Source organism: Silene latifolia, chromosome X, assembly GCF_048544455.1.
Source record: "Silene latifolia isolate original U9 population chromosome X, ASM4854445v1, whole genome shotgun sequence".
Taxonomy (NCBI): Eukaryota; Viridiplantae; Streptophyta; class Magnoliopsida; order Caryophyllales; family Caryophyllaceae; genus Silene; species Silene latifolia.
Window position 1 is genome coordinate 318,269,560 of NC_133537.1, and position 144,179 is coordinate 318,413,738.

The 144,179-nt window shown below is 37.6% G+C and overlaps 8 protein-coding genes and 2 long non-coding RNA genes across 12 annotated transcripts; 2 read left to right on the forward strand and 8 right to left on the reverse strand.

Annotated features, from left to right (window-relative positions):
- Positions 1-11,337: 11,337 nt before the first annotated feature.
- LOC141622003 (uncharacterized) lies at positions 11,338-13,230 on the reverse strand. Its single transcript, XR_012532820.1, has 3 exons — positions 13,029-13,230; positions 12,832-12,886; positions 11,338-12,757 (listed from the first exon to the last, which is right to left on the reverse strand). It is a non-coding gene; the product is annotated as an uncharacterized LOC141622003 (long non-coding RNA).
- Positions 13,231-18,444: 5,214 nt separating this feature from the next.
- LOC141617818 (autophagy-related protein 3) lies at positions 18,445-24,628 on the forward strand. The gene is made up of 10 exons (XM_074434957.1): positions 18,445-18,794; positions 19,722-19,792; positions 19,894-20,010; positions 20,091-20,257; positions 21,219-21,304; positions 22,073-22,124; positions 22,405-22,470; positions 23,206-23,333; positions 23,571-23,677; positions 24,256-24,628. Exons 1-9 carry the CDS (start codon positions 18,634-18,636, stop codon positions 23,662-23,664), a joined length of 942 nt encoding a protein of 313 aa, XP_074291058.1. The 5' UTR covers positions 18,445-18,633; the 3' UTR covers positions 23,665-23,677; positions 24,256-24,628.
- Positions 24,629-46,331: 21,703 nt separating this feature from the next.
- LOC141617817 (uncharacterized) lies at positions 46,332-49,453 on the reverse strand. The gene is made up of 2 exons (XR_012531217.1): positions 48,941-49,453; positions 46,332-46,881 (listed from the first exon to the last, which is right to left on the reverse strand). It is a non-coding gene; the product is annotated as an uncharacterized LOC141617817 (long non-coding RNA).
- A 1,245-nt stretch (positions 49,454-50,698) lies between these two features.
- On the forward strand, positions 50,699-62,143 carry LOC141617819 (polycomb group protein EMBRYONIC FLOWER 2). Of its 2 annotated transcripts, none has more exons than XM_074434958.1 (23): positions 50,699-50,923; positions 52,368-52,486; positions 53,102-53,249; positions 53,824-53,879; positions 54,214-54,328; positions 54,527-54,686; positions 54,796-54,861; positions 55,805-55,944; positions 56,172-56,234; positions 56,367-56,485; positions 57,008-57,072; positions 57,657-57,709; positions 57,794-57,847; positions 57,937-57,996; positions 58,556-58,602; positions 58,694-58,815; positions 59,045-59,104; positions 59,192-59,297; positions 59,660-59,708; positions 60,543-60,626; positions 60,717-60,796; positions 61,172-61,261; positions 61,836-62,143. In XM_074434958.1, the coding sequence occupies exons 2-23, from the start codon at positions 52,446-52,448 to the stop codon at positions 61,948-61,950; spliced, it is 1,893 nt and encodes a 630-aa protein (XP_074291059.1). In that variant the 5' UTR covers positions 50,699-50,923; positions 52,368-52,445; the 3' UTR covers positions 61,951-62,143. The 2 variants fall into 2 exon arrangements, with proteins under 2 accessions (XP_074291059.1, XP_074291060.1); XM_074434959.1 differs by having other exon boundaries at positions 52,368-52,480.
- A 749-nt stretch (positions 62,144-62,892) lies between these two features.
- Positions 62,893-73,015, reverse strand: LOC141620625 (uncharacterized). Its single transcript, XM_074437447.1, has 5 exons — positions 72,914-73,015; positions 71,376-72,736; positions 69,935-70,004; positions 64,475-64,979; positions 62,893-64,355 (listed from the first exon to the last, which is right to left on the reverse strand). The coding sequence occupies exons 1-5, from the start codon at positions 73,013-73,015 to the stop codon at positions 63,496-63,498; spliced, it is 2,898 nt and encodes a 965-aa protein (XP_074293548.1). The 3' UTR covers positions 62,893-63,495.
- LOC141617820 (putative disease resistance protein RGA1) lies at positions 67,854-70,333 on the reverse strand. Of its 2 annotated transcripts, none has more exons than XM_074434961.1 (2): positions 69,935-70,333; positions 67,854-69,318 (listed from the first exon to the last, which is right to left on the reverse strand). In XM_074434961.1, exon 2 carries the CDS (start codon positions 69,089-69,091, stop codon positions 68,447-68,449), a length of 645 nt encoding a protein of 214 aa, XP_074291062.1. In that variant the 5' UTR covers positions 69,092-69,318; positions 69,935-70,333; the 3' UTR covers positions 67,854-68,446. The 2 variants fall into 2 exon arrangements, with proteins under 2 accessions (XP_074291062.1, XP_074291061.1); XM_074434960.1 differs by having other exon boundaries at positions 67,854-69,694.
- Positions 73,016-100,657: 27,642 nt separating the features above from the next.
- LOC141620626 (uncharacterized) lies at positions 100,658-101,674 on the reverse strand. Its single transcript, XM_074437448.1, has 3 exons — positions 101,300-101,674; positions 100,925-101,200; positions 100,658-100,846 (listed from the first exon to the last, which is right to left on the reverse strand). Exons 1-3 carry the CDS (start codon positions 101,672-101,674, stop codon positions 100,658-100,660), a joined length of 840 nt encoding a protein of 279 aa, XP_074293549.1.
- An 869-nt stretch (positions 101,675-102,543) lies between these two features.
- Positions 102,544-103,956, reverse strand: LOC141620627 (disease resistance protein RGA2-like). Its single transcript, XM_074437449.1, has one exon. The coding sequence runs from the start codon at positions 103,954-103,956 to the stop codon at positions 102,544-102,546; it is 1,413 nt and encodes a 470-aa protein (XP_074293550.1).
- Positions 103,957-110,074: 6,118 nt separating this feature from the next.
- On the reverse strand, positions 110,075-110,851 carry LOC141620629 (putative disease resistance protein RGA4). The gene has a single exon (XM_074437450.1). It carries the CDS (start codon positions 110,849-110,851, stop codon positions 110,075-110,077), a length of 777 nt encoding a protein of 258 aa, XP_074293551.1.
- A 25,970-nt stretch (positions 110,852-136,821) lies between these two features.
- LOC141620630 (putative disease resistance protein RGA1) lies at positions 136,822-139,827 on the reverse strand. The gene has a single exon (XM_074437451.1). The coding sequence runs from the start codon at positions 139,825-139,827 to the stop codon at positions 136,822-136,824; it is 3,006 nt and encodes a 1,001-aa protein (XP_074293552.1).
- Positions 139,828-144,179: the final 4,352 nt, after the last annotated feature.

The following is a 144,179-nucleotide window of genomic DNA, read 5'->3' on the forward strand; positions in this document are numbered from 1 at the left end:
GACATTAATGTATGTCTCGGGCCGGGGGGAAGCGCATAAGCTCGTCTCGAAGAAAGAGGAGGATCCCGGCGTATGGGAGGTTTACACTAACAGCCCTTCCACGACGAATAGCTCGAAGGCCGGCATCGTTATTATCAGCCCAAACGGAGACGTGTTTGAGCACGCCTTGAAGCTTACCTCATCGGCCCCAAACAATGGATCCAAGTACGAGGCGGTGATAACCGGAGTTGAGCTAGCTAAAGCCGCCGGGGCGGAGCATGTCATGGTGAAAACAGATTCGCTCTTAGTGACCAACCAGATCAGAGGAGAGTACGAGGCTCGGGACTACGGGACGATAAAGTATCTAGAGAGGGTGAGAGCTGGCGCTTCAAAATTAAAATCCTTCCAGATACAGTACACCCCCAGACCCGGAAACGACCGGACCATCGGCATGGTCGAAGGAGCAGAGACCGAGGAGGTAGAGATTGATCCGGGCCGCACCGTAACTGTCGGTGTCAACCTGGAACCAAAATTCAGAGCCGACCTCCTGGACCTGCTGAGGAAGAATAAAGATATTTTCGCCTACTCAGCGGCCGAGATGCCAGGCGTGAGCCGGGAGGTGATTGTTCACAAGCTGAATGTACTCTCCACCGCTCGCCCAGTCAAGCAGAGAATGAGGAACTCCTCGGCCGAGAAGGATGAGGCCATCAAAGCCGAAGTAGATAAATTACTAGCGGCGGGCTTCATCATGCCTTGTACTTATCCTGAGTGGTTAGCCAATGTTGTAATGGTGAAGAAGTCATCGGGGGCATGGAGAATGTGTGTAAACTTTACCAACCTTAATAAAGCATGCCCCAAAGATTGTTATCCCTTGCCTCGAATAGATAGTTTAATTGACGCCACGGCAGGCTACACCATGCTAAGCCTGCTGGACGCCTTCTCGGGGTATCACCAGGTATTCATGGCCGAGGAAGACATGCCTAAATGCGCATTTATCACTGCTAACGGCACATACATGTACAAAATGATGCTGTTTGGTTTGAAGAACGCCGGAGCAACGTACACAAGGCTGGTGGACAAAGTGTTCCAAAATCAAAAAGGACGAAACATTGAGGCTTACGTCGACGATGCTATTGTAAAAAGCAAGTCTGACAGCGAGCACTTGGCCGATTTACACGAGACATTTTGTTCACTAAGGAAATACAAGATGATCTCCTCCCTAAAATGTAACTTCGGTGTCCGGGAAGGTAAATTCCTAGGTGTACTTGTCAGTGCCAGAGGCATAGATGCCAATCCAGACAAAGTCCGAGCAATCCTAGACCTGCCGGAACCAAGGAATCGAAAAGAGGTTATGATGCTGACCGGGAGAATGGCGGCTCTCGCCCGTTTCATCTCTCGGTCAGCCGACAAAAGCACCCCATTCTTCAAAGTGTTGAAGGGGAATAAAGACTTCAGCTGGGGGGAGGAACAGAGCACAGCTTTCAAGCAACTGAAAGCTCATCTTCAGACTCTCCCAACTCTGTCCGGGCAGTCTTTGGGGGAGACGCTATACCTATATATAGCGAGTTACCTCGGCCACGGTCGGTCTTTGTGATCATCGGGAAGAGGACAAACAAAGCAACACCCAATCTACTTTGTCGACCATACGCTGTTGCCCGCCGAGAGAAATTACCCACTAATTGAAAAAGCGGCTTTCGCCGTCGTCGTTGCCGCAAGGAAGTTAAAACCCTACTTCGACGCACACCCCGTGACGGTCCTAACCGATCAGCCATTGGAGAAAGCTTTGGAAAAATTCGAACAATCCGGTAGGCTCATCAAATGGGCAGTGGAACTCTCTGGCTTCGGCATTCAGTACAAACCAAGGCCTTCGATAAAGGGGCAAGCACTTGCAGATTTTTTGGCCGAATGCACATATCAAGAAGAGCCAAACCCAGGTGTATGGGAGGTTTACACTGACGGCTCCTCCACGACGAACAGCTCAGGAGCCGGCATCCTTATCATCAGCCCAAACGGGGACGAGTTTGAGTACGCTTTGAAATTCACCTTCTCGGCCTCGAACAACGAATCCGAATACGAGGCGGTGATAACCGGAGTCGAGCTAGCTAGGGCTGCGGGAGCAGAACACATTGTGTTGAAGACAGACTCACTGTTGGTTACTAACCAAGTCAGAGGGGAGTTTGAGGCTCGGGACGACGGAATGGTAAGGTACCTAGAAAGGGTAAAAGCCGACATAGCAAAATTGAAATCTTTCCAAATCCAATGCGTCCCCAGATCTGAGAACAACCGGGCCGACGCTCTCTCGAAACTTGCCAGCTCAACCATCAAAAATGTCAGCCGAACCGTGCTGGTAGACATCAGGAATGCAAAGAGCATCACTGAGACCGTCGGCATGGTGGGCAACATAGAGACCGAGACAACGTGGATGACTCCGATAATGAAATACAAACTTACAAATGAGTTGCCGGAGGACCGCAATCTCTCGGCCAAGATAAAAAGGATCGCCGCCAGGTACTTGGTGTTCGAAGGGGAACTGTACAGAAGGTCCGTAATAAGACCACTCTTGAAGTGTGTCGGTCCACCGACGCAGAGGCGAGCATCGACAGAGATTCACGAAGGCATCTGTGGACACCACATGGGGGCAAGAACACTAGCCCACAAAGCTCTCCGAGCCGGCTACTTCTGGCCCACCATGCTTCAAGATTCCAGAACAAAGACCAAGAAATGCACGAACTGTCAGATGCATTCCCCGGTGATACACGCTCCCTCCCGGGACCTACAACCGGTGCTTAGTCCCCTTCCTTTCGCGCAGTGGGGGATGGACATGCTAGGGCCGTTCCCAACGGCCTCCGGAGGAAGGAAGTTCTTGATCGTCGCCGTTGATTACTTCACCAAATGGGTTGAAGCTGTAGCAGTACCGGCGAAGACCACAGCGGCCGTCAGAAAGGTAATCTGGGAAAATGTTGTAACTCGTTTCGGATTACCCCAAGTTATGGTATTTGACCACGGCCGAGAGTTTTGGAGCGACCTGATAATGAACTGGTTAGAAGAACTTGGCATCAAGTTCGCATACTCCTCCGTCTGCCACCCACAGAGCAACGGGCAGGCGGAGGCAGCCAACAAAACAATCCTCAACGGTTTGAAGAAGACAGTTGAAGACCTTAAGGGAAGGTGGGCCGATGAACTACCGGTGTCTGTGGTCCCTTCGGACCACGGAGAAAGAAGCAACGGGGTACACCCCTTTCCACTTAGTCTACGGTTAAAAGCGATCCTACCAATTGAAGCGACGGTGCCAACATTCGTAACGGCTACCTTTAACCCGATTGAAAACGAGGAAGGCCCGAGAGCTTCCCTAGACTGGTCGAAGAAAGCCGAGATACAAAGACGCCTCAACTTGGCAAAAGTATATCAAAACCAGGATGAAAAGAGCCTACAACCGAAGAGTCCACAAGAGGGACTTAAAAGTAGGAGACCTAGTCCTAAGGAAGTCTACCGCCACCAACAAAGGAAATATTCATGGTAAACTGCGACGGCCAACCGGGAGGGTCCCTACAAAGTGGTTGAAGAGATGAGGCGGGCACATACCGGCGACGGACATGGGGGCGTGCCCTTGATGAGCCACGGAACACCGACAACCTAAGAAAGTACTTTGTGTAAGCGGCGGAGGTGTCCAAAACCAATGTCGGCACCCCGTCGCGCGTTTATATCTAATGAAGAAACATCCAAGTTCTCTGTTAGTGTTTATCCCCTCCGTCGGTCGATACGCTAGAAGAAACGTATACTCAGTGCAATTGAGACGCAAATCTAGCGATCAATATGCCACGATTTAACATTTGTCGAGCCGCAACCCCGATTACCTCGGCCAAAGCCGAGAGCGACGGGAATACGTCGGTCGATACGCTAGAAGAAACGTATACTCGGTGCAATTGAGACGCAAATCTAGCGATCAATATGCCTACACACGATTCTGCGTTGTCGAGCCGCAACCCGATTACCTCGGCCAAAGCCGAGAGCGACGGGATACGTCGGTCGATACGCTAGAAGAAACGTATACTCGGTGCAATTGAGACGCAAATCTAGCGATCAATATGCCTACACGATTTACGAATCTTTGTCGAGCCGCAACCCGATTACCTCGGCCAAAGCCGAGAGCGACGGGGATACGTCGGTCGATACGCTAGAAGAAACGTATACTCGGTGCAATTGAGACGCAAATCTAGCGATCAATATGCCTACACGATTCTACTTAACGCCGTCGAGCCGCAACCTCGATTACCTCGGCCAAAGCCGAGAGCGACGGGATACGCGGTCGATACGCTAGAAGAAACGTATACTCGGTGCAATTGAGACGCAAATCTAGCGATCAATATGCCTACACGATTTAACGCCGTCGAGCCGCAACCCGATTACCTCGGCCAAAGCCGAGAGCGACGGGGATACGTCGGTCGATACGCTAGAAGAAACGTATACTCGGTGCAATTGAGACGCAAATCTAGCGATCAATATGCCACACGATTATGAACATTTTGTCGAGCCGCAACCCCGATTACCTCGGCCAAAGCCGAGAGCGACGGGAATACGTCGGTCGATACGCTAGAAGAAACGTATACTCGGTGCAATTGAGACGCAAATCTAGCGATCAATATGCCTACACGATTCTATTTAACGCTATCGAGCCGCAACCCCGATTACCTCGGCCAAAGCCGAGAGCGACGGGGATACGTCGGTCGATACGCTAGAAGAAACGTATACTCAGTGCAATTGAGACGCAAATCTAGCGATCAATATGCCTACACGATATTTAACATTTGCCGAGCCGCAACCCCGATTACCTCGGCCAAAGCCGAGAGCGACGGGGATACGTCGGTCGATACGCTAGAAGAAACGTACACTCAGTGCAATTGAGACGCAAATCTAGCAATCAATACAACCCCGATTACCTCGGCCAAAGCCGAGAGCGACGGGGATACGTCGGTCGACACGCTAAAGACGTTAAACACAATTGGGATATGCATTCAAACTGCCTCGGTCATACCGACGGTAAAAACGAAGGCACTCAATTAATAACGCAAGAAGACAGGTGAAGGATTGTGATCAAAGCCCCGGCCAAGCCAAAGGCCAATAAGACGAACTTTATTGAAAACAACTACAAGGAGAGTACAGACGACGGCCGTCCCCATAGGGATAAGCCTAAACACAACCTACCAAAAGTTTTATAACAAAACAAGGAAAGAAAAGCAAAAGATTACAAACATATCATTTGAAGCGCCAAAAAATGGCAGGGAGGAAAGGCTCAATAGTTGGCCCCCGAACAGCTGAAGCTATCCGAGATGCCGGGTGAGTCTGGTGACGACCGCCCGTCTCCCTATGCCTGTTGCTGCCCTCCATCAGTGGCAGCAGCATCTTCGGTGGCCGGCTCAGAAGAGGGCTCGACGTTTTCAAGTGCCTTTAGCCTCTCAGCCTCCTTCACCTTTGCATCATAGGCCGCCTTGGCCTCAGCTATCCGAGCCGCCTTCGCCGCCTCCGCCGCCTCCGCAGCCGCTGCTTCCGCAGCATCAGCCATCTCATCCAGAAGCTGGTCAAATTTATCCCACGGGAAGGAGCCGTCGGGGATGAGCTTTTTGATTGCCTCCCTGGTCGCCTCCTCGGCCTGGTCCCGGAATTGGGCGCACATTTTAGGGAGGAGATCATCTTGAAGCATTTCAATATCCTTCTCCTTTTGAGCAAGGGAGGCCCGCGTGTCCCTGAGCGCCTCCGCCTGGTTATAGAACAGATCCTTCCACTCTTCCCTCTTGGCAACCACGGCGTCATAAGTGCCCTTATACCTGTCCCGCTCCTTCATCATCTTGGCAGTGGCGGCATCAGCATCCTCAACTTTGGCCCTCTCGGCCCCTAGCAGCTTCTCAGCTTCCTCCACACGCTTCTTGGCAGCAAGGAGATCCAGCTTAGCCTTCCCGGCTTCCCCCCTTGCAGCAGAGAGATCAAGCTTGAGCTTTGCGATCAGTGGCCCAGCTTGGGCCATGGCCTTCTCCTGCTCCATGATGTGGGAGCCGGCTAGTTGGGTCCACTTCGCCAGCCTCTTATATATTTTCACACCCTCTGCCACAAGCTCGGTGGGAGGAATCTTCTGAGCTGAGGAGTCAACGGTGACATTTCTATCACCCGCCTTCTCAATAGCCTTCTCAGGCTGCTTCCCTAACTGTCGTTCAGTGAGAACGGCGACTGCCGAAGGTGGATCTACAAAAATTTACACAGAGCATCCACGTCAACATGCATCCACACATCAGAGAGTCGGTCATCGGGAATGTCCAACGAACCAGCTAAGTCTGAACCGCAAGTTAGATCCGTACCAGTCTGGACCCTCTTAAGCGGAGGGCCGGTTGGGGCAGTCTTCTCCCCGGCAACGGTGGAAGCAGACGGTGGCACTTTTCTCTTCTTCGGAGGAGAAGGGTCCTTAGCAACGGTCACCCCCCTCTCAGTGATATCGATGACCTCCAAATGATCCTTCTGGACCACTGGAGTCGAAGAAGGGGTTGGCACTGACGCCGCCGCCAATTTGGACGCTGCCTTCTTTGTTCTCTTCGGCACGCCTCCGAGAACCCGTGCCTGGGCCGCCTCCGAATCCAATGCCTTGTTTGTCCTGTCCATCAGTTCGTTGGGAGCCAGTCTGCGGTCACGCGCGTCAGCCGTAGGATGCCGTTGAACAACCTTCCCGTCCTTATCAAGCCCTAACCTCTCTAAGGTCCTCTCAGACAGATCCTGGCCAAACCGGTCTGCAAGAAATCAAACAAGAGTTACATAAAGGAAGTAAAACAAAGCTCTAAAACAGGAATGCAACAGGCAAAGATGGGCCTCACACCGACCCCACTCACCCCGATTGAGGGCCGGTATGAGGCCAACATGGCAAAGCAGCTCATCCTGAAGGATAATCTGAGTCGGGGGCAGCCATCCCTTCTCAGCATCAAACAGCTGCGCCGCCCGTTTCTCCTCCGCAGTAAGAGGAACCATCGAAGCGTCCATCTTAACCTTACCCCGGGAAATACATTTCTCATATTCTTTCCGGCTCTCACACCGCAAGTAAACGGGGCTCGGAAGGACCGAGGCAATGGGTAGTCCTCCCAAGCACTTGGACGTACACCCATCGCCGTTGCCGGTCCTTACAAGAAGTAAGCTTGGACACGGAGACGAAGCACGGCTCCGTCGCGCACGCTGTACCACCCCACTTTACCGGGATTGACGGCCGTAGATGATGAAGGCGGCGGAATAAGTTAGCGTCGGGACCTCCCCCTAAAGAGACGAGCCACACAAAGCCGACTATCGTCCTCGGCGCCAACGGATGCGGTTGGGCCCAACGACGTTCATAGCTTTGATGATAGCCATGACGTATTCATTCAAAGGAAACCGGAGCCCATACTCCGGTGCACGATATACACGCCGATGTGACCGGGGAGGGCAACGGACCGCGACCCTCCTCGGGGATAACGATCTTGTACCCCTCACCGAAGAAGAAATGGCCTCCGAAAAGAGTCCCACCGGAACAGCTGGCGAATTTATTAGTCCAGACACGGTCAAGACCGGTCGTGCAGGCCTCGCCATGATCCGGGATAGACGGCCTCTCACCACCAGAAGGAGTCCTCTCACCACCAGAAGGAGTCCTCTCATCATCATCAACATCATCATCCTCATCCTCCCATTCCTCCAAAGTTTGAGGATCAACCGGGGAGAAGGGGACCTAGGACCCCAAACCTTATCGGGATGGCATCTAGTATCCCCTCCCCATCAAGACGCGACGGGGAACCCCCCGGCGCAGAAGTGCTAGTCCCAGCGTCAGCAGAAGACATGATAGCAATGATTATTTAACAAAATAAGAAGTGAGGAAATGTGTGTTTACCTTGAAGAAAAACACTCGCCGGAGTAACAACTCTGAAAATTAGAAGACAAAGAAGCCCTTGAAAGTTTAGAGAGAAGAAAATTTTGGAGAGAATGAAATTGGTGGCCAATTTCACGGAATAACTGCCCTATTTATAGGGAAAAGCCCATAAAGAAGAACCAATCGAGAGAATGACCCATGAGCGCCGCCCAATCAAAGAACAGCACGTGTCAGACATGCAACCATGGAATGTCAATCGTTGCAACAGTTGAACGTCAATCAATGCAACAGTGACCAAGCGTCTTCAACACGCCCATTCACATCTCTTCGCCTATTCATCTTCCTCAACAAATTCCTAGGTATCTGCTCTCCGCCGGCCACATGATCAACCAAGCTACATAGCACCGGCCGGGGGCAATCAAAAACAACCGGCACTCTCAACCCTGGTCTCGGCCAGCGTCACTCTCTCTTCCACATCGGATGTCCTTTACACATCCATGCGGAGGGGGGATATATATGGTACGGCCTAAAAAGAACCAGGTCGAGGTAGAAGAAGCCGATGCGGATCATTTTTCACAAATTACTTGCGCAGAATATACGCTCAACATACATCGAAGCCCATACCACGGCATAGACTACGCTGGGGGCAAATTGATGGGGCATATTCTGCACCGCTGACCAAGTCAACACATTGAGCAAGGTCAAGGGTATCCACAGCAAAGTCAACGACTTAGACAGCCTAGCCGATGAAGCCAATCGGCCTGTCACCTCGGTCTCGGCGTGGCAACCAGCCAGCCGGGACACATATCCGCGTACTCATATCCAAGACCCTCGGCCGGCCTGCCATGGGTCCAGCGGCCGAGGGTAGAACGGTCTTTCCACCTGCTAGCCACTTGGCCACTTGGCCACTACGTGACAAAAGGTGAAAGTCTATAAATACTCCTCAACCTTCATTGAGGAAAGGATCCATAAATTAACCTAAGAATCACTATTCATCTGGTAATATCTTCCTTATCTCTCTACAATACATCCTTACCCAAGTAACAACAACTTACCTCTCTAAGTTTACTGACTTGAGCGTCGGAGTGAGTACGCTTGGCACAAAGCCAAGCCCTCAGTTCGTTCATTGTTGCAGGAGAGGCCGAGAGGAACGATAGAGACGAAGGATCCAACTCAAGACATCATTCTACAAGCCACGGGTGGTAACAATACTTGCTCTGGAATTACACCCGGAACAGTAACAATGATAAATATATTAAAAACATCCGCAAAACAATTTATCACTATTGAAAAGAGATTAAAAAAACTAAAATTACAATTTAGTCAAATTATATTACTACGAAAATGCGGGTTACTGACGGGGAAAATCCATCAGTAACAGCCTTTTTCCGTCAGTAATTCGTTGATGATTTTCTTCAGCAAAGTTTGACCACCATTCGTTAATGATTATATTCAATCGTCGACGATCTAAAGTGTCTTTATATACATTCGACAATGCCTAAAACAAACTATATAATATAAATGCTTGTCGAATTCTCCACTTTTCTTATACTTCTCTCTTATCTCTTCATCTCTTGTCCGTTTGATTTCTACACAACACAAAGTAAATATATTAGAATTGTTGAAAAATAAATCAAATAAAATAATCAGGTGAAGATAAACAAACTTTTTCATTAATTTTTTTGCTAGGAATGTGCTAGAATTTTTATCAATTTATTTTCTTTTATAGGTGAAATGTTTTCATAACAATAGAATTTAAAAAGATTAGCACTAAATTATGATTATTAAGTGGAATAATGCATGATAAATAAAAGTGTTTAAATAAGATGAGTAATTAGTCTATTGACTACTACTTTACCTTTTCATTTTCTATTTTTATTTTTTTTAAATAAAAAATAACTACTCAATCTAGGCTTTTTATGTTACTTTTCATTAATTTTTCATTAATTTTTTTTTTTGCTAGGAATATGCTAGAATATTTATCAATATATATTTTTTGTAGGTGATTTTTTCATAACGGTTGAATATAAAAAGATTAGCACTAAATTATGATTATTAAGTGGAATAATGCATGGTAAATGAAAGTATTTAAATAAGATGAATAATTAGTCTATTGATTACTACTTTGCTTTTTTATTTTCTATTTTTTTTTTTAAATAAAAAATAAAAAATTGATCTAATATGTAAATGTTGTGTGCCATGTGTCATTGTACTATCTACTCAATCTAGGTTTTTTATGCGATTTTATTGATAGATTATATAGATTACCACCTAAACAATCTGATTTTCTTAAGATGTCAAGTATATTTCAAAGTCCTTTTTTTTTACTATATCTATCTATATTATTAAAGGAAGCTTTTTTCGAGCGATTACAGAGACTCCAAGGTTTACAAACTACTTTCGAGTTATTATAAAATAAAATAAATAAAAATATAAAAATAATTATGAGATCTTCATCACAATAACAATCAGATAAGAAATAGAGTTCAATTACACTTGAAATAATTGTGTAGTATAAATACTAGTCCCTCCATATATAGACTTCATAAACAAAGAAATTTTTCTGATCCAGTTTATTTTTAATTATTGCAAGCTTACATAATTTGTTTGTTTTCGTATTATTGTAGTAAGTTGCATAACAGTCATGCTAGAAACCCATGCTGCTTTAATTAATATTTATTTAGCTAATAGTCATGCAACATGTATTCCCTTCATATGCAAATGATAGTTGACGCTAGATTATAACAAATTGTCAACTTTCTTTTGCAGGTTTCAGTAGCTCTCTTGATACAAGATTAAAAGGTAAAGAAACCGGACTAGATGGAGACAGAGCATATTTCGTATGATTTACATGTGTTTTGTTATAAGCAGGTAACTCTTAAGTTTCTATGATCGTTTATTTCACATACATTACGATTCAAAATTTACCCTTCTACTGCCCTAATACTCCGTATTAATTTTCATGAATATGCATGTAAATCTGTCGTTGTGCTACAGTATTAACTACTATGCAGATGGACGCATGCCTATCATGAGAATTATAAGCTCGACACCTAGAGTAGTGCTAAACAATGATTTGGGTCAGTCTAAATTTTAAGGTATGAACAATATAAATGTTTTATGTTTAAATTGTTCTCATGATTTTTTTTTGGGCGCTAAAGCTGTTAAGAAGTTCAGCCTATATTCATTGTCGATAGACATAATGTATCTTTGATTTCCAATACCATCTTTTTCTTTACGACTAATTTGATATTCGTTGCAGTGCCCGTAGAGTACTAATAAAGTGAACAGGAGTACGAAACGTATATTAAGAGCATGATTATTCAACAACAATTATGTGTGTTGTTATGTGTGTTGATATGTGTGTTGATATGTGTTTGTGCAATAAAAAGTCGGTTTATGATTAACAACTAGTTTTGTGACCCGTGAAATTCACGGGTTTCTAAAAGAATTGTCTAATCTTTTTCATTTGTTGCAATGCTGAAATACTATGATGTTGTCTTTTTCTATTGCGTATAGTCAATTCGCAGTGGCAGAGAGAGTATACGCTACTCCCTCTTCAAATCCAAAAATTTAAGAAACAAATAAAGAAGGAAAACATTATACGTTTAATGCTCTATAAAGGCTAAATTATCTACTATGTCTAGAGCCCAATGACATCGTGTTGTTAAAAAGTCTCACGACACAACTATGCCAAAATAGTTGGAAGCGGAAAAGAGGCCTATTATTTCGAAACATTAGACCAAAACACAACCTGATACAAAAATGTCAATATTCACCTGACACAAAAATGTTAATATTTACCCCCGAGTCAATAGATTTTTTTCGTTTTCTTTTCTCCGATTGTTGCAACTTATTCTTTACATTTATCTTTTCAAACAACTTTTTTTGTTGAAATTAGTCAATTACTACTCTACCCTATTTTAGTGCTTTATAAATATAAGAACACCTACCTCACATAAGACCATGCTACGACTCTATTTTATGTGCTTTTCTTAAGAAACGCACAAAAAATAAATTTAAAAAATATGTTAAAATGGAGGGAGTATTACTTAAATTTTCCGTCTCCAAACCGCCTCATGTCATCTCCACAACATGACTTCGCACAAAAGGTGGGTAAGTCGTTAACAAACAAAAGAGGAAGAAAGAAACGAAATGAGCGATAAGTAGTTGGAGGGAGATTTTTGCTCCCTCCAACTCCCTTTCACTCTATTTATTAAACAAAGAATTTTCTGCCTTTCTTTGAAGGAAAAAAACAAATTTGGATTGATGTGTCATAATCCAATTATAGGTTCACAAATTTTCATTTAAGATATAGATTAGTTTTGAATTGTTAATGTATTGTTCAATTGTTTACAAATTAACAAAATAATCAAAAAATGAACTCTACTACTTTAACAAAGATAAATGGGAAAAATGATTAATTAACTATATGTGCTTCTAATTGAGTAACAATGAGCCTGATTTCCTACTTGTAATTTCTTCTACTGAGGCTAACATTTTGATCAGTATAGACATAAAACTTAGGCGCTTCTAGTAGATAGAAAATTATTGGTTTCAATTTGTAATGGAAGAGAAGTTTGCAGATATAGCTGGTAACAAAAATTAATAACAGAACATCTCCTTGTTTTGAAGGACAACTCAATCCGAAAATGTGTAACGATTTAATAGGAGCATAAAGTAAGGAAGCAAAGACGATTTAATAGGAGCATAAAGTTTAATGATTTAATAGGAGCATAAAATTTACGACGATTAAGTATGGATCTTAAGGAGAGTTTGTGTTGGATGTCTAAACGCACCTTAATCAGAATCCCTGATCTCTTAGTTATCCTCTTGTTGGGTTATCTTTATTTTCCTGCTTTTGTAAGACTCGTCTCATTTTGCTTTCCTTCTGGATGAATAAAATGAGAACTTTTCTTGAAAAAAAAAACTATCACGTATATACCATGAGGACATGGGTTAGATCGTTAGATGAAATGATGAACCTGAGTCAAAGGACCGTTTGTTCAGACACTGCTCTCTTTACCATGTCTCTTGCAGCTGAATCGATCAAATTTCAAAACCCGCATATAAAGTTGGGATTAATGTGTGGTAAAAAAAATTATAAAAGTTGTAAAATTGAGGAAATTTAAAACCAAACCAGTTCATGAACCAATGAAATCATGAGGTCGTGAACTCATACATGGCAGTGGATATAAACGGAGCATATCGCTAGCGCATTTCCATCGTCGAAGAATATAACTGATTATTCTTTTCTTGTTCTTCTTACTTTGTAGTAATTCCACATAACTCAACCTCAGATTTACACCTTTTCGGGAAAATAAAAAAAAATTAGTAAAAACATTAGTCCACTTGAATAATTAATTAATTCCTCTTATATCACCAGTAATAAACAAATTTTGGGAGGGTAGAAAATTAACCTGCTTATGAACAAAGGAGGGAAAATGATTTCTTCGAGACAATTAAAGATGATCCCATGACCATATCAACCTGTAAATCATCCTACTGACAACAACCTTATAATAAAAGATAACAATTGGAATCTATATTTAAAAGATACAGTACAAAACAAAAAATATACCATAAACATTCAAATCAGTTTTGGAAATTGCAACCATCATCGTAGAAGTGTCAACAAATGAAAAAGTTAAGAAGTCCCTCATGCTCGTTTGGTGTTTAAGATTGATTTGGATGACTTTAAACAATCACACATCTTTCATTTCTCTTAATGTGTCGCTTGCTGGCACTCTATGCATTACATTTGTTATCAAGATTGTTAGTTTAAATTATACTGATGTTAAAAACCATGGGAAGCGATCAATTGATATTTCCACAGCCGTTATATGAAGAGGACATTAAATTTTACGGAGGAAAATGAAAAGTTTAAGAGGGAGCCAAAGACCCAGTCATTTAGCAAGGAGACGAAAAGCCGTACAGAGATTTGGGACATAAATGTAGTAATGCATCAGCTTCTTAATGGTACGAAGTATTAAACAATACAAATTTAGTTGACGCGTACAACACGTGGGGCAATCAAAATCCAGGTGGCTTTTTTCAGTCCTACGTGGATTTTCCGCGTGGCGTTTATTAACCATTTTAGGGGAGGCTTTTAATTATATTTATAGATATCTTTGCCTATTATGGGAGTTTTATGACTCCTACACTTCCTTTTATTTTGGGAAACCATAAACTAAAGATTATAAATAGGCATCTTATATACAATGGTTTTTTTTGTACCAAAAAAATAAATTTGCAAGCCAATGACGACGGAGATCAGAGGAGCATTCGTTGACTATTTGGGAGTTATCATCATTCATCAGTGATAAGAATTGCTTTTTTACTTTAAATAACTACGGAATATATAATATTTGTTTCTTACAAAATCTATTTTTATTTTTCAGGAACTAAGTAAGGATTCATAGGATTGTCATATTGAGTTTATACAGCAACTTATATACATTTATCAAGTAAATATAAATGACGACAAATAACCTTCGTTCGGGGGGTTCGACACGCACTACCCTAATTTGATTGCTCGCTTCTCCTAAAACCTGTTAGTACCCAATGTCCCATAGGCCACAACTATTCATATTATAATGACGTAATGACATTAAATTGTTCAAGCACAAGAATGCTCCATCTGAGATATGATTGATACTAATCTGTATAGAGGCACACAATTTGGTCTAATAATAAGTTATAAACTGCTTAGGGTTTTCTTAAGGGGCTTAAGTAAAATCGTTGAACCATTAAACGAAAATGTAAACTAATAAGAAAATTCCAAAGAGAGAAGATTTGTTTTTTTATTTTTCTCAAATTTACCGAGGAACTCACCATTAGAAATTATTGGATGAATAAAGATCGCTTGCCGTCAAGCACTTGTTCGCCTAACTCAAGCAACAAAGGCAAAAGATCCACAAGGTCATTCAAAGAATACGCTTAGACCTTAGGATCTATACTTGCTCAAAAGAAGAAACATTCAAATTTCAATCGACACTTTTTTTTTGACAAAAGTTAATTTAAGTTTTGATCGAAAATCCCACCGGTGGGCGTCATATATTTACGCCCACCGGTAAGAAAGCGGAAGCGTTTTTCTAGAGTCCTCAAGAACGAGGCTCTGATACCATGTTAAGATTGTAAGGGGAGAGATTGCATAAGAGAGAATTGTATTATTGTGTCGATCTCATGAGAATACATGACGATATATATAATAGACGTCGATACTCTAAACCCTAGACGGTAGCCGTCATAACCTAACCCTAATGATAGTCGACCGTAATGGGCCTAATATCCTAATATGATTTTAGATTTTGTTTCGAAACGATCTATCAGTCAAGTGTTTTGATGAGCCGAAGAGAGGATAATGATTTTATATTGGTGTATTAGAGAAAATAGAAGGTAATTGAGAGAAAAAGTAGTGGAGAGGATCCATCCCGTTAAATACCATTGTTAGCCATTATATATTTTATGACATCAAGAAGAAAGATAATGTATTTTCAAATATGCCAACCTAGACTGTTATGATGATTATGCTCAATTAATTGTACAAAACCCCTCAAATTTGAGGAGTTCCATGGAGAAAAGGAAAACAATTTATAATCATCTAGACATTTAACTAAATTATAGACAAATAAACTATTTGTTCAGTAATGATAAAAGTATTATGTTAGTAGTGATTTACGTACACATTGTTCGCAACCTCAAATAAAGATCGAGATAACATTTGATCTTATATTTATTTAGCGATAATATACGTTGGCTTGGGTCGGATATACATGGACTTTTTTTTCCAAATAAGCAGCTAAAGGGTTTGGGGCAATATAGTGGATCAAGCTTTTGTATTTTTTAAAAAACTGCGTTATTTATAAAATTCTTTATTTTATTTTAGCAAGTTAAACGGGTTTATTTCCATGGACAGGTGAGCCCTCAAATAAATAAACGGAGTAAAGCATTGTTGATTGTCAGGAAAAATCGATTTGGACATGTTTCAAATAAAAAGTTTATGTACTCTTTGCCATAATAACATTTTTTTATAAGTGCGACAACTTAAAAGTTGAAAACACTCGAAAACGATACACGAGTTCATCTGATATAATTGTAAATTCTTATTATACCTCTGGACGTATAATCATTTTTGTCATATATCCAGGGATTAATTCTATACAAGCACATCATATATAGAATTATATAAATAGGCCAGTGCATTATTCAAACATTATTACTATCCTATCATGTGTAGAACACCACACCTACAAAGTAGCACACAGTTTCGATCATACAAACATTTTCAATTACTGCATTATTCACGATAGAACTTACAAATAGGCACGTGCATCGCACGGGCATTAAATCTAGTTTATTTATTATAATTCAAAGACTAAATATATAAATTAGTTGTAAAAATGACATATGGAATAAAATTTGATGCTTTAGTAGGTAGCCTTTTAATTATATTGTATAGATATATATAATAAAATTTGATGCTTTAAGTAGCTTTTTAACTATATTATATAGATTTATATACTCACTCCGTCTCACTCCGTCCCAATTATTTTTTTACATCAATTTAAATACTCCACAAAGAATATAAATGAAAAACAAAATCTCTACAATAACCAAATAACCAATCACAAATATGTGTAGGAGATGATGTGGACATTATGAAAAAGTTAAGTGGCATTTATCGGTGTATACGTGGCATTGTCTATGTGGCATTAAAATTAATGTTCAAGTAGCCTTTTAATAATATTGTATAGATATATTCTACAGTGTACCCCTGAGTTTTTCGATTTTCTATATTGTACCCTTTTTTTTAATTCTACATTGTACCCCTAAACTTCTTACTTATTTCTCCATCATAGCATGCATCGTCTCTCTCCATTAACTTTATCACTATCAAACGACCGTACTTTGACCTTTATTCTGACTTATTAATTGTATATCACCATTCTATATGAGAAACATCACAAATCACTTTTAATAAGCACCAACTACTATTAAAAACATCTATTATGATTCATGACACGATAATGGAGATTTTTTGAACTTTTAGTTAGTTCGTATACTATTTCTTGGGATAATGAATAATTCGGCGAACTAATAAGTAAATAAGTAAGTTATCAAGATGATAAATAGACAATTTAACAGGTCATTTAAAAAACTAAGTTAGCAAAGACAATAAATAAGGTCATGGTATTATAAACTACTGTATCACAAAATCTCATTGAAGACGACGATATTCGTCACAAGCTTGTGACGGATACCATTTCTTCTCACAAAATACCCATGAGAGGAGAGTGAGGGAGCACATGGGGGGTGCCCCACCTTGTCCTCTCTCCCTTTTTTGTGAGAGGTCTTCAGCTTGTGACGGGATTAGCCCGTCATAAGCAAGTATAGAGTTTAGGGATACATCATAGAATATAAAAGGGGGCTGATTTTCATCGTCGACGTTTAGTAACTATCGTCGATATTTTCATACCAAAAGCCCTTTGCAGATTTACACTAATTTCTCTCTATAAACAATTTTCTCTCAAATTCCACCAAAAATCAACTAAATTAAAAAAAAAAACCAACAATAATTATTAACATTAATTAGCATGATGGAAACCGAATCATTGGTACGCAAACAACTTAATCGCTTCATTATTTTTGTTAATTTCATTTATTTGCGTATCGTTAAATCTATTTGTTAGTTGATTTATGTCACTTACTTAATTGTAGTAAACATTGCGGTTTTTTTGCGTAAATATGAAATTGTACATTCCATGGACCAACCCCTGAAAGTCGGTGTTAGACCATTGACCAAACCGTATGACCCAACCGCTAACCATGGCTACACGATGAACTTCAACGTTATGAACCATGAAAACACGATGAATCTCAACTTTTGTCCATAGCAGCATGTTGAGATCCAACGTGATACCATGGCCACACATAGAGATCCCTTGTGTGACCATGGCTACACGTAGATTCTAGTCGCCTTGGCCATGGTCGGGCTTTGAGAAACATGGTTCGGCCATGGTTGAACGTTGAGTCTCAAGAATTGGCCATGGATTGGTTGTTCAGTCTGAAATTTCAATCATTGGTCGGACAATAAACTCGTTTTATGTTGTTTTGCTTCCGTTTAACGTAATTGATTTAGGTTATGTATCATCTTTATTGTCTAATTATTGTCCAAATTGCATGAAACATGATTTGTCTTTATTGTCTAATTATCGTCTTCTTGCTAATGGACGATGGTTGGTGGCAGTAGTGGTGGCGTGGTGTAGGCGACATGGCAGTGGTGGAGGCGGCGACGTGGCAGTGGCAGGCGGGTAGAGGATGGTAGTGGTGGAAGGTGGTTAATTGTTTGAGTGTGTAGTGTTTTTTTTTTTTTTTTGGTTTTTTCAATTAGATAGAAAACTGAAGTGAGTGAGAGAGTAAGGGCGTTGCCGTCTTCTTTCTAAAAACGTTGACGATAATTACGATGTTTACAAACCGGGGTAAAAAAAGAAGGTACAACGTAAAAAAAAAAAAAACCGAAAATCACGGGATATATCATAGAATATCCCTTTAAATTTTAAAATTATACATGGCCTAATTGAGTATTTGTTTGTTTTGATCAATCCATTCATGATGTGGTAAAAATTCCGAAGTACACTCCGTAACTGAGTTGAAAAAAGAGAGGTTGCTTGTGAAGATTGGCACACGCACGACTCATCATCATTAAAAACCCCCAAATTGACATCTCCCTTGCAAAATCAATCCCCACAATCAAACCCTAATTTGATCAATTCATCTCTGAAAAGATGGTGTTATCACAGAGGATTCACGAAACATTCAAGGGAGCAGTAGAGAGAATAACTGGGCCCCGCACTGTCTCTGCTTTCAAAGAAAAAGGTGTCCTTAGTGTCTCCGAATTCATCCTCGCCGGCGACAACCTCGTCTCTAAGTGCCCTACTTGGTCTTGGTATTACTGATTGATTCCATCTTTTTGTTTTGGTTTGTCTGATTGTTGCCACTTTTGATCATTGTTTGAATTATGACGCGTAATCAGGATTTGAAGTTACGAGAGGCGGGGAATTTTTTGGGTGGGGGGAATTACTTGTGCAATAGAGGAAACTGGAAAAAAAACCCGAAAATTAATTGAAGTTTGAACCTTTTTGTTATCTTTCGTCTGATTGTTGCTACTTTTGATGATTATTTGGATTGGGATGTACTAGAGCCTTTATGTTGCTAACAATGGGGTAAGACTGCGTACTTCCGATTCCCTCACCCTCACCCTCACCTTGCAATTTGCAGGAGTCATTGTTGTATAGTGTTTATAATGTATTCTATGTATTGATGATTAAACTAGAGGTTGAAAAAGTGACTATTGCTGTGAGATGGAGGGAAATTTTAACCTGTATAATTCAAATTTGATGAATATACGGAGTATTGATCAAAATTTTCAACTTTCGTCTAAGAGTTGTTTTGGTTTTTCAATCAGGCGTTTAGGAGCATACATAGTTTTAGTTGGGGTTGATTAATGTCTTTGAATCTGATCACGACATACTGACCATATTGATAATTAAAAAAGAGGCACTATTACTGTGAGATGGAGGGAATTTTTATCTTATGTAATCGAAATTTCATGAATATACGGAGTATTAATCAAAGTTTTCAGATTTTCATTATAGTATGTCTGGTTGTTGGTGCGTTTGATGATTAGTCAATTTGGATTTGTATAATTGAGTAGATATTCCATAGTGTAATGTTATTAGGAGGCTTTTCGCATGTTCAGTCTGGTGTTTAACAAAGTAATGGAAGGTGATCAGATTATTTTTGCTTAGGGTTGATTTATGCCTCGGGATAATAAGGTGACGTAGTGGATTTATTGTAAATTCTTGGCTTTCAGGGAATCTGGTGAGCCTAGCAAGCGGAAGTCTTATTTGCCGACTGAAAAGCAGTTCCTAATTACTAGAAACGGTAATCATTATTTGTAATTATTATGATGATTTATACCAACTCCTTTTTTGTTTACTCTCAGCTGGTTAGCTGGTTGACATGCTGTTATTTTTCTTCCTCAGTTCCTTGTTTCAAGAGAGCTGCATCCCTTGAGCAAGAATGTGAAGATGCTGGTGGTGAAGTTCTGCTTGAAAATGATGATGATGATGGTTGGTTAGCCACTCATGGAAAACCAAAAGGTTTGTTCTAATTTGCTACTGACAATGCTCCATATGTACGTGAAACAGCCAATTCAGCTTGGTGTATGTGAGTTTTTCAGAGACAAAAATCGGCGAGGAGGAAGATTTACCTTCAATGGATTCATTGCAAATTACAGAAAGTAGACCAATGCCGTCAATTTCGTCATATTTCGGAGGTGACGATGATGGTGATATCCCAGACCTTGCTGACTACGAAGGAGAGGACAATCTTGTTGAAACGGGCTCTGTAAGTTCTTTATTTCAATTGCCTCGTGTTTGCTGTTTTAGATTGCTTTAGAAGTCTACGTGCTTGACTCCCTGAGGTTAAATGTGCGTCTGGTTTGGCTGGTCAATAGGGACAGAATTTAGTGTGTGAACGAAGAGTACTATCATATTGTGTCTTGAGGCAAACACTCCAGGGTGTACTGTTTCCCGGTGTCTGTGATGCTCGGACTTGGATACGAGGATCTGACACAGGTACGGATCCGAGTGTCGGATCCTTGAAATCTCAAAAACAAGGACACGGATACGAGGATCCAAATTTAAATTTGGACTCGGCTATTTTTTATTTTTTATTTTTTCTGAAAAAATTGATTATTAGTTAAAAACAATCAAAGAAAAGAAAGGAAAAATAGTTTTTCATGTTTAACATAATGAAGACTTTATTACAGCACTAAATTCATACCAAGGTCACTCCTGATACACGGCTGTTGTACAAAACAAAGGGTAAAAATAAAACACTCTCACACCGAAGGATCCGATTTCTCATAGAAGGATCCGTCAAAGGATCCGTGTCCGGATCCCTGTCCGAGTCGTGTCCACCGGATCCACGGGGTCAGGTGAAGAGTCCGAGCATCACAGCCCGGTGTTTATCTTTCGTGCCTATCTCCATTCTTTAAGAACTCCTCCCTCCCTCGAACAACTCCTTTCCTTTTCCTTATTTGGTAGAAGTCTTTTTTCCCCTCATGATCTAATATTTCCATCTGGAGATTTTTTTTTTTCTATGACTAGAGACTGAATAAATATATTCAGTGGTATTGGTGAAGCTCACTAGCAATGCTACACTATATTTTCTGATACTTTGCCTACCACCACCACCCCTCCCTCTTGTGTGGCCCTGTCCCATTAAGGTCTGGCTTTGCTTATTGCCATTAACAGGCCGATGAAATTTCATAATTCTGAATATCTAGTATGTTCTGTTAATACAGGCAACTCTTCAGTCAACATATTTAGTTGCTCATGAACCAGATGAAGAAAACATACTACGAACCCGCACATATGATGTCAGCATCACGTAAGTCACAATTCTTATTTGGTGTTTTATGATGAATTCAATTGTCTTTTGCGTTTTTACAATGCCGTTAAGGTTATTTTTTGGAATCCAATTTTGTTGAAGTAATGACGACTGGGTCAGTGTTCATGGGAAGTAATTTTGCTGCAACTAGCCTGTGTATTGTTACATGAGGGAGAAACCAAACCGTAGTACGCTTATTTTAGGAAATGATATTATTCAAGATGTTGTGCATTCTATGAGTCTAAGTTGTAGCGCACAAATATGTTAAATTCAGGCCTTTACTTTGAAGCCAAAGGCGTATCTCCATTCTTCAGTGTCGAACCTCATTAAATAGTTTTCTGTATAAGTGGATGATAGTTTTCTGTATAAGTGGATGTGATTATTGAAGAACTTTAAATACCTTTGGCAGAAAGATTCAACTTCGTGTCGTTTTAGAACCCATAATTTAAAAAGATCGGGCTTGCTAACCCTAAGCATGAGGTGTGGTTATACTCATCTAATGCTCCATTTGTTGGAAGCTTGTATTTAAATTGAGCTTGATAGTGGATCCCAAAGCTTAAAGGACGAGCAACCTTATTGTTGAGAATTTCCATTTTGTGACTTGAGTGCAAATGAGATTGGTTTTCTAGTCAACTATTCATTTGTTCACAAACTTATTATTTTCGTTAGGTCACATGAAACTTATTGGTCTAGTAATACTCAAATCCATGATTATGTTCCCGTTCTTATAACCCTTTTGAAAATGCTCATGTTTTATTTCGTCTTCAGGTATGACAAATATTATCAAACTCCTCGTGTATGGCTTACTGGATATGATGAGGTCAGTGAATATTCTTGTTCTTATGTTTCTCAAGCTTGTCATTTCTATTTCCATGGTCAAAGTAAGTAGTAAATAAATCATCATTATTCAATATATTGCTTAACTGCTTGAGGCATTCGCTCAATCGCTGTAATCTGGTTCTGAACATAATTTTGGTTTGAATGATGTATCTGTCCAAGTGTCCAGTTCCTCTGGACATATCTTCTCTATTGTGGTAATGTTTGTACATCAATCTCTAGCTGTACTGTCTTCTTTGTTTAATGAGGGCTTCCTGATGCAGTCAAGGATGCTATTGCAACCAGAACTTGTGCTCGAAGATGTTAGTCAAGACCATGCTCACAAAACGGTGAGCCACTATGTACTTGATTTTTTTTCTTTTACAATGCGACGCTAGCTCTTGTAGGCTTGTAGCGTCCTTTAGTTGGTACTCGAGATTCAACAATCTTCTGTAAACCTGTGATTTCTATTAATTGGAAACTCTGAGCTCCTAAACATGTGATAGCATCTGCATATTGTGCACGTCTCTTGTCGTTTTGTAGTGTCTTTTGTGAAAGAAGGGGTAATTTTGAGGGCCTAGTCAGGTAGTCTGAACTTATCTTCATTGTACCTTAATTTGATAATTCAATTATTCCAGAGCTTAGTCGAAGTGCTGTGTTACTATATGCACTATAACAGTCCTAAGTGTTGTTAGGCTAAATGGATGAAAGATGTAAGGCAGTATCAAGTAACAGATAACGAGTACTTCTGAAATTTAAGAAAGTGTTTTTCAATCGATAGAGATGGTGGGAATATAAATTTTTCATGGCTTCTAATACGAAGTCAAGGAGACATTGGAGTTCATAGGAAGTTAGTAGCCTACTTCTGGCTTCTAATACGAAGTCAAGGAGAAATTGGAGTTACATAGGAAGTTAGTAGCCTCCTTCGATTGATGTTAGTATTCTCGTGCTTGTTTCATATATTATTGTATATAAAATGTACTCAAAATGAACAGACTTTGCCAACCGTCATCTTAGCCTTAGAGTCCTCTCTCTTAATGATAACTTTGCTTTACCCCTAATCTTTTAGATTTTTTCCTATGCAGGTAACTATAGAAGACCATCCACATTTACCTGGGAAGCATGCTTCTGTACATCCATGCAAACATGGCGCAGTGATGAAAAAAATCATTGATGTTTTGATGTCACGCGGGGTTGAACCAGAAGTTGACAAGTAATTATCTTTTTTTGGCATTGATACTTGAAAGCTTATTTAAATGTGTCTTCTACGTACTACTTGTAATTTCTTCTCTAGGAAACAGTGCACTAAGCCAATCCTTTCTTTCTACATAACCCATTGATTATTTATTAATCTGCAACTTCTTCTCTAGGAAACAGTGCACTAAGCCAATCCTTTCTTTCTACATAACCCATTGATTATTTATTAATCTGCCTTTTTTTCTCTGTGTAGGTACCTCTTCATATTCTTGAAATTTATAGCTTCAGTAATTCCGACTATTGAGTATGATTACACTATGGATTTCGATTTGGGAAGCAGTTCTTGATGACTCGTAACTGGTAAGTATACAACCCATGATTATGGATTCTTGTAAATAATGGCAAATCCATCATCAAATAAAAATATAAGCTCCCATTGCTATTTACTCCATAATCCATTTATCATGCGAATAGGAAAAGCAATCTTCATATATTATTAAAAACGAGTCTTGTAATGCCTCACTGTTTTGCTTTATACCTAGAAGTTTTCTGCAAGGACGAATAAGTTTTCTCCTGGCTGTTTCATCACCAGTCCCAATTAAAATCCTTTATGCAATAAAATTAAGAGTTCAAGACCCGACCCGTCTATTTAGATGGTGCTAATGTTGGGGTTATGGCAATAGCTTTTCTGGACCAGTGAGTTTTGTATAGATTGTCACCCGTGAGAGCAATCTAAATATGTGTGTTGTGTGTTTCTTATTTATAATTATACGGAATATGATTGGTGAATTAGTCTCACAGCTAAGTCTCATATGAGTGTGCTGTAATTCCTGTAAATGATACCCTTTTCAGTTAATGTTCTAAATGGTAAACCGTACATTGTTAAATAAGAGTCAACTTCCCATGCAAGATCTAAACACTTCTGTTTCCTTTTCTAGATGAGCTGAAGCAATGATAACTCGACATCCACTCTTATTTCGCGACTGTCCAAGTTCAGTGGTTTCAAAAGTGTGTCCAGTAAAGTGTTTTGGTTTCATTCTATATGGCCATGGAACCGAGAAAGGAGATACGCGGGAGAAGCTTGTACATAGAACTGTGTCAATGTTAATTATCTTGTGGGTTTCTATTGTTTGTTGCTCTTGAAGTACACATATTCGTTTACCTTGACAGACTATACAGTAATGGTTGAAGGTTCCATGCTATTTATTCTTGCTGAACTTCAATGATACGTGGAATTTCATAATCTAAAGTACTCTGTATATGTATTCTTGCCTTTTCTCTAAGCTTATATGATGGTACAGTGACAACAAATCCCACCAAGAATAGTGGCGTGAACCGGGTGGTTGGGTCTAGTTCATGTTGTGGCGCATAACATTTTGTTGTGGTTGGATCAGGATGATTAATATTGTGACAATCAAGTTATCTCACTATAGAGATGTCATTGATGTGGATGGGTACAGTGTTGGTTTTCTCGTATTCTTACTTGATCTACTCGCCATACAAAATCCTACTTATATCCTTCATATTATTCACAATGAACAAAGGTTTTCAATACGATATTGATCGGACTTGGTGACAATCTAAAATCATATTCATCTGATATAAGCTTTTCATTTAGGCCATACTAGATTTTGTGCCCGTACATTGTACGGGTTTTAATATTGATTCGTCTCTAATTGTATCTTCGCAATTGAGAAGTTATGTTTACTTTCTTAACATTAGTTTTCTCGTGAGAATGTGAGTATAGACAACTACATTGAAATATTTTTTTTAGAATATGAGTATATACAAAAAAATTAACATTTTTTTTTATGATTTGTGTATATAAAAGTTATAATCGCCATGCACGAGTATAAATAGTGTTCTGTTTGTAAATGAGCTTGTACAAATGTAGTTTTTTTGCATCTGGAAAATGTAAGTTTTTCTTCATAGAATAAATAATTAATGAGTTAAATAAAGGTCTTGACTAATTCAATATTAATACTTATATATTATACGGAGTATGTTATATGTTATATTTGAAGAATAATTAGAAATTATTATTATTTTAAATATTTTAAATTACAAAAATAATTGAAAAATCAAATTTATATATTTTATTAAATTAATATAATTTTTATAACATGTATTATGATTCTACCTCGACCCGTGACCCGTATAAGCCCACCTATATTTAGTCTGATCCCGTATTCGAGCTTAATATGTATGAACCGCCTCACCAGCCGACCCATCCAACTCGTTTGAGTGGTCTACAATTGTTTTAAAAATTCTTATCATTTTAGGTTTTTACTTTTAAAGTTTACATATATATATATATATTAATATATATATATATATATATATATATAATATATTTTATTAGGTAGTTAAAAAAGTAAAGTAAGGCAATTTACAAAGTATTAATTTCTGGTGCTCTATTAGAGTCTTTGAGGTGTATAATGTGGTCTCACAATAAATATGAGGTGTTTAATTTGGAAGGAAGCAATGAGTTCGTAATTAATTTATTTAAAATTTATTATTGAAAAACATTAGTAATTTTGAGATGTATCCAATAATAATAGTAATAATAAGGGGAGGGGGATTTATATCTCAAAAAAGAAGAGTAACGCTTAGGTACGGATTATTTCTTACTTTACCAGCCTAATAGATCGAATGCTTATGGTCCCTCCCATCCTACTGGAAACGAAGTCGCCTTTAATTAGCTTAGCATTGGCATTTGTTTCTTCGACTGAACCAAGATGTTTACTTGGCTACCTACGGATACGGAGGGGGGTGAAATTGCTGCTTTGACCTAAAAGAAGGGAGGGAAAATCCAATTCAAAGAAAGGAGATTGGTTCGTATGATATGAAATGGAAGTCTGTGGGCGAAATCCTTCTCTGTTAATAGAAAAGAAAAAAAAACTAAACCTACAATTAACAACTGATTCTCCGCCTTAATTCTCTATGTTTCCCAATACGTCGTTTAGATTTCCACAACCAAATTCTCAAATAATCATAATCATTATTCTAATTTCGATTATATATCTTTGAATCTTCACACAAGTTTACAATCGTTTCTAATCTCTCAATTTTCCGTCAATTAAATTACCCACCTAATAAAAATCTAGCTAAATCAAGGAGAATAATATGAAGATAAGGTATGAATTCCTCTCTAACTTCATGAGTTTTAATTTTAATTCGTTTGTAAGTCATGATTATTTTGGTTAATTCATCATAATTTTGGATCGGATTCATAACGTGACGGTTCCAACCAAAATTTAGTTGTAATAATGATTGTTTTAATTTGTAATTAATGATTGTTTGGTTAATTCTATATGGGTTTAAAAAAATTTGTTAGTCTGATGATTTTGACTAAAATCTGCCAATTGTTAGTTGTTAATCATGTCGAGTGGTTGAATGTTGTTTCACTGATATTCTAATCTTCTATTTTCATTAGTTTGTAGAATAATCATGACTAATTATATTTAGTTAAGCATTCTCGTAAGTTCTAGTTGCTAATATGTTTATGTTTATAAAGTTTCGAGTGTAATTTTTAGGGCCTCATTTTTTGTTTTAGCACCGGGCCTCCGATTGTTTTAAGACACCCCTGCCTGCTCATTTTTACGACGAAAGCAAAGATTCTGCTACTTCAGTACGAAAATTAATTGTCAAGTCCTTCAACGCATTCTTAAAAGAAGTCTTTCACTTAGTTAAATAAGAAGAACCAAAAGTAAAATATTTACGCTTGCTTCATATTTTCTTCGGTTATATGCATATAGTAGTAGTAGTAGTAGTATTTAGTCGTACAATCTAAGGGATTTGATTATTCAAGTAGACATGACATACACATGAAATTAGCAATATTAGATCATAGAAGTAAACAACTCCAAAAATCAATACATTAAATTAACATTTGCAAAGATCAGAAAAAGATAACAATAAACAAAATTGGTATCGGAAACAAACTAAAGCACATCACCTTGTCAACAATACTCCTTAAGAAGTTGTGATTCATGTATACTTCTATACAATTAAAAATTGCTCGAATATACAACAAACACTACTACAGATACAGGCTATAACAACGGGTAAAAACCGTTGTAAACACAAAAAGCGGACGTTGTTAAAGCGGCCGTTGTAGAAGGTATTTACAACGGTTTGGTTATTTAATGAAACCGTTGTCTAAAGTATTAACCACGGTTAAAAGCCGTTGTTGTTGGGTGTTCTCCGTTGTGGAAAGTGTTTCAAAAATTTGGAGGGAATAATATAACAACGGTTGTCATATGTATAACCGTTGTTGTAACTTTCCCTCCAAAATTGTGAAATCTTTTGACAACGGGTTTATGCTACATACCCGTTGTTGAAATTTTTAGTAACAACGGTTCTTAGTTTAATACCCGTTATTGTAATTTTACCTCCAAAATTGTGAAGACTTTTAACAACGGTTCTTCGTTTAAAACCTGTTGTTGAATATTATGCGCGGGTATTTGTGAAAGTCATTCACAACGGTGTTATTTTTATTAACCGTTGTGAAAGATATTCACAACGGTTTTTTTTAGTAACCGTTTTTATTACGAACTCCTAATGTTTTGAAAAATTAAATTTGTTTCATGCCATTAAAAAACCTGCATATATCAAGACACCAAAGATAAATCACAATTTGGGTTCATCGAACTCAATAGATTCAATTCAACCACAACAATCATCATCATCATCATCATCATATATATATATATATATATATATATATATATATATATATATATATATATATATATATATATATATACATACTTACAAGGAGTTGAATTTACATATGAACTAATCATTCCCTAACTTTAACAAAAAATTTACTAATAAGCTGATCTAAGCTCTGAGTATCATGCATTTTCTAAGACGTAGTTGCCCAACATGTCCCTTACCTCGTCTATATCTATACTTGAGTACTCCTCAATCTGTTGTGACGGGTTGATTACATACTGCGGAAAAAACAAAGAGAAGACATTATTGTAACAACATCAATTACTGCATAGCAACATCATGGTATATATAGCAGCAAGCAAGACAACATTAGCTCTAATTTAAAAAAAGTAATAAACACATTATTAAATTACTAACATTTTCCGGAATAATGATATATCTTCGCCGAATAATCTCCAACATGAACCGACAAGCGTAGTATCCACATTGTATGCTATCCTATTTGGCGAGGGACCTATTATTACCTAAAAAAAACAGACGAGAGAAGGCACACATCAGAATCTTGAACTTTAGGTATTGTATTAGTATTAAACACAGATTTTTGCACTTAATGTTATTGTATTTGAGCACGTATCCCTGTTATCGTAATAAAATCAGGGCCAACATCAGAATCTTTCGTGGGTTGATCCTGCTTGTTTGCTCTTCTCTTCTCAAAGGCCCTTTTTTTTAAAAATAAAAAAGGAGGCGTAAACTCATTTTTTTAGGGGCAAAAATGAGCTTTTTCTATAAATAAAAATTGAAACTTAATGTTATTATAAATAAATCAGTATTATAAACTTACTTATTAATCAAGCGCTTAAAAGTCTCGCTTGGTTCATGATGTAAAGAGTCAAACCAGAAAACTTTATTCCTTGTCGGCATGATGGCTGCTAGCACCCAATGAGTCCTACATCAAGAGACATCATCATTATTAACAAGTACATATATTAGTTATGAAAATGCAATTGTAGGGGGAAACGTAATATTAATTTGTTTATTACCCTTTTTCATTATAAGCGCCAAAAATCAGCTTCTTGGTTGTCGCCAATTCTTTGAGCAATATAATCTACCCGTTCTTGAACGAGAAATCCATAATAAATAAAGATAAAACATAGGGGCACAGGAATCCGTAGTGATCAGATGGAATATTCTTCTCGGGGATCACTCTCAATTTCAATATCCTACATTATTACGGTATTAATTCCAGTATTTAAAACACTATCTAGTAGTCAGAATATTAGAATATGAAATTATTTATTAAGAAACTTACTTCATCCAAAGAAATACGTGTTGGATATCAATCTGGTCTAGGTCAGCCCAAATGGCTAGCATATCCCATGATAGATGTGCTTGGCGCTCAACCCCTAGAATATCCTCCTCGAGCGGAATAACTATCAATTGCTCGGTGGCTATGCGATGGCCAGCCTCCTCATGCAGTTTCCTCATCGTCCCCGTTCTTACTTTTTGCATGTAATCCTTCTCTTTATATTGTGTGGAGTTTAAACTCCTAACTTCTTTCAGGTCCGGGAAAGAATGAGTCTTTGATTTTGTGCTACTACCACCAGCCTACACATGTAGTAGATAATTAAAATAATAAAAAATCCAAAGGTAATTAACATATCCTAGTTGGAGTAATAAAAATAAAAGCGTATTTAATTAAATACCTCGTCAACCTGCTCTTTCAATGATGAGGTAGTAGTAGCAGGTAAGACTGGGGACTTAGGCTTATCAGTCTTTTTTGTCCCCTACACAAAATTACTATGTTTTTTATAAATACAGACAAAATATAAATAAAGGGAGCGAAGTTTTTAAAAAAATGGAGAAGATAATTAAATACCTCATCAAGTTGTTGTCTCGACGAGGTCATTGGCATGTCTGTGGACTTAGGCTTATCCGCCAAAGCCGGCTTTTTTGTTCCCTACAAAAAAAAAATAACATATAAATTTAACATATAAAAACATTCAACAATTAAAAATTAACCCATATATAAAGGTATTTCTTCTAACCCCAACTGCTTTCCGCTGAGGCGGAGACGGCTGAGCCAAGTAGATGTGAGTTTCAGGCCATTGGATGAAACTTCCAAGCGCATCTCCCAGAATGGTAATGTCGTCACGAATCGGGGAAAGCGTTGCAAGTTTTCATGGCCTGGAAAGACCTGTAGTTATCTCTACTTTGGTATGATTCGGCAAAAGTTTTTCGCCATGAACTACGTTTCATTTCGGCTGCTGCAGATTTGGTGTGCATTTCTACGAGACCCCGGCCAACACGCACATGTGGCTTTTCGTTCTATTAGGGTCAGCAAGAATAACTGGCCTCTTGTTTACGGCCTGAAGAATATACACATACATTATTATATATCCCAAAATTTAATATAATTCATATAAATTTAACTAATTAAACACTTCATGCATACCTTATCGAAAACAGTGGAACCGACTTGAAGGGGATGTATCTTGTTTTCCATCACCGTCTTCTCAAGTTGCATCTCCTTTTCAGACCCATTATTTACCTAATAAAATTAACCAATGGCACCATTTCAGAAGTTATAGCATTAGAGCTGGCAGGGAACACACCCCCTGATCTTACCCAAAAAAAAAGAAAAGAAAAATAAGGAAGTATTAGCTACTAGCTAGGTACCTGATTGGCTTTAGTTGTTAAAACTTCAGAAGCATTATTAGGTACCTGATCTTTCTGAATCTCGTTGGCCAATACTTCCTTCTCATGTATTGCCAAGGTAGTAGCGGCCTCTTGACCAATCTGTTGTACCTTATTATTACCCCATTTAGAAATGACATCCTCCATCATCTTCACTTCTTCTTCGGAAAGCTTACCTCCAGCATTCAGCTTTAGTAGTACGGATGCCATTAATCAAGTCGCTTGCCAAGAATGTAATGTGTCAGCAATTTTTATCCCAACAATAACATGTGAATTGAACTTAAATGAAAATAATAGAATAAATGTTACCATGTCAGCCTTCTCAGACTTAGTCTTCCTTTTCTTCTTTATCGGGGCAGTTTTCCCATAATATTTCGTTACTCCAACCTGTAACGGGACGTCCCTCAAACGACCTGGATGTTCGGGTCGGCCGATCGCTCTAGCAAGAACGTCATTACGACCACTGGGAGTGAATTTCCCTTCTTCTACCTCTTTCAATACGTTGTCCTATAATATATTAAATAAACTTCAAATTATATTTGTGACTAAAATAATAAAGTTAGTAATGAACTCGTCTTAATAAAATAATGCTTACTATGTTGGCCAACACTTCCTCATCATATTTGTCACGCGACCGGGATCCTTTAGGCGTGTGCCCTTCTTTATAAGTTACATGCCGATCCACCTCTTTCACTCCCTTTGCCACCTATACATTAACATGGTAACATTTATACACGTAAATGTGTATCAATGCAAGTCCAAGTGTGATTAAAAAAATAAAGTCTCACAGGGGAATAATGCATGCTACTTACGAGGTTCTCTTCTATCTTTTCAGAACCGCCTCGAGAACCATACCATTTCCCCTTCTTGCATGAAATGTTAGCACGATTTCTTCTGCTAATGGCCTTCAAATAATTATATAAAAGCGCAAGTAGATGAGATAATAAAAAGATTATATAAAGGACTCATTAATTAAAAAAATGATAGGTAAATCGTTAAAAGGCGGGGATATTTAACCTGAAACTTCTCAGTAGTTCTCATCTTTTTGAAAACATCCCATTGTTCCTGCTTGATGGTGGGACACTTGTTTTCCGATGGGCTCTTACGCATCTCCCCCGTTGCCTTGTCCACATACAACCAATCCCTAGCAACGTCACACCTCCACTGCCCGTGGACATCCGCTGCCTTATGCATTAAATACTCATCATGGCTTTCATCGGGTATAATAAAGCCTTCCTTTACACGAGCCAAGTATAACTCCGCCAATTTTGGATTCAAATTTCTAAAATCATCTAAATGGATAGGCACAAACTGTCTTATGCAAGTACCAATCCAACTGGAGAAAAGACCCGCATTTGGACCAGTAGGGAAACCCATCTCACTCCATGTTATTTCGAACGTTTGTTTAGCGGCTATAGTCGCAAGGACTTTTCGGCACTTCGTAGCACCCTCTCACCAGGCTTATTATCCTGAGGTTTATTATTCTTTTGACTTCTTTTAAGTTTTTCACCCATGATAATCCTAAAACCCAAATATGAATGATATAGGAAATGAACAACTTAACAACGTACATGCAGAGTATTATCTAAAACCCTAAACCCTAATAGGAATGAAAATTTAAAACAACAGATTGAGCTTCTAAAATCCTAAACCCTAATAAGAGGAGTGAAGTAGATGATGCGGGATGATAAAGATAACAAAGAAGACGAAAAACAAACAGATGCATGAAAAAGAAACAAGATGATCGTCTTAAAACCCTAATGACGAAACACAAAATTAAAGTGAACATACCTGATGATGATGATGATGATGATAAAGAGAACGAGCAGGATGATAAGGGAAGGCAACGGAATCTGGGCGTCGGAAATTGAGCGACGGCCGGCAACGAGAATGTAGAAAGCGAGGAAGAGAGAAGAATTAACTCAGCATACCAACGGTTGAACTAATGTTGTATGTGTTTGTGTATGGCATGCTGTATGGGTTTCTAAATTAGTTTTTTATTAAGACAAACTATTGACAACGGGTGTTCAAAGAAGAACCGTTGTTATATGTTAATAACAACGGATCAATAAAAGTCAACCGTTGTCAAAAGTTTATTACAACGGTTAAAATATACCCGTTGTAATATATTTTCACCAAATTTGCGCCAAATGAAATATGTCAAAAAAATCATTGACAACGGGTAGAGGTACTACACCCGTTGTTGAAAGTATTAACAACGGGTAATTTAAATATAACCGTTGTTATTGTTGAACTTCTTTTTTTTTTTAAAATTATCAGTAATTCCATTACGGTCCAAACTCAGAATAATACATCTTTGTAACAATGAAGCACCATATCTTTGTAACATTATTCAGCAATTTTAACACCAGCATCCACATCTAATAATAAGATCAAGAAAATAAGACAACACTAGCATGCATGCATACTGCATATCTAAGCTACAAGATTTACCATGCCATATACTGCAACATTATTCAGCAATGACCATTATTGATTTACCAATAAATTAAACCATCAAATTATTGGTCTGAAAATGACTCAAAATGTTGGTCGTCTATATCACTGTGTCCTGATGAACTATCTCAGGATCGGGGACGTTTCTTGGATGTCATAGTTTCTTCGTTAACCCAAATACCTTCACCATGGTCATCACGCATATAGATGCTTTCAGTGTCCTCATTATCAGTGTCATCATCGTCGAAATAAGATACAGTGGTAGACTGATCCATTCCCTCAAAAACGACATCCTGATCATCATCACCATTATCGGATGGACTACTCCTTCTACTCCTTATAGACAGTACAACAGACCACTTTTTATCCATAGGATCGATGACATAGAACACTTGTTTAGCTTGGGATGCCATTATGAAAGGATCATCCTTATTATTGCCAACCTTACCCAGATTGACCAACGTAAATCCCATCTTATCCTTTCGGACACAATGGATGTTGTTATCAACCCAGTTACATCGAAACAAAGGCATTGTGAAATCAATGTAATCTAGTACCAATATTTCTTGAATAACACCATAATAAAGGCATTTTTCCCAAATAAGCTTTTTATCTTTTGAAGTAGCAAAGTGCATTGCCTCAAATTCAGAACTCACACCACTATTTTGCATTGTGCTCAACTCATCTTGCTCGCGGGTGTAAAAAGTATATCCATTAATGGCAAAACTGTTGTAAAAGGTGACCCTAGCATTTGGACCTAAACCAAGACTTAGTAACCTAGGAGAGATGTCATCACCAGTTTGATCAGTACACTCTAAGACAATATTCCTAAACCACTCTGCAAACGTCTTCGTATGCTCGTTCGCAATCCACTTCTCGGTCTTATTTTGGTGATCGTATTTGAGCTCATCTTTGTGTTGTTGAATATAAGGTTGCACCTCATCTTCGTTGTTTAGCACATACATGTGTGCTAAATGCAACATTTCACGTGTCACAATTTTTTCAACCCGGCCTCTAATACCTTTTCCGGTCATCCAGTCACTATGACGATTCTTAGGAACGCCAATCAACTCCTCAGGGGAGAGATGAGCGTAACAATATGAAAGAGCTTCGTCTAAAATAGCGCGTTCAGCAATACAACCTTCCGGACGATACCGATTAGATGTATAGTTCTTGTAGACTTTCATCAATCTTTCGAAATGATACTGGTATCTCAAGTACACGGGCCCAAGTTACAAAATCTCCCTAACCAAGTGAATGGTCAGATGAATCATGATAGTGAAGAAAGAGGGTGAAAAATACATTTCCAACTGACAAAGAGAGGTTACAACGAGGTCCTGCAATGAATTCGCGTCATCGGGATCGATGAATTTCTCGCATATGGACTGAAAGAAGAGACAGAATCTAGTTATAGCATATCTTACCTTTTCAGGTAAAATGGAACGAATAGCCACAGGTAGTAATTGTTGCATCAAAGTGTGACAATCATGTGATTTTAACCCGGTGAGTTTTAGGTCTTGCATCGACACTAGGCTTTTGATGTTCGACGAATAACCATGTGGCACTTTAATTCCATTCAAGCATGCACATAACTCTTTTTTCTCATTCCGTGAAAGGGTATAAGCTGCTGGCGGTAAAAATGTACGATTACCTCTCTTCTGTGGTGCCAACTCTAGCCTAATACCCATCATTTTCATATCTTCCCTAGCTGCGGCGTTATCCTTTGTTTTACCAGGAACATTCAGAAGGGTATTGATAATATTATCACAGACATTTTTCTCAATGTGCATGAAATCGAGGCAATGCCTGACCTCCAGGTCAGGCCAATATGGAAGTTTATCAAAAAATATGGATCTTTTCTTATACCCACGGGTAGACAATTTAGAGCCGCTCTTCTTCCCATAATCTATCTCAATATGCTTTACTTTCTGATAAACTTCATGCCCACTCAAAATTCTAGGAGGTTGACGAAGTTCTTGTCTTCCATTGAATGTTTTCTGCATCTTGTGATAACAATGGTCATGATACAAGAACCTCCTATTTCCCATATACACATACTTACGAGAAGACTTCAAGTATTCAGACTCGATCTCCTCCCCACACAATGGACAAGCCTCTTTCCCATGAACTGTGTGCCCAGAAAGGTCGCCATAAGCTGGATAGTCAGTTATTGTACACAATAACATCGCTCTCAAATTGAAAGTTTCGTTCTTATATGCATCAAATACTTCTATCCCACTATCGTAAAACAATCGCAAATCATCTAGAAGAGGTTCCAAATATACATCTATATCATTTCCAGGTTGTTTAGGGCCGGAAATTAACAACGACAACATCAAATACTTTCTTTTCATGCACACATATGGAGGTAAGTTATAAATAGCCAACACTACTGGCCAAGTACTATGTTGGCTACTCATGTTTCCGTGTGGGTTCATTCCATCAGTGGACAGCGCTAGACGTAAGTTTCTAGGTTCATTGTCGAACTCGGGATACTTAGCGTCGAACGATTTCCATTGCTTACCATCTGCCGAGTGTCTTAGCTTTCCGTCATTTATTCTTCCTGTTTCATGCCAAGTTAATATTTTTGCATCATCGGGATTCGCATAAATCCTTATGACTCTTGGTATCAATGGAAAATACCACAACACCTTAGTCGGGATCCCTTTCTTATCCTTATAACGCCACTCCAAACATTTAGGGCAATTGGTTAAGTTTTGATATAATTTCCGATACAATATGCAATCATTTGGACATGCATGTATTTTCTCATATTTCATACCCACTCCTCTTATTATTTTTTTCGCCTCATATGTCTTAACAGGTAGAACATTACCATCAGGAAGCAACTCCTTTATCAAGGCTAAAAAACTAGTGAAACATGTGTCACTCACCCCATTTGCCCCCTTGATATTATACAACTTCACCACAGCCGACATTTTTGTGAACTTACAACCAGGATACAGAGGTGCTTCAGACTCATACAACTTCTCATACATGTTGTTAAGGTCATCTCAATTACTAGTGTCATCACCTACATCTTCAAAAGCAATGGACTCATCATCATTCTCTTCATTATCTATAGACCCAACATTCAACTTCTCTACTTCCAACTCTTCCAACTCAAAAAACTCGGCAAACTCAGGATCATCAGTTAGCCTTTCGTGTACCTCAACATCATCTTCTTCAGAGTTATTCTCTTCCTCTAATGATTCCCCATGAAAAATCCAACGTGTATAGGATCGACTAAATCTCCACTTTTCTAGGTGTATTTTAACGTCCGGAAAAGCCATATAGCTAATATTACCACATCTTTCACAAGGACATGCAATACTAGAAGAACCTTTCAAATTGTTCGAAACGATTTCATAAAATTCAGCTAAACCATCCTTGTAGGTGCGGTCACTCATATTTGCATCAATCATCCAAGTTCGAGTCATTATTCTACATTCGTAATAATAGGCAACTAATTCAGAAAATACAATAATAGGCAAATAAATAAACGAAATTCAGGAAAGCAATTAAGCTAAATTATCAACAAATTAGATAATAACCCAAAAAATCCTATATCTATAAGCGTTGCTAAGAAACATATATATACCTGATTGATAAACACGATGAGGGAGAGAAGACGGTGACAACAGTGACGGAGATGAAGACAGAGAGACGATCGGGGAGGAATGGAGGATGATATAGTAGAGATTAGCTTGTGTTTGTGTTTTCTAGCGTATAGCAGAATAAAGCAATCTGTTGTTCTTAAGATTTTCATAACATTAATAACAACGGTTATTGAGTCTGAAACCGTTGTGATTACTTTTCATAATTTTGCGCCAAATTATTAACAACGGTTAAAATGTATTACAGACTCAACCGTTCTTATTAGTTTTCATATTAACAACGGTTTTTCAAGTATGACCCATTGTTAAAAAGTATTAACAACGGGTTCTAATATAACCGTTGTGATTACTTTTCATAATTTTGCGCCAAATTATTAACAACGGTTAAAATTTATTACAGATTCAACCGTTGTTATTAATTTTTATATTAACAACGGTTTTTCAAGTAGGACCCGTTGTTAAAACAAATAACAACGGTTAACAACACAGAACCGTTGTAATTAAGTTTGGTAAAATTCGCGGAATCAATTCTACAACGTGTTTTGATGATTTTCGTGAATAAGCGTTGTTAAAGGGCCGTTGTGGTTGCCTTATTTGTAGTAGTGAAAGAACAAAAACAATATCTCATATGGTGCAAATTGCTGACTGCTGAGTCCAAAACTATTCCCTATGTAAAAATATTTCGGCCAAATTCACCATGGAAATTTTTTGTCAATGATAGATGTCTATTTATAGTGTAACATAACAACATAGATAGTATATCCTTTGAATTAAATAAGCTTATCGGTGATTTACCTTAGGTAGGATTCTAAATACATTATTTTAGTGGGATTCAAAAATAAAACTCAATCTTTTTTGTAATTTACTATATCTCTTATTTTCTTAGCTCAAAATAATTATCTTCAGCTGAGTTTATTATTAAAAATAAAAATCGTGTTTTTAAAAAGTTGGAGTCTCTAGAATTGCCTGAAAAAAGCCTCTTTTATATATATACTAGATTTAATGCCCGTGCGATGCACGGGCCTATTTGTAAAATTCTATCTTTTATAATGTACAAATACAAAAAGTACTGCTTTTTAACCTTTTCATGCATGTTCGATGCAAAGAATCGCTGTTCACAAAAGAGAAGTAGATAAACATCCTCTTTCGATAAAATACAATAACTACTTGTCTCTTTGTACTTGTTCTGTAAATCTATGTCGTAAGGCAGGAATCCTTATTAAATAGTACTCACTCCATTTATCCTTTAATGTAATGGTGAGTATTTAGACAATCGTATTTTTTCTGGTGCGACCTACTCTTTGGTGATATAAAATACAATCACCTTGTATATATACTTCCTTGCCTCTGAGATTTGGTACATGTATGTCGAGACTTTTGATTCTCACATATAGCCATTTACTAACACAGTATGAATGACATATCTTTCATTTAAGTTAAAATTTGTATCCACGTGATTTGTGAAACCCGGAGCTCAAGAGGGCTATGTCCTGGCCAATAATTCTGAATTCTTTTGTAATCTTGTTTGTATAACGTCAATAATTCTAACACGTCCTTCATTAACTGAGTTCGTGTAGCTTGAATAGAAGATTTCTAACTCGTGATTTACAATTTAAAACATACAAAGTTGTAAATTACGATAATATTTTTGTTAATTGAATTCATTGTACATAAAAAAAAAAAAAAAAAAAAGAGACTATCTCGTGATATATTAAAACCGAATCATTTACGTACCATCTCAGAAAATAAGAAGTCATACTCATTATTAATCTATGAATATATTAATATTAACAAAAAGTTAATTCTCTCTGTTCTTTATTTTGCTTGCCAACAAAGTAATCCTCTATTCTTGTTATATTTTGTTTTAAGTATGGAGTTAGAACTCATGGATGTTTAATGTTTTTTAGTTCAATTCAGGAATGAGAAATAATCTTACTTGAATTTACAGGCGAATAAAAACGTTAAAATTCCAAAGATATAGCTCTCCTACAGTCTCACACTCTTACTCATGGAGTCATAGTGCAACTCGACTCAAATAAATATTTATGGCCAATCCGTAACTTATAAGCTTACGATTCGATTCTTCTAAAACATTAAACGATGCTAATAATATGAATCACCATATTATTAACTACTTAATTTATCATAAAAATCACTTAACTCATACGTAAAACTCGAATTAGTTTTTTTGTTAGAGAGACATTTGGTAGAGAAGTGGTGATTTAACTTAAAAAGCAATATTGTACAAATAGAGACCAAAAGTAATGTGCTACCCATTGTATTACGTATAGCAAATAACAATCGAGTTCTCATCATATTCGAAGTGTAATATCTTTATGCTAGATTTTTTAGGGTTTTGATTGTTTTTACCGCTAACACTCGTACCATAGGGGCGAATTTGGCCGGTCGCTAAATTACCTGGTTCTTGTATGGTCTATTTTGAGACTATTTCATAATAGTGGCACTATATTTGTAGGATCAATGAAAAAAGACGTATTCCTTAACACTATATTTATGATACAAATTAAACTCTTAAAAGACATATATACTCGAGTATTATTATGTGAGCTTCTGTCCATATCATGGTTTATATATACTCCCATAAAAAGTCCTAACTAAAATCATATACGGAGTACTCTAGTTCATGGCACGCAGAGTATGTATGCACCTAGGAAATCAAAACTGAAATTGGACATTTATTATTAGTAATTAAAAATTATTAGTAATTAAAAATTGGACAGTTTTAATCGCTCGAAAAAACAATCATCTTACTTTGTAATTGTCGACTACAAACGACGACACCCAGGAAAGATAACCTCTTAGGACGATTCTTATATTTCGGCAACGTAATTACTGTGTTTGCTCATTCTGCTCTGATCACCACCTTTTATCAAAGAAAACTAATAATACCATTTACTATTCAAACCATCAAAATAATTACCTTTTTTAGCATTTTTTAGTAGATCCTCCATAATCATAACTGCGAAAAAAAAGAAGAAGCAAACATTAGTATATTGACTAAAGCTAATAATATTGTGCAATTAAACGTAAGATGCCAAAAAACAAATTTCTACTTCATATTATGAAGTCTTATAATAAATTTATCATATACGGAGTATAAGCCATCATAAATTATGGTAAGAAATAATGCTAAAAACTTAGGATTTGACGAAAGCCTTTCAAGCTTTTTATAGTTTTATGGGCGCTTGTATTGTAGAAGTCCTTGTTCTAATCAAACGCAGAATTAGACAATTGTAATTGCATTACAATAGTAAACACGACTCAAAATATTATCTCCAAGAATTTTTATCTTTTGACATTATGCTCTATTTTTTAATCTTAATAATATATTTAAATAAGTGAAGTAGTCCGTAAAAGTTGGACTCTCTATAATCGCTCGAAAAAAGCTTCATTTATTAATATAGATAGATATATACTAGGTTTAATGCCCGTACGATGCACGTGCCTATTTGTAATGCTCTAGCATGTATAATGTAGTGACTGGAAAATGTTTGTATGATCGAAACTATGTGATATTATAAGCAGAACATTAATTCGTTCATGTCTTATGGATAGCTATTTTTGGTATTCCATTTTATCATTTTACGTTTCCAGTGACCTTTTGACTACGAAGTCAACATTAGTGCAAATAAATTCAAGTCATATCTTCTTTATTATCCTGCACTAAGCATTATGTTTTTTTACAAAAAAAACGTTAAGAGTCTATAATATTGTTCGAACATTATTTTATAAAAAGTTGAAATCTTTTTAGTCGTTCAAAAACAGTAATCTTATTAGCTCTTAAAGCTTCCTTTTAATGAGTCTGAATATATATAGTACATGGAAAGTCTTTGTTCCTTTATAAGACATTACTACTAAGGTCCGTATGACTATATGGTTAAATCCTTCAAACATTAATTTTATGCTACTTTCTTAGAAGTCCTCTTATGTTTTCTAAGTAGCTACATGTGTGATGTGTGATGTGTGACATTGAAGTGAAAGCGAACAATCAAATTGGGCTCCTGATGTGCATTGCTCTTGATCAAATTGGTTACGATCAGTTAATATTTGCTAAACAAAACTCTAATATACCACGTAGAAACACACAGACATATTCGCTAACAATTAGTAACCTACTATGAGTTAAAGCTACGTAGAATCCATATTCATGTTTGAATATGAATAATATCGAAAATTTTTAAAGTTAACTTAACTCAAAGTCTTTTAATTTTATCTAATAGTGGTAACTTTGTTATAAATACTCCCTCCTATCCACTCTTTTCTTCCCCTTTGAAGTGTGCACGGAGATTAAGGGTGGTGAGTATAATATTGATAAAGATATGAGTGGGGTTTGGTAATTGGAGAGAGTTATGAATAATTATGATTAAATATTAATAAAGGAGATGGGTGAGGCTTGGTTATTGGAGAGAGGTAAGAATAATTAGAATTAAATATTAATAAAAGATATGGTGAAGTTTGATGAGTGGAGAGAGAGGTATGAGTATAATATTAATAAAAACTTTCCTAAATAGGAAAGGGGAAGAAACCGGAATAATCCATTTTAGGAAATAGGGAAGAAAAGAGTGGATGAGATGGAGTATTTTATATGCAGTTTTCTACTTGGACGGATTGAATGGTTCTCATGAAGTTTCTTATTTGAACAGATTTGAATGCTTCCTGCAAAATGGATACTAAAGCGATCAATTTAACATACTTGTACGTAACCTCAAAAAACAATGTGATTCTCGTCATGTATACAACGAATAAAATATTGAGTAGAGCAAATCAATCATCAAAGCCCCGTTCAATATTATTGAGTGATCACGCCTTCATAAGCTAATAATACCTATCTTTTAATCATGTAATATAACTCGATATCTTAGATAATCTTAACTCTTTCTCATTTGTACATTAAAAGATTTAAAACTAACCTTTAAATTTGATCTTTGCCTTGCCACAAACTTATGTGTATTTATAAATGTACTCATATTATTATTGTACTCTTTATTCATACTTTCATGCCCTCATTACCATTTTTTTTTGGTATATTCGTAATTATTAGTTGGCCGACCCCAAATTATTTTGGGATTAACGCTCTGATGTTGTTGTTGTATTCGTAATTATTAGCTTATTTTACGTTAAAAAATTAACAATTTTAGGCACAGTGAGGCTTTAGTTCCTTTCTTTTTCTACCATTAGCTTACCTATCTTGCTCTTTTCTTTCATGGTACTGGTGTAAAATTTACTCCTATTTTACTGCGGCTTTTTTTATATCCTAATTAAACTCTTTCATCTTGGTATTATGACTTTTATCTTATTTAATTATTTAAAATCTCATTTATATTTCCTATGTATAGATTATCAAGTGTTTGCTTTTTAAACAAAAGAGAAGTACTTTGTACTCCATAACTTAACGAAATGTCGTCCTGAAGGCTTGAACTATACAATAATGTGATGTTGATACGAAATTACAATTATGAAAGAGATGCGAAAGTTATGTAAAACTAAACAAATAACATGTATGCATGTTGCATAAACACATGAACGGATTTAAAAAAAAAAAAAAAAACAAATACTTCTGGCTTGAGCGGGAAGCTCTTTTTGCATCACGAGTCATTAGCCTAATCTATGTTTCTATACTCCCTTTATCTCGTATGGTGTAGCTTGTTAATATATCGTACTTTTAACTTAATTTTTTTGTAAAATTACAAAAAAAAAATGTCCCATTCTGAGATATAAAACTGAAATTTCATACTCCAATATATCATAATCAGTCATACGAAAGAAGCCAAAATTAACTTCCACAAGTAATAAGCATCTTCAACTCCCAAGGTATAATTCCCAATATTACAACCTAAAAAACAAAATGAAGAATGTCCGTATTCATACACATTATATATATTTAATTTAACCATAACTATGGATCAGAATTATCATTGGAAGCTGGATTAGTTCTTTCCTTAACAAAATTTCTAACAGTAAATAGAATAAATCAAACAAACCTATAAAGTTAGTTTGATGCGTGTTTATTTGCCTCTATTACACATCGATCGCATTCCATCAAGCAGCGCGATTTCTGAGGGATACGTGGTTGTCGCTAGCTATAGGGTTCCTGTGAAATAAAGCAAATAGGATCAGCAAAGTTCATGAATAAATCATGATGATAAATAAAACAATCAATGTAAACTATAATAATGACAATATAAAAAGTTTTTTTTATAGAATTCCAATTATTCTAGGTTTGTTTCCTATTTATACTATCAGTCGAATACTCGTGGCGAAAGATATATCTTTATCTAAATTGATGAATGCTAACTACGTTATTACTCGGTGGGGAGTACAATATTTACCGGAGTAGTATTCTATTTGTTCATAGACTTTATCTTATTGTTTTATTTGAGTTTTTTTTTTGTTCGAGGTAGTTCGGAAAAGCTGGAGACTCTAATATCACTCGAAAAAAGCTTTCTTTATTAATATAGATAAATATTGATTCTCTTGAAATGAACTAGTGTAGATCCCACGTGTGGTTTTTTAAATCGATTTTTATAGAGTTTAACAATTAAATTGACTATAAAAAAAATTTTTAATAATGTGTAGTAATAAGAGGTAACAAAGATCAAATTAGAAAAATAACAAAAAAAGTCAATCATTTTTTTTTTCATCATTAATTTTTTTAATAATGTGTAGTAATAATCGAAGCCGTAACGTTTTATCATAAAAAGTCAATCATTTTTTAACAAATATTTACTAATAACATATTTTTAAGTAGCAACTTTTTATCATAAAAAGTCCATGAATTTTTATCACAAAGTTCTTTACAAAAACGGAATTTTTTTTATCATAAAAAAATGGGAGATAAATTTGTGCATAATGTGAAATATTGAATGTTATAAATATTTAAATATAAAAGATTATGTTCATTTATAACCTAGTATGTCCATACCTATAGACTATAGTATAAGCTAAAATTACCAATCATTATTTTAGGAAATATGTTTTAGGTGGAAAAAGTTGGAGTTTCGCCTATTCATTTAGTAAATAGGGGATTTGAAGGGAAAATTTTTGGATAGACTTATTCTTTTAGTATAAGGGGACGATCGATGTCGTAACCAATCAACTAAATTTTCCAGCTTTACATGTTTATTATTCAAGTTAATTTTTGCAATAATTGAGGAAATCATTGTTAATGTATTACTAGTATAAATCATTGTTAATGTTAATTTTTGCAATAATTGCGGTTTTGTAGATAGGTACATTAGAGAATTTAACAATTATCTAATTATATTTAACTTATTTTAACTCCATTTGAAATTTTAGTATAGAATAAAACTTAATGTTAGTAATGATTTATATTATTAGATAGAAAAAAGAAGGTTCAACACTGTTACCGTATATACAATTGCTGATACTATTTTGTGTGAATTTGTGTTGTAATAAATATACTTATGTATATATTAAATCGAAAAAATTAAAAAAATAACCAAAATTTAAATGTTCACGTTGTATACAGTAAAAATAGATGGTATTAAATTAAAGTGTAAAAAAAAAAAATTATTCGCAATTTTTTCGTTTTAGAAGTAAAAACAATATATGAATGCTTTTATCTTGTAGTATGTTAGTTATTGTATGTAATTAATCAGTATTGGCCTAGTTGTAGACATATAAATGTATAAATGAAATAGAATTATATAGAACTAGTATTGGTGCCCGGCTTCGCCCGGGCTACCTCTACTTACCATTAATTTTTTTTTTCATTAAATAAAATTACTTAAAGTTGCATAACTCATAAATTTATCACAATATATTTTTCTATGACATATCCTAAAATTACGATGAAATAAATTTTGAGACAAATTTACTACTCCCGCTATTAATATTTTACTCTTATTAATGAAACAATAGTAATAACATTTCACTACTTGTCCGTAATCATTGTTACTTTCACTACCCCGCCGTAATTATTGTTACTATCACTATTGCCGCATTAATATTGATAATTTCACAACTCCCGCCGTAATTATTGTTACTTTCACCATTTCTGCATTAATATTGATTATTTCACTACTCCTGTTATTCTTTCTACCACTTTCACTGATCTCGCTAATAATATTGTTACTTTTACAATTCAAATGAGTGATTACTATCATATAACTATATCCAATATTAGTACAATTTTTTTCTTAACTGACGAAATTACTTTTACTACTTAGGCATGCAATTTTAAGAGGATTATATATTTATATAAATATATTACATATATGCATTAAATCAAATCGAAAGAATTATGCAATATTATATATTATGGAATCTAACTTGAATTATTTATAATCTACTTATATTATATATTATATATTTGTATGTTAAATAAAAAAAGTTTAATAAAATTGCATAGATTTTAAATTTAATATGTAATTTCATGATGATAATAATTAATACCATAAGTGTGCATGTTTATACTAATTAATTATTTTATTTTAAGAAAATTGACCATCTTCTAGTCTTCTATAAATATTTAGAAAAATTAGAAAGCATCTTCTTTCTTTACTCTCCTTGAAATTGACCATCTTAGTTAATTATTTTATTTTAAGGAAATTGACCATGTTTTAGTCTCTTACAAATGTTTAGGAAAATTACCAAGCTTCTATATAATTTAATTTTAACCCAAACTATATAATATTTGCATTGAGATCCCTTAATCGGGTCCATCACACGGTGCTAGTGATTTAAAACTATATAGTATAATTAATTTGTATTACTTTCTTTAATTACATTGAAGTCCCTTGGTTTCTGGAATTAATATATAGTATTGATTAAGCAGTTTGGCCCAATTGTAGATAAGATATAATGAAGCCCAAATATAGAATATTTATTTAGGCGGGAAAATATTAGAGCTTTCTTATTCTTTTAGTTTAGTGGGGATGAATTAATGAGATAATTTAATTATAGCAATGATTGAGGAAATCCTTGTTAATATATTACGTTATATTTTTTACGTTATATTTGTGAGCTTGCAGAATTGGCCCAAATGTGTTTAGTAGAATGTAAACTTAAAGGCCCAATTAGAAGTTAATATAGTTAGGTGGGAAAAAAAAACGTAGAATCGCCTATTCATTTAGTAAATAGGGGATTGAAGTGAAGAACATAACTGAAATGAAAATAGAATGAATCGGAATAAATTGACTTTTGAATTTGGATATACAAAAAATTTTCAACGTGTTTTGACTTTTGGCATCATGATTTAAGATTTTAAATTTTTTGGAAAAAAATTAAACAAATTTATAGAATAAGTATAACTACCGCGTAGTTGTGTACAAATAAATATAAAATCCGCTTCAATTCCATCATCTCTAGCATTAACCATTAGAGCAGGCACAAGCTGATCGGACCTAACTTGCCCGAAACCCGACCTAATACAACCCGAAAATTGGGTGATCCGAAACCGAACCGATTCGATAAACGATAACATCCTTATTTTTTCCAACCCGAACCGACGTGAACCGACCGACCCGACCCATGACCCGATATTGACTCAACCCGATAGATGACCCGATAATGAATTAGCTTAATAATGGTGTAAATAAGACCAAATTGACATTAATCTTAATTATTCACTTAAAATTACAATTATATACACATACACGTTGTTTAAACATAAAATTACCCATCTAAAACTAAATACATAAGAGAAAATCAATATATATACTTAAAAGAGGAACTTTTGAAGCGATATCATTGGCTATTGTTTTGATGCGATTTCATTGGCTATTGTTTTGGTTTAATCAATAAATAAAAAAATATTTAAAAAACAATTTTAATTTATGTATAAAAAAAATACATTAAATAATGTAGAAGTCTCCTAATGCATAATGGTACGACAACTACCGAACAACAACAAATCAAAAGATCATAATTAATGTATTAAGAAAATCAATACATTAAAAAAATGTTTGAGACTCCTATTGCTGCTAAAAGGCTACGACAGGTTCAATCTATGTAATCACAATGCTCCAATAGTAGACTTCGACACTTCTTCAAATTTTTATCAAACTGCAATTTCACACCTTCTCTATATCTGAATGTTTGTGCAATTCAACTTCTATTACGCTTCTCTCAAGCCTGCAACCACAACGGTGTATAAATACACATCAATTATCCATCTTATTATTCACATTCACATTCACATTCACATTCACATTCACATAGAATCGAGATAATAACTGCACAAATATTTCTCTGTCTTCGTCTTTTTCTTTACAATAGCACCAAGGTATGGTATATGAGAAAGTCATTGAAGCAGTGCACACTAGGTCTGGCGAAGTAATGTTTTTATATGGAGACGGAGGAACCGAGAAGACCTTCTCAACGTAGGATCATCAGGTAATATAAGAACTTTTGCTATTGTTCTCAACGTAGCATCATCAGGTAATATAAGAACTTTCGCTTAATACCACCATCTTGAAATTTTAATTTCCTGTCAGGGATCGCGGCATTATTACTCCCAGAAGGACGTACAGCTCAGAGCATGTTTGAGATACCAATATAGTTATCAGAGAACTCTACGTGCAACCTTTCACAAAAGAGCCAATTAGCGGAACTGTTTCCCAAATTATAAGTGACGAAGCACCAATGGACCACAGGTTCGCATTTGAAGCACTTGACCGAACAATGAGAGATGTGCTCGCGTTAGAAGATCCAGAAGCCAGAACAAAATTGTTCGGTGGTAAGGTCGTCCTACTTGGGGGAGACTTCAGACAAGTGCTGCCTATAATTACTAAGGGTAGGAGTTAAGATATTGTTCAAGCATCGAATAACAGGTCACATATATGGAATGAGTGTCAAGTCTTCACACTATTAAAAAGTATGAGGGTATCAGAAACGGACAACAATCCGCGGAAGCAGGAAAGAAACATGGCTCTCAATAACTGGTTGTTAGCTATGGGAGACAAACGAATAGAGACTAAAGCAGTAGAGAACGAAACAAAACAGAGCCTACATGGATTGAGATACCAATAGAGTATATCGGAAGCAACGGACCGTTAAATATTGAAACAGTTGTTGGAAGAATTTACCCAGATTTTCAACAAGAGCGTTTCAACGAAACGTATCTAAAGGAAAGAGCAATACTCACCCCTCTAAACGACTTGGCTGACAAGATAAACACGTATATGGCCAGCCTTATACAAAGTGAGGAGAAATGTTACAGAAGTTTTGACGAAGTGTGCACATCATCAACTGAAAGCACAGAACAATATACGGAGTACCCTACCAAGTATTTAAATAGCCTAAACTTGCAGGGCCTACCTCCCCATGAGTTGAAATTAAAGAAAGGATTGCCCGTGATGTTACTCAGAAACATAAACCCGTCCAAGGGATTGTGTAATTAACGGCACACGGCTAATTATTACTCACTTAGGCAACTTTATAGTTGAAGCAAAGATAATAACAGGGTCACGGGCAGGTGACAAGGTGCTTATTCCAAGAATTTTGATGAATTTTGATGACGACAACAGACACAAAAATACCATTCGTGCTAAAAAGACGCCAATATCCACTACGGCAATGTTATGCAATGACAATAAACAAGAGCCAAGGTCAGTCATTGACATATGTAGGGGTATACTTGCCAAGCCCCGTGTTTAGCCATGGACGGTTATATGTAGCTGCATGAAGGACAACATCCCCCCGAAGGACTAAAGTTTTTCATAGATGATTCAAAACAGCAATACAAGGGACACACAAAGAATATTGTTTTCAATGAAGTTTTTTCAAATCTACCTGTCATACAACCCGATTAGGAAACTCAACGGTTGGTGAATGGTGAGTACAGAAGGTATTTTTAATTTTTTACTATATAACCAAACAAGGTTAGAATAAAGTCAGTGTGAATTTTCGCAGTTCACACTTCTAATCATATCGTACATGTATACAGTCTAAATTATGTTGTTTCTGCTAAATGAACTACTGAGCTAATATGGACTGTAATAAATATAACAGCAACAGTACTTGGTTGATCGGTAACGACATGCAAATTAGTTCTTTCACAATACCAATTTTGCGATATGCGACCAGAACTATAGCTCGCAATTGGATTTGAACAATGTGATGCTAACATGTATAAACAACAGCAACATTTTCTACATGTAAACTACATAAACAACAACAATGAAAGACAAACCTTGAAAAAACAAAGGCCCCGACTTTCGTGATGATTAGTCTGCGAATCATGACTAAAGTCACACAAAACGAAGTTGCTTCTTTAATATTAAGAACAAATTATTGGTTGCTCATATAAAGCTACTAATAAAGTCGGCAATTTGTTTAGAATTTCGACTATACCCGGCAAACGGTCACTCAGCTCAGATTCAGCACAAATAACTTAAGATCTGATTGATCTCGACTCTCGAGTACAGGTAAAATGGGTTCCTTTGGCTGCTGCCTTGTGGTGGTGTGCCAAAAGTCGACGGATAAGATTAGGGTGGCAGATTTGTTGGTTGTCAGGAAGGATAAGGATCTAGAGGATGGGAATGAGAAATTCGGAGATCCATTCATCTGGAATTGAAAAAATTGAAACGGAAAATTTGGGGATAACTAAATGAATTACTCCGTAGAACAAAAGTTAATAGGAAAAGCTAAAGTGACCCGTGCCTTTGGACTCATACAAACAAACTCCTTTGTGATTGAAGTACAATGGTTGAATAGGTTTCGTCTTATTTAAGTTTGATATGTACGTATTACATTTATATGAGACAAATATTTTACTTTTTGATTGTTTATAAGATATTATTTGTCTTAATTTAAAATGAATACACCCGCCTTTAATGAGACAATGTGTTTAAATGAATATACTAAATTAACTCTTCTATTGTTAAGAAGGATTATTATTAGATTGAAAAGTTGTTTACAAAAAATTTGGGCTGATTATGTGATCTACCTCTATTATTTTAGTTTCACCCTCATTTAGTGTTCAGAAGAATCATTTGATTGTAAAGTAGAATTCTTTTTAAAATTACGGGTGTTCCAACTTCGAATTTGTATCGAATGTCACAAAAATGCGATTAAGGGTACTGCGTAATTAACATGTTATTATTTACCAACAATAGGAACTGAAAAGCCTATGTAGTGAAACGACCCGGCCAACGGCCGGGCTTGAAAACTAGTATATGCTTATAATCTGACCCGATACTGACCCGACCGGACTTGCCACCCGCTGATGACCTGAAAATGACCCGACATGAACCGTAACCGACTTGACCCATACAACCCGAATCCGATATGACCTGACCCGCTTCGACCCGACCCATAACCAAGCCGTGTGACCCAATTGCCACCTCTATCTAGCATGTCACTGATTATTTCCCTTGCTCACCCCTCATCCTTATAATTCCACACCTAGAAAAATGTCCCATAACCGAAAATGACAGAATTTGAAGTGATCCAATCTTGACATAAGAAATTGCCCTAGACCCAAAATGGTCCACCCCGACCAAATGAAATAGGTGGTAGACCTAAAATGACCTGCCGATTGACCTATTTGAGTATTTGATACCTCTATCCACACCTACCGTACTGTCCCGAGTAGGGTTACCTAATTTGTAATACGACCAATTCGAGTTCGTAATACCAATACGCAATTCGCTTAAAATTGAGCCTAATTCGATAAAATTATAACCAAAGACCATAATTTGATGTAATTTGAATTCGTAATTATTCATAGCTTGGTTGAGCGAATTAGATAACCCTGGTTCCGAGTATAACGAACACGGTACTCATCCTCGCTTTTACCCGTCCTACTGGCATCCCAAACGCGAGCACAATTTGTGATATGGGTTATCGGGTCAATCTCACCTCACCCTGCTTTGGCGTAGGATGGTCTCACAAAGTCACAGGAGACAGGAAAACGTAATTAAGGAGTTGCTGTCGAATGATGCTTTTTACTGTCACTTGTAATTTGCAACCTCTCTCTCTCTTTTTAACTCCAGTCTTGACTCTCTTCTTCCCTCTTTCTCAAACTACCAGTTTCTCTGATACTATTCATATTCTAGCTGTTTTTTTAACTTCATCCTTACACCGGGTCCAATTAATTAGCTTTTATTCATCGATTATATTAATTTCCGATCACAATCCAGCTCCAATTTCAGCTCTTTAATCCAAACCCCAGGTAAATTTACACCCCTTCTCATATTTTTTAATTTGATTTCGTATAATTTCATAGAGATTGAGTAGAAAGATTGTTTCTTTTTTGTTGTGACAATTAATTGAGTTGTTTGTGCTTTCTGGGCGTTGCTATTTTTATCACTATCTGCACTGTATTGCAATTTTTAGACCTTAAATGTTGTGATTGAGCTTCTGGGTATTGTTTATATACCTTTTATTTGATAAATTTGGTGACAATTTGTGAAATTTGGGAAACCCGTTGATTAAATTTTCTATTTGAATCGAATATTAGCAAATTGAAGTATAATGTTGCCTATTACATGGCAAAGTTCAAGTCTTTACTGTATATGTTGCTGATTATGTAGCTTGTTGTATGAATTCCTTTTATGGATATCTGCTTCTGCTGTAATTGGTGACCTTTCGTAAGCGGTCCTTAATTTTGCGATTTCCATGGCTATTTAGGTTATTTCTATTTTCATCTATTGTGACTTTTGTTGGATAGTATTGTATCTTGTATGTATTTGAATGCATTTTGCCTACTGCAATTGTAATTGTAATAGTTGCGTAAACAAAAGCCACATCTCCGTGTCTAATGTTACCTGTTACATACTTACATGACAAAGTTCCAACTCTTTTTTTTTTCCTGGTTATTTAGCTTGTGTTATGATTTCTTTTTATAGATAAAGCAGTACTAAACATTCCGTTCATATTAAACTATCTGCTGCATTTTACCATAGAAAATACAAAGCAACTATAGCTGTAATTGGTGACTTTTCGTAAGCTGTCCTTGAATTTGCGTTTTGTCCGCTTTTCATAGCTTTGTAGGTTAGTTATTTTCAGCTATTGTGGTTAATGTTGGTTACAATTGTACCTTGTATGTAAAGTGAATGCATTTTGCCTATTGTAAGTGTGATTGTAATAGTTGCGTAAACAAAAGCTAAAGCTTGAGGTTCTAAACTGACTGAATTTGAGACTGAGTATAGCTTTGTTGATATACGCCAGTTTTAAGAGTTTTGCGTTGTGCTAGTATTGTAGTTTCATCTTGGTTTTACCTTATAGGGCTTGCTTGGAATGGGAGTAATTATTAAGGGAGTAATAAAGCTAAAATAAACTAAAAATTGGAGGGAAGGAATTGGGGTTGGAGATAGAAATGGATAGAAATGGGGAAATATAGTGAAATAGTCTCTCCATTAAGGGAGTAATTGTTCCCTACCTCTCCCTCCAAGTAATAATTACCTCCATATAGAGGTAATAATTCCTTCCTCACCTCCTCTTTCCACCCTCCACAACCAACACAAACCACCAATCTCCTATTATTTCTTCTTATTTTAGCTCTCATTACTCTCTTAATAATTACTCTCATTCCAAGCAAACCCATAGGAGTAATTCCCTAGCCAACATGAACATGGATGGTGCATATGTTCTAATTACTTGAATAACTTTTACAGGAGTTTCATCCATCAATGCATTGCATTGATAATATTCGAAGGGCTATGAAATACTAGATATCTTGTTAGAAGTGAAGAATGCCTGGCATACCTCTTGTGGCTCGAGAAACTATGTATGGGTATAGCACCTTATTGTGTATTCTCTCTTGGTGTTTGCATACTACAATCAGTGGTTGGTTACTTCTGCACGTATGCAATCTATGCATTTTCATATTTCATTTCATAGATCATTCATTTAATACACATGTTAGGTTGTATAGATCACCCTCCCTCCTTTCTCAACCATTGGCTCTGTGAGATTGTTATTTCAGGGATTTTGTATTGAATTCGTCGTAGTTCTGAGTTCTCTTTTTTTCCCCCTCTAAATATTAAGGAATGTAGTAGATGGTTATTCTGGTGTGAGTTGGGACCTGTTTTATCTTGGTTCTTCATATTACCCCGCTTACCCATTTTGACTCTCGCACTGGCACATGGATGTGACACTTGACTGCTCATTCTAAGCCAAAACATGCATTTTTTTCCCGATCAAGTAGCCAAGTAGATACTTGGCACAACAGACACCCATGTCAGATGATTGTAAGTATGTCTAGGTATCATACGTGGGTACGATGAAGTGGGAGACTGGTTGGATATCTCCCTGTCACTCAGCTGTTCCCCCTCAGAAGTACTAAACTTTCTGTAGGGATGCTAAGGGCACAAAAATACATTACTATTTTACCCCGTTTAAATTGCAGCCAATCTAGAAGTGGAGATCAGTCATGCCGTCAAGATTCTCGAGTTCACATGTCTGCTGAAGAGGAAGTTGCCGCTGAGCAGAGCCTTTCAGTATACTGTAAACCTGTAGAGCTTTACAACATTCTTCAGCGTCGCTCTGTAAGAAATGTAAGATTGGTTTTAAATTATTTATTTGTTGATGGGCTATTACACCTGCTTTGTCAAGGATTTAGTTTATGGGTAGGGTAAACTTTTGGGTCTTATCAATATTCAGCTTTAGAGATGTGATAAAAGCAATAAATGTTTGCTTAGTCTCCATGGACTGTGTCTACCCAGTCATGACATTTATATAGAACAAAACGCGAAATCTGATTCAATTGAAATATTAATGGAAAGCTATAGCGACAACAATGTTTTGGTGTTGAATTATGAGGTAAAATATTGGTCCATGTTATTACTTAAATGCGCTCAGCAAGTATAGTAGCAGAACTTTTTACAGAATTACTGGCAGTGTGATTACTCTTCTGGAGAATACAATCCCTAGGTCCACCACCATTGACAGATGTACACCATTATCTAGCATGGAACGTGGCAAAGGCAATCTATGTGGCGGTGGGAAGTAATAATTGTCAGTAAGCAAGATATACTTGATGTGCCCCACCGCCCCCTCCCTTTCTGATCGTATTGATGATATGGTCTTACTGAATGGATCATTCTTTGACTGAATATGTTTGTCTTGTAGCCATTATTTTTACAGCGATGCTTACACTACAAAGTACGGGCAAGGTGTCACAAAAGGTACTTCACAGTTTGCATTGTTATTATTGTACCAAATAATCTTTATTTTCTTCATTGCTTGATTTTTGATCTTGTAAAAAGAAAAAAAAAACTCTGCTTTATTGTTATTTTGATTCATTCTTGAATTACAAGTGCACTTCTGCTAGAATACTGGTAAGTAATGCATTGCCATCAAGATTTGTGTATTAAATTTATTCCCCTTGTCTCTCTTTCCGGCATATAATTCCTATGATAAGCATTTTGTACTCATGGGGGATTGACTATTTTTAATTTCTAATAGTGATGGCTTGCTCACATACATTCAATATAATGTGGCATCTATGTTGATTTGTAGGATACGGATGTCAGTATCTTTGTCTGAGACATTGGATGATGGTTTACAAGTGTCAAGATTGTTTCCTGTGCATATCATCTTGGCTAGGCTCCTGTCTGATGTTCCCAGCTCAGAGGTACTGTCTAGGACAATCTTTGTTTTTGGTACTTCCAGTTATAGTTATTTCGTTTACGACAATAGCAATCTATATTTGTTTTGAGTAACTCACTCTAATCTTTGGAACTAGCTCTTTGGTTAAATTAGCATTTAGCACCTTATCAACTTTTAACTTTTAACATTTTAGCCATTTTTTTTGTAATGCTGTTGCCAATAGCGCACTGCAGTTTATCGCTACACTAGTGTTCGAACGCTTACAAATTCGAGCAGAGAAGAAGGCGGAAATGGCGCAAAAGCAAACTTTATTTTACCAGAAATGAATAAGCTACTGCGAGAAGCTAACCCTGGATCACTTTTCATCTTGTTCATTAGTTATGGTATACCTTATGGCATATTTTTTGACTGATTCAAATACTTTCACTATTCTTGATTTGGTCATATTCCATTTTGTCTCTTTAACTTCCACTTCTCTCTTCTTTGGTGCAGCTAGGCCATATGCTTCAAATGGTTTTGATCCATCTAGAGAACATCCAAATATCTTATCCTTTCCATGTAAGATATTTTTACTTGAAAGATCTCAATTGAGGTTGTAAATGTTGCACGTTTGTAGCTAATGACCCAAGAAATTGTAGGAAGAAATAAACAAGCAAACAACAACAAAACACAACATTACCCTAGTGTGTCAAGGGCTCCCGCAAATTGTGGGGTAGGGGTGGATGTATGCAGCCTTAATCTCATGTAGGAACCTTAACTGAGGCTGTAAAGATTGCACTTTTGTAGCTAACGACCTAAGAAGTTGTAGGAAGAAATAGACAAGCAAACAACAGCATTACCCTAGTGTGTCAATGGCCCTCGCAAGGGTAGGGGTGGATGGGTGCAACCTTAATCTCATGTTAGCAATATGGAGAGACTATTTCTAGATGACCCAATATGAAAATTGTATGCAATCTTCGTAAATAAGCAACACAACTTATTTAGTTAGTCATTTTGCTTTATTCCATCATAATCCAAAACCAAAGAATAATGAGTATTTGTCTCCATCGGAAATGGAAATAGATGATAAAATATATTAGTTGGCTTAAAAAATTTGCTAGGGAAAGTTTAAATAAATTCTTCTTTCAATGTAAGACCTATTAAATGTAGCATCTTCAGCTTGACTTTCTTAACAAGCCTAGGAGCCTTATAAAGTGCTAAAGGAAAAGCAGAGGAATCACATTGTTCAGGGCTACTACTATGTCGAGTGATTTTATTGGTGCGTTTCTGTACTCCATATTGTCCATATTAAAAACTTGGACTGGTGAGATGAGAAGTAGCTGCATATCCTCTCTTACTAAAAATATGGAGCATCCTGGGATGATTGTTTCTAAGTATTTTTGCACCGCATCCTCAGATCTTTTTTCAACTCTTATTGTGCTTTTGCACATTGTTCTTTGCTGTTTATGTTTCAGAGTGGTAGTGAAAGTTGGAAGTGAATTAACTTTATATTTTATTGCAGCAACCGCTGAAAAACCCTGCTTATGGGGTAAAATATCAATGAAATCACTCTTTTTATCGTGGGAAAAAGTTCCAAACTTGAACAGAGGTGACAGAGCCGAAATGCTGTCAACTGTTGACTTGCATCCTTGTGTTTTAAAGGTAATAATTTTTTTGAATTGGTATTAATTGCATGTTTAGTTGTGCTTGTTTTGTAAGCAGCCAAAATGGACTATCTGCCTATCCATGATTGGCTCCCTATTTTTCAGTATTGATATTAGTTCCTTGTCAACCAGCAGCAGGTTTGTCACTGAAAGGAACTACGTTTCAAGTTGCTCTATTTTCTATTCTTGTTCTTCTAAATTCCTTCTCTGATGTTTTTTTTGCAGTGTGGCTTTGCGGGGGAATTAAGCTGTATATCATTCCATGTACCTGAAAATTCCAGTGACATGGTTTGTTGACCCACTTCTATTATCTTCAAGTTTTGTCTTAAAATAGGCCACTTGTGCTAGAAGGTTCAACTTACGTACAAAGAAAAAATTTCTTTATCCTCATTTTTTTTTCCAAAATTTGTTTTCTGATAGAACACACTGTCGCAAGTTCAAGTGACGATTTCTGCAGAAGAGCGAGGAGCCAAAGAAAAATCACCCTACAGTCCCTGCACATACAACAACGTTCGGGCATCACCATCTCATGTTTTGGGGTAATTCCGTTCCTCTCTTTAATCTACTGGTCAATGTATAAATCACTTAATTTTACTGTTTCGTTGCTACTTTTTTTCCCCCTAAAATATTTACCTTCCCAGTAGTTATAACTAGACGTGTTATATAGTTCTGAGTATAAAATAAGGGATTTCGTGTACTTAAGCTAGGTTTTTCAGGGTTGAGTAGATAAATGTCTAGAATGACCTCTTTGTTGTTTTCCCCTTTTGGCTTCTTTTATTTTTGAATACTACTATTATTATGATCTTCTATCTAGCAACCGCCTAGTTTCGCTGTGAATGCTCTCCTCTTTCTTCACACCGGTAATTTACCATGTAAATTAATGGTTTATTAATGTACTTGTAGTGTTTTTGTCATAGGAAATTTCTTTGCTCGACCTTTTTGTCTTTATGCCTGGAGCTTATAGAGAATTACATTCCTTTTATTATATGGAGAATTTCAGCAAACATGAGTGCTTCCTTGATATGCGCTCAAATTTTGAGTTTTGTTTTTTCTATGTTAAGGTTGAGGACTGGCAACGTAATTTTCAACTACAGGTACTACAACAATAAGTTGCAGAGGACTGAAGGTAACCTATCGTGCTCTGTGTGATAATCTTACCACTAAAGTTTAATTGGATTATTCCTAGCTTCTTTTTTATTCTTTTCTCCAGCTTTTGTGTTGTATGTTATTCGTAGCATGAATCTGCGGTAACAGTTCTTCACAAGTATAAAAGTTATTGATTGTTCCCTTTTGAGCTACATGTTAATGTATTTTCCAGTCATTCTACTTGAAACATCTCCCCCCTACAAGAAGAAAGGGGGACAACTTTTTAGTGTTCATTTTACTTGACACCCTCTACCCCCTCAATTTCTCTTTTTCAAGTGTATGGGGCACCAAGATATGTGCATAAGAAAATTACTTAGCCGTAGTGCTTCGTACTCTAAATCGTTTCCCTCTGCATACTTCGCCATCTCCTATCTCTCCCTCCCCCTTTTTGTGGTTTACGTGGGCTGCTATGCTGTAAGATGACTTTTTTCTTTTAAATGGATGGAATGATGTTGCTATGCTATTGAACACTCTTCTGTTTTTATATTTTGTCTTCTTTTGTGTTTGCTCCCATTATTTAACATATCATTCTTTTTGCTGGATTGATTTTGGATGCCTTTGCAGTGACTGAGGATTTCTCGTGTCCTTTCTGCTTGGTTAAATGTGCAAGTTTTGAGGTTGTTAGTCTCTTTTTTAGTTTTGTATTTATATTGTGCGTGCTAATTGAAGCAAGGCTAATGTCTACTGCGATGAATTTGCAGGGGCTGAAACTTCACTTACCCTCATTCCATGATCTCTTCATCTTTGAGTTCTGGGTATGTACATTTTAGTAATCTACAGTGTCACTTTTTGTAAATTTTTTTTTGCTATATTTTAATTAAGTTTTCCACTTTGTACTTTGTAGGTGACAGAAGAGCTTCAAGCTGTGAATGTGTCGGTCAAAACTGACATATGTAGATCTGAGGTAAACTCCAGAAGGATTATCCAGTTAGGGTCCACAAATCTATTTTGATGCTCGTTTGGACATATTATTGTGTGCGTAGATTTAGTCAAATTAAACTTTCATTGAGCTGTATCCATACTTTAGTACTCTGGTATATGATACCTATTTCAACGTGTTCGTCACACCCTGCCTTTGTTGCTCTCCTGCTTCTAGAACCTATTTCAACGTGTTCGTCACACCCTGCCTTTGTTGCTCTCCTGCTTCTAGTGCATCGTTAGGAACTATTATGCTATGTTTTAGCAATACAATTTAGAGTTGCTTTTTCAAGCTCTACTTCTTGTGGTCTTACTTCAACATGTCACATTACTACTACTAATTTTGTGTGGACTGGTAAAGGAGCAGTAATCTGCTTGTTGAATTTTGTTGTTGTTTTATACAGCTTCTGATTTTGCTTGCACTGCTGATTTTGAGATATAGATGAAAAATATAATAAAAGAGAAGGGATTTCTGTGTTGCCTACGTTTGGTGGATTCTTCGTTCTATATTTGTATCCTAAATTATTGCTTTCATTCTTTTCCAGCTTTTTGGCAGTGGAATTGATCAAAAGCAGCTTATTTTCTTTTTCTGGTAAGCACTAGTCATCTGGTTTGTCGCTTGAAAGACAAATCACCAACATATTCTAATGATTAAGCTTTGTTGTTTATTTTTTGTTGTACAGTCATAAACCACTTAAGAGAAGAAAATCTAAAGGATTACTCGACAAGGCAAAGCATGTTCAACCGCTTACCTTAACATCAGATATTGCAGCTGCTGCAAGTGATCTGCTGAACAGAGCAGATGGTATGCTCTTTAACCTTTCAGTTTAATTTTTAGTTCTTAGCAGAATGTGAGACTTCTATGTTTAGCGCTTCCTTTTATCGTTGTAAGAATTATCTTTCACTAACCAAGTTTTAGTCTAGAAGGTCCCTCGGATATTGTCAGTTTATCTGTGAATATTTTTCTGGTGTTATTCCACACAATGGCCATGTTCATTATATTCTAATGTGTACTGATGGAATGCTTCTTTCAGATGCGTATTCAAGTAGAATTGAACGGGCTCGGAGTTCTAGTGTCAATGACTCTCTGAATGGTATACTAAGCTGTACACTGTTGTTAACCATTAGAACATTGATTATAATATTATCACTGACTACTGTGTGCGACTCGCATTTTGCAGATCCTGATTGCATTCAATCTAACGTACCAGGAAGTACTCTTGCTCCTCCTGCAATGCTTCAGTTTGCAAAGACGAGGAAGTTGTCTGAAAGATCCGACAATAGAAGGTCTGTCAGCGGCTCGCCGCTATTTTATTTATAGTTTTTTCACTTTGTTGTTCATCATCAACCAATGTTGATGTGTTTGGGCGTTGAGTGATGATTTTCTTGGTTAAACATCTCAATGAGTTCCCAACGCATTACAACCTTTTTTGTTTTTATTATTTGTTGATAAAAAAGTTGAAATTCAAATTTTCAACATGCGCTGAAAATATAACTCATAATCACGATAGTACTTGCTGAGCACAGCACACTCAGGACTTCTTATGAATGAGAGGGATATTCTCCCTCTTGTGCTGTTCATCATTGAATCTGTTTCTAATAATTGATCATTTGTTTCCTTCACTTACCCCCTTTTCTTTTGTTTTCAGTCGTGCTTTATTGGAGAAAAGACAATTTTTTCACTCTCACAGAGCACAAGTATGGTGATCTTAATCTTTTTTGACTGCTATTTGTTTGGACTAGTTCTTAGTTTGCCTATTGGCTTTAAGTTGATCTCATTATCTACCTAGTGCATATGAAAGTGCTCCGTTTGAAATTGAGGGAGGGCGAATACTCAGATACACGCAACTATCCTCCAAAAAATCAGAGATGATTTCCATGTGACTATAATAATATTATTCTCTCTTAAATCATCCTCACTTTGTCCCGGTCATTTGTTTACCTATTTCATTTTCAGGTGTCTCATTCATTTGTTTACCTTTCTATATTAGAAAGGTTTTATTTATTGTAATTTGATCACACATCCATTATGGTCCACTCGTCATCCACTAAAAAACCACCACAAATGGTCCCCTCCCCTTTGGTTTTTGTGCCAGAACCAAAGGCAAACGAATGACCGGGACGGAGGGAGTACTAATAACAGAAATTTAGTTTGAGATATGCGTTCGACCACATATGACAGCCACCTTTATCATTGGTTTAGTTTATTGATTAGGGGAAAAGGCATGATATAGTGTACAAAGTATAGACACGGAATAGCTTAAGAACAAGATGACATCTGAGGGGTCTTGTTCTACTGGTTTTGTACACGACAAATCGAATGTTGGAGGAAGCCTCACAAGTTGTTAATGCTGGATGGATAATACTTCTCATATGATACTTATCAAACAAAAGACGGTTCATTTGACTCTTCAGATGTGCTTTCCATCTTATGATACATGCACTTTGTAGTTTCAAGCATAACTGGAATATATAACATTGATTTTGATAAAGTTGTCCTTGTATGTAAATGTTTTTGTTTGGCGTTTGTAGCCAATGGCTTTGGAGCAGGTTCTGTCAGACCATGATAGTGAAGATGAAGTTGATGACGATGTTGCAGATTTAGAAGATAGAAGGGTTTGCTACTTTTAAACCTGATTTTTGTAATTATATTTATTCGTAGTGTTTTTATTAAATGTGCTGAATTCGGTATACTGTGCGTTGCAGTTGCTGGACGACTTTGTGGATGTTTCTAAGGAAGAGAAACAAATGATGCATCTCTGGAACTCCTTTGTCCGAAAGCAGCAGTATGTGTCATCAACCTTGCTTTTTTATTCAGTCAGTTTGAATCTGGTACTGAAGTAAGAGTTGTTCTTTGGAGGGACAACCTACTGAACCTGGCTAACAGATGAAGCTAGTGTAGACTAGCATTTTTATTTTGAAATTTACGCAGAGCTGACTCTAATCAGCTTTTCTGGCATCTAAAAATCCATGTTGGGCCTAATCCAAGCCCGCATTCGATCACCTTTGACTGAGATATGTTGCTTATGTTTGACCTATCTAAGGCCACCATCCCGAAGAAACTTTATGCCTTCTTTTCCTATTCTTTGTTCTACAAAATGTCTCTGTGAGCAATCTTGTCTAATTGTTTGTTTTCACTATTTTATTAAATTTGGTTGCAGTGTGATAGCTGACGGCCACATCCCCTGGGCTTGCGAAGCTTTTTCACGGTTGCACGGGCCTGATCTTGTCCAAGTTCCTGCTCTGATTTGGTAAGTTGATGGTATCATTTCGAAAACTCGATCTCAATTAGGGAAGATACCATTTGCTTCCAATCCTTCTCACCTTTTCCTAGTTTGGTGTTTATTCGAGTTATACTTATCAATCTGCTTGCAAGCTTTCTTCTGTAACTTCATAATTCATTCTGTTACCACATTTTCCACTTTCCGTGTTCATATGCTGGCTAAAAAATGTTGATGATGAACAGATTTCCTTGATTTATGCGACTATCTTGAAAGCATCTAGCTAGAAGTATTATTTTTTATTTTGTTTAGTGGTATGTAGTTGTTGATGTTTGAAAAGGATGAATTTTGTCCAACACTGTTACTTCACAATTTGTAGACGAATTTATAGCATCAATCACAATGCCTTTTTTTTTTTTTTTTTTTTTTTTTTTGGTACGATCACAATGCCACATGTCAGGTCTTGCGAATGTTGATCTTCCGCAAATTCTTCTATGGAGAGATGAAACCCACCAAAACATAGGAAGAAAATCCCATAAAAAAGTGTGTAATTATTGTTGTCAACATTTTTGCTGTAATGAATCGTGTTGGGTGTGACTGACAGGTGCTGGAGATTGTTTATGATCAAACTGTGGAATCAAGGTCTGTTGGACGCGCGCTCCATGAACAACTGTAACCAGATCCTTGACGAAAGCCATAAACAGGAGACCGACATATAATTCCTCATTACAATATACAAAGCGGCTCTCATAGACTCCAAACTGATGATTTTGTTCCCTGGTAACACTGAAATGTGCAGAGACATCTTTGATCAAGTCTAATTAAGTTTGGTGCTTGATAATAATCATGTCAGCCAAGACCGCAATATAAAACCAAAAAGATCATTTTCCTCGTTTATTTATTTGTTAAATTATACGCAGTACATGCCTAATTGCTTTCGATAATATCATGAAGAGTTAACATGATGGTTCGTCAGACTATCAGAGAGTAGATGTACTATACATTGCAGGTTCACAAGGGAAAACGAAACAGAAAATTCACTTGCATAAATACGAAACAAAAAAATATTCACTTATATGATGTACGAGTAGTTCTTAAGCCATTTGCCATATTATATTATTACTGAGGTTTTGATGGATTGTTTACTCCAAATACGAGAGGTGGTTAGCTATTCAAATTGATTTGTGATCAGAACTTTCTTAGAAATTGCTCCTTATCACACGGTCTTTAAGATACAAGTCAACCATAAATGGCGTATGAGAGCACATCTGTTGTCAGATGCTATCGATAAACAGTTAACACAGTATTTGTGTCAATTATTTGGTCCATAAAAATTTAACTATACCCTAAACATTTTTAATAAAAAGGTAAATTAACAATGGAAACGCTTCGAATAACGCGAAAATAAGTAATTTAGTCCCCTTTTAACTTTGTCTAATCATCTGGGCTCCAATCAATACAATCTAAGCTTTAAAAGATTTAATCTCATGATTAGACAAAGTAAGGGGAGCTTGATTAACAAATATACGTACAAAATTGACTAGGATGGAAACTAGAAAGCATCGTATCCTTTGTTTTTTCCAATCCTGTGTACCATCCTAATACCATTCCTAAATCCCAATCCTCTTCAAAAACCACTTTAACTTTATTCTCAAAATATGTTTTTTTTTATCTACTCCATGTTTAATTATGTAATTTAAAAAAGTTGGGACTCTCTAATATCAACTGGAAATCTGTTGAAAATGTTAGGGACATTTTATAACCACTCGAAAAAGGACGCTGTAGTTGGCATGGTATTCTGGACTGGATGCAAATTGGTTGCACTCCCATTACAAATGACAACTCTTTAAAAGAAAACAATTACTGTACAGATTAACAGTATTAATATACAAAAACTGAGGTCAAACATTAACACAAACCCATTTCACTTACTCAGATAGATTGAATCCCTCCCATAGTCCCATATCACCTGACACCATAAGTGTCAATCGTCACAGCGGACAGTACACCCATGGAATTATAGCCATGTCTAGACATCCAGTGGTGCAAGGCAGTCGTCAAATTTGGATCAATATCATTGTTCTCTATGTCGGATTCAAAGTCCCCAATACTCATAATCCTCGATTTTGAATCTGACGGTATGAAATTCTGTAAAAAATCCTGGAACTCCTCTTTATCATGCCATACCCTATCTTGAGAAGAATCTTCTATTGATACATTTTTCCAGACTTGAACACACTGGATAAGATTCCAACATCGGGCAATCACTTATGTAGAGACGCTTTAGTTGAGCAAAACAGAGGACTGGTACCGATATTACTAGATGCTTCTTCTGCAGGCCTGACCCCAATCTTGGCCACCACCCTTTCAATTTGGGCAAATCTACAATTCTTAGTTCCTTGAGGCCCTTTGAGATTACTCATGAGTCGTAGGCCTTCCAACGCATCAAAATACTGCTTGTCTTCTAAACTTTTCTGCCCCACCACAAACAAACACAGGGTATGCAGATGGGTAAACAGACCCATGCCTGAAGGCATATGTCTCAGCATTTTGCAACATGTTAGGTTCAAAGTGCTTAGGTCAAGTAGCATGCTCAATTTTTTTGGCAATTCTTCTAAACTCATGCAGTAGGATAAATCCAAAGTCTGCAAATTAACTAGCTTTGTGATTGAATCAGGAAGCACACTCAAGCTATAACATAGCGAAAGATTTAAGCACCTCAAGTGGGACAGTTCACCGATTGATGCCGGTAAACTTTTAGCAGACAATTTTCTTAAATCTAAGGACCTCAACCATGCCCATTTCGATAGTGAACTACTTAGAATGTAGCCAACATCTAATGAAGGGAAGTATATTAATGACTTATAAGTTTTTAGGTAAGTACGAATGTGAGTCTTATTGAAGGTCTCTGGTAAACTAAAGTCAGGTGAAAGAAAGATGTGGCGAACTTTGTTTCCCACATTTAAAGCATTAGACCTTACCCTATAAATATCCTTGCCTGCTACTTGTTCAGCAATATCATGTAAAAGATCATGTATCTTAAATCGTTTAATCTCACCCCATTCATCCACCTCTAAATCTTGGAAAAAACACCTTTGTAACAAAATAAGACAATCAACATTTCCTTATCAATTACAAAATCCTTGGGAAAGATAGCACAATAAGCAAGACAACTCTTCAAGGAGAAGTCAAGCTGATGGTAACTTAGCCTTAGTATATTGTTCATGGTGTCATCTTTTGCACTGATATTAGCTAACTCAGCATCGCAAAATGATAGCCACTTAAGCTTAGTTTCACCACGCAGTAGACTCGCTACTACTCTAATAGCAAGTGGAACATTTGCACACATTCCCACAATCTTTTTACCAATTTCAATCAATTCATCATCAGGATTTTCTAGTTGCTTTGGTAGAAAAGCCATTCTTTCAAACAAACGCCATGACTCGTCTTCCCGTAAGCCTTGCAACTCATGCACTCGAACATCTGCTACGATTTGAGCTGTTTTTTTCGAACGTGTGGTTACCACTATACGACTTCCACTTGCCCCTGCCTCCAATAAATTTTCCAGGTCCTGCCATCTATGGTAACTTTCGGTCCACACATCATCTAACACAAGTAAATATTTTTTCCCACCGAGTTGCTTCCTAATTTTAAGATGCATCTGCTCTAAAGAGGTTATATTGTGTGTATTACTACTAGGTAGTTCTTTCACAATCTTAGCTAAAATATCGGTCAAGTTCCATTGATCCTGATAAGCAATGTGTGACGATCCGCACACTTGAACCCTTAGATTTATTTATGCTTATGTAATTTCATTTCCCTTGTACATTTGTAGTAAGTATTTTCTTAGTAGTTTTAGAATAGGTTTCCATAAATAGGTATATCGCTATTCTGAACTAAACTTGTAAAATCAATGTTTCCTGCTACCAGGATGTAACTATCATATTTCCCTCTTTAGGGAGTACCAATGAATGAAAATCTACTTCCTACCTTGTGCCTTCGTATTGCTTGTTGTTGCTTTGTTGTGAACGACTCTTAGCCTTCACTTTTCTAACAAGCCGTGTTTGTGGGATCGACACTAGGATCCCAACTCACACCCCGAGACCCGAGTATCGTGCTAGTGGGCGATCCCTCACTAGTACGAAGATCCTTGTCGCTTGCATCTTGCCTTGAGACGGGCAAAGGTGCGCGCCACGGTCCGGCAAAAGTAGCGGACCGTGACATTTGGTATCAGAGCCCGGTCTTCGGACGGGCATCTGCAAGCCGCATTTTTTTATCGAGATCGAGAAAATGGGCGAAACAATCGAGGACCGAGTGGATGCCTTAGAGGACGCAATCGAAGTCAAGCTTCCCAAACTCGAGGACATCGTTATGCGGATGGCTGCGAGCCTCGAGGAGTTGCAAAAGACGGTTTGTGACCTTGAGACGAAGGTGGACGGGATGGACACCCGCATCCAAGCGATCAGTGGTGCGATCCCCGACGATCGGGAGGAAGAGATCAATCATCTGCATCGAAAGGTCGAGATGTTAGAGAACACTTGCGCCACGCTCGTGAAAGCGGTGGCCAATGACGGGAAATCTGTGGGGAGCCATAAGGTGAAGGCACCTCCACCTCGTGCCTACGATGGGGCGAGGGATTCGAAAGCGGTCGATAACTTTATCTTCGATATGGAGCAATACTTCCGAGTAAGTGGGCTCGACGAAGACGCGGAAGTTGTCACGGTAAGCATGTATCTAGTCGACGATGCCAAGATGTGGTGGAGGGCTAGGTACAAGGAAATCGATGCGGGCACGATTACGATGACATCGTGGGCCGACTTCAAGAGGATCTTAAAGGATCACTTCTACCCCGAGAACACGGAGTTTGTTGCTTGGAAGAAGTTGAAGGAAATCAAGCACACCAAATCAATCCGGGAATATTTGAGGGAATTCTCAGCGTGCATGCTCGAGATTACCGAAATGTCCGAGACGGACATGACATTCGAATTCATTGATGGGTTGAAGAGGTGGGCACAACAGGAGGTCATGAGGCAGAATCCCAAAACTCTGTCTTCGGCCATATCGGCTGCGGAGCGCCTGCTCGACTTTCACGGGGAGCGAGAGGCACCAAGAGTGGTGGCACCAACGGGGAATATGCGGTGCGTCACAGAGTGGGTACAATGGACAAAGGCCACAAAACAGCGCCATTTCAGTTGGGAACAGTCGGTTCCGCTCGCAAGGAAGTCAAGCCCAATCGGCGAGCACTACAAACTCGCCCTCAAGCTCGTCTTCGAAGGCGGGAAACTCTACTGCTTCCACAACGAAGAGACCGTTCGCGTGTTTTGTGTGCAAGGGTCCTCACAAAATGGCCGATTGTCCGAACAAAGTGGAGTTCAATGCCATGTTCAAGAAGATGCCGAAAGGGGCTCAAGAACATCTTGATGGGGCGTTGACCAACTATCACCAAGAGTGTAACGAAGACTCGAGTGATGGTGAAGACCAACCACGGATGGGCTCACTTCAACGGATCAGCGCGATGGGGAAATACGAAGATTCCTCCGCCAAGAAATCCAACGAGCTCATGTACGTGGACTTGATGGTGAATGGGAAGCAAGCACGAGCCTTGATCGACTCAGGCGCCTCCCATAACTTTGTTACGAAAGAGGAAGCGGATCGGTTGAGGCTAGTTCTGCGGGATGCTAACAGCTGCCTAAAGCCGGTCAATGGAAAAGTGAGACGCGTCCAAGGAGTGGCTAAGAAGGTCGCGGTCCAAGTGGGTGAGTGGGCAGGGGAGCTCGACTTCACCACCGTTCCGCTGGATGACTTCAAGTTAGTACTCGGGATGCAGTTCTTTCAGAAAGCATTGGTAGTATTGAAACCGAGTGACGGATCGATGCTACTAATGGGGTCTATTGTAGTGAAGACGGTAGACAACGACGAAGACAAGGGGCAGCATCGAATTTCGGCTATGAGGGTGATACCGACGCCGAAACAAGGGATGCGACCTTGGAGAATGCCTAAAGGTTCAGTGGAGCCGAGGGCGAACAAGACCCATGCTAACTACAATGCTAAGTGGCCTGGGGGACGAAAGAAGAGTCTACCCCCTCACCGAGGAGTAGACAATGAGGGCCGAGATGCCCAAAGAAGTAGGCCTCGTACCATCAGGGGGCCGCGTCGATGTCTTTGAATCGACGTCCTGGTTTGCGGGTCGGTCGACCCAGGAGATAAGGCCTCGTACCATCGGGGGCCGCGTCGATGTCTTGAATCGACGTTCGGTTTCGGGTCGATCGACCCAAGAGAGAAGGCCTTGTACCATCGGGGGCCGCGCCGAAATGCGATTCGGCGTCGGAGATCTCACATTCCCTTGAATGCAGTCTTTGAAGTGACGAGAGACAAGATGAAGGTCTGTTGGGGCCAGTACTTGAAGGAATCCCGAGAGAGGACTTTTCAAGCAGCTGCAAAGTGGACGTTCCCAAGAGACAAGGAGCACGTGGTGAACTTGGAGAACATGATGTTCGACAGCTTCTATGTCAAGGAACTCCAGCCTATCCTTGAGGGGACGAAGAGGCCAGTCATTGTTTGGGACGAAGCGCACATTCAAGCCGAGTTGTACAAGCCAATCCCCACTGCATGGACAGTCAGAGCTCACCGAGGATGTCTCACTGAAGCACCATTCAAGATTTTTTGTGTTGCCGAGGGCGGCAACAGATTAGGTGGGGGAGAGTGTGACGATCCGCACACTTGAACCCTTAGATTTATTTATACTTATGTAATTTCATTTCCCTTGTACATTTGTAGTAAGTATTTTCTTAGTAGTTTTAGAATAGGTTTCCATAAATAGGTATATCGCTATTCTGAACTAAACTTGTAAAATCAATGTTTCCTGCTACCAGGATGTAACTATCATATTTCTCTCTTTAGGGAGTACCAGTGAATGAAAATCTACTTCCTACCTTGTGCCTTCGTATTGCTTGTTGTTGCTTTGTTGTGAACGACTCTTAGCCTTCACTTTTCTAACAAGCCGTGTTTGTGGGATCGACACTAGGATCCCGACTCACACCCCGAGACCCGAGTATCGTGCTAGTGGGCGATCCCTCACTAGTACGAAGATCCTTGTCGCTTGCATCTTGCCTTGAGACGGGCAAAGGTGCGCGCCACGGTCCGGCAAAAGTAGCGGACCGTGACACAATGCAAGTCCAATATTTCAATTCGAATGCACTCGTGACCCTAGGATCATTATAAACAAGTTGAGCAAATACGGTTTTTCCTAACCCTCCCCATCCCCACAATGGCCAGGCAGGAAATATTGCTTGGTTGCTCAACATCATCAGTGCTGAGTAGCACCCGCACAAATTTCTCCAATTCCGCACCTCTCCCTATTATTGTATCATTTTGAGACACCAAAGAAGATGATTCTGGCTTTATAAACCTCTTTGGCTCATTGCCAACTTTAAACAAAAACTTATCACTGTTTGATGCAATGCCATCCAATTTCTTATTTACTTTCATAACTTTGCGAGACAGATTGTGAAAACGAAGACTAAAACGAGAAAGGAATGATCGCACCTTGTTAGACAGTTTATGATTCGTCTCGACGACAGCTTTCCTCTGCTTGACTAGAGTGACAAACTCATCAAGCACGTCATTAGCGTCGTAAATGGCATCTTTGAGCTCTTCAATGTAAATTGTTTGTTGCTGACTGAGCGCACCTTGGTAGGCATCAGCATCCACTAGAACAGATTGGACGATGCTGACTGTTTTTTCGAGGCGTTCAAACTCTTCCTTATATTGATACAAGGAGAACGTGGCCTTGAGCTGATCCAAAGTTTGGATTGCAGAAATGATGGTTTGAACAACAGACAATACTGTTGCCAAGTCCATCTTTTGGGTAGTTTATGAAACAGAAACGGAAAAAGGAATACAAAGGAAGGAGCTTAATGGTATACAAAGAAGGGAGCTTGATTATTGTAGGTGTGTTGAATTTTTGTTGTCTTTGGGGCCAATTATATAGCACTTCCTATACAACTTGTATATATTTAACAAAGTGATAAAACAATGGAAGTCAATTATCTCGATTCACCATTTACAAGCATTTATTTGCTATCATCCTGGCAAATAAAACAAAAGAACTGATGTCTTGAGCAACAAAAAGACGAGATTTTCGAAAGAGAAAATATACACACATATACTGAATGATAGGATTTTTTTTTTTAAAGAGGATCGAATTGGCATTTTCCTTATTATATGCTTCCTTTCTCTCAATCATCTGTCTTTCTTTTTTATTCACTGAGTGGTATTTTTATAAAGATACACAAACAACCGGAACGTTGTTGGGAGAAGACCGTCTCAACAAGAAGTAATAAACTCTTATCAAATTTATCATCCTTATACACTCCCCTAGCACGAAATCCCTTCGGGATTGCAGAGTAGTTGATGCACAAGCCTATCTATACCAGTGGAAAACATGAATTGAGGAGAGGGGCACTGTAAGGGAAAAAGATCACAGACTATAAACAAACTGAATAGCTTAACTAGTAAGCGATGAAAGTGTACACTACAGCCACGCTGTAAATTTCACAGAGGCAGGAAGACTACTACAGGAAAAGGGATATGACTTTTAATGACAAAACACAGCATGAATGAAATTTACACAGTTCCATGTGTAAAACAGAAACATTGTCATTGAAGATCATCAGAACGAAAGAGAAAGAGTCAAAGAGTTACCTCAATCTGCATCTTAGGAAGGGTTTTCGCAATATATATCTTAGTGTTTTCGGCAGCAATCAGTAGTCCTCTGCGAAAATGTGTCAAAATCCTCTTAGCAAATCATACACTTATCTTTTCATTGCCATCTGAAAATCATCACCATTTTTGGTAGCATCAGAATGGTTCAAGCATTCAGTCCTTTTAGCATATTTTACTATCACTGTTGCAAAATCAATTCACAAGTCCCCATCATTAGACTCATCACTGTTGCAAGTAAGCATACAAAACTAATCTTTATCAATTCGTCAAACTGGTAAAGAAACAACTTAAACAAACATATTTTACTATCACTGTTGTATTCCATTCATTTCACTTTGTTTTTTCCATTTACAAATGACACAACTTTTAAAAAAAAATGAAAAAGTATTTCGCATTTATATAAAAAAAACTGAGGTCAAACATTAACACAAACTGAGGTCAAACATTAACACCTGCCGCCATAAGTTCTCGAAAATCAATCGTCGCAGCGGACTCCCATGGAATTGTAGCCATGTCTTGACATCCAGCGGTGCAGGGCAGTCATCAATTTTGTATCAATATCAATGTTCTCTATGTCGGATTCGAAGTCGCCAATTACTCATAATACTCGATTTCGAATCTGACGGTAAAAAGTTCTGTAAAAAATCCTGGAACTCGCCTATATCATCCCATACCATAGCTTGATGAGAATTGTCAATCGATACATATTCCAGACTCGAACACACTGGAAAAGATTCCAACAACGGGCAATAACTTATGTTCAGCTTCTTTAGTTGAGCAAAACAGGGGACTGGTACCGATACTACTGAAGCTTTTCTTAAAATGGGGCTGAAAATCAAACAAATCAACAAAATGGGTTTACTTTCAAACTTATTACCCAAAATGGGTCCACGTCATCACCGAAGCTAGGTTCGGATTCAAATCGCTACCATTTTTGGTAGCATCGAACACAGGACTTCTTGCCAATATGAATTAATACATTAACCACCGGCCCAAACAAGTTTCTATGCTTAAGATTAGCGCTTTATTAAATGTATCCACATTAATTGTTCAATTTAAAAGCATTTAATACCCGCTGTAGCTTGTATGGCTTATTATTAAAATATAACTGCATGTATAAATTACCAAGTATAAACTTGGCTTGGTGGTTAATTGTTGGTCAGCAGGGATATCATTGATCGCGGGTTCTATTCCCCTCCCTGTCCACTTTATTAATTTTTTTTAGCAAAACTGTTGTAGTCGCTCACCCCTGGAGCGTTTTTGTCCAAAAATACATTTCTCCGTCGCTAAGCGACTTATTCCGTGGCACAACTTCGTGCATTCCTATCCTACATGGACCCATTTTGGGTAAATTGTTTCAAATGTACCCTATTTCGTGAATTACTTTGTATTTGAAGCCTATTTTGGAAAAAAATTCGACACTACTAGATGCTTCTTCTGCAGGCCTGACACCAATCTTGGCCACCACCCTTTCCAATTGGGCAAGTCTCTAATAAAGAGTCTTTGGAGGCTTGGTAATAATGACAATCTTTCGCCCAAATAAGACGCTTCTGGCTTAGCCTTCACCAAGTACTCCACTTTCGGCAAATTCACAAGCGTGAGATCTTTTAGGAATGGCAAATCTTCCAGTGAAGGCAAGCATTGCAACCATAAACAATAGGAAATATTCAAAGTGACAAGATTAGGGAGATGAAATAATGTCAAGTTATCTTCCCTCCTCGGCCATCTCGGCATTATCTCCCCAATATACCCTTCCAACTTCAAGTCCTTGAGATCGTGGTGTGGTTGCATCTCTTCCAGCAACACTCGCGCGCACTCTCTGTCTTTGAATGATATATCTCCCATATAGTCACTGGTAAAATTGGTACATGTAAATTTAATATAAATCTTCTTTAGGCGTTCCTTATTGCTTAGATAAGCTCCCTCGTCATGGTCTTCCCTAACATAGTTTGCAATATTATTGACAGAAACTCGGACTTCAAGAAACCCTTTGAGATTACTCATGGATCGTAGGCCTTCCAATCCATCAGAACACTGCTTGCCTTCTAAACTTTCCAGCCCCACAGCGAATAAACCCAGAGTGTGCAGACGGGTCAACGAACCCAGGCCAGAAGGCATACGTATCAGCCTTTCACAATTTGTTAGGTTTAATGTGCTTAGGTCAAGTAGTTTCCTCATATTTTTTGGCAATTCTTGTAAATAAAAGCAGTCAGATAAATCTAATGTCAGCAAATTAACTAACTTTGTGATTGAATCAGGAAGCACACTCAACATGTCACACCCCGAGAGATTTAAACACCTTAAAAGAAACAACTCACCGATTGACTCCGGTAAACTTGTAGCATATAAATAACTTAAATCTAATGACCTCAAGCATGTCCAATTTGATATTGAACTACCCCTTAGTATGTAGCCAACTTCCTTCACAGACCTTAGCGCATTTTCCTTACCATTTCTCATGTAAGTGCGGATGAGAGTCACATCGAAGGTCTCCTGTGGAGAAAATTCAAATAAAAGAGAGAGATGACGAACTGTCTTACCCACATTGAGACCATTAGAGCTTAATCTACAGATATCCTTTCCAGCTAATTGTTCAGCAATATCATGCAAGAGATCATGTATCTTAGCCCGTCTTATCTCACCCAATTCGTCAACTTCTAAATCTTGAAAAAGACACCTTTGTAACAGAATAAGAAAATACTCTTCGCCCACATCTTCGGCTCTGATGTAGCCTTGAGCCATCCAAAGGCTAATCAACAGTTGCTTATCAATGACAAAATCCTTGGGAAAGATAGCACAGTAAGAGAAACAACTCTTCAAGCAAAAGTCCAGCTGATTTTAACTTAGCCGTAGTATATTATTCATGGTATCGTCTCTTTTACTAATATTAGATAGTTCTTTATCTCGAAACGATATCCACTTGGGCTTAGGTTCACCACGCAAAAGACTCGCTACTACTCTAATAGCAAGCGGGACATTCGCAAACTTTTTCACAATCTCTTTACCAATTTTTACTAATTCATCATCAACATTTTCTTGTTGCTTTGGTAGAAAAGCCATTCTTTCAAACAAACACCATGACTCCTCTTCCCGTAAACCTTGTAACTCATGCACTCGAACATCTCCTACGATTTGAGCTGTTTTTTTCGAACGTGTGGTTACTAGTATACGACTCCCACTTGCCCCTACCTCCAAAAAATTTCTGAGGTCCTGCCATCTATGGTAACTTTCAGTCCACACATCATCTAACACAAGTAAATATTTTTTTCCATCCGAGTTGTTTCCTGATTTCAATATGTATTTGTTCTAAAGTAGTGGTTTCACGCGTACTACTTATAGGTAGTTCTTTCACAATCTTGGCTAAAAGATCGGTCAAGTTCCACTGATCCTGATCGGCAATGCAAGTCCAACTCTTTAGTTCGAATGCACTCGACACCCTAGGATCATTATAGATAAGTTGGGCAAATGCGGTTTTCCCTAACCCTCCCATCCCCACAATGGCAAGGGAGGTCAAATTATTTGGTTGATCAACATCATCAGAGCTTAGTAGCATCCATACAACCTTCTCCAATTCCTCACCCCTCCCAATTATTACTGTTATACGGAAGTGCAGTAACAATGAAAAGGATTAGAAATACCGAACGAGAGGAGTAGTGACGTGGAAGAGAACTGTGGACATGGGCCCACCTGCGTATGCCCAGCCGATCTGTGGACAACGGCAGCGGTCTTTTTTGAAAGCCACGCTCGGCGGCGTAAAGGTGCTTTCGACCGGATCGTTTTAGATCGGTCGATTTCGTCTCGGTAAGGGTCTCGAAACGATTAGAGATGTTCGGAGTCGCCACCAAGCATTTGTGGGATGCCTGAAACCCGTTCGAATTCCACTTTATACCTCGGTCAAATCGAAGCACAAAGCAGCGTTTGACATAGGTACTAAAGATAAGAAAATCGTCCCTCTTTAGCATCCTATCTCTAGAATGACTCTCGTACGCCCTGGATAAGGTCGTTCACTATCCAAAGTTTCTGAGTAAGAGGTGAAGGTACGTATTGGGAAGCCCTTTAATCAGACACCCAATCTCGCCCGCGTTTAGCGGCCTATACTGATCGATCTTGGTTGGTTGAATGCAAAGTTGATAAAACGGTTTAAATGCATGAATGCGCATCCAATGATTTAAACCTAACATGTGAGAGCTTTCTAAGTCGGTTGATTTAATCCAAGTATCAAGTATAAGATGTCGAGTTGGATTAATGGTTGATTTGCATGCAAGACGGAAATTATACATCCATTTACCGTATTAGGTTTAGGGTGCATAACATGATCCATTTGTCTTAGTAAGGCATTTTGCAAATATGGTTTTGGATAATCAAATAGTCATCTGATCCGTCCTATATCCGGGTTAACCGGAGTCGGGATAAATCCTAGACTAATCTTTGGAAGGAACAGGCCTGTATACCTGGGCGGCTATAAGAGGCGCGAGCCAGCCGGCGGTGTAAGGGGCCTCCCTCTGGTTTTGAAAATGAGAAATGGGGAGCCTGTTTAGGCGCGGGTTAGCCCACGGTTTATGTGCCGCGTTCTGACCTTTTAGAAAACGTTATAGAACGTATTGAAAATGGGTATTTGAACCCGGTTTGATTTGAAGGGGTCGTTTAGACCGCATTTGTTGATTTGAAGAACTAGACTAAAATAATCATCATTATTTGATAATATTCGGTGTCGGGTTCGATTTGACAAACTTGGCATGAATAGTTTTGAAAAAAGATTATGGACTAATTGTTTTAAATCCATTTGAATGTAATTAGTCGATACTCATCGTCGTACCCGGGTTAAAATCCGGCATGGTATGTAGAACCAAGGACGATTTTGTGTTGGGGACTAATATGCTTATTTGAAAATGTAAAGAAATGAAATAAAAGGCTTTAAAATACCTTTTAAATGTCATTAGCCAAATATTATCACCGAAACACGGATTTAACCGTCATGGTATGAAGGACCAAGGGTGAAAAATGCTTTATGGTTAAAACATGTGAAATGAAATAAAAATGGTTCGAAAATACTTGAAATGGTGAAAACCGATTACAAATATGAAAAATGGATCAAGGGAAATGACGAGAACAAACACGGTTGATCTTTGGTCTGAGTACCCCATTTAGGCGCGAGCCAGTTGGCGACCTAAGGGGCTTCTGCCTCAGATCAAAAATCAGTTTTGGCTCGTTTATTCCATGTTTTGGTTCATGTTATGCATGTTTTAGCATGTTAGAGTCATGAAACAAATGAAAACACAATAAAAGAGGATTTTTACACCCTCATACTTACATGTTTGGTTATGGCGAGTGACCGACGTAAGTGTAACAACTCGTTTGATCGGAAGAAACTCGGTTTAAAACCGTCTTGGTAAGTAAAAGAGTGTTTTAAGAGTTTAGTGATGGTGTAGTGGTCGAAGTGGTCGGTCAAGTGATTTAATGCACGATGACGGTACCAAACAATGTGTAAGGCTCGTGTTTACGATCGGTAGGTCGTAAACACGCGTCGGATTGTGACTTTAGAAGTCGAGTCGAGAATTTTAAGGGAGAAAAGAGGGGGCGGACACTCGCGTAAATCTCAAATGGGTGACATTTGAGGGGTATTTATACGAGAATGAGTGGTTGTGTGAGTTTTGAGCGACGTGGCCACTTGGGCTGCTCAAAGAGGCGCGAGCCACGTCGCGGGTCTTCGAGCTGTGTTTTCGCTTTCACAACAAACGCAATCATGATTTGTTCTATCCTAGGTTTTGTAGTCACATGTTTGGTACTTGACCAACATGAATCCGGGAAAACTTAAGGTAGAAGGTTTGAAATGTTTTGGTTTTTGTGTTTGACTCGGTTTGACTCGTTGTTGGAGTCGGGATTTGAATTTTCGAGTCGGTTTTTGGTCCGGTGTCGGTTTTGACTCTAGTTAGTGTCATTGTGACCCCGTCGCCGTGCATTAAACACTCCAGGTATTTTTGAAATGTTTTGAAGTGTTTTGTTTTCGAAATCGTTTTAAGTTTTCCGACGTAAAGTTGTACACGAACTGTCGATCAAACGCTGCGATCCCAAAACATGTTGTAGTCCGATAATCATCGGGTGTTTGTCGGAGTCTCAGCAGATACTGGGTATCTACAAGAACCACTGCCTTGAAAACTATTTCCGGTACGACCGTGGTGGCGATCAACAAATGACCGGTAGTTCCCCAAGGATTACACTACTGTCGCCTTTCAGACTTGCCCAATCAAGACTGATAGGCCTGGAACGACCTCAATCTTTACCCAGAAACGATGTTTAGAAACAGGAAGGAAAAGAAGAGAGGAGAGAAGAGTGTGTATGATTGTGTGTTTTATGTGCTGAGGAGGCCAGAAGCCAAAACCGTCCCCTAAAGGCCAGCAGTCAAGGCTGGAAGTGGGGAGTAAAAATCTCACCCACTAACAGTCAGTTTGACTGACTTAATCAGCACATGGTAAATGAGCTTGGACAGTTTAGTTACCACACAGCCCAAAACATATAAACCCGGTCCAAAAAGATAGGCACAGCCCGCCGCAGGCGATTGCCAAATCCCAAATCCCGAATCCCGAATCCCAAATTCGGATCCGGGCCGGGCACACGCGCGCGCGCACGTGTGCGAGCTGAATTAATCACCTCGCAAAGCTTCCACAAAAGCCTCCCATGACCCACTAGTGATATGGTAAGGAGTGTGGACATATATAAACACATCAAACACTCTTTTCCTCACCAATGTGGGACAATTGGAACATTATACTTGGCATAAAAAGCCCCTATTTCCAACAATCCCCCACTAGGGATGCCAGAGACAAAGAAACAGAATTCCTGGGTAAAGGAAGGATTGGATACTTAGGTATCAATATCTTTCGATTTGAATTGACACTTTCGTGAAGTGAGGAAACAACTTACTTATAGCGATAGAATATCTTGCGATTTGAATTCCTAGCCGAGCTTCGGTCGATACCCCCCCACAACACATATCATACCTTCAAAATTAAGATCGTCCCGCGATATCAAAGTGCAACGAGCTCCTTTTAGAGCTATGTGTTTACCTTGGTACTAATAGATGTGTTCACAAGACTTCTCATAGTCTTAGGATCATCACACCTATATAGGTGGCTCAAGTGCTTCTCAATAGCACTTCTAGCATGAGCCATTAAGGACATATGTCCAACCTTGTGTCTGATTCATCAAGTGCGTCTCAAAAGCACCACCATTTAAGGCTATGAATCAAATAACGCCATAGGAATAGAAACTTTAGGCCTAGTCACTCTTGACTTAAGGACTTAAGCCTCATTCCCTTCGACGTTTCAACGACTAGTCTCCTAGTCAATCCCTTAGTAAAGGAATCAGCCAGATTGCTTTCGGACTTCACATAGTCCAAAGTGATCACTCTATTATCTAGGACTTGTCTAACTGCAGCGTGCCTGATTCGAATGTGCCATTTCTTCGCATTATAGACACTATTCTTAGCAGCACCAATAGCTGCTTGTGAATCACAATGTAAGGAGATCGGTGTTTGCCGACCTCCCCACACTGGTACATCTGCCAATAGGTTTTTCAACCAATCAGCCTCTTGTCCTGCCAACTCAAGAGCTATGAACTCTGACTCCATGGTAGAGCGTGCAATACAAGTCTGTTTGGTAGACTTCCACGATATAGCACCTCCACCCATGGTGAAGACATAACCACTAGTAGAACAGATCTCATCGTTACCTGAAACCCAATTTGCATCACAATATCCTTCTAACACAGCAGGAAATTTACTATAATGCAAGCAAAGGTCAACTGTTCCTTTTAAGTATTTTAGTAAATGACGAAGAGCATTCCAATGTTCACTACTAGGGTTATGTGTATAACGACTCAGTCTACTAACTGCATATGCAATATCTGGTCGGGTACAGTTCATAAGAAACATCACACTACCTAGGATTTTAGCACACTCTTCTTGGGATACACTCTTACCCAAGTTTTTACATAAATGTATACTAGCATCGTAGGGTGTCCTAGCAGGCATATCATCAAAGCAGTTAAACTTTTTCAACACTTTTTCCACATAGTGAGATTGACTTAAAGAAATTCCATTAGAGTTTCGAATAACCTTAACTCCTAGGATTACATCAGCTTCTCCTAAGTCCTTCATCTCAAATTGCGATGACAAAAATTCTTTGGTTTTAATTATTACCTCCAAATTATTACCAAGTATTAACATGTCATCAACATAAAGGCATATAAGCACACAATCAGATTCTATTACTTTTGAATAAACACATGAATCAGAATTGTTAACCATATAGCCATTACTTACCAAAGTATTGTTAAATTTCTCATACCACTGTTTAGGTGCTTGTTTCAGACCATATAGTGATTTGTTCAGTTTACACACCTTATTCTCTTGACCCTTTACCACAAACCCTTCAGGTTGCGACATATAAATCTCTTCCCTTAGCTCACCATTCAAGAAGGTAGTTTTGACATCCATCTGATTTATAAAAAGGTTATGAATAGTAGCTAAGGCGACAAGAGTTCTAATAGTCGAAATTTTGTTCACAGGTGAATAAGTATCAAAATAATCAATATCTTTCTTTTCTGTAAACCCTCTAACCACAAGTCCAGCTTTGAACCTTTATATTGTACCGTCAGGTCTCAGTTTCTTTTTAAAGATCCATTTACTCGTAATGGGTTTACTACCTTTAGGTAAATCAGTCAATTCCCAAGTCTGATTAGACACAATAGAATCAAGTTCACTTTTAATAGGATCTTTCCAAAAGTTATCATCAATGGATTTCATTGCCTCACTATACGTTTTTGGTCATCTTCTATTAAAAAAGCTGAAACAAATTCATCACTAGCACAAACAGTGTATCCATGTTCAGATAGCAAAGTTGAAATAAAATCAGCTCCAAAGTTCTTTGGACATCTAGGTCTCTTAGTCCTTCTAGGTTCAACAACATGATCAATAGAAGTGCTACTACTAGCATGTGAAGAGAAATCAATAGATGTAACAGGTAAACTAGGAGGTGAATCAACATTCTTTTGTAATGGAAAAACATGCTCAAAAAACACAGCATCCCTAGCCTCAGATATAGAACGACCACTTAAAGACATGAACCTATAAGCAGAGCTATTTTGAGCATAACCTATAAAAATACAATCATAGGTCTTTGGTCCAACGGTAGGTCTCCTAAAGTCAGGTAAACCCACTTTAGCCAAACACCCCCATACTCTAAGGTAACTCAGGTTAGGAGGATAGCCCTTCCAAATCTCGTAGGGTGTCTTGTCAATTTTCTTATGAGGTACACGATTAAGAACGTGACAAGCAGAAAGTATTGCTTCCCCCCATATATCGTCAGACAGGCCAGAACTTAAAAGCATAGCATTCATCATCTCTTTTAAGGTTCTATTTTTTCGTTCAACTACACCGGTAGACTGAGGTAAGTAAGGTGGACTAGTCTCATGTATTAAACCGTTAGCAGCATAAAAGTCAGCTAGATAACTAGATTTATACTCACCACATCTATCGGACCTTACCCTTTTAATTTTTCTGTCGAGTTGATTTTCGACTTCATTTTTAAAGTTTATAAACGATTGTTCTGCTTCATCTTTAGTCTTAAGCAAATATACTCGAGTGTACCTTGAACAGTCGTCTATAAATGTGACATAATAATTCTTTCCACCTCTACTTGCAACATTTTTGAAGTCAGCTAGGTCGGTGTGAATTAACTCAAGAAGACTCGTATTCCTAGTTGTAACAGGTTTACTAGGTTTCTTTGTGAATTTAGCTTCTACACAGCTAGCACATTTAGAGAATTCTTGACTCGTCAAACTTGGAATTAAACTCATAGTTCTAAGTTTTTTAATATAGTCAACATTCACATGACCTAATCTACCATGCCAAACATCAATAGACTCAGCAATATAAGCAGAAGTAGATGCAATATTATTAGAAACTGAATCAGTGTTCAATACAAAAAGACCCCCAGAAAGATAACCCTTGCCCACAAATTCCCCATTACGCGACATTACAACCTTGTCAGCCTCAAAAACAAGTTTCAAACCAGCTTTGTTCAATAAGGCACCAGACACGAGGTTTCGACGCAATGAGGGTACAAATAAAACATTGGTGAGAGCAAGTGTTTTCCCCGAGGTGAGTTTGAGAAAGATCTTGCCTTTGCCTGTGATCATTGCAGATGAAGAATTACCCATGTAGACGCATTCCCCATCAGCTACCTCCTCGAACTCAGCAAATAGTCCCTTATCAGCACAGAGATGTCTGGAAGCGCCAGTATCTAAGACCCATTCAGCAACATTACCCACCAGATTAGCTTCCACAACCACAGCAGCAATGACGTCATCAGTCACAGCAACATTGGCTTCAGCAGTTTTCTTTTCAGTGCACTGGTAGGCTTTGTGACCATTTTTCCCACAAACATAGCAGACAATAGGACCCTTAGCAGCTTTGTGAATCTTAGGAACCAGTTTGGTATGTTTCCATGGACCATTCTTCTTAGCAGGACCCTGGTTCTTACCCTGACCAACCTTGGCCTTACCCTTACCCTTGAACTTCTCAGCATTAGATGGACCACCAGACTCAACCAGATTAACTTTAACAGCAGCAACTGAAGCATTCACAGAAAGACTAACATGTTGATCTTTAAGGCGATTTGCCTCTTCGGTCCTCATGTGTCCTACTAGTTCTTGGAGAGACAGATCCTTTTTCTTATGCTTAAGGTGGTTCTCATAGTCAGACCAGGAGGGAGGAAATTTCTCTAGCAGTACATTAGTCATGAAAATGTCATCTAATTTCATACCCTCATTAACGACATCAACACATAAATTCTCATAGACATGCACTTGTTCCATAATAGGTTTTCCGCCAGCCATCTGAAATTCCAGCCACTTACCCACAACATATTTCTTTTTCCCCGCATCATCAGCCCCATACTTAGCCTTTAAGGATTCCTATATCAGTTTGGAAGACTTATGGACCATAAACAGGTCAAACAGGGTGTCAGTCATGTTGTTTAGAAGCTGGCATCTAACAGTCTTATTGTCCTTATCAAATTTTTTAATATCCTCTTCGTTTGACTTAACAACTGACTTAGCAGGGGGGGTGTTTTCTACAGTCTCAGTAGCAGTAGCCTCTTTAACAGGAGCACGCGGTTCACTAAACAACACATAATCAATTTCTAGTTGTTCGAAAAACATCAGCAGTTTCTGTGACCAACGCTTATAGTTATGACCGTCTAGTTTTTCCAGTTTAGTCAAATCAGGAAGAGTTTTGGACATAACAGACGACATTGTTACAACAACAAAATAGTTTTCAAATTGTTATACGGAAGTGCAGTAACAATGAAAAGGATTAGAAATACCGAACGAGAGGAGTAGTGACGTGGAAGAGAACCATTGCCTTGAAAACTATTTCTGGTACGACCGTGGTGGCGATCAGCAAATGACCGGTAGTTCCCCAAGGATTACACTACTGTCGCCTTTCAGACTTGCCCACTCAAGACTGATAGGCCTGGAACGACCTCAATCTTTACCCAAAAACGATGTTTAGAAACAGGAAGGAAAAGAATAGAGGAGAGAAGAGTGTGTATGATTGTGTGTTTTATGTGTAGGGCCGGGCCGGGCTCGGGCTCGGGCACTAGTGATATGGTAAGGAGTGTGGACATATATAAACACATCAAACACTCTTTTCCTCACCAATGTGGGATAATTGGAACATTATACTTGGCATAAAAAGCTCCTATTTCCAACAATTACATCATTTTCAGACACAAAAGATGATGACTCTGGTTTTATGAACCTTTTTGGCTGATTGTCAACTTTAAACAAACACTTATCACTATTTGATGCGATGTCATCCAATTTCTTATTAACTTTCATAACTCTGCGAGACAGATTGTGAATACGAAGACTAAAACGAGAAAGGAATGATCTGACCTTTTCAGAGAGATTATTATGAGTTTCAGTGACAGCTTCAGCTCTCCTCTACTTGACTAGAGTGATAAACTCATCAAGGACGTCATCAGCGTCGTAAATGGCATCTGTAAGCTCTTGAATGTAAATCGTTTGTTGACGACTGAGTGCACCTTGCTTGGCATCAGCATCCTCCAGAACAGATTGGATGATGCTGACTGTTTTTGCGAGGCGTTCAAACTCGTCCTTAGAATTGGAGAAGGAGAAGCTCGTTTTGAGCCGATCCAAAGTTTGGATTGCAGAAAGGATAGTTTGTATTAACAACAATAATATTAGCAATAATATTACAGCAAAGCAATCCCCTAAAATCAAGGATAATTGATTACATACATATTGTAAATATACAAAAGATCAATTTGTAATTATTTAGTATAGACTCCTATCCATAATTAACCCATGTATACTCCTATATATACTGTACACCTTCATAGCTATTGAATCATCAAAACATTCAGAAATCACCTTTTATATGGGATCCACTCCCAATCACCTTCGACCACGCTCCGCTGCCTTTAAACGCCATTCTTCCTTACATCACCGAAACACCATCACCATGACCAACCCTAACAAAGACACCCTAATCCCTAACCCACACGAGGCTGCCAAACCCCTGTCCACACCTAATCTCAACCATGTCGTCAAATTAACCTCCCTTAATTACACCACATGGCACTTTCAATTGACCAATATCTTTTTTGGTCTCAGTTTACTCGGTTTCCTCGATGGAAACGAGTCACCACCACCTGCCACAACCCTTGATAGTGACAAACAAGAGAAACCAAACCCAGCTTACCTAACTTGGTTAAAACAGGATGGGTTAATCTTAGGTGCCCTCATGGGTACGATTTCTTCCGTGCTCCAATCACTAATAGTGCGCGCTAAAACCGCTGAGGAGGCATGGGAAATTCTTGCCCATACCTAAGCCAACCCATCCCGCGCCCATATTCTCCAACTAAAAGAGAAACTTGACTCCATCGTAAAAACGACGGATCAAACCATCACCGAGTATATGAATCAAATCAAAGCCTGCGTTGATCAATTGGCTCTTATGGGCAAAACCCTTGATCCAGAGGATGTCATTGCTAAAGTCCTTAAAGGCTTAGATTATGACACCTACAAACCTGTCATTGACACCGTGCGCGCCCGCGACACACCCATCGCGTTTGAGGCGCTACACGAAAAATTGCTCAACCATGACCTCACTGTTAAACATCACTACAAACAACTTTGCACCTTCTACAAACTCGGCTTTTCGGTCAAATAACAACCACCGTGGCTATACCCGACACACCAACAACAATAATAATTATAGCAATAACTACAACACAAACTATCAGCAACCTACTCAACCAAACTCAAACCCAAATCCCAGACCATTCAAAGGTCGATGCCAATGGTGTCGACAAACTGGTCATGTAATTGCCAACTGCCCTCTCTTTCGTCCGCTTTTTCCCAATATTGCCTTCCCGGAACCACCAACCAATCGTCAGCAGCGGACTCAACCTCAAGCTCACGCAGCCACTCAAGGACCACCAAACCCGAATCCAGCATACCTCCTTGATAGCGGGGCATCACACCACATAACCCATGACTTGGACACTCTTGCATTCCACTCTCCATATACCGGCCTGGATGACCTTCTCATTGGAGACGGGTCTGCTCTCCCCATTGCAAATATCGGTAAATTTACTATCCAATCGCTTTAATTTAATAACGTATTACATGTTCCTAATATCTCACGAAATATACTCTCTATATCTCAATTATGCAAAGACAACCAAGCTTATGTAATTTTCTCACATAATTCGTTTTGTGTAAAGGCAATATCGACGGGGAAAACCCTCCTCCAGGGCCGCGCTAACCACGGAGTGTATGAGTGGTGTCCAATGAAATCAATCGTCTGTGCCACTGTGAAAAACACCGCTCCAATCTCTTGGCATCATAGGCTAGGGCATCCCAGTTATGATGTAATCAAGATGATTAATAAATATTTAGATTCTGTTATTTTGGATTTTTACCATTGTCAAGCGTGCAATCTGTCAAAAAGCAAAAAACTTCCCTTCTCTATTTCTTCATTCAAATCCAACGGACCACTTGACCTTATTTTTTCTGATTTATGGATTAGCCTAGTCCTTTCCCGAGACCACTATAAATATTACATTATATTCGTTGACCACTTTAGTAAATATGTTTGGTTATACCCCCTAAAACGTAAATCTGACACCACTCAAATATTTAATCAATTTAAAGCGTTAGTTGAAAAATACTTTCAAAAACCAATCCGACGTTTCTTCTCTGATAACGGAGGTGAATACATTAAATTAAATCACGACCTCCTTAATCATGGAATTTCCCACCTTACATCTCCACCTCATACACCGGAACATAACGGTTATGCAGAACGACGTCACCGTCACATTGTAGAAACCGGCCTCGCTTTACTAAACCATGCTGGCCTCCCGACCACATATTGGCCATTTGCATTTAGCACCGCGACATATTTAATAAATCGCCTACCTACACAAACATTGCACGGGGACTCCCCTTATTCAATAATTCATAAAACTCCACCCGACTACACCAAACTTCACAATTTTGGATATCTTTGCTACCCCTGGCTAAGGCCATATACAAAGCACAAACTAGAAAACCGCTCTATTCCGTGTATATTGTCGGTTACTCAACCACCCAAAGTGCATATCACTGTCTTGATCCAAAAACAACCCGCATTTACATATCCCGACACGTTAAATTCTTTAATGATGAATTTCCCTTTGCCAAAACAACCATCTCACCTATCTCCTCATCGGCTCACAACAATCCCGAAGATTGGTGTGACCTTTCTATTCCCATCCTCCCTTCCATCTCATATTCTCAACCGCCAGCCACCACTGACACCACCACCAACATTCCTAGCCGTGACAGACCACCTATTACTATTGTCTACTCACGCCGACCCAAGCAGCCACACACCACACCCTCGTCTTCGCCCTCCTCATCGCCCCCCAATGCGTCTTCATCCACTCCCGACCCTGTCACCACGCAACCCCCACCTGTCATCCACCGACCCGCGAAAACTATCAGAACTCGAATCGATAACAATATTCGAAAACCAAACCCGAAATACTCGAAAACTCTCAGTCTCGCTCACACATCTCTAACTCCTGACAACCTTCCAAACACCGTTAAACAAGCACTCATTCTACCTCACTGGCGAAATGCAATGCAAGATGAATATAATGCGTTAGATAGGAACAAAACCTGGTCACTAGTACCTCGCTCTTCCGCTTAAAATATAATTGGATGCAAATGGGTATTTCGTAACAAATATAACCCCAACGGAACCCTCAAGCAACACAAAGCTCGCCTTGTTGCCAAAGGCTTCCATCAACGACCGTGTATAGACTATACGAAAACGTTTAGTCCGGTTATTAAACCAACCACTGTTCGTCTTATTCTATCTTTAGCTGTCACCAAATCATGGCCACTACGACAATTAAATATAAATAATGCCTTTCTTCAAGGGCGCTTAACTGACAATGTCTTTATGGCTCAACCACTTGGATTTGTCGATCAATCCAAACCCGACTATGTATGTAAATTAAATAAAGCTATCTACGGTTTAAAGCAAGCTCCTCGAGCTTGGTACACCGAATTAAAACAATATCTTACAACTCTTGGTTTCAAACAGTCTATTTCCGACTCATCCTTATTCATCCTACAAACGAAATCAACAAGTATTTACATGTTAATTTACGTCGATGATATAATTATCACCGGACCACACCCTATACAATTACAAACATTTATAACAACCCTATCTAACCGTTTCTCGCTGAAAGACCTTGGACCACTCTCGTATTTCCTTGGAATCGAGGTTACACCCAATGCCCTTGGTATCCATTTAAACCAGTCTAAATACATTCATGACCTTCTGACCAAATACAAGATGGCCGAAGCCAAACCAAACACCACCCCGGTGGCCACCTCTCCTCCCCTCCTTCGTGAAGACAACAACCCAGTTCATGACCAATCAACTTATCGTGCCATAGTGGGAAGTCTTCAATACCTCTCTCTCACTAGACCTGACATAGCCTTCGCGGTCAATCGTCTTGCTCAATTTCTTCACCACCCAACGATTACACATTCGACAGCCTTGAAACGTCTCCTCATATATCTACAAGGTACAGCCAACTATGGCATCCAACTATACCGTGCTACTCCTGTATGTCTCCATGCCTTTTGTGATGCCGACCATGCAGGCGACAAAAATAACTACTTATCCACCACTGGCTACATCATCTACCTTGGCCGTAACCCCATTTCTTGGTCATCAAAAAAGCAACGCGGCTTAGCCTTGTCCACCACTAAAGCTGAATTTAGGGCAGTTGCCTCTGTTACAACTGAGCTCATTTGGCTTCAGAACCTCCCTGTCTGAACTCCACATCCTTGCTACCAAACCACCGACCATCTACTGTGACAATATCTCCGCCACTCTCTATGCAAAAAATCCCGTCTTTCACTCAAGAATGAAGCACATGGCCCTCTCCTTCCACTTCGTCAAAGAACGACTTCAACTTGGTCAGATCCGCTTCCAACATGTCGCAAGCAAGGACCAACTAGCAGACATCCTCACTAAGCCGCTACACAAAAGTCCTTATCATGAGTTACAAAACAAGCTTGGACTTACCCCTCAGACGTCCATCTTGTGGGGGCGTATTAACATTTAACAGCAATAATATTACAGCAAAACAATCCCCTCAAATCAAGGATAATTGATTACATACATATTGTAAATATAGAAAAGATCAATTTATAATTATTTAGTATAGGCTCCTATCCATAATTTTTTTTTTTTTGGGCAGTTGTAAAGATAGAGTGTTTACATATTAGTAGCACACCTCTCAGAGGTGTACATACATATTACACCATTATGAAAATTACAAATTCTTATTGATAACCTACTGACGATGAGATGTCGGGTAACCACATCATGTTGGTGGGGAACGGTAGCTTGGGCTCCTATCCATAATTAACCCATGTATACTCCTATATATACTGTACACCTTCATAGCTATTGAATCATCAAAACATTGAGAAATCACCTTTTATAGTTTGAACAACAGACATTACTGTTGCCAAGTCCATTTTTTCTTTTGTGAAGTTTATGAAACAGGAAGGGAAAAGGGAGTACAAAAGGACGGAGCTTGGTGATAAGGTTGAGTATTGCGTTAAATTTTGTTGTTTGATGGGGCATTTATCGGACAATAATTGAGCACCACTTCTGTTTGATGGGGTCATTTATCTACTCCGTATGACTATATCTATGCGCTCATAACTCCTAAAGTGGGGAGCGATTTTAACTTAGAGATCAAAATTTTAATGGGAGGAACTAGTAATAGTAGACCTGTCAAATTCTGATCAAACCCTATTCGATCCGTTTTTCAGGGTCAAGATTCGAAAATTTTGACCCGACGACCAGTTTGACCCCAACACGAAATGACCCATTATTTTAGGGTCACGACCCGAACGGGTCGACCCATTGAGTCAAAGGTAAATCAAGAATTTTATTAAAATAATAATATTTTTATATTATATTTGAAAAAATAGTTAATTTTTTTTTTTAAAATAAAAAATAAAAATACAATTAAAAAGCCAATTTTATATAACTTTTTTTTTACTCCTTTAATACTAAAATAATTATTAAAAAAAACTTTATTCTAATAATTATGTCAATGACTCAATATAATTAATGTAAACATTGAATATGATTAAATATTGATTTTAAATATGTTTTATATTTTTAAAAAAATATATTTTTTTATCAAAAATTTGTTAGAAATTATTTCTTTACCCGTATTCTGACCATAACCCGATCTGTGACCCGTATGACCCGACCGACCCGTATTCGACCCGACACGGGACCCGATCCGCCCTACCCGTTTGACAGGTCTAAGTAATAGTATAAGGAAAACTCTGCAATAACTTGAAAATTAAAATAAAAAACATTAAATCACATTTTTCGATAGACGAGCGCTGCTGCTAAGCTAGCATGGTAGCCCTCTAGTTCAACCTAGAGCGGGTAAGTCTTAGCCGACTCAAACCCGAGTATTTTATAAAATGAAACCAACCCGACCCGACGACGATTCGTAGCCTGACACGATCCGACGATCAATGACCCAGACCCGAATACGGTCCGACCCGATACTGACCCGACCCGATTAAATTGATAACCAGACAATTATTAAACTTAATATTGATCAAAATGAAAGTGATTGAGTATTTAGATTGATATGTTTGACCTAATATTGAAGTAATAAAACCAAATAATAGTTAAAAATCTAAAATTGTTGGTGTTATAAGTTGAATTTATGCGATAAAGTAACCGGATCTGACAATAACCCGACCCGATCCGATATGTCATATAACCCGAAAAGACCCGACCCGATAATGACCCGATCCAACCCCGACTTGACCCGAAATAGTAGGCTGACCCGTTGTGACCCACCCGACTGACCCGATTGCCACCTCTACTTCCTTTCACCACTCCTAACTGTCCTGTAAATCTTAGATTCCTACAACAATTTTAGAATATACACCTTATTTAACAACCCAAATTCTTAAGAGGGACGATCTCTTCTTAATGTTAGTGAGAGACCTCTCTCATATAATAGGTAGTTACCATTATTTATTTATTTTTTTCTTTATCTTTAACTAGTTTTAGTCCCGTGCAAAAAATGCACGGGCAACTTTTAAAAAATACAAACAAAATAAAAAGTTGTGCTATATATAAGTAGATAAGTATGGACAAAGGTATATTATTCATTTTATGAAAAAAAATCAAATTATATAAATTAAACTTCAAAATATATAAATTTTATATTTTAATTGTGAATTTTAAAGTAATGCATAATCAGAATTTATAAGGTGAACATTAGTATAATTATAAATGAAATTGGTTAAATCAAACTATTAAATAAAGTGTGTTTAGGTAAATGGGTAGAATTTTAAGTGGTGGGGTCATGGGTTTCTTTTAACCCTCAAATCAAGCAACCAATCACATTCCTCTAAAAAAACTCATCTTTTATATATAGAAGATTAGTTCTTAGTTATTTATTGGTTGTCTCTCGTTAATGTAGTGAGAGACGAGGTCTCAGAAGATCTACAAAACAACTTTTATTTTACGATTTTCCTAATTAAGCTTAGAAAAGTACTACTCCCTCAGTTTTTTTATATATGTTATTCTCATTTTTTGAGACACTCACTTCTCTTTTTAATACTCCTTCCCATCCACACAAATGGTAACACATGCTTTTTGGCACTATTCATGGTCGTATAGAATCTTTGATATTATTCTTAATCTATAAGACAAAATATAGTCATATGAGATCTTGTTTGATTTATCGTTATGAATGCTATAAGAATATCAAATTTTATAATTTTAAATAATGTGTAACTATAGATATTCACGTTGCAAACCGTGCCTCGCCAAGTGTGATAAACCAAGTGTTACCTTTGGTGTGTATAAGAGGAGTATCTCTTAAAATTTAACAAAAAATATCATGAAATGTATATTCATATTAATTTTTTTTTTCATAACGAATTTAAGGGTATAATTTTTAGAATTTTTGGACTACTAAATTAGGGTCATATCGGAGAACAAAAACGTCCATATATATATATACAAAAACGGAGGGAGTCCTCTAGAAATAGGAACACACATCGGATGTACTACCTCAGACCTCATTAGTTTTTGAGCTTATGTGTATTTTTTCCGAGTCTTTTAAAGTTTATAAGTTAAATTTTAATTTTTTGTCGTCAAAACTCAAATATAACTGAGCTTATGTGTAATGTTTTTGAGTTATATTGTAATTTTTTGAGATTAATGTCTAATTGAATGAACACAGAAACTTTATAGTAAACTCAGAAACTTTAAAATAAAACTCGAAAATTTTATTGTAATTCTAAAAAACTAAGCAATTGGTGGTAATTCATAAGATGTATAATCCACTTACTCGGAATCCTCTATCCAAAACAATTTTCTTACTTTTTTTTTTCTCAATACTAAAAACTATTGGTTTTTATGCAAACTTTTAGCCCATTTCTCTTTACATTTTATTATTCAATAATATAAATTGTTTTGCGTACATTTTATAAACAAGAAGATAATTTTGGGATGGAGAAGTACTTCGTCGAATTTCCTATTATTTTTCCTCTTTTCTTTTTTCACACTAGTTAGATTATCTTCTCTCTTCTAGGTTTTGGTAAGTTTTATTAATTCTTTATTATTTCATCTCCTAAAAAATCAACAATTTTCACTACTTTATTCATTATTCATTCTTTATTGTTTTTTTTATTACTCCCTCCTATTCTCTAACATCTTCCACATTTCCTAAAACGGCAAATTCATTAAGATCTTCCACTTTCCTTATTTGTCTATCTTTTGTGGTTACAATATCTTATGACCCCACATTCTCTCTCTTACTTTCCTTTACATCCACATATCATACTCCCACTAAATTCTACCCAAAACCAATTGTGGAAGAACATAGAGAATAGGAGGGAGTATATAAACTTTAAAACTTACACTATTTTATTCAATTTTTATTGTTTTTCTTATTTTTTGTGCTAAAAAAAAGAAAGATAATAGAAATTTGGAGGGAGTATATAAGAAGGTATAGTAAAACAGAAAATTCAAAAGTTGGGTGGAAATAGGTGTTACCAAAGGGCCCTGTTTTACAGTTGGTAACATGCTTGAGCATCGCATCTTGTGCGTTGCAAATTTTTAATTAAAATAAAGGTTTTTTTTGTCAAACACAACCTTTAAAAAAAAAATTTCAAACACCACCTTTAAAAAATAAGTTTGTCAAACACAACCTTTAATAAATTTTGTTTTGTTAAACACGACTTTTTGGCCAGATTTTGACAACTTCCTGACCACTTGCAATGGGGTGACTTTCCGTCTATATTAAAGATAGCAAACGGAGTCGGTTTGAGGTGTTCTTAGACTCGTTTAAAAGGTGGGAGTATAAGCTTTCCAGAGGTTATCAACACGGTGGTCAAATGTAGCCTTATGTGGGTCGATTGCTGCGTAAAGTAAGGCTGGTCAGAGAAAGGGATGTAATTCTGGGTTTACAGCGGGTTGTCAAGGGTTTTTCGTGGGTGTTTTAATGGGGTTATGATGTTTTGTTTGGTCTGAAATTTGGTATGTAGGTTTAAAGGAGTGCAAGGTATGTCGTAGTTGTGTTGTTTGTGGTGGTTGTTGTTTGCAAGTGGTGGTTCGAGGGGAGTAAATTGACCCACGAAAAAATCCTACTTTAACTTACATCAACCCTTTGTGACTAGCCTTACTTTACACACCAATTTACCCCACATAAGGCCATCTTTGACCACCGTGTTGATAACCAGACCTTTCCAATGAGTCCAAAACACCTCAAACCGACCTCGTTTGCTGTCTCAAATATAGACTGAAAGCCACCCCATTGTAGGTGGTCAAACTCTGGCCAAAAAATCGTGTTTGACAAAATTTTTTTATTAAAGGTTGTATTTGACAACCTTTAATAAATTTCATAATTTCCTTTCAATAACTACAAGATAATATACTCCGTAGATTAATGCAGGGGCGGACGCATGAATTTTTAGTAAAGGGGGCACCCAAAAACAAATTTAATCTAATAAATATATATTTTCGATTTTTCCCCCTTAAACTAATGTTGTATAAAGTAAAAGTGAAAAGTAATTGATCCGGGGTTATTTTGTAATCTGATAAATAACATATTATTTTGAATTTAAAATAAATGTAGTTATAGTTAATGATAAATAAGATCTTGTATTATAAGTTATACTAGATTTCATGCCCGGGCGTTGCCCGGGTAATGCCATATGTGGATACATAATAATTTGTGCAGCACACGTATACAAATTAAAATTTACGTTTGTACGAAATTGAATCTATTTGTATCTTAATCCTGATAATCATTATAATTACAGAGTATATTGTCAATAAGGGTCCATATCTATCATCCTACAACTCAAATTGGTACTTCAATAACTGTGTATGGTCTAGTAAGATGCATAAAATTTCTAGATACTTTCCCAAAAAAAATTAATTTTATACTCACATTCTTAATAAATACCACCATTATAAGAAAAAAATTATACATGTTTTTTTCTTTTACTCTTTTTCATAATGCAACATATATACATCGCCCCTCATCATTTTTTCTCTTTTATCTCTTAATAAGGCATTTACGAAATCTAACGCAAACAACTACGGAGTAATAAATTAACTTGGAGTTTCCGCTAAGAAGCTCACGTATGGCTCATTTGTTGCATAAGCTAGTTTAGAGCCTGAAAAATTTAGTCCGACCCGTAAAGTCCGTGCAAAAACAAAAATAAAAAAACTATGTTTCTTGGTTGGTTTGGGCTCATACATCTCCAGCCCGGCTTCGATTGGCTGAGATAGGACTTGGCCAAAGGAGGCCGACCCGCCTGGCCCAGCTTCGGTATAATAAATGTTCTAATCTTGTTAGGGGTGTACAATAATCTGGCATACATATATAACAAACGCACATCAAGAGACGATAAATACACGCACTTTATACAACCTACAAATCATGGGCACCAAATTAAGTCTTCTTTTTACTCATTACAATTAACAAATCTTGAATAATTACTACTCCCTCCCATCCACTCCAAAGGTAACATGGATCCACTCTTCCTCTTACCTTTGGAGTGGATGGGAGGGAGTAAATCAGAGTTACTCTTATGCTAAAACTATCAATGAAGCAACAACTATATTGTTCGTGGAGCATTCAAGCGGAAGGCATAATCAAATTGAACTTCTAATATGCATTTGCGTGTTATCACAAATTCTTACTAAAAACTGTCTTAAGTTAAGAAAACACGCACAACTAACATAAACAATATTAAAACGAAAGAGAGTTATTTAAACCATACCCAACCTAATACCGTCGCGAATAAAACCTACTGAATTATTAAAAAAATGTCTTAATAAGGAAGTTATTTAAACCATACCAGCTTAAGACAGTCACGAATAAAATCTTGTTATTGTTATGTTACTAATGTCAGACCTCATAAAGCTACTAAGCTAGGTTCTTTGATTTTACTCGAAATTTCAACTTCTAATATAAAAACTTGAAATTTATAGTATTTAAAAAATTGAACCACCAAAAATTAAAGTTGTTCATAAGATTAGCTAGTTATGGACTTGAAATAATGTTGTACATATTTCGTAGTAAGCAACAACCCAAAAGCTAAGTAATAATGAAAATTGGCGAATAGACCGATTACTCTAATCACCTTCTTTTATCTCGTTTATCAGCTCGATCCTCTACGATGTGGACGGATCTATGGCGATCAATAATTAACCATGTCATGAATAATTAACAATAGTTAAATATTTTCACTATTGTATTTGTATCAACCTTTTCTTGCAACTACGTTGATATTAGAGTAAATTCAATTGTCAATTATTTCCCGAGGAAATGAACCATGAACGTTTATTTCAATGGAACTCCAAATTCATCATGTATTGTGTTAGAATTAGTAGTTCTCTTACTTGTATCTCAGTCCCGCAACTCATAGAATTCTACACGTGGTAGGAATTGTGTTAGAAACAAAAGCGGTAGCCAATGAAATCGCTCCAAAAGTTCATCTTTTTAAGTGTATGAAGAAATCCAAACGAAAACGAAAGCGTTTCTAAATATAAAGCTTGCTCTAAGTGTAGTTATTATGTATGGAGTACTCCATACCTTTAGTTTCGGTTTTTGTTTATGGGTAGTCGCGAAAATAAGGAGCGGTCGCCAGTTAACAATGCAAAATTTTGAAATTTTTCGTGTATATATTCTAGTTTAACCTATTTAATTAATAGTCATCTCAAAAAAAAAAATCGCCTCACAACTATAAGTCTATATTTTGTATATATGATGAAAGGAAAAGTCAAAAGCCATACCTTTATGGACGAAATGAATGTAGGTAACCTGTTTATTGAAACCAAACAGATAACAAAAAAATTATTTTTAAATTAGCTTCGCCTGAAAATATAGATATTAAAAATATAGACTACACAATAACGATAAGAAAATGAAATCAATGTCATCAATAACGTTTTCATTATCTCATGCATACATATTTCACATAACAAAAGCAAAGAACATAGGAACTGAAGGACCATCATACCTGGGACACCAAGAATCGAACCTGACACCTATTGTTTGCAAATTAGAACCTTAACCAACTGAGCCATATTGGCAATATGATTATATATGCACTCAAAAATATTTATTTCTCAAATTTCATGGTGGGCACGTGCCCACCCGGGACCCCTAGATCCGCCCCTGGATTAATGGTCCCTGTTACCATCTTATTCTACGAAAGACTCTACCTTGTCTACATGTAATTTTAAAGTGGCCAAGATTTGAACACGTATAATTTTAAAGTGGCCAAGATTTGAACACGTAGATTGATGATATTGAATGACAGTTCTTAAAATATAATTTTAAAGTGGCCAAGATTTGAACACGTATAATTTTAAAGTGGCCAAGATTTGAACACGTAGATTGATGATATTGAATGGCAGTTCTTAAAATATAATTTTCAAGTGGCCAAGATTTGAACACGTATCTTTGTGCGTAAATATTGTTGGTGATTTAAATGAAATTATCGGTCATTAAATGTAGTTGGGGTTTGGTTCAAGGATGGGTGAACTCGGAAATACTATATTTTGGGTTTAGGGGGCGTGGAGTGTACACTAACTACATTAAGTCATGATTATATTTTTTATAATCATATCAAATGTTTTCATAATTTGTCCAATATTTTAATATATCACTTTTGAATCTCGTTATCGACTATTGAAAATATTGAAAGAGAAAAAAAACAATAACTTAACAATTATATAGGGCTTGAATTGAGCTCACATTAAAGCTCACGAGCATAATAATAAACTCAATTTTCTCAAAGTCGGGTAAGCTCGAGGTCAACTCGAACTCGAATTTTTTTTCATGAGCACAAGCGGAGCAAGGCTATGATGCTCGTGCTCGGCTCGACTCGTTATCACCCTTAGATGAGGCGCAACACAAGGCTTACAAAAGCACCCTTCCGAGTAACAATGTTCTCCCAATTTAACTCAATCCCTATTTCCATGGAACCATGGATAGACTGAGTCAAACAAAGACATTAAGTAGCAAGAGTCTCAATCATACACCAAAAATGGAACTTCATGTAGTAATTAGATGAGACGCTGCAAACTACTGTAGTTGACATCCTTACGAAAGTACGCTATTGATATACTTACGGAAACTGGACTCCTCGGGGCCAAACCGGCACCAATCCCCATGGAACCAAATCACCAATTAGTCCTTTCCACGGCTCCTATTCTGCATGATCCACAGCCCTATCGCCGCCTTGTGGGTCGCTTGGTTTATCTATCAATTACTCGTCCGGAGCTCATATACTCCGTTGACATTCTCGCTCAATTCATGCATGCCCCTACAAAGGACCATTGGGCGGCCGCGCTTCAGGTAGTACGTTACCTTAAAGGCTCTCCGGGTCAAGGCATTTTACTTCTCTCTGACTCCGATCTTTGCCTCAATGCATATTGTGATTCAGATTATGCCGCATGTCTAACAAGCCGACGATCCCTCTCGACCTACATTGTTTTTCTCGGCTAATCTCTCCCATATTATGGAAAACAAAGAAGCAAACAACCGTCTCTCGCTCTGTCATCTACCGAAGCCGGATATCGCGCTACGGCAAATACGACATGTGAATTAAAATGGCTCAAGAGCCTAATCGCCTTCATGGGTATCTCTCACGCCGAGCCTATTCATCTACATTGCGACAATCAATCTGCCCTTCACATAGCAAACAATCCGGTCTTCCACGAACGGACAAAACATATTGAGGTTGATTGTCACTTCATACGGGACGAAATACAAAAAGGCACAATCACAACAAAATACGTGCACACAAAATCTCAGCTCGCTGACATATTCACGAAAGCCCTCGGGCGCATACCATTTGACGAGCTACTGTCCAAGTTGGGCATTTCGAAACTCCATGGTCCAACTTGAGAGGGGGTAATAGCACCCCATCTCCAAAATAACCGTTGGGGCTCCCCTACAATCATGGGATTTGCCATGATCCTTTCCCCATATGAATTATATTATAGCTGTTGCCTTGTATTTACCGTAAGTAGATAGATTGCACATTTGTATAAATAGCTACTCATGTATAATTACAACATACGATTGAATATATGCAATACAAACACTAATCATTCCAAAGTTATCCCAGAATAATTGAATTCGGAAATAATATCTTGTATACATACATGACAATACCATTTATGAAGTACTTCTACAATATTATGCAGCTTCCAAAGAACTGGGTAAAGTCGGACCCTTTGTTGCTTGCAGAGGTTCGAATTGTCTGTGGATCACTTAAGACCTCATTCTGACGGATTTGTGTTGGTTAAATTGCGGTAACAATGAACAACCAGAATCGAAAACAAAAGAAATAGAGCAGAAAGATAGAACCGTAAGTGGTAGTGCCGTGGTAAGAAGCCACTGCCTTGAAAACTATTTGTCCGGTACGACCGTGGTGGCGATCAGCTAGTGCCGGTAGTTCCCAAAAGATCACACTACACTCTCCTCGCTGTCATGCCCACTCGTGACAGAGAGACTTGGAATGATTATAAACAAGTACCCAGAAACTTATACGAGAACAGAAGGAAGAAGAGAGGAGAAGAGAGATGTGTGTTGAATGAATATAAATGACTGAGGTTAGGGTGCCTTTTATAGCTTCAGAGAGCAGTTAACAGCACTGGAAACGTGCTCCTAAAATGCAGCAAAGAGGACCTGTTCTTCAGGATCATTTATCTCCAACTGACAGTCAAAATTTGGCTGTTTCTGTTTCTAAAACAGAAAAACATACACCACACATTCAATTGACTCGGGCCCAAAAAGATAGGCACAACCCGCTGCAGACGATTGCCAAATCCCAAATCCCGAATCACGAATCCGGATCCGGGCCGGGCAGGTGCGAGTTGAATTAAGCACCTCGCAAGGCTTCCACAAAAGCCTCCCTAGACCCACTAGTGATATGGTAAGTTAAGGGGTGTTATATAAACACATGAAACAAGCCTTTCACTACCAATGTGGGACAAATGAAAAAACACTCAAGGCATAGAAAGCCCCTATTTTTCCAACAATCCCCCACTAGGGGCGCCAGAGAAAGAGAAAGAAGAATTCCTGGGTAAAGGAAGGATTGGATACTTAGGTATCAATATCTTTCGATTTAAATTGATACTTTAGTGCAATGAGGAAACAACTTACTTACAGTGAGAGAATATCTTGCGATTTGAATTCCTAGCTGAGCTTCGGTCGATACCCCCACAACACATATCATACCTTCAGATTAAGATCATTTCGCGAAAGTGCAACGCGCTCTTTTAGAGTTATGCGTTTACCTCGGTACTAATAGATGTGTTCAGAAGACTTCTCATAGTCTAATGATCGTTACACCTATGTAGGTGACTCAAGTGCTTCTCAATAGCACTTCTCACAAGAGTCATTAAGGACCTAAGTCCAACCTGGTGTATGATCCATCAAGTGCGTCTCAAAAGCACCACCATCAAGGCTATGAATCATACAACGACATAGGAATAGAAGCTTTAGAGCTAGTCAAGTCTCACTCTTGACCTAAGGACTTAAGCCCCATTCCCCTCGACGTATCAACGACTAGTCTCCTAGTCAGCCCTTTAGTAAAGGGATCAGCAAGATTGTTTTCGGACTTCACATAGTCCAAAACAATCACTCCATTGTCTTGGAGTTGTCTAACTGCAGTGTGCCTTATTCGAATGTGTCTCTTTTTCGAATTGTAGACACTATTCTTTGCCACACCAATAGCAGCCTGCGAGTCACAGTGCAGGGAGACCGGTGTTAGCCGTCCGCCCCACACTGGTATATCAGCTAAAAGGTTTCTCAACTATTCAACCTCTTGTCCTGCCAACTCAAGAGCTATGAACTCAGATTCCATGGTAGAGCGTGCGATACAAGTCTATTTAGAGGACTTCCACGATATAGCACCTCCACCCATGGTAAAGACATAACCACTAGTAGAACAAATCTCATCGTTACCTGCAACCCAGTTTGCATCACAATATCCTTCTAGCACGGCAGGAAATTTACCATAATGCAAACATAAGTCAACTGTTCCTTTTAGGTATTTTAGTAAACGACGAAGAGCATTCCAGTGTTCATTAATAGGGTTATGTGTATAACGACTCAGTCTACTAACCGCATAAGCAATATCTGGTCGAGTACAGTTAATTAAAAACATCACACTACCTAGGATTTTAGCATACTCTTCTTGGGAAACACTCTTGCCCAAATTTTTACACAATGGTACACTAGGATCATAGGGTGTTCTAGCAGGCACATCATCAAAGCAGTTAAACTTTCTCAACACTTTTTCAACATAATGAGATTGACTTAGACAGATTCCATTGGGGTCTCGGATGACCTTAACTCCTAGGATAACATCAGCTTCTCCTAAGTCCTTTATCTCAAATTGTGATGACAAAAATTCTTTGGTTCTAATTATCACCTCCAAATTATTACCAAGTATTAACATGTCATCAACATATAGACATGTAATTACACAATCAGATCCCATCATTTTTGAATAAACACATGAATCCGAATTGTTAACCACATAGCCATTACTTATCAAAGTGTTGTTAAATTTCTCATACCACTGTTTAGGTGCTTGTTTCAGTCCATAAAGTGACTTGTTCAGTTTACACACTTTACTCTCTTGACCCTCAATCACAAAACCTTCAGGTTGAGACATATAGATCTCTTCTCTTAGTTCACCATTCAAAAAAGCAGTTTCAACATCCATCTGATATATAACAAGGTTATGAATAGCAGCTAAGGCGACAAGAGTCCTAATAGTCGAAATTTTGGTCACAGGAGAGTAAATATCAAAATAATCAATACCCTTCTTTTGTGTAAAGCCTCTAACTACAAGTCTAGCTTTGAACCTCTCTATTGTACCGTCAGGTCTCATTTTCTTTTTAAAGATCCATTTACTCGTAATGGGTTTACTACCTTTAGGTAAATCAGTCAGCTCCCAAGTCTGATTTCACACAATAGAGTCAAGTTCACTTTTAATAGCATCTTTCCAAAAATTAGCATCAATGGATTTCATTGCCTCACTATAGGTTTTTGGGTCATCTTCTATTAAAAAAGTTGAAACAAACTCATCACTATCACAAACAGTGTATCCAAGTTCAGACAACATAGTTGTATCATAATCATCACCAAAGTTCTTTGGACATTTAGGTCTTTTACTTCTTCTAGGTTCAACAGAAACATCAATAGAAGTGCTAGCACTAGCATGTGAAGACAAATCAGGAGATACAACAGATAAACTAGGAGATGGTACAACAGTTTTCTGAAAAGGAAAAACATGCTAAAAAAATACAGCATCTCTAGCCTCAGATATAGAACGGTCACTCAAAGACATAAATCTATAAGCAGAGCTATTTTGAGCATAACCTATAAACACACAATCATGGGTCTTAGGTCCAACGGTAGGTCTCCTAAAATCAGGTAAACCCAATTTAGCCAAACACCCCCATACCCTAAGGAAGCTCAGGTTAGGAGGATAGCCCTTCCAAATCTCGTAGGGTGTCTTGTCAATTTTCTTATGAGGTACACGGTTAAGAATGTTACAAGCTGAAAGAATTGCTTCCCCCCACATATTGTCAGATAGACCAGAACTTAAAAGCATAGCGTTCATCATTTCTTTTAAGGTTCTATTTTTACGTTCAGCTACACCATTAGACTGGGGTAAGTAAGGTGGACTGGTCTCATGTATTAAACCGTTTGTTTACCATGTAAATCGGTTAGATAATTAGACTTATACTCGCCTCCTCTATCAGACCTTACCCTTTTAATTTTTCTGTCAAGTTGGTTCTCAACTTCATTCTTAAAGTTTATAAAAGATTGTTCTGCCTCATCTTTAGTCTTAAGCAAATAGACACGGGTGTATCTAGAACAGTCATCTATAAACGTAACATAATAATTCTTGCCACCTCTACTTGCAACATTTTTAAAGTCAGCCAGGTCGGTGTGGATTAACTCAAGAAGACTTGTGTTCCTAGTAGTCACAGGTTTACTAGGCTTCTTTGTAAACTTAGCCTCAACACAGCTAGCACATTTAGAGAATTCTTGACTCGTCAAACTCGGAATTAAACTCATAGTTCTAAGTTTTTTAATGTAATCCACATTCACATGACCTAACCTACCATGCCAAACATCAATAGAGTCAACGATATAAGCAGAAGAAGATGCAATATTATTAATAGCAGAATCAGTGTTCAATACAAAAAGACCCCCAGATAGATAACCCTTGCCCACAAATTCCCCATTACGCGACATTACCACCTTGTCAGCCTTAAAAACAAGTTTCAAACCAGCTTTGTTTAACAAGGTACCAGACACAAGGTTTCGACGTAATGAGGGTACAAATAAAACATTACTGAGAGCAAGTGTTTTCCCCGAGGTGAGTTTGAGAAAGATCTTGCCTTTGCTTGTGATCTTTGCAGATGAAGAGTTACCCATGTAGACGCATTCCCCATCAGCAACTTCCTCGAACTCAGCAAATAACCCCCTATCAGCACAGAGGTGTCTCGAAGCTCCAGTATCCAACATTACCCACCAGATTAGCTTCCACAACCACAGCTGCAATAACATCATCAGTCACATCAACATTGGCCTCAGCAGATTTCTTCTCAGAGCATTGGTAGGCTTTGTGACCAGCTTTTCCACAAACATAGCAGACAATAGGACCCTTAGCAGCTTTCTGAATCTTAGGAACCAGTTTGGTATGTTTCCCTGGACCATTCTTCTTAGCAGGACCCTGGTTCTTACCCTGACCAACCTTGGCCTTACCCTTACCCTTATATTTCTTAGCATAAGACGGACCACCAGACTCAAACAGATTAGCTTTAACAGCAGCAACAGCAGGAACAGTCACTGATTGACTAGCAGGAAGGTCTTTAAGGCGATTAGCCTCCTTAGTCCTCATATGTCTTATAAGTTCCTTAAGGGACATGTCTTTCTTTTTGTGCTTAAGTTGGTTTCGGTAATCAGACCAGGAGGGAGGGAATTTCTCTAGCAGAACATTAGCTACAAAGATATCATCAAGTTTCATGCCCTCATTCACAACACCAGTACATAAGTTTTCATAGACATGGACTTGATCCATGATAGGTTTCCCGTCAGCCATTTGAAATCCCAACCATTTTCCCACAACATATTTCTTTTTCCCCGCGCCATCAGCCCCATACTTAGTTTCTAAAGCCTCCCAAATAAACTTAGCCGACTTATTCACAGCAAATAAGTCGAACAAGGTGTTTGTCATATTATTCAAAATGTGACACCTAGCAGTTTTGTTGTCCTTCACAAATTTTGCAATATTCTCTTCATTGGACTTAACATCTTTAGCAGCAGGAGGGGTCGTCTCAACATCAGTAGGGGTGATAGGCTTAGGTGGGTCATTAAATAAAACATAATCAATTTCTAACTGCTCAAAATACATCAACAATTTCTGGGACCAACGCTTAAAATTGTGACCATCCAACGACTCCAGTTTCGACATATCAGGAACAATTTTCGAAATCACAGACATGGTTACAGCAACTAAAAATAGTTTTCAAATTGTTGGTTTAATTGCGGTAACAATGAACAACCAGAATCGAAAACAAAAGAAATAGAGCAGAAAGATAGAACCGTAAGTGGTAGTGCCGTGGTAAGAAGCCACTGCCTTGAAAACTATTTTTTCGGTACGACCGTGGTGGCGATCAGCTAGTGCCGGTAGTTCCCCAAGGATCACAATACAACCTCCTCGCTGTCACGCCCACTCGTGACAGAGAGACTTGGAACGATTATAAACAAGTACCCAGAAACTTATACGAGAACAGAAGGAAGAAGAGAGGTGAAGAGAGATGTGTGTTGAATGAATATAAATGACTGAGGTTAGGGTGCCTTTTATAGCTGTAGAGAGCAGTTAACACCACTGGAAACGTGCTCCTAAAACGCAGTAGAGAGGACCTGTTCTTCAGGATCATTTATCTCCAACTGACAGTCAAAATTTGGCTGTTTCTGTTTCTAAAACAAAAAAACATACACCACACATTCAATTGACTCGGGCCCAAAAAGATAGGCATAGCCCGCCGCAGGCGATTCCCAAATCCCGAATCCCGTATCCGGGCTCAGGCACGGCGCCCGCGCGCGCGTGCGAGCTGAATTAAGCACCTCGCAAGGCTTCCACAAAAGCCTCCCTAGACCCACTAGTGATATGGTAAGTAAGGGGTGGTATATAAACACATGAAACAAGCCTTTCACTACCAATGAGGGACAAATGAAAAAACACTCAAGGCATAGAAAGCCCCTATTTTTCCAACAATTTGCCATAATAATTTTCAGTAGAAAATCGAGGAATATGTTGAACGAGGGGCCGGTCATCTCCATCTGTTGGTTGACATCTTTTCTTGAGCATCAGTGAACAGTTACGCAACAAAAATTCTTGAGTACTGTGAGTTCGGGCAACCAATTGGGCAGAGAGTGGAGTTGTGGCCAATTCGAAATTGTGAGATATTGAAGGGAGGTGCAGTACTGCATTTCGTATGGCAGTTCCTCCAACTGGACCAACTCATTATCAAATTCCAAACATAACCGCTGCAGGCTCTTTGGAAGGTGTCGCCATGGTATGCCATCCACAATATTAGGACAGTCGAATATAACTAAACTATGCAAGGCAGAGATTTGCCTCAACCATCCACCATCGTTCCTTAGTTTGGGGCATTTCACAATTTGTACGAATAGCATGGAAGAAAAGATGTCGGTCTGGAACAACTTCCTTACATCTTCCAAGCTCTCCACCTCTTTGTCATGCTGTATTAATAACCCACCAAGGCGCTGAAAACACTCAGCCGGCATTGATTGGAGCCAGTCCAACTGGCTGATTGCTAAAGTCCTCAAATTCAAATTAGTTAACAAATGCTGAGAAGACTGGGGTACCTGGCTCGAATATAGGTTGCGCCAGATCAGATTTCTGCCGGAATTTTGGACCAGTAGATCTGCCACATGGGAACTTATAGGAATAGATGTCATCATGGGACAGAGAGTTATTTTCAGCTTGTTGAGTTGTGCAAAGTAGCGGGATGATTCCCATATTATGTGCTCATCCTGCACCTCTGATCCTGATTTTGGCCACCACCCTTCCAACTTGGGCAGCTGAATAACTTCAAGTTCTTTGAGGCGTGGAAAAAATGTTGGTCCTTCACCCGAGCCAGACGCTTCTGGGTTGGCATTGACCACATACTCCATATTCGACAATTCCAAGAGTTTGAGTTGCTTGAGAAGAGGCAATTTCCCAACCTGCCAAGGCAGACATAGCAACTCTTCGCATCGTGAAATCACCAAAGTGAGAAGTTTTGGGAGATAAAATAATGCCGAGTTATCTTCCCTTCTTGGCCACCTTGGAATTGTTTCACCATGATACCCTTCAATCTTCAAGAACACGAGATCATGATGTGGTTGCATTTCTTCGACCAACGCTTGCTCTTGCTCCATGCTTCCATACTCAATTACCCTTGTAAACTCAATAAGAATCCTCGTCAGGCATTTCTTTCTCCTTAGATAGGCTCCCCCACCATGGTCTTTCTTCACATATGTTGCGGCTTTAAGCACTCCTATCCGGATGTCAAGCTGCCCTTTTAAATTATTCAGCGACTGTAGCTCTTTCGATCCGTCGAAACAATCTAGCCCATCTGAACTTGGCCGCCCCACCACAAATCGACCAAGTGTGTGCAAGTTGGTCAACTTGCCCAAGTCTGATGGCATATGACTCAGGTTGTAGGAAGCTGTTACATTTAAGGTGCTTAGATCAACTAGCTTGCTCACATCCATTGGCAATTCTTTGAAATTTGGGCATAAAGATAAATCTAAAGTTTGCAAATTTACTAGTTTTGTGATTGTTTTGGGAAGCAATTTCAGCTTGTCACACCCTGAGAGATTCAAATATCTCAGAAGACGTAATTTACCTATTGATTCCGGTAAATATTCAGCACCTAAACCACTCAAGTCTAATGATCTTAAGAGTCTCCACTTCGATATTGATTTAACCACTAGTAACTTGTCTGAACTGCCCGTACTTCGAGCCGGCTTAACTTGATGGCAAGTACGAATACGAGTCTTCTTGGCAAATTTTTGTGGACAAAACCCATTTAATAGAGAGATATGGCAAACTTGAACTCTCTTGTGACTCACCTTGAGTGGGTCAGAATTCAATATACAAACCTCCTTAATGAGATATGGTCAATATTGTGCAATATTCTAAGACTATAATTACGGGAAGTATATTGTGTGATTAGGTGTATTATTGTATTTACCTAATATTAGTTATTTTGTTACCTTTTTATATCATGTGTATCTTATGTAGTATGGAGTAGTTGTATATATGCTGGTAAGCTTGTATTACGTTTATCAATTCAATAACATACAACTTTCAATCATTCTTCCCGTTCTTAATTTCTTTATGGTATCAGAGCAAGGTTGCTTATTAATTTTCACAATTTCACAAATTTATTTATCCTTCATTCATCATGACAAAAATTGATGGAAAGGAAGGAAAACCAGAGCAGATTTCCCCTGCCTCACCTTTATATTTGCATCCTAGTGAGAACACAAATCTCTCACTTGTTTCAAGCAAATTTAATGGCAAAAGCTATGGCCTGGGATTAACAGCGGAGGAGGTTATTCAATTTCGAGCCATGATTGCCAACAAAGGTGACAGTAGCTCGAAAGACAAAGGTACGAAAATTAAATTTGAAAATTGGCTCCTTGACACAGGATGTTCGCATCACATGACTGGAAGGCGAGATTTGCTTGAAAATATAGAAAAGAAAGGGACCTCAACAGTGGGTCTGCCGAATGGATCCCATATAGCTGCGTGTGAACACGGGACAGTGACTCTAAATACCAATTTTGTTTTAAAAGACGTACTTTATGTTCCTACGTTACAATGTGATTTAATTTCGGTCCAACAATTAATTCGTGAAAACAATTGTTTAGTAACTTTTTACTCCGATCATTGTGTTATACAGGACCTCTCTACGAGGATGAAGATTGGACGGGGGGAGCATAAAGACGGGGTCTATTATCTAAAGGTACAAGAAAAGGAATCTGTAGCCAAAGTCAAGGCAAGTGGAGATGCAAAACTTTGGCACAAAAGGCTTGGACATCCTTCTAGTAGTGTGTTACCACTCTTTTCTAATTTAATTAGTTTGAATTTATGTTGGAATTCTGAAGACGTTTGTGATTCATGTTGCCGTGCCAAGCAAACACGGTCACGTTTTAAATTGAATAAGAAACGGAATGAATTTTTGTTTGGTCTTATACACTGTGACATTTGGGGGAAATACAGTGTGAAAAGTTTAAGTGGGGCACAATTTTTCCTTACTATTGTAGACGATAAGAGTAGGGCAGTTTGGGTCTATCTTATGCGTGAAAAGAGTGAGGTGAATCAATTACTAATTAATTTTTGCAACATGGTGAAAACCCAATTTGGAAAACAGGTCAAAGTTGTTCAAAGTGACAATGGGTCGGAATTTCTTTCCGGACCATTAAAACAATACTACAATGAAAACGGAATGCTTTTTCAAACTAGCAATGTTGACACCCCACAACAAAATGGTAGGGTAGAGCGAAAACACCGCCATATTTTAGAAAAGGCTAGAGCACTTCGTTTTCAAGGTAATTTACCTCTTGATTTTTGGGGAGAATGCATTGTTACCGCTGCGTACTTAATAAATCGAACCCCCACACATGTTTTACACGGCCAAACCCCATATGAAGTTTTGTACGGAGAGAAACCCATACTCGACTCCATTCGAGTATTTGGTAGTTTATGCTATGTCCACAACAAGGAAAGACCGAAAGATAAATTTAGTGAGCGAGGGAAACGATGTATGTTTATCGGATACCCATCTACCAAAAAGGGATGGAGGGTATACGATCTTAAAACAGGAGATGTTTTTGATTCGAGAGATGTAATATTTTATGAGCATGTATTTCCGTTTGGTGACATACGTGACGAGCACGCAAATAGAGAGCATATTTGCCACGAAAAACAGGAACAAACAGAGACTTTTTATGATGATGATGTAGCAATTAATGAAGATGAGGAATATAAGTCAGACGAAATGCAACATGAGGCGGAAACTACTGAACATGAACAATCTGATGGTGAGACCATCACCGAAAATACGGATAATAGCACTACTTCTGTACCTATGGGAAGAGGAGCTCGGGAAAAATTCGAACCAGCATGGATGAAGGATTACTTGTGCAAATCAACAAGAATAATAGACCCCTCCAATCCAGTTCCCTCGTCCAAAGCTTCATCCAAACAGAGAGGTACTCGCTATCCTCTGAGTAATTATGTTACATATAATTGTTTTTCGAAAAATCACAAGTGTTTTTTGAGCAAGATTGATGCAGTGGTTGAGCCGCAAAAATATAGTGAAGCGGCTGGTATACCCGAATGGAGGGAAGCAATGTTGAAGGAGTATAAAGCACTTGAGAGCAATGGTACATGGAGTGTAGTTGATTTGCCAAAGGGAAAAAGACCTATCGGATGTCGATGGGTCTATAAAGTGAAATACAATGCGGACGGAACCATTGAACGTTACAAGGCACGGTTAGTTGCTAAAGGGTATACCCAAATTGAAGGGATCGATTACCATGAAACTTTCGCTCCGGTGGCAAAAATGGCTAGCGTAAGGTGTTTACTTGCAGTGGCATTGGCGAAAAATTGGAGTATAGCACAGTTAGATATAAACAATGCTTTCCTCCACGGCGACTTGGATGAAGAAGTTTATATGAAAATGCCACCGGGATTCGATGACAGTGGGTCGAATAAAGTTTGTCAGTTGCGAAAAAGCTTGTATGGGTTGAAACAGGCTTCGCGGAATTGGTTCGAAAAATTGACTGCATCCTTGACAAGGTATGGCTTCCACCAATCATTGGCTGATTACTCACTTTTTACTTATAATAAAGATGGAATTTTTCTTGGCATATTAGTTTATGTAGACGATATGATAATTGTGAGTAATGATGATATGGCTAGTACTCGTCTAAAGCAATTTTTAGATAAAAGTTTTGGAATAAAAGATCTTGGCAAGCTGAAATACTTCTTAGGCATAGAAGTAGCAGAAGGATCGAAGGGGTTGTTCCTTTGTCAGCGGAAATATGCGATAGATATTATAAAAGAAGCGGGTTTGGAAGGTGCAAAACCAATTGATACTCCTATACAGCCAAAGCATAACTTGGCTCTAGCTGAAGGGGAGCTTCTACATGACCCCATGAGATATAGAAGATTAGTTGGAAAGTTAATTTATTTGACCATTACAAGACCCGACTTAGTCTATGCCGTACATATTTTATCGCAATTTGTGCATGCTCCGAGGCAGGAACATTTGGCAGCAGTGTACAAGGTGATTCGGTATATTAAAGGAGGACCGGGACGAGGCATAGTTATCAATCGTAACTGTGATTTACAGGTACGAGGTTATTCCGATTCGGATTATGCAAAATGTCCACTCACTGGGAAGTCCATTACTGGGTATTTTGTGTGCCTTGGCAGTTCGCCTATTACGTGGAGAGCAAAGAAACAAACGACTGTGGCAAAGTCAACGGCGGAAGCGGAGTATAGGGCTTTAGGGGCAGTGACGAGTGAAGTGTTGTGGGTAAAATCTTTTTTGAAGTCATTAGGAGTAGATCATGACAAGCCAATGACACTTTTATGTGATAATCAAGCAGCTCTAAGAATTGCAAAGAACCCGGTATCGCATGATCGAACCAAACACATCGAAGTGGAATGCCACTTCATTCGACACCATATTATGCAGGGTACGGTGAAGACTGTTTTTGTGAGAAGCAAAGACCAGATAGCCGATTTGTTTACCAAGGCCTTGGCCGGAAATGCGTTCCGCTATCTTCAAGGCAAGTTGGGCATTGGGTCACCGGATGCTCCAACTTGAAGAAGAGTAATGAGATATGGTCAATATTGTGCAATATTCTAAGACTATAATTACGGGAAGTATATTGTGTGATTAGGTGTTGATAGTGGGTTTGTCGCACTCCCCAAATCAAACAAATAACTCAACTAATGTAGTAGGGTAGTCGAGGTCGAACCACAAGGAGATCAAGTTTGAGTACTAGTTTTGTCTTAGATTACAAGCTAGCTACGCGGATCATGAGATTGATTGATATTAAACTAATTAACTAAATTAAACTAACTAAGACTACTAAACTAAATAAACAAGTAATGAAATAAAGATTTAAGCAATAAGGAAAGCCTAGGGTCCGATTTATCCACTAACATGCTCATCTACCATCATAAATCCCGTTAATTAATCGTTAGGGTAATAGTCAAGGGGAAAACGCCTCTAATTCGCCTATTAACTCCCTCCCGGGCTCATAATAGGACACTAGTAGTATCGACTCAACTCCCTCCCGGGCTCATGACTCGATTTCCCCAACTCAAATATCGGTCAAGGTCATTAAGACTACGATAGATTCCCGGTCATCCCACTCCCTCTCCCAAGGGTCGATTTCAAACCCGAAAATTAAAGGCACCCTCCTCAAGTTCTCCCTCCCGGGTTCAACTCGAGTTGGCAACTAGCCTAGCCAACTCCCGTTGACGGTCAAGGGTCAAAAGTCAACAACAATCCCAAATAAAACATTACATGTCAAATCCTTTAATTAACCCAAACTAATTACCCAACAACTAATCAAAATGGGATTTAATTATGTAAACTTGGCATGTTAGGGATTAATCAAACCCTAGTGAAAATACTACTCACTAAACATACTTAAACTAACACAAGACATATTTATAATTACTTTAAACATGATATTAAACAAAGTAAAGTGATAAAGATTGAAACTTTAACAACTAATCTCAAAACTAAACATGAATAAATTAACACTAATCATGGTAAGAGCAATAAAGAATAAAACTTTAGTAAACTAAACTAAACTAGACCAAATTAAACAAATAACAATAACACTAAACATAACTAGAGAGTAAAGATTAAAACTTTAATTAAATTAAACATTAAATCTATGAAATCAATAATTGATAAAACAAGAACAAGTAATGAAAGAGGGAAGAAATTTATACCAACAATGGAAAGGAAAGTGCATAAATAAGGTAGAATTAGTCTTACACAACCCAAAAGATCAAATCTTGGACTCTAATTAAACTACTTCTAATTAATTTAAAGAGAGATTTATGGAGAGAAATTGTCCTAAACCCTAAATAAAATCTGAAAATGGGGGCTCTCCCGTCTTTCTCGTCTTCTCTGCCCAGAATCCCCCCCCTTCTTTTTGAAGTCTGCCTAACTCCCCTTTTGTTGCCATCCAACCTCAAATTAATTCCAAGACTCTCCCTAGCATGCTGCTGCTAGTGTTCCCTCGAAAAACATGGCCCATTGACCAAAAGTTGGTGTTTTGTATTTTTGTATCAAGCCCACGTGAAAGTAGACAAGTAGCAATATAAATAGAACACCAAGGCCCAGATAAAGCAGCCCATCGCACGCATATTCGCTTCACTTGATTTGCTTTCGCTTGACCCATTTAGTTTATTCGACATCTCGCTTCACTCGGTACCTACATGACGAGAAATACGGAAGCAATACCAAAATTCCAACAAATAATATAAATCGACATAAATTAACATAAAACCAATAATATTCTATTTTATTCAAATAAGAGTGAATAATTATTAGTTAGGTTACTAATTTAACGAAATAAGAGATAAAATATGTGATAAAAAATGAGTAAAATAGAGCGTTATCAGGTGTATTATTGTATTTACCTAATATTAGTTATTTTGTTACCTTTTTATATCATGTGTATCTTATGTAGTATGGAGTAGTTGTATATATGCTGGTAAGCTTGTATTACGTTTATCAATTCAATAACATACAACTTTCAATCATTCTTCCTGTTCTTAATTTCTTTACTCCTCGCCTGCTACTTCTTCAGCAACATCATGCAAGAGATCATGTATCTTAAATCGGTCAACCTCACCCCATTTGTCCTCGACTATATCCTGAAAAAAACACCTTTGCAACAAAGTGCGGATATACTCCTCGCCCTCATAATCCACATTGACGTAGCCTTGTGCCATCCAAAGATTTATCAACATTCGCTTATCAATCTCAAAATTCTTGGGAAAGATAGCGCTGTAAGCAAAACAACTCTTCAAAGGGGAAACAAGCTGATGGTAACTTAGCTTCAATATTTGGTTCATGGTATCATCATTTTCATTCAACATGGAGATCCCTCGGTTCTCAAATAATTCCCACATAGGCATGGATTGGTAACGCAGAAGACTTCCCACTAATTTAACAGCAAGCGGAACATTTTTACACTTTTTAACAATCTTCTTACCAAGCATAACCAAGTCATCGTCATGACTTTTTATTTGGTCTGGCGTAAACGACATCCTCTCAAACAATCGCCATGATTCCTCGTCCGCCAAACCTTTTAACTCATAGATTTGACCACCTAAATTTCTGGCTACTTTTTTCGAACGTGTGGTTACCACTATCCGACTTCGTCTTTGTCCTACCTTTAAAATCTCTTCAAATTCTAGCCAATTATCATAATGATCGGTCCATACATCATCTAATACAAGTAAATATTTTTTCCCTTGGAGATGTTCCTTAATTTCATTACAGATTTGCTCCAAACTGATTAAATAAGGCTTGCTACCCTTATTCAATTCTCTCATCACCTTGCCTAGAAGCTCTGCCAAGTTCCACTATTTTTTATCCTGATCACCGATGCAAGTCCAACACTGCTGAGGAGTCTATTGATCGAATACGAAAGAGGGGGGGTGAATTGAGTATTAAAAACGATGCCACTTTTTCGATCTATATGATGTAAAATAATTATTTGATTTTATTGATTAAAATCAACTAATTAATTTACTAATAATAAACGCAAAATCGAAATAACAAAAATAAAGAAAGAAAGAAAGAGAGACACATAGGATTTTTGAAGTGGTTCAGTTTCACAAGTCGAAACCTACGTCCACTATTCTCGATTAATAATTTTTAGTACATTTCTACGGATTACAAAAATTATCAATCCACTCGTATAATCAACTATATGATTATAACTTAGATTGAGTATCGCTAAATACTCTAGATTGCTCTTACGTTAATAAGAAAAGTATTACAACGATAAATACTAATCTCACGTTATGCGAGTGAGTATAATATCTTTGTGTACTTAGTATCCTATAACGATTTCTCTTTGAGTGATTGACAAATATGATGCGCAATTTTGTATAAGCAATTTGTAAAATAAAAAATAAAGCTCAAATTAATTTTTGCTTAAATATTTTTCTCTTTGAAAGTGTATATGTGTGTCACCCCTAAATGTTGGATGAAGAGAGGTATTTATAGTTGTAGGGAATTAGGGTTTTAGAATATTCTGGAAGGTACAAAACCCTAAATGACTTGAGGAACAAGTAAGAGGCAAGGGTGTGGAGAATTCGGCCTCTAGGGTTTCGGCCCCTAGGGTTTCCATTCGGTCCATTCGGCCTCCATAGCCCACAACAAATCGAGATAGAATTTAGTTGAAACCCTAGGTTGCATGACGACATAAATATCGTGTTACAAACCAATAGTTTATTCAACTTAAATTCTAATTAAATAATTCCCATTATATAAATACTCTCTTATTTTTATAAAACATTAAAAATATATTTTCCAAAAATTAACGCATCATTTTTGTAGCCATAACTTCACTAACCTTTAAATCAAACAAAGTAAAACCATTACCGGATGACGACCTATACTATCTAATCTTCAGTAGATCTTCAGCAAACGAATCGTTTCTTCACAAGTCTCTCATCTTGAGTCTCGTGGTTGATTTCTGATCTTGATCTTGCTTGAATACAACGATCAAGTGTCTTTGAAGTTGTACCTCCTTGGTCCAAACTTCAAGCTTGCGTCATTGTAATTGTTCCTTTCTATATTAAGACTTCAGCACACAATTACACGCATATGTTTATAATATTAAGTCCACATACAAATCATTACTGTCATTATCAAAACAACTAATTAGGACTAAAGGTCCAACAAATTCCCCCTTTTTGATGATGACAAGTCTCCTATGATTTGTGTCTAAGTCTAGTTCCCCCTCAATATAATACTTCCCAAATTATAAAACAGTTGAGCGCAGAAACTAATAATCTTTTCAAAGTTATAACTATTGAACGCCTTGAGAGAATTAACTTGAGACGGTCGCAAATCATAAAAACAATTCCCCCTCTTGGCATCATTGAAAAGACGAGAACAAACATAAAACAACTAGAATAATATATTATGAGACAAGAATTAATCATGAAAAACATATTATATTAAACGCAATCTAGTTCTTAATTAGAATAATAATATTATAAACCTGCAATCACACAAGGAATAAAATGCGGAATTGAAAAAGCTAATATCCATAAGAATGGACTTTTATTGTGAGCAAAGGAATTAAAAAGATAAGGTTAAATTTGGAAATTTGGATGGGCTAGGGCGAGATGTTCACGGGTAGTGGGGGCTCGGTGGTCGTGACCTAGGACGGGTCCGAAATTCCAAGTCCTCGAGTCGCCCATGACAATGGTCTAGGAGTGCAGCTTGAGCAGTCAATCGAGTGTCGAAATTACCAATCCTCAAAGTCATAGCTTTAACTGCTTCATATATCGTATGCATCTCAGACCTCATCTCCTTTCCAGATTGTAATAGCTCATCACCAAACTTAACCAAACTATCCAAACCTTCCCTCATAAGAGTAGACTCGGAGTGTGTTCGCACGGCGGCCTTAAGAGCATTGTCGATTTTTGTGTCAAACCGTGACAACACGGTGTTTAGACGCGTCGGGCTAATACTACTTGGTCCACTAGAATCAACTCTCCTTTCCTTTTTAATAAGATCAAACAACTCACCTAATTTCTTGTCTTGCTTATTAATCCTTCCAAGAATAGAAGTAAAATTAGATTCTATCTTAGAATCCAACATCTCAAGACTCACATTGCTTTTTCCTCCTTTTTCTCCTTTTTCTCCTTTTGTTTCAAAACACAATTCCGGGCCATTAATAACGAGCTTCATATAAGATAAGTAAAGATCGCTCATCTAGTCATTGTTATAACTTCATAACTATGCATCCCAATAACTCCTTTCTTCTCTAAAATTCGAGATATCCAATTTCCATAAGGCAAACTTAAAGTAGAAGGTAAATCATCTATCTTAGCTGTTACACTAGCTTGTATAATTTTATGAAACACAAGCATAGGTAGACTAACCTTTTCTCCTGCAAGCCAAGCCTTCATAATAATCATCTCATGAACCCCGAATTTATCTCTACCTTCTTTTCGAGGAACAATGGTAGTCCAAAGAAAGTTCGAAAAGAACCTCAAAGATGGCGACAACTTAGTTGTTAAAATAGTTTCAGACGAAGTCGCATCTTGTTTGAAATACCGTTTCACTACTAACCTGTCATCAGGTGACATACTTCCTCATTCTACGCTTGGATTAATTTTGATTCCTCCTCTAGGAACTCGAGCCAAGTCGCAGAAATCACCAGGTGAGACACGTATAGATGTCTCATTAACCACAGCAAATATATTTTCTTCCTTAAATTGAACAGTAGCATAAAATTGATATACCTCAATAGGAAAGACTGGACCACTTACAGCAACAATATTTTCCCATCCTTGATCTTTGAGAAAATTCCTGAAAAATCCAAGTGCTTTATATTGCTTTTGTAGATACCTCATTTCTGCACCTTCCCCAAACCACCCGGTGATGATTAGGCCGCATGTTTGGTACACGGAACGATTTATGACAGTTTGTAAGTTTATTGTCAAGTGATTGCTCAAACACTGATGTCTACCTCTTAGTTGTCATCTACGCGCCGATACGGTGGTTTTGACAGTAATTAGAATACATTTGGAGTCCGGGCCTAAAACCGTCTTCATTTTCTGATAACCGCTAAATCCCGAGTCAGAATGTTCAGGAATGTTCCGGATATTTCTATTCCATATTTTATAAATCTTTCACAATATTTTAATCTTTGGTAAACAATTTCCCGTAATATTCATACAAAATATTAAGGAAAACCAAATTATCCCGTTATTCCATAAACCAAACACGGAAATCTTTCTTCCGCAGGAGGAAACCACTTGGGAACAGACGCAGCAGGTGCTGCGCCTCTTCCAAGAGACGCAGTGACTGCTGCGCCTCTTCCCAGGTCCTTTTCTGCGTGTTTTTCGTATCTTTTTCATATCTTTTCGAGATTCACTTCCAAAGTCTCTCCGAAAACCCTATTCCTTCACGTGATTAGTATAAATAGAGACCTTCGGTCTCACATATTTCTCACGCGAGTGTCCGCCCTTCTCTTCTCCCTTTGCATTCTAGACCACAATCTTACTTTTTGGCGTCTACGTGCTTGAACATTCGACCACATAAGCTCGGATCCTTCTGAGTACCAGCCTCGTTTGCATGACCGACCAATTTGACCAACTCCACAACTAATAAACTTAATTAATCTTAATCGCTTTCCTCTTACGAGGGCACTTTCGTTACATTCGAGTCGAGCATCACAAATCATAAACTTAGTTCATCTCGTTTCGTCAAACATGTAAGTCTGAGAGTGTAAATCCTTCTCTATTTATTGTTATTTACTTTTTGTATCACTCATGTAAGGTTTATGTCGAAAATACTTGTTAAAACCGATTTCTAAAACCGTGCTTTAAAACCCTTTTTACGGATTACCAGAAGATAACCGTCGAGAAAGGACGCAGCAACTGCTGCGCCTCTTCGAAGGAGCGCAGTACCCGCTGCGCCTCTTCGTGAGGCTGCCGCAGTTCCTGCCTCCTTTCTTCTTCCTTCATCCTCTGTCAATTCGTCGTTTTTTATTTGTTTTCGTTTGTTTTTGTTAATTTTTCGACATAATAACATAATCATCTCACATGTATATTATTTATCATTCATTAACGCATATAGTTCATCATTAAATTCGACTTAAATCCCTTATAATCTAATATTTGCGGGTTTTCGTCATTAAAATCAAACCCGGGTTGTAGAAATTCGATTTGTTCATATTGAGTTTATGGAATTCGATCTTTGATATATTTTCATCTGTTTATTGTCATATTCGTCATTAATTCGTCGTTAATTTGTCATATTCAATCTATTTAGTTCACCTATGTCGCTAATCAATCGTTCATTCATATAATTAATTCGTTTGTATCCGTCTCATCCATGTTTTATTGCTTTTATGACTCATTCATATGTAATTAATGAATTAAATCACTTTCATCCGAGTTGAATATCATAATTAATCCTTAAATTCACTGATTAACATTAACGATTTGCAGTTCCAGCTTCACAGCCAGAACTCACCATTGGAACAGACGCAGCAACTGCTGCGCCTCTTCCAGAGGACGCAGCTCTGCTGCGCCTGTTCCTGGTTGATTTATGTCCCTGAACTCCCGTTTTTGCCTTGACCTAATTATTAATTACGTATTTAATTTACTATTAATCGTATTATCACCTAATATCTGTTTGTTTATTTATTTATTCTTTCTTTTCTAAAATTATCCGTTTTAGATGTATTTTCGACATAAATCAATAAATCCAATGTAATTATTGTAATTTTCTTTATTGTATTTTCATTATTGTATTCCTTTTATTATTGCTTGTATGCTCTCACATGTAATCAATCTAAATTCCTACTTCGACTCAATTGTATGTTAAATCACGTGTTTCACCGACTTAGTCTAATTCTCACATGCTAGGATTAATCTAATGGATGTTGCATTGCATGCATATAATCGGCGATATATCGAGTATAGACAATTTCCCTAATCATTAGTAGAGGCCGCTAGCGAGGCGGGCGGGATTAGGTGTTCGATCAAAAGAGCTTCCTAATACGTACCCTCACCCCTTACTCCAGATCTCTGTGAACATCCATGTTCATTGGCATCCACGAGAGTAATTCTAGACATAGAATGCTAAGGGTAACGAGTTCTTGGTGTTCATGTCACTACTTTGTGTCTTGACATGACACGAGGTATTCGAACGGTTTCCAATTTTCCACAATAAATTGGTGGCGACTCCATAAATGCAAACGCTTGTTTCCCAAGCGCCCCCGTGGCCCATGTCCACAGTTTGGCGACTCCGATGGGGATAATACACTTATGTGTAGCCAAAAGGGTGAAACTTGAACAAGGTTAGGGAATAGTTTGTACAAGACAATTGTCGGTTTTCATAACTCCGTCTTCCTAGATCGTTTCATTCGGCCTTCCTAGGCCCAACCCAACCCATTAAGCCAATCGTCCCGTCTAAACAGTCCTAATTCTTATTTGGGCCTAAGGATGGATAGCGATTGACGTCATCCATACCGTGGTACTTACTCTTGTTTGTATCAAGGACTTTCACTACTTGAGGAAATGGACTAGGAATCGGCCTTACTCTTGTTTGGTACGAGCCTCTCCACAGACCCCAGGTTTGATCGTTCGGTATGGCAACCCACCCTTTAAACCAAAACCCTTTTAAATGCACTCAGCATCCCGTTATAATGCCTGTATATATGCTTGTATCATATGTGATCCTTTTCAAAATGTAAACATTTTTTAAAATAGCACAAAATAAGCCGAAACTCTGTCCATATGTCGAGTCAAACTTCGGGCCTAAAACCCATTTCAAAACTAAATACAACAAAAAAAAACGTGAAAAAGAAAAACCAAAAACAAAAAAGAAAAAAAAACGTTTTATTCAAAATATTTTCAAAACATGTAAATGTAAATATGTAAATTCAATTGGGCTAAGTTAGAGTTAAAATTCGAACCGACTATGTCCTAGTCGGAACTTTGTCGGGTCATAAACCCGTCTTCTTTTACATTTTGGATCTTTTCAAATTCAAAATCAAGTTCTAAGGCGTCACGCCGTCATTTTGGACCCCCCCTACCCCAATTCAGTTAGGATCTAAACATTTACACACCTCGGCTCACACACTCGAGGCTAGCACATCGAGTCATTCCAAAATCCGTCTCTTGAATTATCCTAATGACACGTTCGGGACACACATACCCGAACCTCGAGTCAAGTCTGTCTTAAACACACAAATTAGAATTAACACGTGTCATCAATTCCGTCAATAAAGTCAACCACATAAATGTCACTCTGTCAAAGTCAACACTCGAGTCTAAAAGTCAAGGTCAAGCACCGTGAATTCAAACACTAGAGGTCACTCTCGATTCACAAATCAAGAGTCTAGTCATCGCGTCTCGTTGCATGTCTTTTGTTTGTTGCCTTAGTATGCGGGATCCCATGTCAAATCAAGTTGTAATGCACATCATTTTCTTCTCGGTAGGAATTCTGCAATTTCCAATGAAAGTGTTCAAGAACGTTTATCTGTCGAAGTCGAGGGACTAAGTGCTTCAGTCATTAAGCTTCAGGCCACCGTCGAAGACTTGAGAACTCGTGTCATCAATATGGAAGACAAGATAGACATGATGAAACCTTTACCATCCTCTCATACCCCAAGGCCAAGTTATAGCTTCAACACGACTCACCCATCTAAAAAGGCCAATGAAGACAAGGGAGTTAACCTCTTGCAAACTCCACCCAGAAGGCCGGGACGAGCTCATAGGGAATTCCTTGACCTCGGAATCACATATGAAGTAGCTCTACAAAGACTAGCTTCCCAAGGAAAACTCCATCCAATTGGTCCAACCCCAGACCCCGAAAAGATATTCCCTAAATGGAAGGGCAATTCATATTGTCAGTACCATAGAGGTAGGGGACACGATACGGAGGAATGATTTTGTCTAAAGCATATTATTCAAGATATGATCGAGGATGGAAGGCTTCCTGTGCCACCTTCTGTCAAGAAATCCAAGAAGACCGACCCTCTTGGGTCCAATATCATTAAACATGATGAAGAATCATTCCTGGATTGTTCTCATCTCCTCAATCATCATGATAACGAAGAGATCAATGTCCTCGAAGACGAAGATATCCAAAATGGAATGCTCATGCTTTCCATGGCCTTTAACAACAAATTTTCCAAGTTAGAAGGAGCCATTGATAAACTAAGCTCTCGACTTTCCAAGATGGAAAACCAGTTTGCTGAAATGGGTAAGAGGCTTGATGCCCAACCTCTTAAGATGAAAAGTGTCCAGACAAACCCTCAACTTGACAGTCTCAAGGAGAAAGCAACAAATGGACAATCTATTCTTAGTTCTTCTCATCCGGGAATCAAAATCAACAAAGGCAACCTCATGGACCCTTCGTCAAAGGAACCTAACAACCCTCCGAGGCCATTTACAAAGGCTTCCGAAAATAAGGGCACACCTCCTAGGAAATTTACCAACATTGGTATTAGATACGCCGATGCCTTTCAGAGACTCATGGAACAACGAATGTTGAAGCCTATAGGACCTACGCCTAACCCAGAGAAGAAATCCAAGTTCTGGGATGAGAATGCCTACTGCAAATACCATAGAGGCAAAGGGCATGATACGGAGAAATGTTACAAGTTAAAAAACGTCATTCAGGATATGATCGAAAGCGGGAGGTTGTCCCTCTCAACCTTTAACCTACAAGGTAGCTTAAGCGATCCTCATGGATATGCAACTTATCAGGAAACTTTTCTTGACTATTATCCTTTCAGTGTTCCCAATGATGAGGACGAGGTCCTCAAGTGGGTGAATGCTCAAAGCCGGATGCCAAAGCTAGTTGTTGGAAGAGAAAACATTCAAGCATGGACCGATGATTACGAGTCTAGGTCTAGGATCGCGTCAAAGTCCGGGTCCGAGTCCGAGTCTTAGGCTTTCTATCTCATATTTGTTCTAGTATCTTTCTCCATTTTCATTCCTAGTGAAAACCTGGGGGCTGTCCCATGAGTCACGTGTCTTCTCGAGTCTATGTTAAGTACATTCATTACTCATTTCAATAAAAGTACAATTTTCACTCCACATATTCTATCCTATCTCTTCTTTTATCCATTTCCTGTGACAACAAGAATTGGTTTGAGACATTTTTAAAACGAACAACAACAATCATATGCCAAGTCGATGTGAGTACACTTAAACGATATTCCGTTCTATGTTGTAGAGGACTTGAAACTCCGTGTTCATTTTCCTTTCCTATTCCATGTCTGGCAATAGAAACCTCACTATACCCTAGTCTAGGACGAGCATATCTCAAGAGATTCTAGGACGAATCCAGACCGTCTCCCTTGTTAACAATCCATGATGGAAGGCAAGCCCATTCCCCATAATAAACAACCCGTGTTACTAAAAACCAACCCATTTCACACCAAAGGTGCTAGTCTGACCCAAATCCATGGTAGCAAGCAAGTCCAAGATGATACGGGCCATGATCAAAGACAAAGGCTCAATCAAGAGAAATGACCAACAGCAATATCCAAGACAAAAGAGTCAAAGTCAATATCCAAAGTCAAATTTATCTTCAAAAAAAGAAGGCTCAATCCAGTCCAAGTCAATATCCAAAGTCAAATTTATCTTCAAAAAAAAAGAAGGCTCAATCCAGTCCAAGTCAATATCAAAAGTCAATATTATCTTCAAAACCTGGATCAAGAATCTGAGCAAAAGCCAAGATAAGTTCTAGACCAAGAGTCTGAGTCTGAATCAAGAACGAGTACGCAAAATCCAAGTGCCAAACGGAATACTGCTGAAGTCTATATAGAATCAAGACATCAATGAGGATGGTCAGCTAGCACCCTCAATTAGCCTTTAATACATCACACACCCTAAGTCCTTCTTGAGACCGTTATAGGGAGATAGTTAGGAATTTTGAGAATCCTCTCAAGCTCGTCAAGTATACCCATCCTTTAGGGCCAAGACATGGAAACTTGATCCCACGTCATTTCAACCTACCTTTATGTGCTCAGGCTACATCAAGCCAAGAAACTCCATTTCCAAGCCACATTACAAGCCATAGCCCCATGAAGCCTTAACTCCACAAAATCAAAGCTCCAGAGATTTGTTCATAAAAGCCTCTTATTTCCGAGCTCCACATTCCAAATATCCAATCCAGTTTCACCTTGACCCAAACACGGAGTCTTCAATACTTTGCTACCCAGAATGGGACATACCTAATTCATCCTTAGGGTCCACTAAGTGTGCTCACATGACAAGGAAATTTTTTATAAACTTAGTTATACCTCTTTGGTCTATGATCAGAGGGAGTTATCTCAAATCAGTTCTTTGAGTCACCAAAAGAATATACTCTCCTGACCTATGCACTTTAAGGTCCTAACAACATAGCTTAGACACACACTTGAACTACGAGCATGGTTTGATTTCACCTTTTCAGGTGGATACGTCGCCAATCCTTTCTTACACAAGAAGGATACAACCACAACACCCAAATAAAATTAACCAAACCTCAGAACTACGATCTGGTTTGATTTCACTTCACGTGAATACGTAGGCAGTCCTCAAGGACACAACCATCCCAACTTTCAACCTCAATTAACATCCCTTCCACAACCAACACCTCTATACTGGGGGCTCCTTATTGTCGCCCAACCTTTTTTTACCAAAGTCCAAAATCATCCTCTCATCCTGGGGGCTTCTCTTCCGAGATGCCACCCTTCCTTTATTCCTCTAAGTCTAGCTATTACTCGGTCCGGACAATGACAAAGATCTTAGATCAATTTTCCAAGTCATCGTGCCTCAAGAGGGGTCTCTTTTACAGCAAACGACAGCAAAAGAAGTCCTAGTAGACAGATGATCCATGGCTCATGCCTTGCTTTTATATGTCCCCATCTTTTCTTGCAATTTTTATACCTTTGGAACCGATATGCATTATCACCCACACTTGGCTAGGGGTTGCGCACACTTAGGCAAAGTCTGTCAAGGTCATCCCCTGTGTCGCGTCAAAACTAAGCTAGTGTCGCGTCAGTCCAAGCTAAGTCTATATTTCACGTCCATATAAGGTCTACGTCATGTCAAGTCCTATGTCTAAAGCCCATTGAATATGCATAACGCATATCAAACGACAAAATTCTTTGAACAAGTTTTAAATGACTTTTAAAAAGAAACAACTTTTGCAAAACCTATGTGTTTCCCCATTCGAGGTCCATGTGATAATTGCTTACGTGCATATATTAGATTGCATTCTTGTGTGGCTACTAACCATGCAGGTAAGTATCAGAAGCAGTACTTCATCAAGACCTCGCTTTCCACAACGAGCGAATACTCTGTGACAGGTGTTTCGACACACCTCTATTCTGTTCCCCAACGAGAGTACACGGACAGACATTCCCCCTCGAGACATGGAGATCAGTTCCCGATTATGTTCACCCAACGAGAGTTTGCTTGAGGACAGAAACATGCAGATTCCCTAGAGTCATCACCCAACGAGAGTTTGCTTGAGGACAGAAACATGCAGATTCCCTAGAGTCATCACCCAACGAGAGTTTGCTTGAGGACAGAAGCATGCAGATTCCCTAGAGTCATCACCCAACGAGAGTTTGCTTGAGGACAGAAACAGGCGGATACCCCCAGGTGATCCTTCATATCATTCAGATAACCCTTTTCAGGATAAACCCTTCACATCATTCAGATAACCCATTTCAGGATAATACTCCATCCCTTTAGGTAACCCTTTTCAGGATAAACCTTCATATCATTCAGATAACCCTTTTCAGGATAAACCCTTCATATCTTTCAGGAACTTGCCCTAATCCTTCAGATAACCCTTTTCAGGATAAACCCTTCATATCTTTCAGAAACTTACCTTAATCTTTCAGATAACCCTTAGATGACCCTTTTAGGATAATCCTTCCTTCAGCCTTCCTCCCTTCAGATAATCCTTTATTTCTTCAGACACTTCAGGATAATCCTTTCAGTAACCTTCAGATAACCCATTTTCAGTTAAGTCCCCTTTCAGTCCTTTAGAGAGAGTTGTCCTTCAGCCTTTCCTTTAGAGATAGCCTTCAGAGTTAGCCTTCAGAAGTATTAAGAAGTTTCTTGTAATCCTGTGACCCCTAATGCCTTCAGACACCAAGTTATCTTCAGACCAAAGAGTTTTGCCGAAGCGTCTTCGGTCCCGTTTCACCTAGGGGTATCTCAGGTATGGTCTCTTCTTATGGCTGACGAGCCTCCTCACGTAGTCTATTGGACTTTAAACGACCCTCCCCGATAGTCGACAGACTCTAAAATGTTCCCGACGACAGGTCCTTGGTTCAGACCCTTTGAACCACCTCGCGTCGCCATAGTCGTCAGGTTGTAATCTTCGATTGACCTGATGGCTATACTTTGACTTTCGCCTTATCCAAGCCTCAGTCAAAGTGGGGGCTCTGTAGATACCTCATTTCTGCACCTCCCGCAAACCACCCGTGATGATTGGGCCGCATGTTTGGTAGGCGGAACGATTTGTGACAGTTCGTAAGTTTATTGTCAAGTGATTGCTCAAACACTGATGTCTACCTCTTAGTTGTCATCTATGCGCCGATACGGTCGTTTTGACAGTAATTAGAATACATTTGGAGTCCGGGCCTAAAACCGTCTTCATTTTCTGATAACCGCTAAATCCCGAGTCAGAATGTTCTGGAATGTTCCGGATATTTCTATTCCATATTTTATAAATCTTTCACAATCTTTTAATCTTTGGTAAACAATTTCCCGTAATATTCATACAAAATATTAAGGAAAACCAAATTATCCCGTTATTCCATAAACCAAACACGGAAATCTTTCTTCCGCAGGAGAAAACCACTTAGGAACAGACGCAGCAGGTGCTGCGCCTCTTCCAAGAGACGCAGTGACTGCTGCGCCTCTTCCCAGGTCCTTTTCTGCGTGTTTTTCGTATCTTTTTCATATCTTTTCGAGATTCACTTCCAAAGTCTCTCCGAAAACCTATTCCTTCACGTGATTAGTATAAATAGAGACCTTCGGTCTCACATATTTCTCACGTGAGTGTCCGCCCTTCTCTTCTCCCTTTGCATTCTAGACCACGTTCTTATTTTTTGGCGTCTACGTGCTTGAACATTCGACCACGTAAGCTCGGATCCTTCTGAGTACCAGCCTCGTTTGCATGACCGACCAATTTGACCAACTCCACAACTAATAAACTTAATTAATCTTAATCGTTTTCCTCTTACGAGGGCACTTTCGTTACATTCGAGTCGAGCATCACAAATCATAAACTTAGTTCATCTCGTTTCGTCAAACATGTAAGTCTGAGGGTGTAAATCCTTCTCTATTTATTGTTATTTACTTTTTGTATCACTCATGTAAGGTTTATGTCGAAAATACTTGTTAAAACCGATTTCTAAAACCGTGCTTTAAAACCCTTTTTACGGATTACCAGAAGATAACCGTCGAGAAAGGACGCAGAAACTGCTGCGCCTCTTCGAAGGAGCGCAGTACCCGCTGCGCCTCTTCGTGAGGCTGCCGCAGTTCCTGCCTCCTTTCTTCTTCCTTCATCCTCTGTCAATTCGTCGTTTTTTATTTGTTTTCGTTTGTTTTTGTTAATTCTTCGACATAATAACATAATCATCTCACATGTATATTATTTATCATTCATTAACGCATATAGTTCATCATTAAATTCGACTTAAATCCCTTATAATCTAATATTTGTGGGTTTTTGTCATTAAAATCAAACCAGGGTTGTAGAAATTCGATTTGTTCATATTGAGTTTCTGGAATTCGATCTTTGATATATTTTCATCTGTTTATTGTCATATTCGTCATTAATTCGTCGTTAATTTGTCATATTCAATCTATTTAGTTCACCTATGTCGCTAATCAATCGTTCATTCATATAATTAATTCGTTTGTATCCGTCTCATCCATGTTTTATTGCTTTTATGACTCATTCATATGTAATTAATGAATTAAATCACTTTCATCCGAGTCGAATATCATAATTAATCCTTAAATTCACTGATTAACATTAACGATTTGCAGTTCCGGCTTCACAGCCAGAACTCACCCTTGGAACAGACGCAGCAACTGCTGCGCCTGTTCCTGGTTGATTTCTGTCCCTGAACTCCCGTTTTTGCCTTGACCTAATTATTAATTACGTATTTAATTTACTATTAATCGTATTATCACCTAATATCTGTTTGTTTATTTATTTATTCTTTCTTTTCTAAAATTATCCGTTTTAGATGTATTTTCGACATAAATCAATAAATCCAATGTAATTATTGTAATTTTCTTTATTGTATTTTCATTATTGTATTCCTTTTATTATTGCTTGTATGCTCTCACATGTAATCAATCTAAATTCCTACTTCGACTCAATTGTATGTTAAATCACGTGTTTCACCGACTTAGTCTAATTCTCATATGCTAGGATTAATCTAATGGATGTTGCATTGCATGCATATAATCGGCGATATATCGAGTATAGACAATTTCCCTAATCATTAGTAGAGGCCGCTATCGAGGCGGGCGGGATTAGGTGTTCGATCAAAAGAGCTTCCTAATACGTACCCTCACCCCTTACTCCAGATCTCTGTGAACATCCATGTTCATTGACATCCACGAGAGTCATTCTAGACATAGAATGCTAAGGGTAACGAGTTCTTGGTGTTCATGTCACTACTTTGTGTCTTGACATGGCACGAGGTATTCGAACGGTTTCCAATTTTCCACAATAAATTGGCGGCGACTCCACAAATGCAAACGCTTGTTTCCCAAGCGCCCCCGTGGCCCATGTCCACAGTTTTAACCAATCAACCGAATATACTCGTCCTGCGTGAATGCGATATTGAGCAACTTGATTGATATTCCTTCGTTCTACTTGCGTTAATCGAAGATTATTCAGTCCATTGTTAGTGTAATCATCCATATGCTGTGCGTAAAGAATACGTGAAGAACCATCTTGAAGTATATAGTTCTCAGTTTTCGGACTTACCTCAATTTCCGAAACCAACTTTCCCTTACCCTTAACCAATTTTCGTCTCTTCTTGTTGTTGTCGGGCAGGTCGGCAGACCGGGGGGACCGAGGAGTCTCGGGCGGCGTGACGGAGCGGGTGGTTCTCGGAGGTGATTGGGTTACCTTCTTTCTAACAACAACAGGTTTCTTGAACTGAAAACGGGTTGTAGGTTGATTTGCCATTATTAATCTTGAAGGTTTAGAAAAAAGTATTTAGGGAAAAAGATGATTAAATTGATGAGAATTATGGAGGGGTTAAGAGGGTTTAAATAGCATAAGGAGTTTGTGTTTTGGTAACAATAGAATTCTTAAGGATAGAAAATAATACCAATTTCCTTATTATTTTTTTTAGGTGCCTTCCCTTTTTTTTGGGCACTTTCTTTTTCTTTTTTCGTGCTTTTTTTTTCGGCACTTTCCTTTTTTTTTTCGTGCTTCCCCCCCCCCCTTTTTTTTTCTCGGCACTTTCCCTTTTTTTTTCGGCACTTTTTTTTTTTTTTTTTTTTTTTGTATTATCTCCTATTTCTTATATGACAAGAATAAGAAAAGAATCCTATTTGATGTGAGATAAGGAAAGAATCTTTTGTGTTGGTGTTTAGGCAGGATTTGTGTATGAATATAATAACATAGAAATATCTTTATTATATTTAGGCATTTTATTGTAGATTTTGTCGAATTTTTGTAAGAATATGTGATTATACAGAATATTAAATATTACCATACACATAAGCAAGATATAACACGTAAAATAAACATTATTTAACATAATTAAACTTGCAACAAAATATACGGACACAATCGTACAATATCATCTTCCTAGCCAGTCATTCAGGTTCCCAGACATAATTATGACGGATTTAATTATCGCTAATTAAACCAATCTCTAGTCTCAATAACTCAAAGCGTTTTCTAGCTAACGACTTAGTCAAGATATCAGCCCATTGCCTGTCGGTACTACAAAATTCAAGTGAAATGTTGCCCTTCTCTACATGATCTCGTAGAAAATGGTGTCTAATGTCTATATGTTTGGTCCTCGAGTGCTGAGCAGGGTTCTTAGAAATTCCTATAGCACTCGTATTGTCACACATAATAGGCATACGACCTACATTTATACCATAATCACATAGTTGTTGCTTTAACCAAAGTAATTGAGAACATACCGAGTCCAATGAGATACATACTCGGCTCAAAGCAGATAGACATTGCAACTGAATTTTGTTTCTTTGATCCCCATGTGATGATACAAGGTCCAACAAACGTTGCATACCCAGAAGTGTTTTTCCTATCTAAAGAGCATCCTGCATAATCTGCATCTGAATACCCTACTAGATCGAAATTACACTCAAGTGGATACCATAAGTACAAATTAGATGTACCAATTAAATATCTCAAGATACGTTTAACTGCAATCATATGTGACTCTTTAGGACACGATTGATGTCGCATGGAACACATACACTATACATTATATCGGGACGACTTTAGTTAAATATAAAAGTGAACCAATCATACCTCGATATGTATTCTCATCGACACACTTACCATGTTCATCTATAGTTATCTTCTTTTCAGGTACCATAGGTGTATCGTAAGAGTTTGCATTTTCCATACCGAATTTTCGAATCAGTTCCTTGATATATTTTTGTTGGTGAATCTTTATACCATCCTTTGTTTGTTGAATTTTTAAACCTAGAAAGTACTTCAATTCTCCCATCATGCTCATTTCAAACTCAGAAGTCATTAGATCTGAAAAATACTTGCACAATTTTTCATTAGTAGAATATTATATCCTCTGCATAAATTTGCACAACAAGTAAATTAGAACCCTCGGATTTTAGGAACAAGGTTTTATCTACAGATCCTCTTATAAAATTATTTTGTAATAAAAACTTGGATAATCTGTCATACCATGCCCTTGGAGCTTGTTTCAAACCATATAAAGTTTTGTCTAATTTATAAACGTGGTTTTGAAACTTGCTATCTAAAAATCCGGGAGGTTGTTCTACATAAACTTCTTCTTCCAAATAGCCATTAAGAAATGCAGTCTTAACGTCCATTTGGAATAATTTCATTCCTTTATGAGCAACAAAGGCAATAATGAGACGAATAGCCTCAAGTCTTGCTACGGGTGCAAAGGTCTCGTCATAATCGATCCCTTCTTGTTGATTGTAGCCTTGGACAACTAGTCATGCCTTGTTTCTTGTAATAAGTCCTGCATCGTCTAGTTTATTTCTGAACACCCATCTTGTACCAATAACAGTTCGATCACTAGGTCGTGGCACTAAGTGCCATACCTTATTGCGTTCGAATTGTTGAAGCTCGTCTTGCATAGCAGTTATCCAATCAGGTTCAGCAAGAGCTTCTTTAATATTGGTAGGTTCAATGGTTGACAGAAATGAAAAGAACGAGCAGAAATTATTCAAGGACCTTCTAGTTTTAATGCCTTGTTCTAGATCCCCTAGGATTTTGTCCAAAGGGTGGGAGCTTTGATGTTTCCAGTTTTTTAGAACTCTAGGCTCATTATCATTTGATGGACTAGCATCATCTGCAGACGAAGAATCATGACTTGTTCCCCCTGAGTTGGACTCGGGATTTTCTTCAGAAGTATCACTAACTTCATTAGAAATATCATGATTTGGATCGGAAGTTACAACATCATTAGGTATAACTTCAAGATCTTTTTCTTTATCTAAGGAAGGGTCGATAGTATCATTAACTATGGACTCATCACTTCTCTTAGGATCGTTTGCAGAATTATCTAGTTCATCATTGATACCTTGAATATCTTCATCTTCATTTAAGGGCTCATTTCTTGCTAAGAAGAAATCGGGCTCATCTGGATCCTCTTCTTCCTGTTCAACTTTATCAAACACATTATCTTCGTCAAAGCGAACATGAACACTTTCTTCTATGCGCAAGGTTCTTTTATTGAACACTTTGTAAGCTTTACTATGATCCGAATATCCCGGAAAAAGCTTCGTCACTTCGCCGGGGTCAAATTTTCCTAAATTGTCTTTTCCATTATTGTGAACAAAGCATTTGCTCCCGAAGCAACGGAGATGTGATATATTGGGTTTTCTCCCTCTTAAGAGTTCATAAGGAGTCTTTTTCAAAATAGGTCGGATCAGAGCTCTATTATGCATATAGCATGCGGTACTAACAGCTTCTGCCCAAAAACTTCTAGGGAGGCCACTACACAAAAGCATAGTACGAGCCATATCCTCTAGGGTTCAATTCATACATTCCACGACACCATTTTGTTGTGGGGTACGTGGTGCGGAGAAGTTATGCCCCACACCATTTTCCCTACAAAATTCTATAAACAATTGATTATCAAATTCCGTGCCGTGATCCGCCCGAATCGAAATAAGATTTTTATCATATCTATTTTGGGCAAGCTTCATTAATGCCACAAATTCATCGAAAGTTTCATCTTTAGAGGAAAGAAAGATTGGTCAGACATACCTCGAGTAATCGTCGACTAGAACAAATATATACTTTGATCCACCTCGGCTTCTAACTTTCATAGGTCCACATAAATCCATGTGTACCAACTCAAGTGGTCGTTTAGTGCTAACTACTCTTTTAGGTTTAAATGAGGATCTAACATGTTTACAGCGGGCACATGAGTCACACATTGTCTCTTGCTCGAATTTAATTGAGGGCAAGCCTTCAACTAAATCCATGGACTTAAGTTTCTTTAAAATAGTTGGACTTATGTGTGCAAACCTCTTGTGCAACAAGCTAGAATCATCTGAGGTTGCTTTCATACACAAGAAGGAATTTGTATTGACAACATTTAAGTCAATCATATACACATTCCTCATACGGTGACCCTCAAGTAAAACATTACTAGTACCTTCAATTATGATACGACAAACATTGGCATGAAAAACAACTTTGTTACCTTTGTCACATAATTGAGAAATACTAAGTAAGTTATGTTTAAGACCACTTACCAGATATACGTTATCGATTGAATGAGAGGTTGAAATTCCAATTTTTCCTACTCCAATAATCCTACCCTTCTTGTTATCTCCAAAAGTAACTTTGCCACTAAAGAAGGGCTCTAGTGAAAGAAAAAGATTTCTGTCTTCTGTCATGTGTCTCGAGCATCCACTGTCGAGATACCATAGATTATTTTCTTTCACTACTACCTGCAAATGAATCAAATACAACTTTTAGGTACCCAAGCTAAGTTGGGTCCTTTATTGTTAGTGACTCTGTAAATTTGATCCTTTCTTACCCATACTTGTCTTATTATTCTTTTGGCTTTAACATTGGGTTGTCTTGGTCTTTGTCTAATAATCGGAACATAAGGTACTCTAGGTTTAGTTCTAACAAAAGTAGTTTTGGGTCTAGTACCTTCATGAGACGCTCTAGGTTTAGCGTTATGAACTTTAGGCTTGAATGTATGCTTTTGATTCTCATTTATTTTGTTTGATTTTGAAGGAACAGATGAGTAATCAAAAGCCATATCATAAGTCCATCTAAACTCATTATTACGTTCTTCATTGTTGTTAGAATCATCTATAGTTGAGACATCATCTTCCACTATGAAATCACAAGTTTTAACAGATTCGACATTCTTTTGCTTATCCAAAGCAAGTTTGACACAATTGACTTGAATATGTCCAGTAGAGCCACAGTAATTGCAAATCAAGTATTCTGGAAGATTAACATATTTTCTTTTTCTGAAATCGTGATCAGAAGGATTAGATTTGCATTTATCATGGTCTCTACGGCTATAGCATTCATGACCAAGTCCCATCTTCATGTTATTATTAGATTATTCAGTAAGGAAGTTTAAAACTTTTGTGCTTCCTTCCCATTTATCATGAACTTTTCGTGCATGTAAGAGTAATTCTTTCAAGGACTCAATTTCTTTTTCACATTTCGAATGATCTACACTTGAATCCTTGGAAGAGTTACCTTTCTCAAAATCTTCACGAAATTTATCAAAACGTTCATTCAAGACACGTTTCTCATTTTCATGTTGTTCCTTAAGTTCAGACATACAATCACTAGCTTCTTTCAATTGCTTAGAGAGAAATATAATTTCTCTCTTGTGTTCGGAAACCACACTATCTTTGCCATTAAGTTCATCTTTTAAAATCTCATTGACTTTCTTCAACTCAGAAGTTATAGCATCACTAGCTGTAATTTTAGCTTGAAGATTCTTAATGTTGAGTTTGAGCTCTGAAGTTATGGCATCACTAGCCTTAACTTTTGATTCAAGAGCGTTTTTCTCAGCATTTGTCATATCTGAAGTTATAGCTGGGGTAGCCATAACTTTAGATTTGAGCTTTTTGGCTTTGGCTTTTAGAAGTTGGTTTTCCTCAGCAATGTTTAGAATTTGTTCCTTAAGGTCTTTTAACTCTAGACTTTGTTCATGACAATGATCAAGGGATTGTTCAAAATACTTAATTAAATCACTCTTAGAAAGTTTCTTAACTTGCTTTTTGAGTTCAAGAAAACTTACCTCTTCATCCTCTCGAATCAATCAATTTCCAACAAGACACATCTCAAAGCATTTGAAGCATTACTTTCATTGTCGCTGTCGGAGAATAGGTCAAGACTGACGCTGCTTAGGTAAAGATTGGCAGTTTCTTCTTCATCTTCGGATTCGCCATCTTCAGAGTCCAATCTCCCCAACAATATGCCATCATAACTTGCTTGAATCCTTCTTTGTTTTGTCACGTTGATTTTTGTCTTTAATTTTCTTCCATGTAGGGCAATCTTTGATCATGTGATCATTATCACCACACTTGAAGCATCCACGGTTTGAGAAAGACCATTTTGACTCAGAAGTTTTCTTGGGAGTTTGCTTTGATTTATTATTTGTTTTATTTTGATTTTGATTGAAGTACTTTTTCTTAAATCGTTTAACAAACAATACGGTTTCATCTTCAATATCTGAAGAATCATTAATCTTGCTAGACTCAGCTTGTAAGGCCATCTTTTTGCTTGTGCCAGCTTCCTCCTCATCCTGATTCAGAGTAATCTCGTGAGCCATTAAGGTTCCGAGTAGCTCCTGATAGGATAACGAAGTTAGGTCCGTACATTCCTCTATGACAGACACTTTATGTCTCCATCTGCGAGACATACTTCTAAGAATTTTTCTAGCAATTTCCTCAGAGTCAAATGTTCTTCCTAAATTTTTTTGCTCATTGATGATACTAGAAAAGCGAGAGGACATGCTGTCAACTGACTCGTTTTGCTCCATGGCAAACAGCTTGTATTTTCGCATTAGTAATGCCATACATTGCTTTTTGACAGCAGCGGTTCCCTCATAGGCTAATTCTAGACCATCCCATATTTCCTTGGCAGATGAACTGGTTGAGAAACGATCGAATTCAGTAGCAATCATACCGTTTTGCAATAAGCTTATTGCTTTTGAATTCTTCTCAGCCTTTTTATAATCCGCCTCAATATAATCCTCTTCATTCTTTTCGACGGTAGTGCAATTAGTGGTTGCAAGTAAGATCTTATTCGGACCATTCTTGATAATCAACCAGCACTCCCAATCGTTACCTTTAATGAAATGGGTCATCATATTTTTCCATAAACCATAGTTCTTCCCATTGAATATAGGACACTTAAGGTGTTTGGAATCCATTTGATAAAAAATAAATGCAGCGGAAAAATGATAAATAGACTCAAAAAAAAGATCAGACTCTAGCTGTTAGGCTATCAAGAGCACGAGGCTCTGATACCAATTGAGGAGTCTATTGATCGAATACGAAAGAGGGGGGGGGGGGGGGGGTGAATTGAGTATTAAAAACGATGCCCACTTTTTCGATCTATATGATGTAAAATAATTATTTGATTTTATTGATTAAAATCAACTAATTAATTTACTAATAATAAACACAAAATCGAAATAACAAAAATAAAGAAAGAAAGAAAGAGAGACACACAGGATTTTTGAAGTGGTTCAGTTTCACAAGTCGAAACCTACGTCCACTATTCTCGATTAATAATTTTTAGTACCTTTCTACGGATTACAAAAATTATCAATCCACTCGTATAATCAACTATATGATTATAACTCAGATTGAGTATCGCTAAATACTCTAGATTGCTCTTACGTTAATAAGAAAAGTACAACGATAAATACTAATCTCACGTTATGCGAGTGAGTATAATATCTTTGTGTATTTAGTATCCTATAACGATTTCTCTTTGAGTGATTGACAAATATGATGTGCAATTTTGTATAAGCAATTTGTAAAATAAGAAATAAAAGCTCAAATTAATTTTTGCTTAAATATTTTTCTCTTTGAAAGTGTATATGTGTGTCAGCCCTAAATGTTGAATGAAGAGAGGTATTTATAGTTGTAGGGAATTAGGGTTTTAGAATATTCTGGAAGGTGCAAAACCCTAAATGACTTGACGAACAAGTAAGAGGCAAGGGTGTAGAGAATCCGGCCTCTAGGGTTTCGGCCCCTAGGGTTTCCATTCGGTCCATTCGGCCTCCATAGCCCACAACAAATCGAGATAGAATTTAGTTAAAACCCTAGGTTGCATGACGACATAAATATCGTGTTACAAACCAATAGTTTATTCAACTTAAATTCTAATTAAATAATTCCAATTATATAAATACTCTCTTATTTTTATAAAACATTAAAAATATATTTTCCAAAAATTAACGCATCATTTTTGTCTAGCAGTGAAGTTATGGCTATGAGGTCATAACTTCACTAACCTTTAAATCAAACAAAGTAAAACCATTACCGGATGGCGACCTATACTATCTAATCTTCAGTAGATATTCAGTAAACGAATCGTCTCTTCACAAGTCTCTCATCTTGAGTCTCGTGGTTGATTTCTGATCTTGATCTTGCTTGAATACAACGATCAAGTGTCTTTGAAGTTGTACCTACTTGGTCCAAACTTCAAGCTTACGTCATTGTAATTGTTCCTTTCTATATTAAGACTTCAGCACACAATTACACGCATATGTTTATAATATTAAGTCCACATACAAATCATTACTGTCATTATCAAAACAACTAATTAGGACTAAAGGTCCAACAACTGCAATTGGAAAGCACTCGTGATCCTAGGATCCTTATAAACGAGTTGGGCGAGAGCAGTTTTCCCCAACCCTCCCATCCCCACGATGGCAAGCGATGAAACATTTGGTTGATCAACATCAATAGAGGTTGGTAATAACATCGCTACGATATCCTCCACATCCCGATCCCTCCCAATTATTTTGTCAAACACATAGGAAGATGTCTCCAAATTCCTAAACTTAACACTCTTATTGTCAATCTTGAACAAAAACTTACTAGTAGTATTTAATGCAATAGCATCCAAATTAGTTTTAACTTTTTTGACTTTATTAGTAAGACCAATATCCCGAAAACATAAACGAGAAAAAAAGGCTGTCACAATGTTTGAGTGTTCCTTACTGATTTTTCCCTGCTTGACAAGAGTAACAAACTCGTCAAGCACGTCATTAGCGTCGTAAACAGCATCTTTGAGCCCTTGAATGTAATGCTTTTCTTGACTGTTGATCGCGTCTTGCTTGGCCTCGGCATCCTCTAAAACCGATTTTACTGTTTTGACGGTGCTCTCGAGTTCTGCAAGTGCCTTCTTACAGTCAGAAAAGGAGATCTTGGACATGTATTTGTCCAAAAATTGGATTGCAGACATGATGGTGTTAACAATAGCCAATGCTACTGCGACTTCCATTATTGTAAGTTATCGTAGGAGCCAAAGAGAAGTAGAAACTAGAAAGGAGAGCTTGATGATCATAAGAATGTCGGATGGGTATTGCAACTATTAACAAGATAAAGTCAAACTTATTATGTATCAACTTGTTCTATTTTACTTATCTTGGTTGAGAAGTAAAAAAGACAAGTTCTTTGTCTTGTCAGGATAAACTACGATATAATTGAAGAAGGGTAAAGTCAACTTTTGTTTTATATTGGAGTAAATTATAGAGTAAATTATCAATTATACCCACGCTTAATTCGTTTTTTTACACTTGCTCCCACGTTAATTTTTTTTTCAAAATTACACCCAAATTAATACCCCCGTTTATAAATTGCACCCAATATCGAATTCAGGCCACTTTTCCGTCAAATTTGAAAAATTTTGGGTTAATACATTGATTTTAGGACGATTTTGCCCTTCCTTCCTTCTTCTCTTCTGAAGCACACTTCTCATCGGCTTGTTTTTTTTCTCCTCATTCATTCCCTTCATTCTTCTATATCTTTCTCATTCTCTTCATTCTCATTCATTCTCATTCGGTTAATGCCAAGCAATTATAATTTTCAGTTCGGTTCTTCCCAAGCATGCTGTTGTTGATGTTGTGTTGTTTGGGAGCAGTTTTGGCGATTTGTTGACGAAAATCTAGAAGTTACAAATCAATTTGGTTAACACCATTAATCTTCCCTTTTCTCACCAAAACACCAAACCCAGATCGAACTAAACCATCTAGGCATCTCAAAAATAACATTGGTTTAACAATTAGACTAAACTTGTGAAATTTGTGCTAATCCATAAGTAAAAAGTTGTCACCTTTTTTCTCTAATTAATAATGAAGAAGTTGCTATAAACACCAATGTTTGCCCAGAAATTATACAAAAGCCCAGGAATGAAATTTGCCCAGGAATTACGAAAGCCCCAATTTACAATGGAGAAAAAATTTTTACAAGTTATTGAGCTATTTTACGAAGTTATTGAGCTTAATAATTATTCTGTTAAGATCAACAACTTTGTATCATAACTCGATAAGTTTGTTAATAGAGCTCGATAACTTTGTAACAAAGCTCCACAACACTGAATAAGTTGTATATACAACCAGTTGTCTAATACATTAACTGTATTAATTTGGGTGTAATTTTAAAAAAAAAAATTGACGTGAGAGTAAATATAAAAAAGCGAATTAAGCGTGGGCGTAATCGATAAATTACTCTAAATTATAGCACATATAATTACAGGAAAAGGCCCACCAGTATCGTTTTGAGCCGTTTCTTGTGCAAACTACGAGGCTAATCACTAAAACAACGACGTTTACATGATAAGAGAAAGGGTGAATTGATAAAAACACCCCTTTAAGTACGAGAAAAAGGAACGTACATCGGATGTACTACCTCTAATTTTTTTGTTTTTTGAGCATTTATGTATTTTTTTTGAGCTTATTATCTCAAACTTTATTTGTTTTCGAGCGTATGTGTATTTTTTTGAGCATATTTAGATTTTAATATTTTTTCCGTCAAAACTCAAATTTAACTAAACTTATAGTAATGTTTTTGAGTTTTATTGTAATTTTTTAGAGTTTAATGTTTAAGTGAATAAACTCAGAAACTTCATAGTAAAACTCAAAAATTTTAAAATAAAACTCAAAAACATTATTAGAATGCTCATAAACTATGGAATTGGAGGTAGTACATCAGATGTATAATCCTCTTACTGCTTTAAGTACCAAAACTTTAAAATTACAACCCTTTATGTTTTTTTTACAAAATTACACCCATAAACTTCCATTTCCTTGAAATTTGATACCCGTCTAATTATCCGGTCAAACAAAATTATAAACTGACTGTTTTGCCCCTGACTTATATACTACTTATCATTTACCCATTCATTTTTACACAGTCATTTCTCTATCCCCAAACTAAAATTAGGTTAAATCCATCTCAACCTTTTATCATCCAAAAATCCAAAATCATATTAAATCTACCAAAATCAACAACAACGAGCTCTGATTGACCATTAATGGCGAGTTCTAGCTCACATATTAGCTCTGATGGATCACGAAGATGCTTTTGTGGTATACCTGTTATTGTCCTTAAGTCATGGACAGAAGCAAATCCGGGCAGAAAATTCGAGACTTGTAAGTTATCAAAGCGTGGCAATAGGGATGATGGTTGCAATTTTTTTTGTTGGGTTGACAAGCCACAAACTGATTGGCAAAAAGATGTAACTAATGGACTGTTGAAGGAGGTGAAATGCTTGAAGAATGAGATGAACAAGCAAGAGGAGATGAAGAAGCAAGACGTAATTATTGTTCATCCTCATCCAATTAAGAAAATGCCAAAGTGTAGTGGCAGTATAATTGTATTTGGCAGTATAATTTTAGTTTGGGGATAGATAAATGAATGTGTAAAAATGAATGGGGTAAGTAGTATACAAGTCAAGGGTAAAACAGTCAGTTTATAATTTTTTTTGACCGGATAATTAGACGGGTATCAAATTTTAAGGAAATGGAAGTTTATAGGTGTAATTTTGTAAAAAAAACATAAAGGGGTGTAATTTTGAAGTTTTGGTACTTAAAGAGGTGTTTTTATCAATTCACCCTAAGAGAAATGAGAGTAAGCGAAGGGCGGTGGTATGATGTAGCGTTGATATAGACCTATTCCTTGTAATTAGTTTGAAATGGACGCTATTGTTGTAATAAACTTGGATTAATCAAATTACATACATAAACAATTCCACAGCAATTGACTAAATAAACATATAAACAGCACGTCGTCAGCACCCATAGTGAATACGCAGATTAAGAATTTCAATTGATCAGTAGTTTGTAAGTTCTGCTAACTAATGCTTAGTATTAAAGACGGAGCAACTCAGAAATGGAGCTTCATTTAAATGCCAATAAAATGATGAATAATGGACAACAAGTGCAGCGAACGACTGCAAATAGGTAAATTGAGGCCTCGCGGGAGGTATAAAGGAGGAGACAAATGAACCTACTCTATTGTGTTTGGTTAATTGCTTAACCAGGGCTGTACATCCATCTCACACCAAGCTCAATTGATCAGATAGGATTCAGACCGAACTGTAGCCACATGTTGAGATCCAGCAGTGAAGTGTACCCGTATGTTGACATCCAGCGGTTTAGGGCTGTAGTCAGCTCGGTATCTATACTGCTATCTGTCTCAGACTCAGACTCAGAGTCGCCTATACTCACAATCCTTGATTTTGAATCAGACGGTACCAAAGTCTGGATAAGGCGACGAAACTCATCGACACTATCCCCTACTATAGCTTCAAGATCATTATCTGTACTTCCCCACCCTAGACTTTTACACACTGGAAAAGATGTCAATATCGGGCAGCCACATATCCGCAGAATACTTAGTCGAGTAAAACAGGATAATGGTTTTGATACTATTAGATGCTTATTTTGCACCCCTGACCCCATTGTTGGCCACCACCCTATCAACTTGGGCAAGTCACTGATTTCGAGTACTTCAAGGCATGGAAATAATGATGATTCTTCACCCAATCCAAGCTCTTCTGGCTTGACATTCACCACGTACTCCACACTCAGCAACGTATTAAGTGTAAGATATTTGAGGCGAGGCAACTTTCCCAGCAAAGTTAAACACCGCAATAAGATACAATTAGAAATGTTCAATGTGACAAGACTAGGGAGATGAAATAATGCCAAGTTATCTTCCTTCGGCCACTTCGGCATTATCTCTCCCATATACCCTTCCAACTTCAACTCCTTGAGATCATGGTGTGGCTGCATCTCTTCCAGCAACACTTGCTCGTGCTCTATGTTTTTGTACGCTTTACCTTGCTTAAACTCAAGTATATTGTACTTTCTACCTGTAAATTTAAGATGAATCTTCTTTAGGTGTTCCTTATTCCTTAGATAAGCTCTCTCCCCTTGGCCTTCCTCTATGTTTAGATTATCATGGACCAAAATACGAACTTCAAGAAATCCTTTGAGATTACTCATGGACCGCAGGCCTTCCAACCCAGCAAAACACTGATTCCCTTTTGAGCTCTTCTGCCCGACGACAAAGAGACCCAGAGTGTGAAGATGGGTCAACAAACTCATGCCTGAAGGCATATAACTCAGCATATAACAAGAAGTTATGTTTAAGGTGCTTAGGTCAAGCAGCTTGCTCACATTGTCTGGTAATTCTTGTAGATGAGAGCAGTTAGATAAATCTAAAGTTTGCAAATTAACAAGCTTTGTGACTGAATCAGGAAGCTTGTCCAACATCCCACACCGCGAGAGATTTAAGTACCTCAAATGAAATAGTTCACCGATTGATTCCGGGAAACTTTTAGCACCAGAATTACTCAAATCTAAGGACCTTAAGCATGTCCAATTCGATAATGAATTACCCTCTAGTAACTTGCCAAAATCACACTGATCCCAAGTCTTACAAACTTTTAAGCAAGAGCGAATGTGAGCCTTATTGAAGGTCTCTGGTAAACAAAAGTCATACGAAAAAGAGAGATGGCGAAATTTGCTACCCACATTGAGAGAGTCAGAGCTTAATCTACAAATATCCTTCTCTGCTACTTGTTCAGCAATATCATGCAACAAATCATGTGTCTTAAAGTATTCAATCTCACCCCATTCGTCCACTTCTATATCTTGGAAAAAACATCTTTGTAATAATATAAGACAATACTCTTCGCCTACATATTCGGTGCGAATGTAGCCTTGCGCCATCCAAAGGCTAATCAACATTTTCTTCTTAATAACAAAATCTTTCGGAAAGATAGCACAGTAAGAAAAACAACTTTTTAAGGGGTAGTCGAGCTGATGGTAACTTAGCCTTAGTATATTGTTCATGGTATCATCACTTTCACTAATATTAGCTAGCTCTTTATCTCGAAATGATAGCCACTTATGCCTGGGTTCACCATACAAAAGACTTCCTACTACTCTAATAGCAAGAGGGACATTTTTACACTTCTTCACAATCTCTTTCCCAAGTATTACCAAGTCATCCTCGGGATTTTCTCGTTGCCTTGGTAGAAATGCCATTCTTTCAAACAAACGCCATGACCCCTCTTCGGGCAAACCTTGTAACTCATGCACTTGAACATCTCCTACAATTTGAGCTGTTTTTTTCGAACGCGTGGTCACTACTATACGACTCCCACTTTCCCCTACCCTCAAATATTTTTCAAGGTCCTGCCATTTATGGTAACTTTCGGTCCACACATCATCTAACACCAGCAAATATTTTTTCCCTCCAAGTTGTTTCCTTAGTTCTAGTTGCATTTGCTCTAATGAGGTTATATCATGTGTGTTACTTTTAAATAGTTCTTTAACAATCTTACCTAAAAGCTCGGTCAAGTTCCACTCATCCTGATCAGCAATGCAAGTCCAACTTTTCAAGTCGAATGCGCTTGAGACCCTAGGATCATTATAAACAAGCTGGGCAAATGCGGTTTTGCCTAACCCTCCAATCCCCACAATGGCAAGGCAAGATAAATTATTTGGTTGATCAACATCATCAGAGTTCAGTAACATCCCTACAACCTTCTCTAAATCCTCATTCCTCCCAATTATATCATTTTTAGACACAAAAGAAGATGACTCAGGCTTTATAAACCTTTTTGGCTGTTTGTCAACTTTAAACAAAAACTTACTACTATCTGAGGCAATGGCATCCAATTTCTCATTAACATCTTTAACTTTGCGCGACAGATTGCGAGTAGAACGATTAAAACGAGAAAGTAATGATCTCACCTTTTTAGAGAGTTTATTATGAGTCTCAATGACAGCTTTTCGCTGCTTGACTAGAGTGACGAACTCATCAAGCACATCATTAGCATCGTAAATTGCATCTTTAAGCTCTTCAATGTAAATCTTTTGTTGACAACTGAGTGCACCTTGCTTGGCATCAGCATCCTCCAGAACAGATTTGATGATGCTGACTGTTTTTCCGAGGCGTTCAAAATCATCCTTATATTTGGAGAAGGAGAACGTTGCTTTGAGTTGATCCAAAGTTTGGACCCCAGAAATAATAGTTTGAACAACAGATAGTACTGTTGCCAAGTCCATATATTGGGTAGTTTAAGAAACAGGAACGGAAGAAGGATACAATTGTACAAAGAAGGGAGCTTGACTATTGTAGGTATATTGTGTTAAATTTTATGCCGTAGCTAGTCTTGTATAAATAGTTGGCAGCTAACGGCATAAAACAATTACGGTCATGGAGCACCACTTATGTGTATCAACCTATCATAAATCGAGTACATGATCTAATTAATTTTATATACACAAGAGGTCGTGATCGGTACCGTACTAGTATAAAATGATGTGAGTCCCTCTTCCTTGAGATATATTGTTGAGGTCAACTTATTAATCATCATATTTAGTAGGATGGACCTTGTAAACAAAAAAAAAAACAGGAAGACATAAAGAGTATTATATATCCAAGTAGCATTTATTTGCTGTCATCCTGGCAAAAAAACTGATGTCTTTAGCAAGAAAAGACAGGATTTTCGAAAGATTAATATTCACATATGCAGAATCAGGGAGTTTGGATCCTCTCTCCCACTTTCATGTCCCATCTCGTGTTCCAGTATCTCTCCATTTGTCATAAGAGGATGATGTGTCACATGATAAAGCTATGGTAATGAGACACAAGATGAGATATGAAAATAAGAGAGCTCGGAATCAGGATTTGTAAGTTGGGGAGTAAATTTCTGAAGAGGACAGGAATTATTATTATTGGAATAAGGTAATTGAAAAAATACATAGAAAAGTTTAACCGAAAGTTTCAAATTTTCCATAGCAAGGAGGGACGAAAATTTGCAGGGACCGTTTCCTAAAGATCGAAATTATGAAATTTTGCATAAAGTTTCAAGCTACAAAATGTGCTGTTCAATCCAGTTGCTGAAAACATGACTAATTCAATCACTTAACAGCAAATACTCCGGATTATTTTTGGATAAGTCGTCGCAAACTTTGAATTAAGAATTCCGGAGTAAATAAATTTGACTAATTATGAAATGAATAACTTGATCAATTTTCATTTTTTTTGTGGTTGAATTATGATTTTGAGCCAGTTGATGGAATTGACTCTGAGCCACATTACCTTTACATGAAATCCAGCCTGCAGTGATAGATCTGATTGTGATGGGTATTTATTTTCTTGGCTGTTGAGCATTTCTTGCTTGGCTTTGGCTCTTCAAGAACATACGTGACGGTGTCAATAGTGCTTCGGGCGTCTGCTAGTTCGATCATGAATAGAGTAAAAACAAAAGAGAGCTGATCCAAAGTTTGGATTGGAGCAAGGATTGTTTGAAGAAGAGACAGAAGTCCAGAACTGTTGCCAAAGTCCATTTAGGAGCGTTTATTATGAGATGAGCAGCTGTGAATATTGTACTCCCTCCGTCCCGGTCATTTGTTCTCCTTTCAATTTGGCACAAAGACCCAGGAAATCACTAAAAGTACCAATCACTACAAGAATTTAGTTCTCGGGCGACTAAACTCAATAAACTCAAGAACCCCCTTTACAAATCTACCGGTAGGACGTTTCCTCTTATCTATTCTATCTTCGTACATCCATTTGCGTTTCGATCTCTTCATTTTAATCTAAAAAATATTACAAACAACAATTTGTAACAATAAATCATACAAAATTATACTACTATGTTTTTAACAAGACTAACACTAATTTACTAAACTAATATCATACTAACATTATACTAATTTACCACCTTCAACAATATTAACATTACACAATACAAAATTATACTAACATTATATGAATTTGGTAAATTCAACAATACTACCATTAAACTAACTTTAATTATAGACTACAAACACTAATACTAAAACTATACTAAATTTTGTCAACTATATTAATTTTTGTCAATTAAGTGTACTAACATCATCAAAATCACCAATACATTGTCGATTACAACCCTAATTCAAATAATATTAACAATTTCACAAAACCCCCAATTCATATTCACCCTACTTATCAATTTACACAAACCCTAACTAATTAACAATTAAAAACAAAGCATCACATAAGTATACATAAACAACATAATAGCATCAAAAAAACTAATTACAATCAGAAATTAAACAAACAATACACAAATCGAATCGGGGAAGTGGTGATTGACCCCCATAACTTTGTGCAATTGTGAAATTAATCCCCACAACTTTCAATTGGAATAATTTGGCCCCATAACTTACATAATAAGTGAAATTAAACCCCTTTATCAAAATCTCACGAAAAATTCGATTTATCATATAAAAAAAAAAAGTAAAAAAGGTTACTTTTTTATGAAAATTACAAAATAAAAGTTTACAAAAAAAATAGCATATATTAGATAAAAAAAAATAAAACTACTTTACAAAAATCAAACAATTTATTATTTTTATATAAAGTATATATTTTTCAACTATTTTTTTACAATTTTTGTAAAAAAATTTCAATTGCAAAATATTGTTTCAACTTTTTTTTACATACGTATGTAATTCGGTATGATTTTTGTTAAAAAAAAACAATTAACAATTTTATGTGAATTTTTTTGAAATGTTGAAAAATAGAAATATTTGAATATTTTTTTGCCCTTTTATTATATTTTTTGTCATGAAAATATTTTATTCCGACTTCTGATTTTAACACAACTACCTAACAAAATATTTTGCAATTGAAATTTTTCTACAAAAATTGTAATTTTTTTTTTGAAAAATATGTACTTTATATAAAAATAATAAATTGTTTGAATTTTCTAAAGTATTTTAATTTTTTTTATCTAATTATGCTTTTTTAATTTATTTTTGTAAACTTTTATTTTGTATTTTTCATAAAAACATTAACCATTTTCACTTTTTTGATATGATAAATTGAATTTCTCGTGAGATTTTGATAAAGGGGTTTAATTTCACTTATTATGTAAGTTATGAGGCCAAATCACTCTAATTGAAAGTTATGGGGGTTAATTTCACAATTGCTCCAAGTTATGAGGGTCAATCACCACTTCCCCGCGAATTAAACTAATAAATTGAAGTTTAAAACAAAACAACACACCTTCAAACAACAAAGGAAATGAAAAGAAAGGTGAGGAGTGTGGTTGTCGGTGGTGTCGTCGGACGGAAGGGCAAGATCTGGCGGTGGCGGTGGCGGGTTGTTGTTGGTGGTGTCGTCACTCGAACCTCTTCCAACTTTTTTTTTGTTTGTGTTTTAGTGAAGTAAGAAATATGGAGGGAAGAGAGCTCGTCGTGGTCTATGTTAATAGGGCGGGCGACCGATTTTGGCAACGGCTCCAATTCAGTCGCTAAATTAGCGACGCCATTCGGTCGCCAAATTCAAATTTTACGCCGCCAAATTCAAAAGCCTTCCGTCACCAAAATAGCGACTACGATCTGTCTCCCGATTTTTTTTCCTGTCGCCAACTTGCCGACTATGCTTTACAGTCGCTCAAAATAGTTGCCCGTGCATGAATTTCTTATAGTGAATTTGTCCCCTTAATTCATCTTTTCCAGCAGCGGGATACAACCAACTTTTAACAAAATAGTAGGGACCAGATTGTAAAAAGTTTCAGGGATAACTCATATTTATAATCATATGATCACCCAGCTTATGTTAATCTTTCGATGTTGGACAATTATACTATTTATACGTAGTATATTCACCAAACCTACATTAATTTTCTATGTGGGACAAATAGCATACTAAAAAGTAAACCATCTTTTTCGCATCTATTTTGACATCCAACCCGATTTAATAATGAGCAAATACTATACTATCTCTTAATATTTGTGCGTTTTTTTTCTAGTTTTTTTAATCATAATTTCAAATATGTGCAAATGATATGTAATCTATACTCTAATGATATCATTTTTTTTACCACGAATCTACTTATATAATTTTCATAATTTTTTTTACAATATTTTTTGTCAAATAAAATTGTAAAGGTTTTTATATCAAAATTATAAAAATCATTTGAATATAATATACGAAATATATATTATAATAATTAAAAGATTTTCCACTCTATTTTTAATATTATACTGTCAGATAATTATACAAACTCTTAAGAGCTCTCTAACACAATATTTAAGAGATTCAAAAGACTTTTGGTTGATTCTAAGTTCCAAAGATGTCTCCTATTTATAATCATATGATCACCCCATTATTCTAATCTTTCGATGTGAGACAATTCTATTATTTACCAATGTAAGACATATAACAAAATAAGAAGTACACCATCTTTAATATGTGCAAATAATATGAAATCTATACTCTAATGATAGTATTTTTAACCGCGAAAATAATTATACTATTTTCATAATTTTTTTTAACGATACTTTTTTATTCAAATGAAATGTAAAAAGTTTTTATATAAAAATTAGAAATCACTTGAATATAATTTAGGAAATATATATTA

What these genes read in the sequence shown, in the direction of transcription:
- LOC141617818 (XM_074434957.1), top strand. Translation starts at nt 18,634, where the DNA reads ATGGTGTTATCACAGAGGATTCACGAAACATTCAAGGGAGCAGTAGAG. An exon ending in ATCTTGTTGAAACGGGCTCT is followed by an intron (nt 20,258 to 21,218) that starts GTAAGTTCTTTA and finishes CTGTTAATACAG; the next exon opens with GCAACTCTTCAGTCAACATA. An exon ending in ACATATGATGTCAGCATCAC is followed by an intron (nt 21,305 to 22,072) that starts GTAAGTCACAAT and finishes TTTCGTCTTCAG; the next exon opens with GTATGACAAATATTATCAAA.
- LOC141617819 (XM_074434958.1), top strand. Translation starts at nt 52,446, where the DNA reads ATGCCTGGCATACCTCTTGTGGCTCGAGAAACTATGTATGG. An exon ending in TAAGTTGCAGAGGACTGAAG is followed by an intron (nt 57,073 to 57,656) that starts GTAACCTATCGT and finishes ATGCCTTTGCAG; the next exon opens with TGACTGAGGATTTCTCGTGT. An exon ending in TCTGCTGAACAGAGCAGATG is followed by an intron (nt 58,816 to 59,044) that starts GTATGCTCTTTA and finishes TGCTTCTTTCAG; the next exon opens with ATGCGTATTCAAGTAGAATT.
- LOC141617820 (XM_074434961.1), bottom strand. Translation starts at nt 69,091, where the DNA reads ATGGACTTGGCAACAGTATTGTCTGTTGTTCAAACCATCATTTCTGCA.
- LOC141620625 (XM_074437447.1), bottom strand. Translation starts at nt 73,015, where the DNA reads ATGGCTTTTCTACCAAAGCAACAAGAAAATGTTGATGATGAATTAGTA. An exon ending in ATGTCCCGCTTGCTATTAGA is followed by an intron (nt 72,737 to 72,913) that starts GTAGTAGCGAGT and finishes ATCTTTCCCAAG; the next exon opens with GATTTTGTCATTGATAAGCA. An exon ending in TTCCTAAGATGCAGATTGAG is followed by an intron (nt 64,980 to 69,934) that starts GTAACTCTTTGA and finishes ATTGCTTATCAG; the next exon opens with GATCAATGGAACTTGACCGA.
- LOC141620626 (XM_074437448.1), bottom strand. Translation starts at nt 101,674, where the DNA reads ATGTCTGTGATTTCGAAAATTGTTCCTGATATGTCGAAACTGGAGTCG. An exon ending in GCGCGGGGAAAAAGAAATAT is followed by an intron (nt 101,201 to 101,299) that starts GTTGTGGGAAAA and finishes GTTGTGAATGAG; the next exon opens with GGCATGAAACTTGATGATAT. An exon ending in AGGGTAAGGGTAAGGCCAAG is followed by an intron (nt 100,847 to 100,924) that starts GTTGGTCAGGGT and finishes CCTAAGATTCAG; the next exon opens with AAAGCTGCTAAGGGTCCTAT.
- LOC141620627 (XM_074437449.1), bottom strand. Translation starts at nt 103,956, where the DNA reads ATGGATGTGAGCAAGCTAGTTGATCTAAGCACCTTAAATGTAACAGCT.
- LOC141620629 (XM_074437450.1), bottom strand. Translation starts at nt 110,851, where the DNA reads ATGAGAGAATTGAATAAGGGTAGCAAGCCTTATTTAATCAGTTTGGAG.
- LOC141620630 (XM_074437451.1), bottom strand. Translation starts at nt 139,827, where the DNA reads ATGGACTTGGCAACAGTACTATCTGTTGTTCAAACTATTATTTCTGGG.